Source organism: Ochlerotatus camptorhynchus, unplaced genomic scaffold (assembly GCF_037179485.1).
Source record: "Ochlerotatus camptorhynchus isolate MF236.1 unplaced genomic scaffold, CSIRO-AGI_Acam_v1.1 ptg000228l, whole genome shotgun sequence".
Taxonomy (NCBI): Eukaryota; Metazoa; Arthropoda; class Insecta; order Diptera; family Culicidae; genus Ochlerotatus; species Ochlerotatus camptorhynchus.
In genome coordinates, this window is record NW_027040718.1 from 663866 (window position 1) to 808044 (window position 144179).

At 39.4% G+C, this 144179-nt stretch overlaps 1 protein-coding gene across 1 annotated transcript; it reads right to left on the reverse strand.

Moving 5' to 3' along the window:
* Positions 1–16234: 16234 nt before the first annotated feature.
* Positions 16235–86617, reverse strand: LOC135703990 (scavenger receptor class B member 1). The gene is made up of 9 exons (XM_065225348.1): positions 86197–86617; positions 72336–72484; positions 33770–33861; positions 33192–33698; positions 32723–32997; positions 32373–32653; positions 32188–32306; positions 32002–32124; positions 16235–16936 (listed from the first exon to the last, which is right to left on the reverse strand). The coding sequence occupies exons 2-9, from the start codon at positions 72376–72378 to the stop codon at positions 16643–16645; spliced, it is 1734 nt and encodes a 577-aa protein (XP_065081420.1). The 5' UTR covers positions 72379–72484; positions 86197–86617; the 3' UTR covers positions 16235–16642.
* Between the last annotated feature and the right edge of the window lie 57562 nt (positions 86618–144179).

Sequence of the window (144179 nt, forward strand, 5' to 3'; positions counted from 1 at the left end):
TACTAATACTCGAGTATCGAACATTGTAGACGAAATACGCGTATCTGTCAAGGATAAGCAAATAAAGTAGTGGAATTAAATGGAAAATACTAATCCTTCTCTCTCTCTCTCATAATACAGGTATTCCACTTAGACGCCCACATTCATCAGGATGCAATATATAGTTGTAGAAGAAACCAAAATTGTAGGATGCCTAGAAAATCAGTTATACTAAAAAACATGATTTAAAGGGGCTCTTCACGAAAAATGATACATATCTTACAATTTATAAGAGCTAGAAATTTTTAATGTTCAGCAAAGTTGCTTAAAATAACATTTGTTACAACTTTAGGTAGATTAATCACCAAACCGTCTACATCAAAAGAAGCGGATTAACATATGCAAAAACATCTTCAAACAAACTATACCCCTAAAATCAATGTTTGAGAAGCTATTAAAAAAGCGCACGAAAACTGCAAAAAGCAACACTGTGCCTTGAGAGGTGGGATCTGCGGCAAATCAGCGGATACAGACACCAAATCAAGGCAGAACACTTGACTACAGTTTTCTCTACATGCGAACGGAATAGGAGCTCTTCATCGAACAACATCCCGAGATAGGTTACTTCGGCAGACCACTCAACCCTTGTGCCATCCACGATTACAGCACAAGATGGAGCCGGTTTCAGTTTGGGTGATTGCCGATGGAGGAACATGATCGCTTGAGTTTTGGAGGGATTGATTTTGATTTTCCACATGGTGGCATAATCAGCAGAGGCGTTAAGGCATCGTTGAAGTTTGTTCGTTATTTCGCGAGGCATCCTTCCTTTTACGGCTATTGCGGTATCATCTGCGAACAGGAAAAACACACAACCGTCTCCGAGGGGAGGAATGTCGCAGACTGCAGACTGCCTTGCGGGACTCCTGCTGGGATGTAAAACGTGTCTGAAAGACAACCATTCAACGATACCTTAAACGACCTTTGCTGCAGGTAGTTACGGGTGATTTTAACCAGATGTAAAGGAAAGTTGAAGTTACAAAGCTTGTACACAAGTCCGTCATGCCAATTATTGTCATACGCCTTGTCAACGTCTAACAAGGCCATGGCTGTGGACTTGGATACAGCCTTGTTACTTCGGATGTTATTCCGTATTAGCTGGTGTTTGGTGGAGTACCCCTTTCTGAATCCAAACTATTCCGGAAGGAGAATGTTATTTTCCTCGATAAACTTGAACAAACAATTGAGAATGAGTTTCTCGAACAATTTGCTCAGAGCTGAAAGAGGCTGATTGGTCTGTAGCTTGAAGACACTGTTGGATCCTTACCGGGTTTGCGGATTGGTATGATTTTAGCTACTTTTCACATGCTTGGAAAGAAGTGCAGTTCCAAGCATCTGTTGAAGATAGCGGTTGGAAGACACTGCACTTTCATGATGAGTCTGTTCACGATCAAGTTGAATAAATAAAGTTGAGGAAAAATTTCTGACGCTCAAAAACCCTCCAAATCTCGATTAGAGCCGTACTAACGGAGATAAATCGAATTGAAGATTTTCATACCAGCCAGCCTGAAAATAATGGGTTGGGACGTTTTTTTTTTTTTGGAAAAAATTACTGATGCTCAAAAACCCTCCATATCTCGATTCAAGCCGTATTAACGGAGATAAATCGGTTTAAAGATTTTCATACCCGCTAGTCTGAAAATAATGGGTTTGGACATTTTTTTTTTTTGGGAAAACATTTCTGACACTTACAAACCCTCCAAATCTCGATTAGAGCCATATTAACGGAGATAAATCGATTTAAAGATTTTCATACCCGCCAGTCTGAAAATAATGGGTTAGGACATTTGTTTTTGGAGGAAAAAATTTCTGACTCCTAAAAACCCTCCAAATAATAATAATAATAAATTTCGTTTATTTATCGATCCTATAATTTCATAATACAGTTACATACAGTTCTAGTTTTTCATTGAATCTAACACTTAATCAATTCATTCCGACTTAAATTTATGTTTACTTTTAAAATTCACAAATGAAAAAAAAAAACAACAAAAAACAACACTATCCTAATTTATAATAATCTTTCACCTATTTAATTATCACTCTTATCCACTGCACACATCCTCTTTTAAATTCAGGTACTGTTTTAGCTGTTTTAACATCTCCTGGAAGGGAGTTAAACATTTTAATTCCTTTATAATAAATTGACCTTTGCGTCGATGTTATCGAGAATGGAACTACTCTTAAGTCATTAATCCGTCTTGTTCGATGCTCGTGAATATCATTTCCACTAACCTCAAATATTCTGGTAAAAGATCTTGTGTCCTTTTATACATAACTGATAACACATTGAAAACTATTCGTTCTTTAACCGATAACCACTGCAGTGTATCTAACATCATTCTGATTGGTGTATACTTGTTGCATTGAAGAATAAATCTCATTTGTCTGTTTTGCTACCTTTGCAACCGTTTTATCTGCGTTTTACTTGCCAGAAACAGAATCGATGAGCAATAATCTATATGGGGAGCCATTAACGTTTTATACAAGAAAATTTTACTCCAAAACGGAAGCTTTCCTCTCAGTCTTGATAAAATTCATTGGTTTTTAGCAATTTTACTAATCACATAGTCGATATGCACCTTAAAATTTAGTTTATCATCAATTTTCACTCCTAAATATTTAAACTCCTGTACTCTTTCTGTCAATTCTCTTCTACATTGCATGAAATGTGTCAGAACTTTACATGATATATGATGTAAACGTATGTGATATGTGACGCTCCATTTATGTGCATTATATTGAACTGAAATTTACACTACTTTTTTGAACTGTGTACACACTTGTGTTCTATCATTTAAATAGGATTCAAACCATTTGAGGACATTTCCTCCCAATCCATACCTGTTTAGTGTTTTCAACATCATAGGACGTGAAATAGTTTCAAACGTACGTTTTAAATCCAAGAATACTACTACTATAGTTTTACGAGCCTCTAGCATACGTTTCCATTTATATAGAAGTAAGTTTAACGCTGATTCGCATGAATGATTTTGTCGAAAACCTGATTGTTCTGCAATTAATATTTCATTTGAATTCAAATACGCAGTGACTTGTTCTCGAACTATACTTTCCAATACTTTTTCGTAAACTGGTAACATATTTATGGGTCTGAATTCCTCAGCCTTAACTGTACCACTAATCTTCTGTATCGGAATAACAACTGATTGCTTCCAGCTTCGTGGAAACTCTCCAGATTCGAGAGATCCATTTACTACTCCTAATAGGTACTCACCTAACATATCCCAGGAATCTTTTAACACTTGTAGGTTTACATTATTGAGACCAGAGGAATTATTCAAATTATTAACAACCTTCTTGAAGTTTTCCATCGTCACTGGTTCGAAATTATTCCACCTCTCATTTGAGTCTTCATTTAGTGCCGTATCATCATGAACATTTTCAATACTGTCGGGAAATTCTCGTACACTATCTACAAAGTATCCATTGAATTTTTCTGATATTTCACTTTCATCTTCAATGTCAACTCCATCAAACTTGACACATTTACTATTACGATTTTTACTATTCCATAACGTTATGGAAGCACTTTCTTGAGGGAACGACTATCGTTTTTATTCTCTTCAATTTTACGTTGGATGTATAAGGCCTTCGCCCTCCTCGCAGAATGAGAATAATCATTTCGTAAGACCCTATATCGTTCCCAATCTTGCTCTTCCCAACTTCCACTAGCCGTCATATATGCTTCATCTCGTTCATTTTTTAGAAGCTTTAGGTCAACTGTATACCATCTCTTGTGAGAAGTACATTTTATTGATTTCACCACAACAAGCTGATTCACACAATGTTCTAGAACTGTTCCAAGTACTTCTGCTTTCTCATGTAGTTCTCTGGTAGATTAGATCTAAGCAAAGCCTGCAACGCTTCCTTTGAATATTTTCTCCAACATTCAATTGTTATACCTGTGTCTTAATTTCGCACATCTTGTTCTTCTTTGCTGATGATCTGAAGAGTTTCATGATCTGATATCTTGTAATCTTTTAGAACTGACACATCTGTCACATAACTATTGCTAAACACTAAATCAATCATTGTCTCAGAATACGCTGTACATCTGGTACTTTCAGTCACTATTTGCTTGAGACCAAATCCATGCATTACACTGCGTAACCGTTCACTATCTTTACAATTTAGCCAATTTATGATTTTGTCGAAAACCTGATTGTTCTGCAATTAAGATTTCATTTGAATTCAGATACGCAGTGACTTGTTCTCGAACTATACTTTCCAATACTTTTTCGTAAACTGGTAACATATTTATGGGTCTGAATTCCTCAGCCTTAACTGTACCACTAATCTTCTTTATCGGAATAACAACTGATTGCTTCCAGCTTCGCGGAAACTCTCCAGATCCGAGAGATTCATTTACTACTCCTAATAGGTACTCACCTAACATATCCCAGGAAATCACCAACAATAAAATTGTCCACATTCGATTCAACCACGCTTTCAAGCCAAGTGTTCTCCAGAAACTCAAGGATATTGGAATCACTGTCATTCGGGGAATGATACACTAAGCCATACATTCCTCTTTTAAATCCATTTTCAACTTTTAAAGCGAGAAACCAATTGCGCTCGAAACAAATGTTGCTTACACCCCGAAAATGTATTGAATCATGGCAATACATGATCCAACAAACAATTGGCTCTGATTAGAGGCTGATTAAGGCATATTTTAGCTGAAGAAGCATATTTTTGTCTGAATAAGTTCTTTTTCTGCTTACAATGTTTGTTGGGATAACTCCTCCTGTATGCTTCGAGTCAGAATAACACACACATGTTGTGAAGTTCATAAGCTGATATTCAGCCAGATCAATATCATCTGTTATATGTGTTTAATGTGCTTGCAATAATTTCTAATTCGCAAAAATGAGCAATCAGTCCACCAATTTTCAGCTAAATAAGATTCGCACTACTTAATTGCTATTTGCCATAGTCTATAAACTGCTTAGAAACCTTCAAATTCCTTTTGTACACGCAATCTGAACTCCAAGCAGCGTGATCAACATTTATATTTAATTTCCTCTCACTGTTCAAAGTAACACAATTAATACATTTCTCCTCTTCCGATAAACATTCATTCACATCATGATCACCAGCACATCTTACACAGATTTTTTTACCTGTACAATCATTTGATCGATGCCCATAAGCACAACATTTGTAGCAACGTAATACATTAACATTTTCCACAACGTTACATACTTCCCACTCTACATTCAGTTTATCCCGACGCATAATTTTTTGGAATGCTTCCGAGTCAATTTCACAGATCACCGATACTGATCATTTTCACAATTTAAAATTTCACACGATTTCATTTTGTTCCATCACGATTTCCTTTAAGTTTTCTTCTACATATTCCTCATCCATCCCAATAATTTTGATTTTTGGTTTCTTTGGTTGTTCAAAAAATATTTCATAATTTTCACCAAACTTGTCATTTGCCTGTGTGATCAATGCGTCGGCTTCATTCATCGATTTGCATTCCACTAGAATGGCACCATTCTTTGCGTTTTTCACACTTTTTATGCCAGCTGATGAATGATCAATTTTACTTCGCACTTCTTTCTTCGTGTCGATTCGTCTGCACAACTTTTGGTTTGATACGCACAGTATTGCAATATATATTTTTTTTTTTTTTACTTTTTCTATTTTCAACACTAGGCGCAGATGCGTTTTCTTCACTTGATAATTCTATCGATACTTCATCTGATTTGTCATCAGCTGGGATGATCGCAATTTCAGGTTTTTTCAATACTCTGCCCGAACGACTGTTGGGTCTTGTTTTTTTTTCCGCCCACAATTTCTGCAAAATTTGATCCTTGTAAACTCGATCCACAGATCCACTATTCACAGAGCCATTGCTCTCCTTGGTTACATTAATTTTCTCACTACTTTTCTCGAGGGTTTTTACATTTTTTTGAATGTCACCAGTCAGGGCATCAACAATTTTTTTTCTCAGTGTTTTTTAAATCTTTATTATTTTTACGTATAAACTCTTCCATCACATTTTTCCATTTTTGCTCAGTCTTTTCCGCCAATTTTGCAACTATCTTCTCTTCGCTCTCAACAAACATAAACTCCATATGCTTCATAGCATCATCAAGCTTTTGCAACATTTCTACACATTTATTCATCACACTATTTATGCATGTTTGCCTTTATCTGCAATCATGATAAACATACTTTATGGACAAAATTTCTCGCAGTGCCGTTACACCAGCTGTTGTCAAATCAGAACATTTTGCGTGCACGATTTGACCGCATCCCCCAAAACAAAACAACACGACCTCACTGAGTTGGGTTAATAACCGCACTTCACACTTGTATAGTCCTTAACGACGGAGCGCATTCGGCCATCGACCGGTGCGATGTTTTTTACTCAATTGTTATATTGATAGTGATCCACGATCAGATTAACTTTGTCCTTTCTAACGATACCAGATATACCGACAGGAAAAAAGTTTTTCACGATTTAATTTGAATTGAATCTTAAGCGATAAAAAAGCAACACCTCTCACTGTTTGTAACCTGACACATCTACAAATCTCAAGAGCCGTATTAACGGAGATAAATCGATTTAAAGATTTTCATACCCGCCAGCCTAAAAATAATGGGTTGGGATATTAATATGGGAAAAAAACTTCTGACGCCCAAAAACCCTCCAAATCGATTAGACCCGTATTAACGGAGATAAATTATTTTAAAGATTTTCATACCAGCCAGTCTGAAAATAATGGGATGGGATTTTTTTTTTTTTTTTTGGAAAATTTTTTGACACTCAAACACCCTCTAAATACATCAAATTAGAGCCGTATTAACGGAGATAAATCAATTTAAAAAATTTCATACCAGCCAGGCTGAAAATAATAAGTTTGTACATATTTTTGGAGAAAAAATTTCTGACGCTCAAAATCCCTCCAAATTTAGATTAGAGCCGTATTAACGGAGATAAATCGATTTAAAGTTTTTCATACCCACCAGTCTGAAAATAATGGGTTAGCACATTTTTATTTGGGGAAAAAAATTCTGACACCTAAAAACCCTCCAAATCTCGATTATAGCCGTATTAACGGAGATAAATCGATTTAACAGCCAGACCATAAATATAGCGACTATAGAGATCTCCAAGCGCAATCGCACGAACACTAAAAACTAACATCCATAAATAAAAATGAAGAAGTAGAAGAAGAAGAAGAAGAAGAAGAAGAAGAAGAAGAAACCAAAAAGGTATAGCGATATTACAACTACTTTAAAAGGTAGCGCGCGGTCTCACGCACACTTTTGTGCATCTGGAGAACTCTACAGTTAGCTTGTGCCTGAATCAACACACTGAATGGGAAATTCATTTGCAGTCGGGTTATTCGCGAAAGAGAAAATTGATTGATTATGTAACTTAAATTGATTGATTGATTGAACTTTAAAGTCATAAAGCTCGAGTTGTAAGATTTATATACATTTGGCACTACGTAAAACTCATATCAGCTCCCAAATATAAGCCACAATTATATCTTAAAATTATTGTCATGTTGAGCAATTCTCTACAGATTGACGAATTTTTTTAATTTTTTTTTAATTTGTCGGCTCCGACTTTGATGAAAATTTGCACAGTTGTTCTTTTTTAGTAAATATGCCAATTTGTGTTATCAGTTCTTCAAATTGAATCACGAATACTTTTCTAACAGGGCCTGTGTAAAAATAGTACTAATGAGTTAAAAAATATATATTGCTGAAACGGTTTGTTGGATTGATTTGGTGTCTTGAGCAAAGTTGTTGATATTATTTTGGCAATAATGTTAAAAATATACACTGTAAAAATATTGTTTGTTTCAATAAAAAAAATATATTTGTTATTAAAAAAGTTAATTTCTCAAAAAGTGCATTTTTGAAAATTTTCGTTTTATGCCTCATTGAAGCTTAAAACAAGTTATGATTTATTGAAAATTTCACGATTTTTACATTTTCATTAAAAACACATGTTTTTCAACCGTGTATATTTTTTCAAGAATCGCATTTTAATTTTGCACAACTTTCTCGAAGATACCATAGCAATCAAGCAAGCCGTTTTTGCAATATAGGTATGTTTATTTCATTAGTGTTTTTCTACACAGGCCCTATTGAAAAGTTACGATTCATTACATCTGATACCATGAAAAGGTATCGTTACTAACAAAACTAAAAAATGTTACTGAAGGAGCAATTCCATTCAAATTGACGATTTTTTTAATTTTCTTGTCTTCAATTTTGCATAGTTGTATCAGTGTTCTTAACGGTAATAAGTCAAATACTCAACACTGTAGTAGTGAACACCAAAAACATTTGTCTGTACCTAATGTAGAAATTGTACCTATCGATCTGATACTTAAATGAGTTTGAATGGTGAAAACAAGCACTGCCGTTATACGCATAAGAGTCCCACGGTGCATAAGGATTGCATAGAACATGGGACAGTTATGCTTATAACGGCAGAGCAGTTGATCACAAAGATTGCTTTTTATCGCATACATTTTAAAAAGTAGAAGGGTCTGTGCCTAGGGGCACGAACTGAAGCTTGACGTAGGACCGCTAGTGGACGGAATAAATGTGAAGAGCATTAAGTTCTTTTAATTGATCAAATCAGGCATAACATTTGATAACGGCACAAAAGCATTTGTAAACAAACATTCTAAGGCCCTTTACACGCGAACTAAAGTACGCCTACGTAAACCAATACCACTTACGGAAAGGTGATAGTTGTCCCTATGCGATGATGTAGTTGGTTTGCGTGGGCGTACTTTGGTTCGCGTGTAAAGACCCTTAGAAGGTTTGTTTACAAATGCTTTTGTGACATTATCAAATGTTATGTCTGAAATATATATTATCTCAACTCTTTCCGGTTTTGAATTGTAGGCGATCCAAATTTGTAGTAATCTTTTTCAAAAAGAAAGTTGATTACGAGAATCAATCAAAATCACTTGCACCCCTGCTTCCAAGTTTGTATGGTCATTGGGGGCTTGTGGTTCTGAATATGGACAAACAAGCATAGATAAATTCTATTCCAACTCTTTACTGATGTAAGCTTGATTACCTTGAAAAGGGCCGTTTTATTGAAGAGGACATCCATGGCCACTTACGCTTGGCGTGTTTAGTGTAGGTGACAGCATCACGGACCTCATTTTCCACGAACACCTTCAGCACACCTCGTAGATCAGACCGGAGATACGTCAGACACTGCCACGGCAAGCCAGACGACGGATGGTGGTTATCTCGAAGAATTTGCGATGACGATTGGCACCTCCTTTGCCACGATCTACTGCTACTATTGCTGACCACGCCGTCCGAAGCGAAAATGAGCTGATACCAGACAGCAGCGCTGCTTTATATCTTTTAAGGTTAAAGCAGAATGATGTGCAACCAAGTGGTATAAAAGCTACAAAGACTCCTCCCATTATGAGTAGTTTGCTATCAAGTAGCGACACTGGCTATTTTCTTTTTGCGTACACGGCGAATGAGAACGCCCCAAATTTGAGTTTAGTTCACTCATAATCGCCAAAAGTGTAGGAACTCAGCAATGAGTAAATTTGTCTCATGATTTCCTGTGGAAAACCTAAAAAATCTACCAGAAAATGAGGAAATTGACGAAAATTTTATTCAGTCTCGGAGTAGTACCAATAGACTGAGTGAATCCAATCTTTACTTTTCTCAAATTCGGGAATTTTTCCCTGGAAAATCCTGGAAAAACCTGGGAAAACATGAAGAATATTTACTCATCGCTGAGTCCTGCACTTATTTCTGAGATAACTAAACTCAAATTTGGGTCGTTCTCATTCGCCGTGATAGATATCGGCGCCGGTGGTTAGCATGATTACCTCTCACCCCAGCAGGCCTGGGTCCAATCTCAGTCGGTGCCATCGGCATGTTCTAAGGCATAACATCTCTGGGAGCTGCCTCCCTGGCGTCGGTAGCATTGGAGCTCAGTACGGAAAACAAATCTCGCGTCACTTTTCAATAGGTCCTATCTACATTGATCGATTCGCTTCATCGACACTCTCTTTCGTAAATAACTCGGCTTCACAAATCTGGATCAACAATAGAAAAGAGCCCATAAGCATTTGTAAACAAACCGTTCCAAAGCCCTTTATTCACAAAGCGAAGGCCACCCACACAAACCAACACCATCATCGGATAGGGGAAACTTCTACCTACAAGATGTTGGTGTTGGTTTGTTTGAGCGGCCTTCGATTTGTGCGGCTTTGGAACGGTTTGTTTACAAATGCTGATTGGCCCTATTCTATTTTTGATCCAGAAATGTTTCCTGCCGTCTTCGTCGAATTAGATGCTAGATTGTTGCTTCTTCCATCGAAAATATCCGGCCGTGGCGATTCAAAGTTGATCAAGGTTGATCGAAACAATTTGTATCCCTGCTTCCAGTTTGATTACATGAGCATTTTGTGTGGTCGGTGGTTCTGAATATGGACAAACAGCCAGATGAACTCTATTCCTACTCTTTACTGTAATAAGCTTGGTGGCCCTGAAAAGAGCCGTTTTGTTTCCAATGTTGGTGATGATTTAACCTCTGAAACCAAACAGAGTGCGACTTCTAAAACGTAGATGACATCCATGGCCGCTTACGCTTGGCGTGTTTAGTGTAGGTGACAGCATCACAGATCTCATTTTTCAGAAACACCTTCAGCACACCTCGTAAATCAAACCGGAGATACGTCAGACACCGCCACGGCGAGCCAGACGACGGATGGTGGTTATCTCGAAGAATTTGCGTTTGTTTCTGAACATGGCGATGAGTGTGTAAAATATTACGCAATTCCATCCTCCCTATTCGCACGCGCCCGAGGATCGGAGGCGAATGCCACTTCGACTTGTTTCGTCTACTTACTACTCTCTGACGACTGTGCTGGGGAAGCAGCATATGCATGTAGGTAATTGGTGGACTTGTTAGTTAATTCGACACTTTTGGACAATGCTGAACATTTACCAGTTTTTCAATAGTTTCTTGTTGAAAATTAACATTCGGAAGCATTATTATCAATGCGTAGCCATATTTCTGATCGATTGGTGATAAAATTATTGAAATTGGACCAGGGAAAGCTGAGTTATTTACGTTCAAAATCTTTCTTAATTTGTTACATGTTCCATTTTCGGTTTTCACAAAGTGTACCCCCATATAGAAATCAAAGACGTAGTCCTACGTCAAAAGTTATCATAAGAAACAAGTGTAACACCATTTGGTTAAAAGGTAAGCATAACCTTCAGTTGTATTTCAATGAAATCATTTTTAAAGATTATTATTTTTAATTTTTTTTTAATACAGGAAGCAACATGAGTGAACGAGCATGTTTTATCAGATGCATTCGGCCGTTCAAGGAAGTCAAGTGCTCGAAAGAGCTGAGGAATATTTCGAATATTACCATCCAGAAATTAAAATCGATTGGATATTCTGAAGCATCAGGATTGAATACTGGTTTTCGCATTTGCACGTCCTGCCGTCTTCGTGTTGATAAACAAGCTCTTTTCATCTCAAACGAGGAACAGCATGTTGCCGGAAGCTCAAAGATGCCAACTACAGTGATAGTACCTGTCGTACCGAGCTGTGAAAGCCTTACAACTGTACCACCAATGACATCAGTTACTTCAGTTCAATCGTACCAAGAATTCACTCAACCAGTCAACATCGAGATATTCCACCGAGGCATTGCAGGAATCCAGGTATCACCGATACACGTGGAAAAACTCAACTACATCCACTACCCCGAAAAGAAGCACCGTGAAATCAACGAAGGTATTAGAAGGAAGGTCATTCGTCAAAAACCGCAAAATATGGCACAGCCTTAAGTGATGAAACAAAATTGGCAGTCATAATTTTTTTTTGAAGATGATGATATAAGCCGGGCAATGCCTGGTCAAAAAGATTATGCAGACATGAAAAAGACAAGCCATTCAAAAAAGATTACTAATGATGACTTTGAGAGAAGCTTATAAACGATTCAATGAAATTCACTGCAATGTAAAAATTGGATTCTCTTCATTTGCAAAACTCCGCCCTAAGCAATGTAAACTTTTAACCAGCTCTGGAACCCACAATGTTTGCGTGAGCACAACACATGAAAACATCAATCTAATTTTACACAGTTTGAAAAAAACTTAACCATTTAAATGATGTAAAAACGTTCACTGACAGCCTACTTTGTGAAAACAAGACAGCATATTGCTATCTACGGTGTTGTGAAGATTGTCCAGACTCTTCCGCATTAGAAAACATTTTATTAAAGCAATTAGAGGAAAAATGCATTGATCAGTTTTCATTTGAACAGTGGGTTACCACGGATAGATGTGATTTAGAAACTATTGTAAAGCCTGCAGACGAGTTTGTTTCATTTTTCTGCTTGAAATTGACAAGTTTGATACCACATGATTTCATAAAAACACAGCAATCTATTTTTTTGAAAACTACACGAAATAATTTGCAAGAAGGTGATTTTTTACTTACTTGCTATTTTTCCGGAAACTACAGCTTTGTGTTACAGGATGAAGTTCAGTCTCATCACTGGAATGTCCAACAAGCTACCATTCATCCTTTTGTTATATATTTTAGAGAAAATATGCAAGTTAAACATTTAAGTTTTATTATAATTTCTGAAGAGTTAAGGCATGACTCAGTGGCTGTTAACTTATTTATTTCTAAAATGATAAGTTTTTTACGCATTGACTAAAGTAAAAATATCAACAAGATTTATTTTATGTCCGATGGAGCCGCGTCACAGTACAAGAACCGGAAAAAATTTGCTAGCCTTTGTAAATTTAAATCAAAATATGGAATTGAAGCCGAATGGCATTTCTTTGCAACATCACATGGGAAAGGTCCTTGTGACGCTATTGGAGGTACAATAAAACGCATGGCTACTAGAGCAAGTTTGGCCAAAGAACATGAACATCCAATAAAAAATGCTGGAGAGCTTTATAATTAGACAAATGATCGAAAAGAAGAAGAAATAACAAAATTATTATTTAGTTTGCCACAACAGAGGAATACGAAAGTATGGCTTCACACCTCAACGAGCAATATAATAATGCAAAAATAATTCAAGGAACTCAAAAGTTTCATTCTTTCATTCCTGATGTCAAAATATTCGATGTATTTAAGAAGTGATGTAAATAAAAATAGAAAGTAAGTGTATTACAATGAAAATAAATTATGTATCATCTGTCCATAAGGTCCATGTGTTTTTAATGAAAATGTAAAAATCGTGAAATTTTCAAAAAACCATAACTTTTTACCATCACGAAACTTTGCCAGTTAGTAGCAAATATTATGAGCTTCAATGAGGCTTAAAACAAAAAATTTCAAAAATGCAATTTTTGAGAAGTTAATTTTTTTAATAATAAATATAGTTTTTTTCATTGATAAAAACGGAATTTTTTACAGTGTATATTTTTTACACAATTGCCAAAATAATATCTACAACTTTGCTCAAGACACCAAATCAATCGAACAAAGCGTTTCGGCAATATATATTTTTTAAACTCATTAGTACTATTTTTACACAGGCCCTTTACAAAAAGTAGTCGTGATTCAATATGAAAAACTGAGAGCACAAAATGGTACCTTTATGGCGTAATTGGAAATGATCGGTCAGGATCGATTTGCGAACCTTCGTGGAATGCCTCTGTAAGGAAATAAACGTGAAGACATAAAACAATTGATTATTGAATTATGATTTGAACTCCAATTCAAACTAGCATTTGCTGTTCAATTGAGCAGTACAGAAACTTAGACCAATAAAAATAAAAATATCCATTAAGGCCTCGTCTATCGATAATATCAAAACGAGATTATACTGTGTAACAAAGGTTCTAATCACCTGCCCGGTTGGATCAATATGGGTTTTTTTTAATTAAAATATTTTATTTGAGGAACCGCATAAATCCAGTTGATCAATTGCTAGAAAACAGCAAAAAAACTGAATCGAATTCCTATGTTGCTCTACAAATTATAATTTTAGACGCTAATTTAAAAAGGTTTCTCTCATTCGATGTGCTGATATTTGAAGGAGAGGTGTATTAACTGACATAACCCCAAGGCTGCAAAATGCGTGTCAAAATTTAAATCTATCTTCTCTCATTTAGAACAGATAGAAACCCGAATTAATCTTTGGTTGGCCAGCCGGAATGGAAAAACCCGGAAATTCCCTAGCAAAATGCGTGTCGATTCATGTTGACATGACAATTCCTGAAAGTAGACCTAGAGATCCGTAATTTTCAAATAGTAGTCTTATGCAAAGTTGCTTAAGTAGACAAAATATTTACACCCACAATGTTTCACTGGGATCTGAGAGAGTGCTGCCAAGCGATTTGGCGTGAAATCCGTCTCTTATAAAATGTGAAAACCGTAAATGCTTACTAACAAGTTCCAAAACTGACTCACCAACCCTACTTACATGGTGATTTATGCAAATATCTATAAATAGAACCAGAAATAATTGTTTCCACTAATTTATGTTTTTCCAAACTCGAAAACAGTAGGCTGTGGAATTTTGACGTCTTTGAGAGAGTTTGAAAGTTTTGCGGAGTTACTACACTCTAAATTGTAAGTACCCATTAATGTGTACAATTTCACCTCATTTGAGGAAAAGTGTATATGTATACCCATTAAATGCGTAACCCGGTTAGTTCAAATAGCCCAGCAGTTCGGTAGAAATGCCGTTTTCCGAACACCAACCAGATTATTTACCAGCAATTGGAGAGGTCGCGTACCTGTTGTTCGTACCTTCCCCCTCCTTCACAGAAAATAAATCTGAATTTTACTACTGATGTAAACATTCATGCATGCAAACATTCAAGCATGTAAACTTCCTTTTCACGTAAACTAGCAGCTTGCAGGAAATGTTGCAAACAAAGGTAGACAATTGCACACAATATATGGAATATAGCATGACATGTCTCATAAATTTACACGATCTATAATGTAAACTTGTAGGATATATGACGCTCCATTTATGTGCATCATTGTAACGTAAATTTACACTACTTTTTTTTAACTGTGTTTGATGCCCGCACTCGAAACCAGGTTCCGGCTTTGTCAGAAGTGTTCAGCGTTCAGTGGATAGCCTGATTCCTGGCTATCTTGGATGGGCATCCCCGAACACTGGATTCAACGGACACGATTCGCTGATGCAGCCCACCTAGTCTATATGCAGCAGTTATCGCCGCCCGGCAAAACACTCACACACTCACCAAAATCCTGTTAGTTTCACGTAATCAATAGAGTTAAACGAAAATGTTGAGCATTCTTCTTTGAGCCCAACCCTGAGGGCGAGAAGCCTCAAGTAAGAGACCTTGTGAGCCCACCCTCATGGTACCCGTGGTTTGGACCAGAGATCGAGGGCTTAGCATGAGGGTCCGTTTGACTCCTTAGTAATACTTTCTAATATTTTTCTACAAAACAAAACAGTTTTATCTATATGCTCTGTATATATTTAGATATGAATATTTAAAAAGTATGCACCCGGCGATTTTTGAATTTTTGTTTGAATATCAGACCGAAATAGGTTGAGGAACGTTTAACTAATATTATCTGATAAAAATAAAAAAATAAAAATTGTTTGTAGCTAAAAACGTCTCTATCAATTAGAGCCCAATAAAATTTAACAGTTAAGCGGCATTCCATATCAGACCATATTAAACCAATTACTCATTTCCCTAACAATAACTCCCATTTGCATTTCCTCCATAACCCATCATTTCCGCTTCAGGTTCGTAAATAATCCCACGCTTAAGCGATTATTTTAAACAAATTAAATTAACCTCTCCTCTCTCCACGGCCCGATGCAATCGTGCACAAAGTGAACCAATTAAACAACACCCAAAACAATTTCCCATTGAGCCACTCAAACCCGTCGAGCCGGTCGTTAAAACATATGAAGCTGCAAGCCAAAGGAAATATAGCTAATTTTCACACCTAAACATAGATAGAATTCACACGTGCCGTAAGCCGCTCGATGGGAATTGTTGAAATTCCCTCCCAGCATCACTTTTTTCTCATTTTGTTCGATCATAATTTACTATTGATTAAGTACTGCTCTGCGGTGATGGGATTTGAGGCAACAGGTTGAACTGTAATTGGACATTGGTACGTGCGGAGGTTTAAAAGATGGACAGTGTTGAAGTAAGTAATGACACATATTGATTTAGTCAGGTATGATTTAATTATAAGCCGTCATGAGTTTACATACATTGGGTATGAACTTAATTTAACCTAGCTTTCTTCGCTTCCCCATTGTTACTAGACCATGCTCCTTAGAAACCTGTTGTTAGGTATTTTTTATAGAGATTTAATAATGTCAGCTTCTTACATAAATGTTACATCACAGCGTTCTGCCGATAAAAAATCAGTTCAAGGTGCCCATTTTTCCTTGTATAGTCACACTCATCATGCTACCTTAATTGCGATTAAATAGATTATTATCAAACCTTCTCCTAAGCTTAGATGCAAATATCACAATGTATAATTTATTCTTTAAGAATAATTTAAACCGATCCCACCCGTTCTGAACCGGGCAAAATCATCAAGGCAAACGCTTATAATAACTCAAGGTTCATTTTCGATTAGCAACGCTTCCCGTCGGATTTCGGCATCGCCGTACTTCTCCAGCTCCTTCCGCAGTGGAAACGGTATCATGCTGACCGTCGAGTATCGGATCGATTTGCGCGGGTCGTACTCGAGTGTTGCATGACGCGAATACAACAACATCAGCGCCGTAGTGGCGAGTAGCGAAACTCCCAGTAGCGAGAGCAAGTACACACACCCGCTCTGCAGGTACGGTGCAACGTCGAACAGCAGGCGTAGCAGCATCACAATGTCCGGAGTGAGCTTTTCCACCTCCTGGTGATTTGCGAGAGGGAGAGAAGATATAAGAGAAAGTGATTAGGTGAGACTGCAGAGACGGTTAGCCTACGAAAAATATGAAGTTGATCATTGAAAAGGTGAATTAATACGGCCTGTTTAATTGATTATGATTTGAAATTATATTTTCACAAACCTACTACGATTCTCTAAGAAAAAAATAAATAAACTCGTGACCCAACACCCAGACAATATCTTCTCTTCTTCTTCTCATCAATATCCCTCAACTTGCGTTGCTATTCGGGCTGCTAGTTTGACAACTTTAGCCATTGCTATTTTAGTTAGCAACTTGTTTACGCACCGGTCGTTGCTATCACGATTGTGAATTTACGTTTCGGCTTTCGCACCGATAGTTGCTAAACTTATCGTCGAACTTCGAACTGAAATTGATCACAGAGTTTCGTGATTGTTTTTTTTTTACATAACCACGCAAGCTGAAGATTGAAGGTTAAGATCCAACTACTCAAGAAACGGCCCTCCGGAAGATCCGAATAGCCCAGCGATTTTTTAATCACTTATTGTGATGCTACATGAATGAATTTGAATCTGGGACCAACATGCGCGCACTGGTGGTCAAGAAACTGTCCTCTGGGAGATCCGGAACATCCATAAAATGGGTCAATTCGTAAAATGATCGAGATATCGATCTTCGTATGCTCATCTTATAAAAGTTTGGCACCAAAAGGCATAAAGGCTTTTTCGGATGCTCATCTGGATTACTAGATTACATATTTTAGCTTGTGAATTTATCAAAAAAATTTGAAACCTTTAGGAAGTTCTGACTGATAGAAATGTGGGGAATTTACTTCAGCGGAGATCAGGAGCTTCAGAGCAGTTCCTTTATATTCAGGAAAATTTGAAAGTAAAAAGTCCTATGAGTAAGTTACGTGAACTTCGGGTGAGTTCTGAAAATGTTAGGGCAGTTCCATGAATATCAGGGAAACTGTGAGAACTTGAGGGACGTTCCTATAACTTTAGGTTCGTTTCGAGAACTTTATAGCAGTTCCATTTATTTCAGTAAAATAAAGGAAACCATCAAAAAGTTCCGAACATTTAAGGATAGTAAAAAAACTTCAGGGAATTAACTTAAAAACATTAAGAAAGCTACACAGAAGATCCATGTTTAAAGGGAAGTTTAAAAATCTTCTGGGCAGTTCCACTAATTTCTGAACAATTCCAGGAACATCATCAGGAGAACATAAGGAAAGTTCCGTAAACTTCAGGAAACAATAGAGATCTTCCGGAGCGTCTGAGGAATGAAAAAAGTACTGAGAATTTCAGAAAGTTTTATAGGAAAACTGTGGGAACAAAAGGTAAGTACCAAAAACTTCTGGAAATTTTGGTGAACTTCAGGCAAACTTCAGGATTTTCAAAGTGGCTCCAAAAACTTCAGGAAACTGCAGGAACTTTTAAGACGATTTGAGAAATTCAGGGATATCCAGAGAACTTTAAAGAAGTCAAAATAAGTTCAGAGATGTTGAGATAACTTGTGGAAAATTGACATTTTAAAGAACTTCCAAGTACCTCAAAGAATAATCCTTTAAATTTGTCGAACCTCTTAACGGAATTCCTTTATGAAGAGCTTGGAGTGGGTTGGTTTATTTCCTTTAAATTCCGTTATAATTGTTTAACTTTTGACAGATACACCACTTAGATATTTACCCTCCGTTACTCGCGCCAACTTTTGTAACACGAGTACTCGCGCGTTGTACTTTGTACAGTAGTTTTCCATTGCCATTTTGCAGCCAAGCTACCAACCGATATGAAACCAACGGGTATTCCCTAAAAAACTTGTTTTTAACTAAACAAGCTAAACTATTATCACAATTAACCCCCAAAAAATGCGAATAATAGAGAAAATGTGAATGGAATCCGCGTGAACGGTGTCCGTACTACGTGGGATTTGACGTAATTGGTTACAACATGGAAAATCTCGAGATCCTGACCAGATAGAAAGTTACTGTATTCGGCAAAGTTTTTCAGGAAGTCAAGATCTTTTTGTTGGTGGAGTAGTTCAGAAAATTCTCACTACGTGGCGCTAGTATATACGTGCAATTTTCGCATATACAATAGCTCGAGATCCTGACCAGATAGAAAGTTGCTGTCTTCGGCAATCTTGTTCAGAGGGTCAAGTATTTTTGGCTGGTGGACAGTAGTTCAGAATTTTCTCACTACGCGACGCTAGAACATACTGTTAAAGTTACTGTCTAAGGTAAAGCTGTTCAGGAGATCATATCCTTTTTACTGGTGAACAGTAGTTTAGAATCTTCTCAATAGGTAGTGCTCATATACATGTTAAGTTCTCGCATGTAGGGGCATGAAGTAGTTCGTCTCCTCGTGGTGTGCCCTGGAAACGTTAATTATCGAACCCAAGGGAGAGATATTGCGGCTAAACGAACTACTGCAGAGTAGGGACGCTGGAACCCCATCCAGCTCGTCCCAGAAGGTTGAGAAGCCCTGCACAAACCCTCGTTGTGCAAAGGCAGGAGTGACGCCGGGTTCTTAGAGTGCTTAGCACACGCAGCTGGTAAGCGGTCACATCTGTCCTAAGCTGCCCTGTTGGACAGTTGGCTGGCTATCACGTCTGCTCTAGAACTCGGGCGAACAACGAACAGCGAACAACAAGAGGAAGGCCCTGCACAGCTGCTCACTGTGCAGTAGCGAGTGTCACGTCGGACACAACACCAAGTGATGCGCCATAGCGCAACCGGCCCCCTCCCATGACGTAATGCTTTCGGGTGGTTCCGGGGAGGGCTAGGGCCTAGAGCACAGGGTAAGCTTTAGTGGGTCGGGAGAGCTATTTCTCCCATCCCCACACCCTGAGTTATCTTCTCAGGAGTCTGGGAGCAGATTCCCCCCTGTATAAAAAAAAAAAAGTTCTCGCATGTGATACATCAATAGATCCTGACCAGATAGAGAACAAATGTCTTTGGCAAAGTTGTTTAGGAAGTCAAAATCTTTTCATTGGTGGACAGTTGTTCATAATTTTCTCACTACTCGGTGCTAGTATACACATGCAATTCTCGTATATACAATACCTCGAGATCCTGAGCAGATAGAAAGTTACTGTTTTCGGCAAACTTGTTCAGGAGGTCAAGATTTTTTGTCTGGTGAACAGTAGCCCAGAATTTTCTCACCACGTGGCGCTAGTAAACATGTACAATTCTCGCGTATGCTATAGCTCGAGATTCTGAACAGATAGAAAATTAATGTCTTCGAAAAAGTTGTTCATGAGGTCAATGCCTATGCCACGTAGTGTGAAAATTCTGAACTATTGTGCACCAATAGTTTAGAATTTTCACACTACGTGGCGTTAGTATACACGCAAAATTCTCGCATGTAAAATATCTCGAGATTCTGATCAGATAGATTTCGCTAGTGGACAGTAGTTCAAAATTTTCTCACTACGTAGCGCTAGAGTACACGTGAAATTCTCGCATGTGGTTTGTTTCAAGATCCTGACCAGATAGAAAGTTTCTGTCTTCGACAAAGTTTTTCAGGAGGTCTAAGTCTATTGCTTGGTGTACAATAATTGAGAAGCGGCGCTAGTATACACACAGTTCGAAAAAGTAGTGTAAGTTTCTGTTCAGTATGATGCACATAAATGGAGTTTACATTATATATCATATAAAGTTCTAAGACATATCATGCAATGTAGCAAATATTGTATACAAAAGCCCATTGTTGAAAACAACATTGTTTACAAGCTGCTCGGATGCGTGAAATGAAATACAAGTTTACGTGAATGAATGTTTCCATCACTATTAAAATTCAGAATTTTTACCTGCGCACGTGAAATTTTTACGTATAAAATATCACGAGATCCTGACCAAATAGAATGTTACAGTCTTTGACAAAGTTGTTTAGGGAGCCAAGGCCTTTTTGCTGGTGGACAGACATTCTTTTTTTCACATCATTTCGCTTGTAATCACGTGCAATTCTCGCATTAGATATATTTCGAGACCTGCTAAACTGCCATCGGCAAAGTTGTCCAGGAGATCAATACTTTTTCGTTGGTCGACAGTACAGAATTTTCTCACTACGCGGCGCTAGGATATACGTGAAATCTTCGCATACATAATATCTCAAGATCCTGAACAGCTAGACATTTACTGTATTTGGCAAAGCTGTTAAGGAGATGAAGATCTTTTGGCTGATGAACAGTAGTTCAGAAATTTCTCAAAACTTGGCGAACAATTCTCGCATATCAAATATCATAATATAAAAATACAACAAACATCAGCCTAAGTGATATAAGACAACTATATTCTGGATTTCTTTTACAGATGAAGATTTTCATGCAGATTTGTGGATACATAAATTGAGGTGAGTCGTTCCACTTGTATACCTCTGATAAATTAGTGGTAACACGTATCTCAGATGGAAAACATTATCTTAAAAGATTAATATCCCTGAAACTTCCACCGAACGAATGTTTAGAGTCTCCCTTTCATTTGAGGCTAATTTCAAAATGTCTTATCGAGGGTCTAGAACGTATGCACAGACAACGAGACTAACTCAGAGAGTGAAGCACTTTTGCTCAGTTGCATGGAGACATTTATAAAACCGTGCACTCCCGATCATAAGTTTAAGGACACGTCTTAAAAACGTCAAATTGTCGTTCTTTTTAGAACATTTTAAAGATTTTGAATGGAAATACGAAGAGGCAAATTGCTCAATATAATTTTCAAATTTTGTTTACCAAAGGTGTGGCATAGATGATGATTGCACGTGTATACTAGCGCAGCGCAGTGAGAAAATTCTGAACTACTGTTCACCAGCCAAAAGACCTTGACCTCCTGAAAAACTTTGCCGAAGGCAGCAACTTTCTAGCTGATCAAGATTTCGAGCTTTTCAATATGCGAGAAAGGCACGTATATACTAGCGCCGCATAATGAAAAAATTCTGAACTATTGTCATCCAACAAAAAGATCTTGACTTCCTTAAAAACTTTGCTGAACACATTTACTTTCTATCGGGTCAGGATCTAGAGATATTTTATATGCGAGAATTTTACATGTATAGTAGCCCCGCAAGTGATAAAACTCTGAACTATTGTCCACCTGCGAAAAAAAACCTTGACCTTCTGAACAACTATGCCGAAGACAGTACCTTTCTAATTGGTTGGGAACTCGAGACATTTTATATGAGAACTTCACGTGTATACTAGCGTCGCGTAGTGAGCAAATTCTGAACTATTGAGCACCAAGCAATAGGCTTTGACCTCCTTAAAAACTTTGTGAAAGACAGTAACTTTCTATCTGGTCAGGATCTCGAGACATATCACATGCGCGAATTTTAGGCGTATACTAGCGCCACGTAGTGAGAAAATTCTGAACTACTGTTCGAATATTTGTATGGGTAAGGTCCGATAAATTCCGGTCAACTTCATAAACTTCAGAAAAACTTTGAGAATTGTTTAACAGTTCTATTTAGTTTAGGGTAATACCAAGAACTTCAATAGAATTGAGACCACGTCAGGAATGCGTCGAGGGCAGAAGGACTGATCAGATAAACTAAGAACAGTTCAACTAATGTCAAGGAAATTGAAGAATTTTTAAGTAGTTCCAAGAAACTCAGGGAATTTCCGAAACTTCATCAAAGTACCAAGTCCTTCATTTAAATTTCAGAAACATGAGAGATGATACATGAGCATCAGGAAAATGTGAGATCAGCAATGATCAGAACGAACTTTAGCAACGATCAGATTATGTTCAAGAAAATCCCGAGATCTTTTAAAATGTTCAGAAATCTTCAAGAACGTTGTAGGATATATTTCATGAATTTTGCGATGCTTCGGAAAAAATGCGAGGTCATTATGAATATGATTAAAATTTCCGGAACAATAGAAAAATTAATGAAATTCAAAACCAGTCAGGGTTTTCCACGTGGAGGTTAAAAATTGAAGAGGTTAACTTTGGAGTGGCGAAAATCAAGAGATCAGAATGCAAAAATTATGGGAATTTTCCATGCATGAATGAAATCGGAAGAGATTTACAAAGGAAACAGAGCTTGAGGCAAGCTTGCAAATGCTCATTACAGCTAAAATGCTATTTTTCGGATTGATGAAGCTATGAAATATTTTAATGACAGTTCTTATTTACAACATGGAAGAAGAGAAGGTAAAGTGTTTGTATGATACATAAAATCTGCCAATTTAGCTTTTAGAGGGTCACAATGGCGATTAGCTGTAGCGATGAGCAACGCGATGAGCAACGCGATGAGCAACGCGATGAGCAACGCGATGAGCAACGCGATGAGCAACGCGATGAGCAACGCGATGAGCAACGCGATGAGCAACGCGATGAGCAACGCGATGAGCGAGCAATCAGCGATCATAAAATCGCTAGTTGTGACCTTCTAAAAACAAAATTGACAAATTGTCTATGTCATACACAAGCTTTAAACCCCATTCTTGCTTCTTACAAATAAGAATTATCATTATAGTATCTCATAGTTTCATAATTCCGAAAAATAGTATTTTAGCTGTAATGAGCAATTGCAAGCCTGGCTTGAGATAGTAGTGTTTTGAGAGGAGCAGAGTTTTGAAAAAAAAGAAAAAATCGGTGCGTAGACATTGTGCAGAGACGCTAAGATAAATTTTGTGTTTGTTTCCATTTTAGATGACAGAATCACGTCCGGTACCACCTTTGAGGTGCAACCAGATTGAAACGAGCAAGTTGGCCAAAGAATGGAAATCCTGGAAAGAATCGCTGGAATGCTACTTCGCAGCGTATGGTATTACGGACCAGCAAAAGAGGGCTAAGATACTGCATCTAGGCGGATCAGCGTTACAAACCGTTTTCAAGAACTTGAAGGATCGTGACCCGATAGTCTCGCTCGTTCCGAAATGGTACGATGTAGCAGTCGATAAGCTCGACGAGTTTTTTAGCCTCGTCACCAAACGACGTCGTAGCGCCGCAAGCTACGACAGCTGAGACAAAAATCCAGCGAGAGATTTGCCGATTTCATCATTCGGTTGAAGCAGCAAATTTCTGAATGTAGTTTCGAACGATGCGGTGGTGTAGGGATGCAATTCGAACAAAGGAAGAAGAAGAATTTTTCTTAAGGATCTACTTTTCGCCGATATTGAAGCTCTCGGAATCTCGTTGGAAGGCGTGGATCAACAAATCGTAGAAATGAATATGAACGAACCCCTCAGAAGATTTGTCGAGTGGGTCAGACAAAAAAAAAACGATTTACGAGGTCTAAAGATTCGTCGGTGAAATTCAAGCCAATGCGGGATAATGCGTGCTCCAACCATAGAGGTAACTCTAAGATCAGAAGGTCCCGAAGAAACGAGCTCAACTTTTTGGCTCAGCTCTGCTACTATCTTCGGTCCCAAGCTAATCGATGCACCCCTCGAAACATATGAAAATCCACGAACCCCTCATTTTATCTGTCAAACTTTCATAGCGAATCCAAACAAACATAGTGTAGTACTGGAATTTATACTAGAATGGGGTACGTCAATCGATTTGCTTGGGACCAATAGGCTAGTCAAGTAGTGAGCCAATTTAAAATCATTAGTTTTGTATTGATTGTTGCTACAACTGTGGTCGTGTAGGTCATGTGGCTGCGTCGCAAGCGTGCCCAGCTCGTGGCAAACAGTGTTGAAATTGTCAGATCAAGGTGGCAAGCAGATTCGAGCGGTAGACAGTAGTAACACAAACGAAGTGACAGACGACTTACTGGCGAAGAAATCCATTTAAATAATGTGGTTCACTGTAATAGAATTTTCTAGGAAGCTTGTGCCATCATCCACCAGATGGGTTAGTTTTTTTGTTTTGATTTGAACAAAGCTGATTTTGTGTACAATGATTCTTTGACAGTGTGCAAAGAGTGCGTATCATTTTGTCATTTTTTTTATGCATTTCAGTTTTGAGTAGAGTGAAAGAGATACAACCAAAATATTCTCGTACATTTGGTGAAAATGCTAGTTCAATCCAATAGTAGTGTTGCCATGTGGTACAATCCAGTAGTAGTGGTGTTGCCATGTGGTACACTGAAAAATTGCAATAGCAGGTTAGTCACCAAAGTTTTCGAGCCGCTCCGTCTGTCACTTCGTTTGTGGTAGTAATGTCAAGGAGGAGATTAGACAGGACAAAGTATACCATCTCATTGCTCGATTCCGGGCAATGAGAAAGCGGAGTCGATTGCAAAGGAGGGTGCTATGGAAGGCGATATTTACGATTGACAAATCGCCTACAATGAATTTTTCTTCATTTACCGTCAACAGTCACTCGCCAGCTGGTAAAATAAATGGATCGAGACTTCATTGTTGTCACTTGTTCCGTGTTGGGCTAGGGGACAGCAAGCTCTGTGGATGTGGACAAGGTTATCAGGACACAGATCACATTATTTGGCCATGTGCTGAGCATCGTGGAGTCAGATCTGAGCTTTACGATTCCCTTCGGGCTCGAGGTAGACTACCTAATGTTCCAGTTCGGGATATTTTGGCTAGACACGATCTGGAGTTTATGCAATTCATATATGTTTTCTTGAAGAATATCAACCTTAGATTGTAAGTTTGATTAACCCTGTATTTAGTTTGTATTTAGTATGTGTTTGTGTGTGTGTTTTTATTTTTATTTTATATATATATTTGTTACTGTAATAATGGTATAATTACAGAAATAATTATAACGTTGATAGGATTAAGTACACACGCTAAGAATATTTTACCGAAATCTGTGAAATTTTACCGAAATCTCAACAGCTGAACGTTCGGTTAACAGTTCGGTGATTTTTTACAGATTTTCTGTGATTCTTCACAAATATTCGTTGAATAATAACAGGAAAACTGTGAAATATCACCGAAATGTTTACCGAACGTTCAGCTGTTGAGATTTCGGTAAAATTTCACAGATTTCGGTAAAATAATCTAAGTGTGTATGTTTTAAAAATAGCGAAATTTTGGATCATAAATCATATTCCAAATTTCTTTCACCCTCTCCCCATCCATACAATTGCCATCGACTAACCTCGAGAAGATCGCCAGTAATCAGTTCAAATCTATTAATTTTAGATTTAAAATATTAATAATGTATAACGCAAATGATAACTTGGCTCTGTAAAGTTTATTCGATTAAGCCTGTACAAATAAGGTAAAAAAAAAATCATACAAACATCCAAATATATTTATGCTGAAGGATAATGAACTGAATTTCGATTAGTAAAAAATTGATCTAAGCAGTAGTGCAAGAATTCTAGATCTTTAAATAATAACTGATCACATCTATAGGATCTTGAGACTTCAAGGAATTCTTAAAATTATGAGACTAGAAAAAAATAGCCTAAAATTTTTCGACTTTTTTCAATAAATTTAAACAACAATTAACAAGTATTTTTGTTCATTAATTCTGCAACTGAGAGAATTATTTAAGAAGTCAGACATTCTAAAATGTAAACATCTTAGATTCATAAAATTTAGATTTTGGTTAAAATGCTCATGGAACATGGACTTGGACAAATTTTATTGGCTCTGACAGTTTGCAGAATATTTAAGAATATTTTAATGAAATTTTTGAGGAGAATATAAAATATTTCTGACTATAATTTAAAATTTCTTGGCGGGATCGAATGTTACGAACTATGTTGGAGGATATGTGGCTTTCAGTCTTTTGATGCTCAAAAACGGGGTTTTAAGTTTTCATCGCATCGAAACACAAACCGATGACGTCACGAGCGACGACAACACGCAGTATCGATCAATGATACAAGTCGGACAGCTGACCGGCCAAATACGGAAAAGCAGTGCCAAGAATAAGAAGACGGTCGGCAACCAACTGCTGACGGCGAAGCACAAGTTGGACCAAAACAACAGATCGAACGTCATCTACAGGATCCCATGCGCGGGTTGCGCATCGTGCTACGTAGGAATGACGTCAAACACACTGAAAGCCCGGATCGCCGGCCATCGCTCCTGTTCCAACAGACTACAAACCATGTGGGAACAAGGGAAGACAGCTGAAGATTACGAGATAGCAACACTACGAGAACGAGCAGCACTATTGGATCACTCCAACCAACACGTCTTCACATTCGATCGCACACAGATACTGGATTCTAGTCTTAAAAAACAAAATCTACCAATATTCGAAACATGTCACATTATAAACACACCACACACTGTCAACAAGTGCACAGATACAGACAATTTGAGTAGCACGTATGCTGGCGTTCTTCACACAGTGAAAACAATAGGTGTAGTAGACGAACACAGCAAAGAGCACAATAGTCACAAAACGAATCGGTACCGCCATAGTTAAAGTGGCGCAAAAACGAGAAACTGTACCCAAGTCCTGCTAGCCGGTTCATGTTGAATTTCCCGCCACTACCGCAAAACTGGAGTGGTCAAGTGAGTAGAAGTGTCTCGAATGTACTCCTCGAGAGTATGACGTCCGGCTAACATGAGATCTTGTTTTTGTCAGGAGACTGGCAACGACATATCAATCCTATACGATTGACAGTAGGCAAGATCACGGGCCTTATCTAAATACGGCCCACCTGACGTATACATGGTGGAAAAAGACGGAAAATCGTGTTGTAAGCAGAAAGACAAGAGCAGATGATAGTAATAAAAACATGACCGCCAACCAGGCCCCAGGTTTTGTAGCATACGATACCGAACATCGAGATAGTTGTGCCTATGCTGTGGACTCTTTACACTAGAACGGAATTTAGTTAGTTAGTAAAATCGAAAACAAAATTCCAACATTGTACAATACATGTGACCGAAACGTCAGATGAAAAAAAAAGATGAGAACTTAAAAAGCCACATAACCTCCAATATAATTTAAATTCTGATGAAAATTCATAAAAATTGTTTAAGAAAATTTTAATTTAATTTTGGGGAGAATCTAAATCTGTATATGAGAGTTCAAAGATAATTAAGCATATGGTCGACCAGTTTTGGGACGACCTCTTACCAGCAATTTTACGAAAATAACGCAATAAACTTCTGATTTTTCAAGCTTAGCATGAATAAGACCTTTTTTTCTGGAGGTTATAGAAGAAAAAAATAATATAGTAGTAGAAAATTTCATTTTGAACTACTCGAATGTTGTGATTAGCAATGGGCGATACGGTAACGATATCGATAATATCGATACTTTTGAGCCGATATTTCGATATTTTGTATCGATACTACAAAGCCCGATATTTCTGTGTATCGATACTTTTATTTCGATATTATATCGATACATCTGAATATTCTTTTAATCGATTCTCAAGATGCAAATTTGAACTGAATTTACTTAATTTTAAATATCTTACTGTCATTGTCATAGTCATGCGAAATAGAGCGAAATAATGAAATTGAAAATCAAAGGCTGTGACAAATACAGTATGAAAGCAGATGTGTGGACAGACACCGGAAACAATAAGAGTTATTTGGGCATGATCTTGTATTTCCTCGACGACGACCAGAAAACTATGAAATCCATAGCTCTAGTCACACACACCCCTTAGAGGGTTCTCATACTAAAGATCACTTCGTAAATTAGTTCAAAGCTACATGCACAAAATGGAAAATTGACTTAGGTATTTATTTGTTTCGATTGATTGAAAATTATGACTTCGAATATTTTGAACAAATATCCCATACTGATATGATTTTTTGATAAATATTCAAAAATAAATAAACATTTTAAATCAAAAGAAATCGAGAAAATGAGGTATGAGGAAATGACCGGCGTGATCTACTGGGAAATGACCGACACTCTGTTTGTACTGATCATTCTCTCAGTAGAACGGCTACAGTGGCTATTGAAAAGTCTAAAAAGTTTACAGGATTATTGCCAAAAATTCATAGCATCGTGACCTACTTTAAATGATCAACAAATGCTGCAGATGAGCTGAGAGCGCTACAGAAAAGGCCGGAAAACAAAGGGTGAGCTTCAAAATTGAAAAAGAATGAACTGACCAGGTGGACCAATAATTACCATATGCTAGACAGTTTCATTCTGCTGACAGACAATGTCAGAGTTGTCCTTTTAAGGCATGACAACGTCTCCATGCTTTAGGGAGCAGGTTTAGCTTCGGATACAAATGTTCGCAATATCCTTCAACCAATCATGCATGTCATAACGAAGCTCGAAGCCGAAAAGGGCTCGTTGGCAGGAAAAGTAATTCCCTTAATGAGCATCATGAAAAATGTACGTTATGCTTTATAATTTGAACCAAAGCCGAATTTTAATATTTTCAATATAGCAGGTCTTGGATTCAATTGGAACCAAAAACTGGAAACGTTAATGAATTAAAAACGGCTTTGCTGGATCAATTCCAATATCGATTTCGGCTAACTGAATCAACAGACGGACTCTCCATTATGACGCTGTTGGACCATAGAGGTAACTCTAAGACTAGTATTTAGGTCCCAAAGAAACGTGCTCAACTTTTTGGCTCAGCTCTGGTACTATCTTCGGTCCCAAGCTAATCAATTCACCCCTCGGAACATAGGAAAATCCACTAACCCGTCATTTTATCTGTCAAACTTCCATAGCGAATCAAAACAAACATTGTGTAGTAGTAGAATTTTGACTATAATGGCGTACGTTAATCGTTTGCTTGGGACCAATAGGCTAGTCAAGTAGTGAGCCAATTTAAAATCGTTAGTTTCGTATTGATTGTTGGTTGGACCCTCGGTTCAAATCGTTCTACTTAGACCCACTAAAGCAAACGAGTGTGATGAAAGTTGTTTCCGATAAACTTAAAGCAGATGAGAGGGTAGAGCAGGAGCACACATTGACAAATGAAGAAATTACAAACGATGATCAACCATGCCAGATTCAAGGCAGCAAACAAAGCCTGTGGGACATTCACGACCGTTTGGTAGCAAACTTGTTCATTTATTTATGTTTTAATAGATTACAAACTTCTCATTCTCTTAATCTAGGTCGTGGAAAAAACGGCATCAAGGAAACCCAACCAATCTAGCGGAATATCTGGAGAGCTTCGCAACTATTTACAACAGAAAGTCATTCCTAGATCATCTGATCCTCTTGAAGCCTGGAGTATCATTAAAAGCAAATATCCACATCTCTACTTGATCGGAATAGACTACCTATCAAGGATGGTAACATCTGTACCGTCTGAAAGACTGTTTTTTATATATTCCATGTTTTTATATATTCCAATTTCTATTATAAAACACATTTCTTTACTTTTTATCCCCTGCCGTTTTATTTAGAAAAACGAAATTTCTCCAAATCCTGTATCGATACAACAGTGAAAAATATCGATACTTTTCGCTGATATTTTGAGCATATCGATACATTCCAATTCGATATATCGATACTCAAGTATCGATATTTTTCACAATATCGCCCATTGCTAGTTGTGATCCATTGCGAAAAATGTTCCAAGGAATCGAACTCTGCGTATTCTGCGTAGTTCTAAATGAACCCTCTTGAAAATTGCATGGGAATTCTAAGAAGTAAGGCAATTCCCAGAATGTATATCAGATTATGCTGAATTGAATTCCAATGCAATTTTTCAAGACAATTATAATATTATTTTGAAGGATATTTTTTTAAATAAGTAGATGGGTCTGTGCCTAGGGGCACGAATGGAAGCTTGACGTAGGACGGAACAAATATGTTGATCATTTAGTTCTAAACTCTTTCCGTTTTTGAATTGGTGGCCCTGAAAAATGGTGGCCACACCAGTGCAAGTCTATGCCGACCGGATGACGGCGGCCTAGTCATGCTTCCTATGGCAGGAAGCCTTTCCTCCGGTCGATGTGGGTTCCTTCTGTCGTCGTCCGTCGTCTTCGCATTGGTGCGATGCGTGCTGTTCCACTCATACTTCGTGTCTGACGCTTATCTGTCCGTTGCTCAAAAAAAAAAAAAAAATGACGAAGAAAACGATTTCGGAAACGTTTTTATTATCGCTGCTTTTCTCCTCCCTTCCTTTCATTGGTGGAATGGTGAGCGATAAACCGAGCATAGAGCTCGCTCATGTGAGCATGCGCAATAAGTCGTTTGTTCAATTTGCGCTCTATCGTTGCGTCCGTGTTTGGGATTTTTCGTTACATGTCTGAATTTTGATTTTGTTAATGTGAATCCCAGTATAGAAATTAAAGACGTAGTCCTACGTCAAAAGATTATGAAATTAATTTGAGCTAATTCTTGGAAAAATTATTAATGATAAGAAGTGAATGGTGGAGTTTTATAGGGCGAATCCGAAAAATATTTCAAACGGATTCTGACGTGCTCTGAATAGATTGTTGAATGATTTTAAGGAAATTCTTGAGAATATTCTAAAGAAAACCTTCTACTACTTCTTCTTCACATTTTATGTTTATTGCGTGTTCTCACGTTAGTTTTCTAGATGAACTTCCACAGTTATTACTTGAGAGCTTTTGATGCCTGTACCATTTTTGCATTAGTATAATTGTGTGGCAAAAACAATCACACTATATGCCCACGGAAGACAAGAAATTTTCCAACCCGAAAAATTCCTAGACCGGACCGGGAATCGGGATGAAAGCCTGAGAAATGAAATTATCAATGTATTTTGACACCGAAGATTTTTCAATTTTTAATTTTCTGTGCGCAAAAAGTAGTGAATGAACCATAAACTTATTTCTTAAGCTTGGAAATGTCTTTAGCTCTCTATTCATTAAAAATCGGAACGATTCTGGTAATCAAATTTCTGGATATAATAAAATTAAGCGTGTATTTAATAGAACTTTCAGGAGCGTTAAGTTTTTCTAATTGGAGCGCCCCTCTCACCCCTAACATGCTACGCCCATGCAATATCGTTTTGGATCATTTTAGATCATCGTTTAGCTAGGATCTCGATTTATTGTTTAGAGGAAAAAAGACATGCTTTGAATAAGGCGACCCACCTATTTAAGACGTTCGTTAACGCTTATTAATAGAAACCCGAAACATTTACATATTTATTTCCGAGACTGGATGCTGATGTTCAAAGATCAAGCCAGGAAATATTATATTCACCATGATGACCATTTTTTAAATAACTAGAACCGAATCCTGTGGTTATGAGAAAACATATGAATAGCATACATTACTTACCATTTGCGCCCAAATTAAAGGAATCACTGTATTATGCAGAGGCTTCAATTCAGAGATGAAGCTCACATTTGTCAGTAGATTGATTTGCACTCGAATACTGGCAGTCATAGGAATCCCAAGTTGCTGTTGAATAAATAATGGATCATTGATAGGAAATGTGTCCCGACGCCTACGTCATCCACTTACAGGTTGCATGATAATGACTGCATCGTGTATATCTTTCTTTGGATTCAACCCATCGATAGCTTCGGACAATGCTGGATCTCCCTTGTAGAAATGCGGAAGCGATACGGCTACCGGGATATCTGTGAACGATACAACATATTACATTCACCATGAATTCTACCAGTAGCAAAACTGCCAATACTCACTGTACCAACATGGACTCAAGTCTCCCAGCCCCTTCGGTAGACACTGCCCATACCGACAGTAGCATGCCGTGTAGGGATCATCCAGCGAGCTTTCGAATGCATTCTCCTGAATGGAAAACCAATAGGCTTTGATGCCATCGTGCGTACCTTCTCGCTCGAATGCAATCGGCAGCGTCCGGCAGAATGCCTTCCGGTAGACTTTGAAAACTTCCGTTTTGGAAATGTTCCTCGGAAACACCGTCCCATCGTACGATCCTTGCAGTGTATTACATGGAGTGTTTCTGTTGATGTTCGATCAAATTGAGAAATGCAAATTTTATCTATTATTCATTCAGGAGTTTAAAAGCTACCTCCGTTCTGCATCCCAGTTCTCCTTTCCTACATATCCCCAGTGAGCTAGGCCGGGCGAACCGTTCCACAGATCAATGGAGTAGTTCCGAATGGGGTCGTCCGACTCTTCGGCTTCCTCCTCGGCAGCCATCTGCAATGCATCCTGGTCAAAATAATCATTCTCGACGGAATCCAATTCCTCCTCGGAAACATCGGCCACAATTTGGGTTTTGCGCAATTTCTGTACCGCTTCCGGTAGATTGATTGTAACAGTATCAAAGCCATCGTCGAACATCTATTCCGAACGGGACAGGGGGGAAATACGGTTAAACTGACTGTGGTATGGGTTAGTACGAGTTGTGGTGCAATCACAGAGAGAAGAAGAGAAAGAGAACAGAGTTGCTGATGAGAATCTAACACTGTGAGTGAGAATACCAGATGGTCGATGACTACTGAATGATAACAGCATCACGGTAGATGAATACTTACGCGATCGAGAATACCGATTTTCTTGAAGTGAATGATATTCGGAAGCAGAGTTGAAGCTACTTGGACTAATGGGTCTTCGTACCCCCAAAGAAGGTCATGTACGGTTATGTTGAGAAATGGGCTCATTCCTAGGGGCTTCAAGGCAGCAGCCACGGCCAAAGAAGCCCATGCTGACATGCGGTAAGCTGCGCTGGCCACGCCCAAGTAGGCAATATTGGGAACTATTATAAGATCATTGTCAGGGTTTCCAACGGAACGCTCTGGAATGAACACTTGCCGACGAATAGGAGTAAAACTTAGCGTTCCATTTGCGTTGAACGTTGAGTTGTGGTTTTCCAAGAACTCCTGGTACACGTACGGCCCAAGCTCTTCCAGTCTCATTTTTTCCTCTCCTCGCATGAACGCATCCGCATTAGTCACATTAAATACGTAGATGCTAATGAACACTTCCAGTGGTGGTTTCTTCCATAGCCTATGCAGGTAGGAACCTTCATTCATACTCAGCATCTGAAACGAAACAGCATTCAGAAATCATCTAAGCTGGAAATTCCCAAGCGGAACAGGATATCACCACTTACGTTGTTCACTATCAGATCGGTCGGGTTGAGCACCACTATGACGCAGCCCATCATGATGAATAGCATTCCGAGGAATCCTAGTTTGACAATTCCTTTAATGAAAAAAAAACAACAAAAGTTAATTCCTGCTATGAAAGAGCTGCACATTGGCACAATAAGTCAAAGATCGTGATCTCGTAATTTCAAACGAACTGTTTATTAACACTTTGCCATGCCATCATAAACTATACGGAGAAGTGTATATCGCGTGTACTCAATGTCACATTAGCGATCATTAAACCCACAGCATCAACAAAGCTCAGTTTTGTTCATTCACCAAACCCGTTTCGTTTGGTATTTTGACCCGAGCACACGACCGGTACTCTAACCTTTTCACGCCCTGCAGCACAGCTGAACCCCCAGAAGAAAAGGTACTCGCACCTATAACCTCGAAAATGCAGCAACGCATCTCTCTTTTGGTTTGGATCGAATTGTGTCCTGTCACACACAGTCGGCGCCAACGGGGATTTCCTCCAAGACAATGCGTGATCGTAAATTAATCTTGTTAGTACTCATAGGTATACAAGTTAATTACTATGTTCAAGCGGGCGATGCTATCTTACGGAAGAGTTCCTGAGTCATAACGCTGCTGCCATCAACGACCTATGTGATCGGAGAGCGAACTAGCCGGCTCAGGAGATCACTTGATCGCGATCGCGTGTATTTCAAAACAGTGTTACGTCACTGATGTTCTCTCAGTATTGCTCTCTCAGCAGCGTGTGTTCTCCATCTCTACACTGTACTCAATGAATGTAAACAAAGTGACGACAGGTAAAAAAAAAACCTGCAGCTCACGTGCTGATCATACGGAAGGTAAGCACATATGTAATTTGCAAGAGAGAAGTGCGAGGAAAGCAAGCCGTCGCATGCTTCAACGGCTGTCTACAGGTCGTGGTCAAGGTCGCTATGCGTCAGATTTGACAACTATATTTGCTGCAATTACTATGTAGACTGAAACAGAATACGTACAGCTATCAGTTACAAGTGCAAGGGCGTTCAAGTTTCTCAGTTACTGGTTTAAATAATCAAAAATTGTGATTTCCTCTCTGCACTAATCACTTCATGCCATATGTGTCGACTTCAATTTGCGGTTTTTATAAAGAAGTCGCAATTTCCTGCTTCCTAAGACGTGATCTTCCGCTGCTTATGTAAAAAATAAACACCCGCAAAAAAACAGCTAAATCTTCAAATTTATCCTTCTATAACTGTTTCCACCGGGGATGTCCCGTGTTGTTTACCGTAACAGCATCCACTAATGGCGGAAGAATCACCGCAAAGCATCCACCAGTTCAGGTGCGAAAACCGCACCTGGCATTGAACTTGGTTAGGTCGTGTAGATTAAATCGATCCCACGCCGCCGCCATTGCTGCTAGCCGGGATGATGCAAATTATGAGTAGATATATGAGCTAAGCCATCAGCGTAGGTATCCATCTTAGTGGTTGACATATATCACTCTCAATCATGAAGGCAAAATTGACGGTGATGGTGGAGATCAGAACAAGCGATGATTCAATAATAAGTCTTCAAAAAACTATAATGAATGTTGTGACAGCATGACCGTTGGGCAAAACACACCGTAGAATGTCAAATACAATCTGTTCCAGTGCTGTGTCCCACGGTATTAAGTATATGTAAACAGTAACATACCTTACGTGTACCAGTAAAAGCGCGTTTGTTCACCTGACATTCCATCAGGCACTCTAACTTGTAATATAAATAAACTTTTATAAACAAAGATCGCATTCCGGGGATAAGGAGAAATTGTTCAGCTGTATAAGCGTTTACGCGATTTTATAAAGTTGTCTCCAGCTCAAAAAGCAATCTGACGACAACTAACTTTTTTTTTTTGCACCCCGTGCGTGAACCTACATACGTCAACGCGTTCATCTTATTATACTTAATTGGTGATTCACCCCTGAGACAATAACGATGGTTAGCGGGTTTTCCACCTGTGCTAAGCGCCTAGTTGTAAAACTTGCTGTTATCCTTCGTGCAACGCTTTCCTGGTGCATTAGAATTGGAAACGTGCTCCGATCGTGGCAGCAGCGCGTTGATCGATGCCGATCTACTACGGTAACATACCGCCAACGAGAATGCGGAGGAAAGCCTTAGCGCGAACAAGTAGTGATGTAATGACGTGGCTACACGATCAATAAGCAGTTACGCCGTTGCCGGCACGTAGCAACTGCCTTCCGTGAGTGAGCGGCATCGTCTAGGTGATCCAGATCAAATCTGGAGGGTCAACCTGAAGTGAACAACACGGTTCAATTCAGCCCTTTGTGTTAACTTCCAAAATAACTTCTTGGTTTTTTTTTTTACTTGAATGTCCTATTGCTCTCCTGACCCTGAAATTATGAGCATACCGAATGTAAAAACCAACTGCATTGAATAATACAAAGGATGCTGACTGCATTCTTTGTTTATTTCTTTCACACTTCACATTGTTTACGACGCAACAATTGTCCGTGCACTAAAAATATGTTTTCGTTAATTCTCTTACGCTCGTTTCGTAAAAATGGGTTTCGTAGTTAAATCATATTTTTCAAAAATTATACAAAACATTCATATTGCCTGTCATCTGGCAAAATTTTAATATTACGCATATTACAGACCAGCAAACTACTACTCTTCTTGTCTTCTAAGGTGCTTGTTCATATTTATGTTACTCCTTTTGCTGATGGCGTTGTATGTTGAAAAGTTTTCTGTTGCTACTGTTGTCGTCCTAGGTGTCATATGTTTTGTTGCTGTGAGTGATGATGATGTGAATGATATGACGTATGCTTGATGTGGGACATTATTCCATTAGAACAGTTTCATGTCAACGGGCAAGAACAATCGCCATTGGTAATTAAATGTAATGTAATATAAGGAGCTCGGTCTAGTCCAACCGTATTTGCTTACTGAGTAGAAGACAGTGGGTTTTATCCCAAGCCCCTTCACATTACTGATATGATAGGGTCACATCATTCGCTCATCAAAAGATCGCAAATATTCTTCGTGTTATCCAAGCAATTCATCGAACAACAATGCATTATATCAAAATTATGATCGTGATAAGGTGAATCCTGATCAAACGAACCCAACCTACTAACAACATCTCCTTTCCTGTGATCTTTAAGGGGAATCTGTGTGGAAAATGGTACCCAAAACAGCAAAGGCAACTCTAATATTCCTTCCCTACTCCTACCTGGCCATGTGGCCACTGATGAAGTCTGCAAGTAGTAGACAAAACACGTGTATCTGTCAAAAGATAAGCAATTATAAAGGAATTTAAAGGAAATAAACCAACACACTCAAAGCTCTTCATAAGATTATCTATTTAGTGCAAAACTGTTATTACTGTTAAACAATAACCAGTCACATATTATTTAATTATACATAGATGTTTGAAAGTGTTTTATCGCCTATCAATTGAAGCGTTATTATTCATATTGTGTGAAATTTTCTCATACGGCCACATTTTTTTCGTTATAACTTGCTGCTCCTAAAAAAAGCCTCAATATAAAATATTCTCCTAAATTGGAATTCTAAAGCATAACATAAACCTAATGGTTGTATCTTAGCATTTCCTAGTCCAACTTGAGAGCGTTAAGTTATATGTTAGCTCTATAGCTAGCTTGCTGGTTTTATTAGGTACAGCGAATCAAAACAAAACAAAAACCTTCGCAACCTGTCAAAAATTCAACATTCCAAGCGATCCTTCTATTTTCTCTTGTAATCAAGATGTAAGAAATTTCTCATTGGCTCAACTAAAAGCCTTTACAATACAAGGTTTAAATCCGTGATGCCAATACTGGCCATCTCCAACCGGATTTAGTGAAACTGACTGCGTAGTTTTAGGAAAGGTTCGTGGATCTTTCGGAAAAGTATCGGAAAGCCACTTGTTCAATATTTTTAAGAGCTCTGTACCTTTTGTTAAATGAGGAAACCCACAACTGTAGATGCTCCAGGAGTTTCATATTGGCGATCGTCTCATCTTCATCGTGTTCAAAAGCACTGAAGGCTCTCGATTTATTCAATCGCGAATATATATAGAATATTTAACTCCCATCACCGGACTAGACCCAGTCTGCTGATTCAGAATTGGATTTTGCGTTGTGAATTGGAGCGCTGTAGACCAGAATGCACTGCCTGTCGCATTATGGGAGACCTCAAACCACTCGATTCAGTCGCGCTAGCTGTTTCCCGCCATCAAAGTCGTTATATTTCCTGCGATCAGAGTCGTTCTGGCCTTGCGATCAAGTTCGGTAGTGGGGTCTCCCAAGCATCGTCTTCAGGCAAGTATGCATACATTAGTTACAGTAATTTGCCTGATCAGTTTCCGTGTTCCAGTGCAACGCTTCAAGCACCTGCCGGCTGTTTCCAGTTGAGAAGCACTTTTGATACTGCTCATTCACAACATCCGCTTTACTGTTCGAACAATCCTAATTCACAATAGACCGCTCTTTGGAAGCTCCTGGTTACTCCAGCCCAGTGTGGCTGGATATGAATCAGGAGTCTTCCACCTTGCCTCTACAAGCAAGTACAATCAATATATTGACTATTCACTGCCTGATGCCGATCAAATTTTCAGCAATTCTGAGTATGTTAGTCATTGTGATGATGCCTCTGTAACTCCCAATCCTGGAAACCCGGAACGCACCGTAGAAAGCCCCATGGAAGCCCCCAATCCCTCCGTCTCATTCCTGCCATCAGCAGCCTTCGTTCATCATAGTCGTTCCGGACCTGCTGTCGGATGTGGAGAGGGGGTCTTTCAACCCACTCACTATGGCGAGTGTCCAATGAGACTTGATGATGGTCAGTTATTGCCTGATGTATCTTTGATTTCCAGGGAGAGCAGTCGTTCGATTCCTTGCCGCAAGCAGGACGTCGTGATTTTCTACCAAAACGCCGGTGGAATGAATTCTGATGTTGAAGAGTACCGCCTAGCTGTATCGGATCGTTGCTACGATATAATTGCCCTGTGCGAAATGTGGCTCGATTATCGAACGCTTTCCAGTCAAGTCTTCGGTCCTGACTACGAGGTCTTTTGTTGCGGTCGGAATCTTAACAACAGCCGTAAATCTACTGGTGGAGGTGTCCTTGTAGCTGTCCATGGCGGGTTGGAGGCAAAGACCATCGAGAACGATTCATGGAACTGTGTAGAGCAGGTTTGGACAGCCATCAATCTGGGTGATCGCACACTATTTCTATGCGCTCTGTACATTCCACCTGATAGAGTCCGTGACAATCTGCCAGGCGGTTCTCATAGCGGATTCCTGTACCTAGATCCTGATAGCTCTACATTTCACGCAGGAGCTATTAGCCTTCTCGAAAACTACAGCGCAGCGACGCTTTCTCAAATTAACCATGTAGTTAACGAAAATGATCGTAGTTTGGACCTCTGCTTCGTGAGCACACAGGACAGGGTTCCATCAATTTCCTCGGCTCCTTGTGCACTAACTAAGCTAGTTCCACATCACCCTCCTCTAATTGTCACTGTTAAGGACAAACTCGTGCGTGATTTTGACGACTATCCTGCTACGGTTTCTTATGACTTCCGTAAAGCTGACCACCGTAGATGTATTGTCTAGCATGGTATGGGAGAACATCCTTGATCCAGATGACGTTGAGGCTGCAGCGCAAACCTTTTCACATGTCTTGGCTTATGTCATTGACAGGCACGTTCCGAAAAGAGTTCACCGTAAAATTTCTCATCCTCCCTGGCAGACGAGAGAGCTACGAAGGTTGAAGTCAATCAAGAGAGCAGCATTGAGAAGATTTACGAAGTATCGCACGCTTCCTCTGAAACTACATTATGTGAGGCTGAAACACATGGACCAGCGAGTCAGTCGTGAATGCTTTTCAAGCTTCCAACGAGGCAGCAACGCAGGGAATCCGGCCTCCCATCGTCTATGGAATTCAACGGAGAAGTTGCTGCCACCGTTCAGGATATATGCCACATTTTTTTCCGAAATGTTTGCCAGTGTATTCACTAATGAGATACAAACTGACGACCATATTAACCTGGCTGCCAGGAAAGTTCCAGTAAATGATCAAACGCTGGGTGCAATTGATGTTAATGCAGCGATGATTTCTAAGGCCGCGACTCTGCTCAAGTCATCCTTCAATCCTGAACCTGATGGAGTTCCATCAGGAAAAAAATCATGTAAATTTAGGTGCCCTGAGACTGACATATACGAGCGTCAATTTTGACATAAAATTGAGTCATAATAGACGCGCAATTCATCTCAATCAAACGTACTTTGCGTCGAGTACCGAACTTTTCAGTCTCGGAGCACTTAATTTTACATGACATGTTTGTTAACGTCTCATCCTTTATGTCAAAGATGGATTCCGTCATGCGTAAGATTAGGTATTTTTAAGTGTGCGGTCGCAACCAAATTCATTCAAATTTTGCAAAGATGTTGGGAATTTCAATACAGATCGAAAGAGTTGTTGAGAGCAGTGTTTTGCTATGCCATGCAAATTTGACCCATGCTGATGAACAAAATATAATTTTAATTTTTCAATAAATATAGACATGATGTTTACGCACTTTCCGAAACTTGGCTCAATGGACATACCTCAACGAATCAGTTGTTTGGCGAATCATATTCCGTTTATCGACAAGACCGGTCGCCTTCGAATAGCAACAAAACCACTGGAGGTGGTGTTTTGCTGGCTGTTCGCTCGAGTTTTAAATCCCGTACGCTCGACCCTCCTGATGGCTCGGCGGTTGAGCAAATATGGATCGCAATTGCCACTGTCGATGCAACACTCTACCTATGCGTTGTGTATATTCCCCCTGATCGAGTAAACGATGAATCTTTGATCGAAAAGCATATCGATTCGCTGAACTGTGTGGTTTCGCAGTTAGGACCAAGAGACAACGTTATCATCCTAGGCGATTTCAACTTGAGCTCGATCTCTTGGCAGCGTAGTCCACATGGTTCCCTGTACCCGATTACATCACGATCCTCGATTAGCCTGGCATAACGGAAGCTGCTTGATGCGTATAGCACCGCTGGACTCAGACAAATGAGTGGAATTGCAAATGAAAACAATCGTACGCTTGATCTATGCTTCGTCAGTGAGGAACTTTGCGAGCACAGCACAGTTATGCAAGCTCCATCACCGCTCGTTAAAATCTGCAGGCATCATCCTCCTGTACTGATGGAATTCAAGATAAGTCCACAGCAACGCTTCCAAGATACCTCTGAAAGCATCGCCTATGATTTCAGAAAGGCTGACTTCAACAGCATGAACGAGTTCCTCGCACATGTCGATTGGGACGAGGTGCTTCAAAATTGTGATGCCAACCTTGCTGCGTCGACCATATCTGGTATCCTGTGGTATGCCATCGATCAGTTCGTTCCCGTGAAGTCTAGACACGAACCGGCTAAGCCAGCCTGGTCAAATGCTGACCTCAAGCATCTTAGGACTGGGAAGCGGGCAGCTCTCAGACGACATAGCAAGTATCGCACGGACTCCACGAGAATGAGATATATGGCGGCGAGCACTGAATACAACCAACTTAATAATCGTTTGTACAACGCATATCAGGACCATTTGCAAAGGCGCTTCAAGACACACCCCAGAAGTTTTTGGCGTTACGTCCATGACCAACGGATGGAATCCGGACTGCCCTCTACGATGACCAACGGATTGTTCGAAGCTGATTCCACCACTGACATCGCCGACCTGTTCCGTTCTCAATTCAGCAATGTTTTCACTAATGAACACATCGACCCGCAGGATGTAGCCGTCGCCACCAGAAATGTTCCTCAACTTCAAGGACGTTTACTGCCTAAAAGCTTTAAACTGCTCAATTGTGCGCCCTATCTTGGAGTATTCGTCTATCGTCTGGTCTCCTTATTACCAGAATGAAACTCAACGCATCGAAGCTGTTCAGCGAAAATTCGTCCGGTTCGCTCTACGTCATCTTAGGTGGAGAGATCCATTCAACCTGCCCAGTTATGAAAGCCGTTGTCTACTTATAAATCTGGAATTACTAGAAGCAAGACGCAACGTGGCAAAAGCGTGCTTTGTTGGGGATCTTCTGCAAGGCAACATTGACAGTCCTACGCTTCTTAGTTTCTTGGACATCAACACACGTCGTCGCAATCTTCGGTCGCACTCGTTTATCACCATCCCTCCGGCAAGAACTAATTATGGCTTTGCGAAGCATGTCCCGTGTATTCAACCGGTGTTATTATGTGTACGATTTCAACGTGTCACGAGAAACAAACAAGCGTAGTTTTAAACAAGTTTTATGTTAATTTATGTTATTCGTTAGTTTTGTATTTAGTTGTAGAACAGGTGTCATTGGGGTAAACATTTTACCTGTTGACTGATAAACAATAAACGATATAAGGACAAAAAAAATATGGAAATTTAGCTAAATTGTATAATAAGTCGTGAAGAGATGTTTTCTTAACACACACTTAGAAATAACTACTTTTACACGAAACGTAATCCATATTGAACGTAAATCGTGGAACGTAAACCATCATTTCATGTAAAATTAAGTGTTCTCAAACCGAAACATAAGCAAATCGACGAAGAGAACTTTTCATTGAATTGATTTTCTTGTGTCTTTCAACTGATTCTTATGTCAAATGGGCCGCTTACATGTGTCGGTCTCAGGGAACCTAAATTTACATGACATTTTCGTAGTGTGCACTTCCATTAAATATCAACCTGTAGTTACAGTACCGTTTAAATCTAATGGCTTTCTGTTTTTTGTCAACCATCTTCAATTTAACAGATGTCAACTGAAACGATGCAAGTAGTTGAAAGCACTGTTTGTTTTGCTTGTAAAATCCTTAAATTTAATACAGTTTACTGTGTCTTCTGCCTTGAAAAAAAAAAGTTCAATATCGTCGACACCACTACACAAGAAATGGAAAAAGCGCAATAAAAACGCACCACCAGACACGGTACTACTGGTGTGATGATGACTCAAGACTGAGCAGGTAAAGTACCTACCAATCTACTTGTTAGCCGTTCGGCGGCACTTGCAAGGACAAAACTATCATAATAACGCTTCATGACCGTTGACTCGAGTCGACGTCTGTATTTTTTTTTGTTTTCCTTTGCTACTTCTTTCTCTCGACTCATCCGAACCAAAACGTGTTTATGGAATGCCTACACGGACAGATTTGGAGTACCATTCCACTCATCGTGACGACACGCTGATAATGTAGGAAGTGATTTCAACCGTCGAAATGAACGAAATCACGCAAGTGACGAACCCCCAGCTCCCAATGCATATGCGAAAGTTCATACATCACGTAGATAATTCATTGCACGTCCAGCGGCAGGGGCATTCCTTCGCATTTGAACTCCCGGCTGACTGTCGATAGAAACAAAGGTTGAGTGCACCCTCTAGCCAAGAGAATGGAATCACGTGGAATACGGCACACATTGCTCGAGAGGGAGATTCTACTAATCGGCTCTAATTATATGCTAATCGTGGGCTCGACCGCAACTATGGAGATGTATCAGATTATCATCATCAAACTCATCACGCTAAGTGCGGCGTCGTCTTTCTTCCATTTCCTGAATCTTTTGTCTAATGGCAATGCAATATAGCGTTATGGCATTTCATTATACATCCATATCTACCCTCCTAGCAACAATTCATCGCAAAAATGCGGCGGTAGTTGACTCAGCTTACGCATGTTGTCTCATCTCGCAGTTATTTCTGATTTACGTCGAGAAAAGGCATTGTCAAGGTCGAATTAGTGAAAGTGACAAAAAAAAGTAGCCGAAAAATCCCCACAAATATTGTCACTAACAGGTTCTACCAAGAGCATTCCTAATGTGTGGATTTGCGCAATGTACTTCCCATTGCTTATTATTGTTGACCATAAACATTTCGTGCTGGATGCTGGATACTTTGGATGTAAGCCCGTTTTGATTCGAGTCAACGAGTAAGCAAACTTATTGATCATAGGTCAACAAAGCCGGCATTCTTGATGATCGGGCGAGGAGAGTAACGAAAATATTGAATTATTTTCTTCGAGCGCACATCCAGATATACGGAGGAGATACGTTGTTGTGAAATCCATTAAGAGAACGTTTGTTTGCAATGAAGAAAAAACAACGTTAACGTAAATTTAACGTACTCATTACAGACTCGCTGGATTGATGTTACCGAAACTGGACAATTCAGGAAACATGGGTAAAGGGGAATTGAAGTTTTTTATCATGTCAAATAGCACTTCTTTAGACTAGAAGCAGTCCAAGGAATAATCAGCAGCAACGTTTGAAATAGACGTAACTGCTTTTGTAAACAATGACTTGAATCGAGAGATTGTCGTAAGCTCACCATTCCCCCTGATGATGTTGTTAGTTTTCGTGGGTACGCTAGCAGTTACGACACGACTGAAGTCATTGTTTGCAAAAGCTTTTTTTTTACTCATAATTATTTTTCTCTATTGACCTCAGGTGACGGTAACGAATCAATAGTCATGGCTAAATAAATAAAAACAGTGTATTGAAATTTGCTAATTTTTAATTTATTTTTTCGATACATCTCTTGAAAAACAAAAAAGAGCATAGATCTAAATTTCGAACAGGTTTTCACACATTGTTTCTGCTACAGATGATTTCTTAATTTACCATCTGTACTGTTTGATTTGATAAAGAGTCACAAACTGTTTATATTTGCTGTTCGCTTCTTGATTCCAAATTTGGCCTAAGGGTTTCAATTTCCTACAAACACATGGGGAACGTCTTTGGATTTACATTGTCATACGTATGAAGACCAAAATTCGCATGGAGTGCTTCTTTTGTTTTGGAGATTCAATTCCTGTGGTACAGCATCCAACGATTCTTCCAGCAGGTTGTGTTACTTCGTTCATGATTTTGTGATGATAGCCTACGAAGATCTGCATACACTCAGGAAAATAGACGTATGCTATTCATACGATCAGAATTATGAACCCCGTAGCAAGGGTCCATAACTCATTTCATAAGAAACTGTATGAAATCATTGGTTATTGCATACATACTATTGTCACAATCCGATACGTGACGTTATACTAGTACTTTAGGTTCCCGTACAAAGTAACTGGCTTTCCTTGGTCTAAAACTTCTGCTTCCTTTGGTGCGATGGCATGAAGGTTGTTTAATCCAATGGGCGTTCTGTATATGGTGCTTCATTTTGAATAAAAAGTGTTTGATTTTTTATAGGCCACCCTCCAGTTTGAATAAGAACCCTAAAATATGAGCCTGAGCAAAAAATTGTATAAATTTATGGACCAATAGCAGATTCAATTTTACATGTTCAAAATTGAAACTGTATTCTAAGTTGTTGAACCGTTATAATTTGTTCTATTACTAAATCTGGTTTTCACTGAATTTTTGTTTTTCTTTCAAATTCGAGGTTGTGGAGAAATCCACATGAAAATTTATTATTCACTTGTTAATTCTATGTTATTTAGTCTTTTTAGTCTGGTAGGGGAATGGATGTAATGTCGGCCTAAATGCTCCTAATTTGGGCCCGTACATAAATTAAGCAATCGACTAAATGTTTAATAGCGACCAAAAATATTCATTAGTACCGTCCCAATGACGCTTCTAGATAAATAGAATAAAATTGATAAATAGCAGATTTTTAGCGATGGGCCCAATCTTAGATCCATAGACCAACATTAAATCAAGATTTTTTTTTAATATTTCAAATGTTCCAGAACCGGTATAACACAATATAAGTCCATAATCATCACAATTTTCGAATGTATTATGAGAAAAAAATAAAAATTATATAAACCTCAGTACATTGTAGCCAGTGGTGTGTTTGTCTGTCCGAGATTGTCGCGAACTTAGTGTTTCGATTTAAATGTTATGAATAACAGAAAAAATACTAATATTAGTGCAAACACCGCCCACCACCCACTGAGCCACACACAACCACACCACGAAGTTCCGCTACTCACAGCTAGATGCCGCTGACAATATGATTGGGAGGCCATCGGGAGGTGGTGTAAAGGGGACCATGATGGGGCAAAATTGGCTGAAGGAAAATTGCTCAACGATCGAAAACGCAAGGAAATCACCCGCCATTGTTGCTAGCCAATTTTGCCTGGTGAGTATCAGCATGAGCATGATTGAGCGCCCACGATTGCTACTCTCTTATTGACAGACCAGCTGATATTACACAGAGAATCAATAGATGATGCTTGGGACTAGCAATCATCCTCAATGTGTAAACACTGGTGATCTCAAACTAGGCAATACCAGCGCCGGCCGCTTCCGGCATCATATAACGCGAAGGAGCTTGGGATTGAACCCACGATCTTCTGCTCAGTAATACCCCGTTCACATTACAGCCGTAATGTAATGAGCACTCATACATAGGATTTCCAGTGAAAACTAGATGTATGAGTGCTCATTGCAAGACAAGGTCGGGAGGTTAAGTGCTGGTGTAGTAGTTGGTAATACCGTGGACTACTCATTTTTGAGCTGTTAGTACCACAAGCTACAAAAAACTTAGTTCACCAAAATCTACCCGAACATACTAAAAAATGAGTAAGGTAAAAAACAGACGTAACCTAAACGATGCCGATCTGGAAGAAACTGCAAGTAATTGCGTTATATGCTTGCGTCCAGATCACGACGAAAGCCAGATGGTTTTCTGTGATTCCTGCCAACAATGGTTTCATTTTTCCTGCGTGGGTGTGACCTCAGCGGTAGAGTACGTTGAAGATTGGAGCTGTCCTAAATGCACTGAAACGGTATCGGATCCTGTGGAAGAAGAGATGGATGAAGCCATAAAAGCCGCTGCTGAAGAACGGAAACGTCTGAAACAGGATATGGAGAAGAAGCTGGAACTGGCGCAGATGGAAATCGAACTCGAGAACGACAAACGGGAGATACAGTGGGCGATGGAGAAGAAAGTTTTGGAGATGAATATTGCCTCCGAAAGAGCTTTTAACAAAAAAAGAGAAGCTGAACGTAAGAAGCTGCAGCAGGATTGGAATCAACTCGTACATGAACGAAAACAGGTATCGGAAAAGAAAACGAAGATGTCCAAAGGCAATAAGGCACGGAAAGAGGATACTGGAAATCCTGAAGAATTTGACAATGGAAATCCGAGTAATTCTACTCCAATCTCGCAACCTACGCAGTTGAAGACAAAACAAAAGAAGGATCCGCAGGGACTCTCTTTAGGTGAAACAGTTGATGGAACCGATCATGATGATTCCAGTAGTGACGAATCGTCGAAATCCGATTCCGATTCGTCTGAAGAGAGCAGTATACACAGTGACAAGGTAGAAAAAAATAAGGATGGTAAAATGAAAGTACCAACAAAATCACAATTGTCGGCCCGCCAATTTCTGTCTCGGAAACTTCCAACGTTCACCGGGCGATCAGAAGATTGGCCGATGTTTTTTTTAGCAGTTATGAAACGTCGACGAATTCGAGTGATGTCTCGCCTCATGTCCAATCACTATTCACTAAGCGCTCACTTGTTCCGTGTTGGGCTGGGGGACAGTAATCTCTGTGAATGTGGACAAGGTTACCAGGACGCAGATCACATTATTTGGTCTTGTGCTGAGCACCGTGGAGTCAGATCCGAGTTGTACGATTCCCTTCGGGCTCGAGGTAGACAACCTAATGTTCCAGTTCGGGATATTTTGGCTAGACGCGATCTGGAGTTTATGCAACTCATATATGTTTTCTTGAAGAATATTAACCATAGATTGTAAGTTTGATTAACCTTGTGTTTAGTTTGTGTTTTGTATGTGTGTGTGTGTATTTTTTTTTTTTTTTTGTAGATTTGTTTCTGTAATAATTGTATAATTACAGAGTTGATATAACGTCGATAGGATTAAGTATTTGTTTTAGAAATAGTGAAATTTTTGAATCATAAATCATATTCCAAATCTCCTTTTCCCTCTCCCGATCCAAACAATTGTCATCCACTAACCTCGAGAAGACCGCGAGTAATCGGTTCCAATCCTTTAATTTTAGATTTAAGACATTTATAATGTATAAAGAAAATGATAACTTGGCTCTGTAAAGTTTATTCGAATGAGCCTGTACAAATAAAGTAATTAACAAAAAAAAAAAGAAACGTCGACGAAGGCGTGTGGATTTTCCAATTTTGAAAATTTGGCTCGTCTACAGGACAGCTTAAGAGGTGAAGCGAGAGACGCAGTCAGCAGTCGGCTCTTGCTACCCGACTCCGTTCCGCAGGTAATGGAAACCCTGCTTATGCTTTACGGTCGACCGAAGGTGCTTTTTAATACGCTTCTGGCAAAGGTCCGCAAGGCTGATCCACCGAAGTCGGATAAACTTGGATCGTTTATTAGTTTTGGTGTTCTTGTGCAACAACTCTGTGATCACCTCGAAGCTACAAATCTGGTGGATCATCTGGTCAACCCTATGCTTATTCAAGAACTAGTGGAAAAACTTCCAGCAAGCACGAAAATTGACTGGGTTCGATACAAGCGACAATCTGGACAGGTAACCTTGCGAACGCTGGTGGAATTTCTATCATACATAGTCTCCGCGGCAAGTGAGGTAGCCAGCTTGGTGGATACTACTTCGCAGTCTGGTGCCAACCAAATGGGAAAAACGAAGGCAATGAAAGGGAAAGAGCTGGAGAGTCATATTCACGCGCAATCTGGATTAGTGGGTGTCACCGGAGGTAGACAGGAAAAGACGGAACGAACCGAACGTATTCCGTGTCCAATGTGTGGTCACATTAATCACCGATTACGGAACTGTGAGAATTTCCGTAAGCATAGCGTTCCACAGAGGTGGGGTGCGGTAGAGAAGTGGCAACTGTGTCAGATTTGCTTGAATGCACATGGGAAAGCTAAATGCAAGTTAAACATACGTTGTTCAGTGGAAGAATGCGTGGAGCGCCACAATACTTTGCTTCCCCAACCAGAGATGCAATTTAGCTGCAATACACATGGATATTCATCAAGAGAGTCCATCCTGTTTCGTATGGTACCAATCATTCTGTCCAACGGGAACAGGTCAGTGAAAGCAACTGCATTTCCGGACAAAGGATCATCGTACACTTTGGTGGACAGCTCGATAACTAAACTGCTTCGCTGCAAGGGTACAACTCAACCTCTTCGTGTCATGTGGACACCAGGAGTATCCAGACTGGAGAAAGACTCACAGAAAGTTCACCTGACAATTGCAGCTCGAGAAGCACAGGAGAAGTTCCTAATTCAAAACGTGCACACTGTAGACAACTTGAAACTTCCAGCGCAGACGTTACGGTTTGAGGAAGTTGGACAGAAGTACCAACATTTGAAAGGACTACCCATAATGAACTACAGCCAGGCTACACCGGTGATTCTCATCGGTCTCAAGCATATTGATTTATTCGCCCCGTTGGAGTCGCGTATTGGACAACCAGGTGAACCCATAGCAGTTCGATCGAAGTTAGGTTGGACCGTCTACGGCCCACAAGTAGCCGGGGAAACCGGCAGCTTCGTTGGACAACACTCATGTGTTGGATTTTCAAACGAAGAATTACACGACCTTCTTAAAGTGCAGTATTCACTGGATGAAAAGGGCATCTCCGTTGAAGTAGTACCGGAATTCAAGGAAGAAAGAAGAGCTCGAGAGATTATGGAGAGGACAACGGTTCGCATTGGAGAGCGATTCATGACAGGACTGCTCTGGAAAGAAGTAGAGCCCAGATTTCCAGATAGTTTTCCTCTGGCGATGAAACGGATGAAGAGTTGGAAAAGCGGTTATCGGCAAATCCGAAGTTATCGGAAAACGTTAAGCAGCAGATTGTGCAGTACAAAGAAAAGGGATACTGCCATCAGGCTACACGGGTGGAACTCGAAGGAGGCGATCCCAGCAGGGTATGGTATTTACCGCTAAACGTCGTGTTGAACCCCAAAAAACCAAACAAGGTCCGATTGGTGTGGGACGCTGCAGCGCTAGTGAAAGGAGTTTCACTGAACTCAAAACTGCTCAAAGGACCTGACAATTTAACACCCTTGCCAGCAGTGATCTCCAAGTTTCGGGAAAATCTTATCGGCTTCGGCGGTGACATCAAAGAGATGTTCCATCAGCTCCAGATGCAACCAGCGGACAAACAAGCTTTGAGATTTGTATTCGACAACGTGGTATACGTTATGGATTATGCGATTTTTGGAGCTACGTGCTCCCCTAGTTCGGCCATGTACGTGAAGGATAGAAACGCTTGAGACTTCAAAGACCAGATGCGTGTGATGCGATAGTCAACAAGCATTACGTTGATGATTATTATGACAGTGCGGACTCCGTAGAAGTTGCAGTTCAACGAGCTACCGATGTGAGATTTGTGCATTCGAGGGCTGGATTTGAAATTCGAAACTGGATTTCTAATGCACCAGAGTTTCTTCGCCATATGGGTCAACCAGAATCAGCACAAACGATAAGTCTTGACTCTTCAAACCCGGAACGTGTTATATGAAAAACGACGGAAGATTTCTTCACCTTTGTCACAAAAATGCGAGATGATTTGCTGCCGTATGTGTCTGGAGAGCGAGCTCCTACCAAACGTAGCATGTTGAGCTGCGTAATGAGTTTGTTTGATCCGTTAGGATTCTTAACTCCGTTTACGTTTTTTGGAAAGGTTCTTATACAAACCCTTTGGAGATCAGGGTGCGATTGGGATCAAACAATCAACGGAGAAGCAGCTGTGGATTGGAAGCGCTGGAAAAAAAACATCTAGCAGACGTAGCGAAGGTTGCAATTCCAAGGTACTACTTCGGCGATGGGTTCATGCTGGATTACGATTCGTTGCAGCTACATATTTTTGTAGACGCAAGCGAAAGTGCATATGGATGTGTAGGATACTTCCGAATCATGGCAAGAGGAGTCCCTCGATGCGCACTGGTTCAAGCAAAATCGAAGGTTACACGATTGAAGCTTCTATCGATACCTCGACTCGAATTGATGGCCGCTGTTCTTGGTGTCGATCAGAGCAAACCACAGCCTTGCAATCAAGGAAGTATTCTATTGGACGGATTCCCGGATCCGGCACCACAGTAAAACAGCTACTCGAAACAAATTCTTATCCCAGATTTTTCACGTTAATTTCAATATCATTAAAAAAAAACTTCTTAAGACGTGATAGATCTTAATTTACACTTATCCACACGCGAAAACTAATATTTGTTTGATTTGGTACAATTAAAAAATATGCGAAAAACAGATGAAATCAGCGCAGCGAAAACAAAACCAACCGTTCGCGGGCAGAGCCTACTGCGTTTTTTTTTTTTTTTTTTCTGGCGGGCCATATGCAAGTGTGGGCTAAAAAGCGGCATTTTCATTACTACGGGAACTATTAATCAAGAGATCGTCCAGGAGTACCTGGAAAAGTGGCTGCTACCATTCCTAAAGCAATATAATAGACCTGTGCTGTTCTGGCCGGACTTGGCGAGCTGCCGCTATGGTAAAAAGGCAATCGAGTGGTACGATGCAAACAACGTGGTTGTGGTACCCAAAGACTACAACCCTCTCATCGGCCCAGAACTCCACCCTATCGAACGGTATGGGGCCTTGGTCAAACGAAATCTCAAAAAAAAAACTAATCCATCCGAATAACTTCACTGAATACAGAAACCTGCTTTCTGGCCGTGCTGTCAAGTTAAAACATGGAATATGATGAAAATTGCACACTGAGCTTGACTATCCAATATCCAATTTCTAGCCGAGATGGCAAGCTAAATACATTGAAAAGGAATATGACTCAGATAATGAGTATCTTTTACTGATTCGTATGGAGATTTTTTTTTAAATCGTAGTTTAGTCATGCGTTGAATAAACTACGCTTTAAGAAAAAAATTCATACGAATGAGTAAAAGTGACTCACAACTGAGTAAAAGCTATTTATCCTCTGGGTTAGTTTCATTTTCAGTGTGCAACGCATCGAACACTCCTGATTATCACTCGGCATCCAAACGACGACTGCAGTAAAGCTTTCTACGTTACACTTACTTACTTACTTTGGATTCGCATTGTATGACCCTCCTTTTTTCTGTATTTAGCTGATGTAGGTGAATGAAGAGAAAGAAGTGCTACGATGTCCACGCTGCAGCGAACAAATTCGAGGTCGACTGAATGATTAAGCGGCTTCGGATTGTGTTGTTAGGTACCAACTTTATGATGGCTGTGTTAGGGGTGAGATTCAAAATCCATTTTTTTTATTGGCCAAGCTATAAAAATTTAAAGTCTGCATTTCTCGTTGCATTTCCCTGGATTGGCACCCTACCCGAAAGACGTTCCACGTCAAAAAAAAATTAAAGTAATTGTGAGAAGTGCATCAGGTGAATTTAAAGGAGGGCTCAGAGTTGATATTTTTTTTTTTTTTACAATTCTGCGGAAAATTCTATGCAGATTATCAAAGGATTCCTGGCCCATTTCAAATGAATATTACAAATTAGTTCTGAGAAAAATTTCAAGATAATTCTGAAGACAATTTCTAGGAAAATTTGACGATATTGAGTTATATGAGGATAGATCCTAATTAATTTTAGGGTAAATCCCAATGTGAATATAAAAGTAATTTCAAGTGAATTTTGAAAGGGATTCCACGGGAGTTCTAAAAGAGCATAAAACTGGGCAGGAGAGAATATCTGAGTCATACAAAATAATGATATTGATACTAACAAATTATATGGACTAGCATGATTGCACATCAGATAAAATAGAAATAATAATAATATGTGCTCCCGTACTATCGTTCCAATATCAAATAAAGAAATTAAAATATCGAATCAATAACAACATTCTCATGTTTTGGTATGTGAATATCATGACTTGATTTTTAAATTTTTTTTTGATTTTAGATGATGAAATTGTAGGCCCTTTTCTCGCCAACCAAGGATCGCCCACGCTAAACAAACAATATCATCGGGAAGGGAAATGCTTCCCCTACCTGCTAATGTTGATGGTTTGCGTTGGTGTCATATGGGTGGCGAGAGAAGGGCATAAGAAGGTTTGTTTACAAAAAGTTTGTATTCCCTTTTCACATGTTGTTCTTGAACTGTAAAATCGACGAATCATGCAGGGATTATGTGACAATCAAGATGTGATACCGACGAATCAATCAAGGTGTACGTGAGTAGCACACAAGGAAAAAGGGTATCATTTTGTTTTATCAAAAGTCTTGTCTGTGTTTGCGAAAACTCAACATTTTTTCATAATTCTCTTAAACGTCATCCCTTTATTCAACTAATAATGAAAAAGAGCATTAACTTTTAAATCTCATATGGACATTCAATGTTTCTAATTTCCTATCAAATGTTACATATGAAAAGTTATGCTTGATATGATCCTTTTAATTTCATTCGACCGTTTGTCTCTTCAACATTTTGTTCATTTAGACCTTTTGTCCATTCGACCATTTGTTCCTTCGACACACTATACGGTTCATTAGTGTTGAAAAGTATGAATTTCAATACCAACAAAATATTAAATTTCACTAGCTACCGGTCACTTGTCCCAACAACGGAACTTACTGAAATTCAAAGTTATTTTGCAAATATTTCTCACATGCACTGGCTAATGGGTTACAAATCTTTAGAATACCCATTAGTACTATTGACACAATGCATTCATCGGAAAGGTCCCAAAGTCTCCACAAAGCTCACACACTTAGAAATAATCGCCGACTTCGGTAATTTTTCTCGTAATCTCAACGGCTGAACTAATCGATAAAACTTAAGCAGTTTAAAAATATGCTACACTGGCAATATTTGATCATTTGTATAAAGTTGAACGATCTATGAAATTAGTTTTGAGAAAAAATAGGCTTAAAAACGAATGTCAAAGTTTGACCGTACGTTCATCTGCTGAGATTTCGGTAAAAAAAATTACCGAACACTGGAATACTCTGTTATATTGTTCCCAAATTCATGAAGTATTTTATTTTGCTCATTGAGTGAATTTGATTGCAATTCTAAAGATTACAAAAGCTTCTTTGTATTTCTCAAGATTTTAGCAACCGGAGATCGCAAATCGCATGCTCCTCCGTGCGGTATGGGCGTGTGAGAGAAGACAACCATTCATTCATCACGAATTCACCATCGATCGGCATACTAAATTAAACGTGATACACCCCCGGCAGAGCTTGAACCTCAAAGGTGTTCACCCCGGTCGGTGCTGTAAATAAACACACGTGACTATGTAATCTTCCCTTGCAAGCGGCCGCCGGTGTGGAATTTGTGGTGTATCCTTGAAGAATCAACCCCTCGCGAGGCCTCGGGTGCAAAACTAAAGCTTGCACGTGAAGTTTCATGTGCTGCTTTTCTCAATGAGGAAAGAATCTCACACCCCGATATCTGTTTGTCGCTATCGTCCAGCAGCACTTGATCTGAGCAAACAGAATAAAATGGCAGTGAATGCATGTTTATATCTTTTTCAAGATTCCGCACCCGCAGGGCAATAAAAGTATACTCACATGGGCAAACACTCACAATCTCGCCGATCCACCGAACAATCGTTAATAAGATTGACAAAAGGGTCAACTGTCATAAAATTAATTCGATTTCCTATAACCGCTTGCGGCTGGCCAGCGCGTGGAGTTTGCTAAATAGAAGGGAATGAAAATGCGAGGCGCAGTCCTACAAACGAACTGTAATTACTCATTACTACATATCTACTACTCCCTACTGATCGTTTGCAGCTTTGTGCTATTCAACTCTGGTGAGGAATTTTAATCCGGGGACAACTCGTGTGACCTCTTCCTAGGAACGACCCAGCCACTAAGCACACTCGGTGTCAGTTATGCACGTCTTCATTACTTAAATGCTTCACTTAGTTGATCCATGGTAGACACTCAAAGCAGTAGATTTTGCATCATCATGCCATTAAGTGAGGTTTTCTTGTTTCTATTTAGTTATTTTTTTGGATCAGTATGAAAACATGATGACATAATGTATGCATTGTATTAGTCAAATAGGCAGCAAAAAACTATTCATGTTCTTTAACACAAAAAGGGAGCTGTCCTATATCCTTCTGGGACTTTTCAATCAAGATTAACAGATCAATCATTTAAATGATTCGAATAAAACGTTAACCAACAGTACACGCAAGTAGTAGAATTTAGATCCGTTGAACCTACCACAATATGAAGATCGAAGCAGATTGTTGGGAGTTTTAGGACTGCAGTTGCTCGAGCAGAGACGGAATGTTACCCTAACTGTATTAGGTGCCAAAATTCTTACAGGAGAAGCTAACGCACGGGAGTTATTAGGTCAACACAACCTTAACGTTTCTGAACGATTGCTTCTCAAACGGAACTTTTAACTACTTGAGCTACGTTTTTCCTGATCTTGTCCGCTTCATGTTGGCTAGGTTCAACGAAGCCTAACTCCTATTCGACTTCAACACTACTGTGGCAACATTTAAGCGCAGACTGATAGAATTGCTTTGATGGAACGAGCAAGATTCGTTATTGTCATAGACGAGGATTACTTCGGATACTGGATAATCATCTCGAATTATAAGTTTTAATGCTCTGACTACAGTTGATATTTGTTACTTTGTTTACTTTATGTTATGATCACGAATTTACTGTTTTGTAATGTTTGTACTATGATGTGAAAAGATATGGGGATTATACGCCAGCTAAATTGGCTTTTCCCCATCACATTCATTAAGACAATAAAAAGTCAGATGAATAATGATAATAAATAAAAAAAATAAATAAATGAACGACACCGCAGCGAAGTCACATCCGATTTTTTTTATATTATTAAACATCCTAATTAAAAAAAACACACACACACATCAAGAATTTCAAATTACAACATGAAAAATTGTACCTCAGATCACACGCGTATATAACTTCCAAGACTCTGTACTTAAGGTGAAAGTGACCTAGTGAGTAAATAAAATTATCAAAAATGGTGTTCTCTGAGACATTACTTCAGATTGGAAAAATCTCTCGCCGTATTGTGCCAAACAGAGTTGCGACCTATCATAATCACAATCGCACATGACCATCCATCAATTTGACGAAAGAAGTGCAAAGGAACTGGTAAATGTCATCTTCGGTGGTTATCCACCACCGATCTGGTCATTCCCAACCTTCCCGACAATCACGACAATCATATGTGCTCGTTTTGAAGCAATTGCTGCTTTGCTTGCTTATGTGAGTGTGTTGCCGAGACGAACTTGGAATGTGTAGGCATTGTTTTCATTTTCTTCTATAGTTTCGCTTTTTTTCCATCATCGTACTGCAGCAGTCTTCACTGTTTTTGTTGTGCTTTAAATCATCAGCAGCGAGTGTTACGTTTTGCCTATGAGCAGCGACCATTACTGGCGGTTGTTGTTGGCCATGGCTCTATCTCTCACTGCGTGACAAACCGTTCTGTCAGCGATAGTCGGTTGATCCGTTGACGAGTGTCGAGTGAGTGTCATGATATTTTGCATCACTGGTGTCAAATAATAAAAGGAAAACTTCGACGAGCTTTTTGTAATCTGAGAGTCTCAGAGAAAATCATTTTTGAAATTTTCATTAAATCACTAGGTCACTTTCACCTTAATAATGCAGAGCACTGTTTATGTTATTGATTAGGCTAAAAGAAAATCTCAATCATATGGTATGAGCATGAGGGGTGACCATACAAATCGTAGATGCTATTCCAGATTTTACCAGACCCAGCGAAATTTGCACAAAGAACCAAGTAATAGTAATTAGTGTACAAATTGCACCCAACAAACAATCGTCTATTGAAGAAACGACTTCTTGGCCATTTTATTCAACTGCATGCTTAATACTTGTACTATTTTTAATAATAACTTCTGTTCAGGCTTTGTTCACACAAATCTGGAGAATTTATTCAACCACAACATCGAAATATTTGGTGTTGAAATAAGGTATGTCGAGAAGCTTTTATTCGACTTATATTGAGTTGTAACAGAGTTTATACGATAACATTAATGATTATTCAGCGTTTATTAGACATCACTGCTTCTCCTTAAAACAGTGATGCTCTGTATACGCTTGATTCTCATGTGAAGTAACGTTTAATTAGACATTATTATACATTTATTAAACGATTATTCAACTGTGGGAAAATTAACCCGAAAATAAGATGAACGGGACAGGGAAGGGGGTGTGGTGTGTTTTTCTTAAGTGTATTATATTTCATTATTTCTGACGTGGCTCGCACTACACAGATATTAGAAAATTTATTAAATACTTATACATGTCGTTGTATGGTATGGGATTCGAACCATGTACCTTCCGATCACCAGCCGCTTGCCTTGTCATCTGAGCTATCCTAGAATTCATCATATGGGCAACTCAATAATCTATAAAAGCTTGCATGAAAGTAAATACCTATCAGCACTCCCGGTCGCAACTCTAGCTCCTTGAAGGCCCTGTGGGAATGATTAATTCATTCATCGTTGTTTTGAATGAGAACAATGTTGCCTCTTCACATCTCCAAGTCGAAAGAAAGGATGCTCGGTTGTATTTTAAACTAGATCAATGCATTCATTATCGTGAGTCATGTGATCGATGATTACTATTTAAATTAATTATTGTAAAAAAAAGGTTTGAGCTTGGGTCATGACCTTCTAATTGGAAAGCGGAAACGGTAACCAATACTCTACTGATTTCGCCTTGTTGTAAGACTGAATCAGTGTTGTCGAATAATGAATCTAATACGTCGTTTATAAAGCATTTACAAATCATGTGATTATAACATGGACGCATAGTGGTATAAGAGCTATTATGCTGACTGTATTCACCTTTATTCAACAATATTGTAAAGTAATGCAATGCAATCTTATAAAGGAGCTGGAGAACATTTATTAGACGTCTAATAAAGCATAACATTGTTATTAAATCAATTGAAAACAGTCGAATTAAAGTGTCAATGTATGTTACAAATAACACTTATTCAGTTTGTTATTAGATCGAACTTCTGGCGTTGAATTGCGAAGAGATTTAACACTTTTACAGCTTTTAATAAGTAAATTAATCAGATCAGAGCAAACAGTGGAATAAATGTGCATCTATCGATCTCAATGAGCTTTTTCAGCACATAATTCGACAACTCTTTTTATTCAGCATTGTACACTGTTATACAACATTTATTCAATATATATGCTTATTTGTGACTTTGAATTGTTTGTTGGGTGGTATAAGAGCTATTTTGCTGAGTGTATTCACCTTTATACAGCAATATTGTAAAGCAATGCAATGAAATCTAATAATTTAGCTAGAAAACATTTATTAGACGTCTAATAAAGTATTTTAGTAAATCAATTGAAAACAGTCGAATTAAAGTCTCAATGTATGGGCAAATTACACTTATTCAGTTTGTTATTAGATCAAGCTTCTGGTTCTGAATAAGGAAGACAGTCAACGTTTATAAAGCTTTTAATAAGGAAATTAATCATATCAGAGCAAACGGCGGAATTAAGACGCATCTATCGATCTCAATGACCTTTTTTCAGCACATAATTCGACATCCTGTTTTATTCAGCATTGTACACTGTTATACAACATTTATTCAGTGTGTATGCTTATTTGTGACTTTGAATTGTTTGTTGGGCAGTGTCTCAGTACCTCCAAGATCAATAAAGGCACCGGCCACGTCTGTTTCATCATCGGAGAGGAAAATAATAGTTACTAGAGACTGAGTATATCTCAAAATGTGACAGCCGTGGAGATAAGGACGATTTTGTAAGATAAGTGAGAAGAAAACATGACATCTAGATTAACTTTGAAAATTGATGCAATATTTCAAAACCTGATTTGCATCCCATTGGGATTGAACCAACGTTCTTCTGTTAAGTAAGGAAAAACGGTCACCATTAGGAGCCCCATACATCCAGTACGACCGACAACCGTTTAAGCCCGGTATCATAAATCTATTCAAATGAAATAACCTCTCTGGAAGTAGCCAACTATGTTGTTTTACCCAGAATATCTCTTTTTTCCACATATCACTCAAGTTTTAAACGTTTATCACTCAAGTTCCAACTAGATAAGGTATAGTATAAGAAAGAAGCGGACTGGCTGGTTTTGAGTCAAACGAACTGTCAAAGCCAGAGTCAATCGAGCAGCGCCTATCTTGATTGCATTGGCAGTGTTGCTAGAAATCATCTTGACATAGGTTGAAAAGACAGTTAGTTCTGGATCCGCTTCTCTCTTATACTAGACCCTCTCTAGTCCCAACCAAACCTTTCATACGTCAAAATTCTGCCTCGCCACCGTCGGCGAAGTCGCATCGAAACACCCGAAAGATCGCACCATAAACCTTTGCACAAATGCTATTGGGTGGTACACCAGCCGAAGCACATCATATTTATTGACATTTCGTAATACCCGATACAGACAAGCGTGCGTATAACATGGCCCTCTCCATCAAAGAACATCTTCTCATTCCCCCACAACGTCTTTTGGTGGAAACTAGTGCAGGCTGAGTCACACGAAGAGTGCCTCGCGGCACTTCCAGTTGATACTATCCGTTGATCGCAACTCATGCTGCGTGGCACTTTGGTCACTGGCACAGGGAAGGGGGGGAGGTTTCAAACCAGCCCCGCACCACCCCCCACCCCGAGCCTGGTGGGGTAACTTTTACAGTTTCTCATATGTACAGTGTGTTCTGGAGTAATGTCACCCAGACACTACAACCCTGGTCCATTATCGCACATACTTTACCACGTACACAGTCCACACTATAACAGGATCTTCATCATCTATCAGTCTCACTCATTATCTTCTCGATCCCACTACGATGGTTTGAAGAAGAATATTTCGAAGCACGATCATCGATCGAGCAGAATTTAGAGTAGGATGAAAGTTTACTTTATCACACTTCAGTACCCACTAGCCAACGCTCGGGAACGGTTAGTTGGGCTACACGAATTTTAATCTGTTAAATGATTGTAAATAAATATAAGTATATATAATTTTTAATTTGTTGAGCATATGCAGTTTTCGGTAACTCACGAGTGTCTGTTACGTGTTTTTTAAATGGAAGAAACCTAGAAACCATATGGAAAGACCACGATGATGATAGTTTCCGTACGATCACTGAATAGAAATTATTTACCCGTGCCTATGAGCATATTTTCAGTAGTTGTCTCAAAATAAAGGGAAAAGAATTTTTTGAAAACCGTTTTTTGTTTTGTATTTATTAACTGTAGCAAACACGCCGTGGGATGATTGAAGCCGCAAGGAAAAAGGTTGAATAATTAAATAAATTTAACCATTAAATTTTAATATTTTCCCCTGAAGATGAAGAGTATTCTTCCTCTTCACCAACCCACTCATTATAGCGCATATTCAATCAAACTTGATGATGGTCAGTTATTGTCTGATGTATCTGTGATTTCCAGGGATAACGGTCGTTCGATTCTTTGCCGCAAGCAGGACGTCGTGATCTTCTACCAAAACGCCTGTGGAATGAAATCTGATGTTAAAGAGTACCACCTAGCTGTATCGGATCGTTGCTACGATGTAATTGTCATGTGCGAAACGTGGCTCGATTATCGAACGCTTTCCAGTCAAGTCTTCGGTCCGGACTACGAGGTATTTCGTTGCGATCGGAATCCTAACAACAGCCGTAAATCTACTGGTGGAGGTATCCTTGTAACTGTCCGTGGCGGGTTGGAGGCAAAGGCCATCGAGAACGATTCATGGAACTATGTGGAGCAGGTTTGGACAGCTAACAATCTGGGTGATCGCACACTATTTCTATGCGCTCTGTACATTCCACCTGGTCGAGTCCAGGACACTGTACTCATCGATACACTGTCGGTCAATTTTCACAATTATCGAAAGTGCCACTCCAGTTGATGAGATATTCATTTTGAGTGATTTCATTCTGCCAGGCGTTTCGTAGTGTCCATCTCATAGTGGATTCCTGTATCCAGATCCTGATAACTCTACATTTCACGCAGGAGCTATTAGCCTTCTCGACAACTACAGCGCAGCAACGCTTTCTCAAATTAACCATGTAGTTAACGAAAATAATCGTAGTTTGGACCTCTGCTTCGTGCTCCATTTAATTCCTCGGCTCCTTGTGCACTAACTAAGCTAGTCCCATATCACCCTCCTCTAATTTTCACTGTTGAGGACAAACTCGTACGTGATTTCGAAGATTATCCTGCTGCGGTTTCTTATGACTTCCGTAAAGCTGACCATCATGGGCATAGCATGGGAGAGCATGCTTGATCCAGATGACGTTGAGCAGTGCTGTAAATTCTCAAAATCATTTGAACATTTTTGATGAAAATGAGAAAATCAGCTATCCGCTATCAAAGGGGACCTCCTTCGAATGGATGATATCAGTTGCTTAGTCATTTGACGAAGGCATGGATCATTCCCTTAGCTCAGTTGGTAAAGGCACAGCTACAAAGCAAGACCATGCTGGAGGTGGCTGGGTTCGATTCCCTGTCCGGTCTAGGCATTTTTCGGGTTGGAAAATTTCTCGACTTCCCTTGGCATAGAGTATGATTGTACTTGCCACACAATTATACCAATGCAAAAATGGTACAGGCGTCAAAAGCTCTCAATTAATAACTGTGGAAGAACACTAAGTTGAGAGCACGAAATAAGCTAATATGCTATACGCAATGAGCTTGAAATCCGATCAAGAAGAAGAAGATGGATCATTCTCATTTGAGAAACGCTTGATATCATTCAATTGAGTGTAACCTACACATAAACCGAGCACGGGTCGACATTCCGGCGAAAAATCTAAACCAACCCAACGCCTACCTGACTTCTACTAAACTCCTACCCGATGTTGACCCGACATTGACCCGACATAAACCCAAAATTTACCCGACATGGGGCGACATACTCCACTGTCGTATATCAAATGACAGTGAGTGACTCAATTGCCAGTGACGATGAAGTTCGAATGACAAAGGGGCTCTTCAAATGATGGGCATGTGAGAATACGTTTTCACAAAATCGATTGAATGGTTGTACTGGTTCATCTTCAAAATGAACATGAAATGAAAATTAACAGCACTGACGTTGAGGCTGCAGCGTAAATCTTTTCACTTGTCTTGGCATATTTCATTGACAGACACGTCCCGAAAAGAACTCACCACAAAGTATCTCACTCTCCGTGGCAGACGAGAGAGCTACGTAGGTTGAAGTCAATACGCCTTTTAAATGCACCACCAATGTAGAGTGCGCCACGCGAGTTCGAGAAGAAACGTCAACCAAACCGTTTGTTTACATCAGAATAAGTATTTTCCCCAACGCAAATAACAGCATTTTTCATTCAAAATCTTGCCAATTTCCATCGGTAATAGTCTTATTGTACGATTTTCCACAAATCTGAACTGATTTGCACCTTAACTATTCACACACAAGAAATCCGGAAGATCATAACCACTAAGGCACTTTTCTAACTTTCCATTTTTTTCAACAAAAATATTCCTGAACACCAGCAGGATCTTTTCAAAAACGTTACAGAATTAAATGTTTCAACTGTAGATTAAGTTTTGCAGCATCTCAGATGAATCAATTTATCAGGAAAAGTAAAAAAGTGTTCCGCTTCCTATGTCTCAAGGCAAAAATGTATGCTCACAACACTCTTTTTGACGTTCTCCTATTCACCACCAGAGGTTGAATCGATCGTTTAGTTTCTATTAAAAAGGCTGCAGCATTGAGAGGATTTACGAAGTGTCACGCTTCCTCTTAAACTACATTATGTGAAGCTGAATCACATGTACCAGCGAGTCAGTCGTGAATGCTTTTCAAGTTTCCAACGAGGTATCCAGCGCAAACTTAAGCTACGCCCAAAATTCTTCTGGAACTACGTGAACGAGCAACGCAGGGAGTCCGGCCTCCCATCGTCTATGGAATTCAACGGAGAAGTTGCTGCCACCGCTCAGAAGTGCCGTTTCGAAGCTATTCGATCTAGTGATTATGGAACCGTTGTATATACGATATTATATACGATAACCGAGAGCATGTCGGATCGGGCTCAAACGGACGTTATTTATTCAGACCTATCCGCAGCATTCGACAAGTTGATTGCGATTGCTAAACTCGGCAGGCTTGGTGTATGCGGTAATCTTCTGAGTTGGTTTCGATCGTTTTTTACCGGTCACCAACTAAAGGTTGCCATAGGAGATTGCACCACCGGCTAGCTCCTTCGCCACATCAGGTATACCTCAGGGAAGTCACCTGGGACCCTTGATTTTTATACTGTACTTCAACGACGTGCATCTGTTCATCGAAGCACATTGTCAATAAGCCTATATAGTCTCAATAAGCCACTATAGGAAAACATTGCACTAACGAACCTTCATTATTGGTGCATTTACCCCATTTGCCCTTGAAAAACTACTATTCATATTTATATTCACTGAACACATCTGTTAACATCTTTGAATTCTAAAACGTCGGAAAGCCAGAGTGTCATTCATGACAGCAGGCAATCGCAAACATTTTTTATTTGAACACCGTACCTAACATACGATTTATAATATCACAATACAGTGCAAAACTCGTTTTCCAATTTGCAAATAATGAAGTGAAAATTATCTGCCAATTTACATGTTTATTATTCGTAATACAAAGCCTTCTATTCATATTGCTATAATGCTATAGCCTAATGTCATATAGCAAAAAAATTGGAAAGTAGAAACCTGCCATTACCATGTCAATTCTGCCACTAAATTTATTGTAGTCGTGCCATTCTCCACAGAATTATCATGTAAATTCTCTAGGAACTCTTTTGAACATTTTTCGCGTTGTAAATGTTCTCGACATCCCCGAGCATAGAGTATCATTGTGCTTGCCACTTTTTAAGCGAGTGAGGGCCCAGCATTAACTTATGTATCTTAAGTAAACGTCTGTTTCAAAATAGGATTTGTCCTTAATCTCCTAATCAGTGTTTGAAATATTACAAAAAGTTGATTATCGCATGAAATGTTTTCGCTTCGGAACTTTGATGTCATGGCTAAACTGTGACCATTGACACCACCTACCTCCATGAAAGTAAGCAGCTATAATGTGAAGCTGGCGATCCTCCACGGAAACAGAGACAGCTGCAGCTTCAATAACCTTGGTAGTTATGTTCAGGCTGTGTTCTATTTGGGGGATTTTCACTTAATTTTTTCTCGAAAAGGTGTTAGTCAAAATTTTGTCCGTGTCTGTCAGAAACAAGACTGAATAGCAGGTTTATTTGAACAATTTAATAAATTTCACCAATTGGAATACAGCCTGAGTTGGCTGAACTTGACACCTTCACTACTACACTGTACCAAACCACCGTCCTCAGTTCGAATGAAACCTAAGACCATTCAAATCGAAACATCGAAATCGCCTTTTCGAATGATAGCTGCAACCGGATGACGGTTATTTTGAAATCGGATGATTTTCCTTTCGAATGCAGGATGAACAATGTTATGCAAAGGGATAGGGCCTTCACTTGGAATGTGTAATGCTCTCTGCAGAATGATAGTCATCTTAAATTGAAATTAATTTGGTATTGGCTCAGCTCCTTAACGCAAATCATTCAAAACGATGTTGTAAATAATTCGATCGAACGTCATTTGTTGCTCTGAGCAGACAAACGAGGTGGAAGCATAGCCATCGCCAAAAGAGGTGGTACGAGCATTTGTAAACGTTTTTTTTTTCATCGCATTTCAAGCTTATTGCATATCGCATATCAGCTTATTCCGTGCTCTCAACTTAGTGTTCTACTAGATGCACTTCCACAGTTATTAATTGAGAGCTTTCGATGCTTTTACCATTTTTGCATTGGTATAATTGTGTGGCGAGTCCAATCATACTGCTATGTCCAGGGAAGTCGAGAAATTTTCCAACCCGAAAAATTCCTAGACCGGCCCGGGATTCGAACACAGTCACCTCCAGCATGGTCTTGCTTTGTAGCTGCGACTTTACCGACTGAGCTAAGGGAACGTGGAAACTGTATAGTGTCTATTTCGTGGGGGAGGAAATTTCCTCTACCAACAATAAAGGATTTTTTGTATCCATTAAGAAAGGCTGTTCATGGCTATTCAATAAGGAAATGTAAACAATCTATATATTCCAAAGTATTTGCAAATCATCTTATCCTTACATTGTTGTCCTCTGACCCCTGTATGTTTTACAGTCAATTTTCAAATAACTATCACCCTTTATTTGGAGGACAGTCATATGGATGCTCGTCAGTTGATGACGAATTCAACCATAAGGAAATCATCCGAAATTCAACAGCATATTGTTAAAGGACTCGAGCAATACAATAATCAGTCGAAGTATTGCAGATGTTTTCGTTCAGTGTAGAACTCCTCCTCCTCCTCTGTCAGACTCACCTCTTGAGGCGAATGCAGCAAAAATGGGATGCAGACATGAGTTGTTAGGGCGCAGCCAAGTTTCTGTGACGACTGCTACGTCTGTGTTGCGCTGTTGCAATAAGTCGAAAAACTCGGAGTATTTGTTGTGTATGGATCTGCCATTCCAGTTGACCAAATTTAGTGTGGCTAAATTAGACATTATAAACGTACTTGATCATTAGCTCCGATAGGGCCAGAAATTGATGCTGCTTCGTGCGACAGCCTTCCGGACGCTTGAACAAATCCGTTACCAAGCACGTGAACAAATCCAAATTTTGTATTTTACCTGTCTGCGTGCTCGTGCCGTGTATAACTTGGGAATAGGTAAAACATCTAGCGGCGTTGAGTTGTTGCCGCGAGGTTTGTGTACAGGTGTCAACGGTTGTGGGCGGTTTGATTTTTTGGAAGACTTTTGGCGAATTGATATAGTCCTTGCGGCTAGGGCCTTGAAAGTTGGCTGTATGGTTATCGCTACAGTTAGCACACCGGATTTGGCTTCGTATATTTTGAGCTTTCTTAAGGTTGGCTTTTGCTGAGAGATTACTGTAACAGCTGGATGTGATGTGTTTTTCCCCATATTTCACACACAGCGGGGTAACACAGCAGTTCCGCATCGAATGTCCAAATCCCTGACAACAGTAACATTGTACAGCATCTGTAACTCTCCTGTAGAAAAATCTCCATTTCAATCACATTAAAGAGATCTTTGATATGATGCAGCTCCTGTTGTAAAAGTAGTAAAATTATGTTTATTTCTGTTGATTATGATAGTACATTGGTTTAACATTTTAATTGATAAGCCTACCTGGCTCTTCATCTTTGTTTAATTTGATATCTGCAGCTCCGGTAGTTTAACGAAAGAACGCTTTCTTCTGGTTCTATCTGCCTTTGTGAAAATATTTTTAGGTCTGATGGTTGGACACCTTTTGCCTCTACACGGTTCGAAAAAGTAGTGTAAATTTCTGTTCAATATGATGCACATAAATGGAGCGTCACATATCATATACGTTTACATTATATATCACGTACAATTCCGACACATTTCATGCAATGTAGCAAATATTGTATACAAAAGCCCATCTTTGTAAACAACATTGGTTGCAAGTTGCTCGGTTGCGTGAAATGAAATACAAGTCTACGTGATTGAATATTTACATCACAATTAAAATTCAGAATTTTTATCTGTGTAGCTCATCCTTTAAGCTGGGTTTAGACAGTACAAGTCAATTGATCAAGTCAGTCGAATTCAACTGACATGAACGCGAATTGAACGTGTAAACCACGCTGACTTGATCAACTCACTTGAATTGAAAAAAGGTTGAACCAGGCTCAACTTTTCAAGCCAATTGAATTGATGAGTTGATCAAATGACTTGCCTACACTGAACCAAATCACTCTCCATCAATAGAATGAAACATCATTCAGTTGCATCTAATTTCAATTTTTCTGAAAACCGTATGACAAAATCAGCCGGATGATTTTCTATTAGGAAACGTGTGACACTCGTTTGCTTGATGAATGAATATTGACATGTTTTTTGTTTGCATTTCGTTAGCAATACATTTTTTAGATATAATGAAAAACATTCAGTATGGAAACGAATGAAATATCTTTGGAGATAGTCCCATAACTAAAATCATTTGATTTCAATTATAAAATATTTCGTCTTGGTGTCTTTGGTGCACTTATTCCTTCCGAAAACACCAAAGCTATTTGACGAAAACGTGCATTTTTATCACACTTTTTAGATTATTTAAGCAATCCAGTTTCAGTTGCAATCAGCAATATAACAGGAAAAAAATGGTAACACACGTTATGTGAAAGCTTGAGTGCACAGTTCTTATATGTTTTCAAAGGTCTTAAGGTAATTGAAATGCTAGATGTTAGTATACGTATAAATTTGCTAACCCACATGTATTTAATTTCCGCATTCGAAACGGTCAGCGCTACTGGAACATCCAGAACGTTGTGGTCGACCAATTTTACAAACGAGGCCAGAAGATAAGTTTCCTTCTAGATACACAAGCACGATGACACTATTTAAGTTTTCCCATTCTTTCGCAGGCCCCATGGCAACTACGGATACTTTTCCCAAGAGCCAGAGCGATCGCTCCAACTGTAGTGACATCGTTGTCAACTACTGGGATTTCTTTGAAGCCAACATCAATCTGCTGTATAACAACATTTTTGCCCCTCAGTGTTCACTCGGCTGTCGACAAAAGCAGGCCACTCTCGATGTGTGCTACGCGATCGTCTGTTTTCTCGGCAGCAACCATTGTGTGGTCCTCCTCATTGTTCTTCATCAGCAGTTCTTTCGGTCGATGCGTCGTCGACTTTGGAAAGCAACCGTTTCGTGATGAGTGTGTGAGTGCTGACCACGTTTTGCGTCCATTGCTACAATGGACGCGCTCTGACCCTCGTTGGCGTACAACAATTTGCCATACAATGAAACCACTGGAAGCGGCTCCAGTTCTGATGGAGGAGGCTTTTTGGATAGCGGAAGATAAAGTGTTTATTGTGTTGTACCTTTTGACTATAGTTTTAAGATGTATTGTATAGTGACCAAGAATCCTCGGCTCTGTAAAGTTAATTCGGTTGAGCCTTATCAAATAAAATAAATAAATAAATAAACATTTTTGCCCCTCGGTTGGCTCTATCTCGCCGTCATCATTTGTCTCTCAAGGACCCAGCTCAATTTAAATCCCAACTTGTTAATAATATAATCATAAATAAATTGTAAAACATGACTTGATGTTTGCACCTGACTTTCATCCGAAATTCCGTCATATAATTTCATTTTATAATTAGTTGAAAATTATACAATTATCCTATGATTTATGACTACTTTGATTTTCACAAATCGATCTAAAATCATTCATTATATGGTCGTTTTCCAACAGATGATAAATCGAATGACGATCATCTCAAAATCATCTGATAATAGTTATAGGGCTTGAGTGAGGCAATAATCATTCGATGCCAGGATGATGTTTTGGTTCAGTGAAGTCTAAGCCCAGCTTTAGCTCGGATAGCTCGAACAGTGGTAGGCCAGAGAGGATGATGCGTCGATGTCGATCTTATAATACCGTATGCATGATAATGTTTGCAAATTAGGTTCCCGTTTCAGCTGTGCATACAATGCCTTGGTTTTCTTTGCATGCACGCAACCTATAGCTCATACCGTAGTAGGCTGTGTATAAAAGAAAATCGATTACTTAGTTTGACAGTTGCACCATGACGAAGTTGCAGCGTATTCGTGATTTGTCCCACGCGCAAATGTCGCAAAAAGACATTTCAATCGCCGTGGGAGTGTCCCGGTGGACCGTCAAAAGGGTTTTAGATCGAGAAAAGAAAGGACAACTATGGCCACAGGTCGTTCGAGGTCAGCTCGGGTTCCGAGGGTTATCGCTGCTATCAAAAGGAAGATTCGGGTGAATCCAGTGCGGAAAATGGCAAAGGAACACGGAATCAGTGACTTTACGGCACGGAAAATCGTAAAGGAAGATTGCGGGGCGAAGTCGAGGGCACGGAAAAAAACTCACATGATTGCCAACCGCATCCGGGAGCTACGAGTCAAACGATGCAAGAAAATCTTGAACTTCCTTAAGCGAAGAAATCCGCTAATCCTGTTTACCGACGAGAGCATGTTTACCGTCGATCCCGTATCAAATTCCAGAACCGACCGGTATATTAGTTCTCTTCCGGTAAAAGACGTGGCCGACGAGCACAAGAACGTGTATCTGACCAAGCATCCTGCTAGCGTAATGGTGTTTGGATTGGTGGCTTCCGATGGCAAAAAAATGGATCCGGTGTTCATTCCAAAAGGCAACAAGGTCAACACGGAGGTCTACATCGGAATTTTAAGTAAGTATGTTCTTCCGTGGATCAAAGAACAGTACGGTCCGAAGCCAAATGTTGTATTTCAACAAGATGGGGCTCTGTGCCACACCTCGAACCGCACTCAGAAGTGGTTGCAGGAACATCTTCCGTTCTGGGCGAAGGATATGTGGCCGCCATCCAGCCCCGATCTTAATCCGCTGGATTACTCAATATGGCGTGTCATGAAGGCCAAGGCCTGTTCTAAACGCCACCCGAGTACAGCAAGTCACAGACAAACATTGACCCGTACTTGGAGAGAAATGGATCCAGACTACATTATTAGAACCTGCCGTGCATACCGAAAGCATGTGGAGGCCGTTATAACAGCATGTGGAAACTCGATCGATGATTAACATAGTTTAAGACTCTAAAAAACACCCCCCTTTGAATAAATAAAAAAAATCCAAAACGAAATTTTTGAGATTTTTTTTTATTTTTGACATTGCTCAATGGTGCAAACATTATCACGCATACGGTAAGGCCGTCCACGAAACAGTTGCGATCAACTGACTTTTTTGTTTACCAAGAAATTTTGACAGATCACAGTAGAACTGGCAGTTCGACAGTGAGCATGCATAAGGTTGTAAACGCGATGATCGATTCTCTTCGTCGATTTTCTCTTTTGTTTATAAATCGCTAGGCTTAACGTTTCTCAGTGCGTTTGCTGTTGCTTTTGATAGCCAATACAACCTGTTGCAACTCTGCATTGAACAAATGCTAGATAGAGCTGGAATTAGGGCGTAACAGCTTTTGTAAACAATGACTTCTTTCGATGATTTCTTGAAAGCCATGGCTCTCCCTGGCAAATCGACATTACCATCGAGTAAAGGAAGACTTCTCCTACCCGATGGATATGGTGGGTTGTGTAGGCGTGCCTTGCATTCCGAGAAATCAACGAGAGAAGTCATTGTTTACAAAGGTTGCACTTGTTGACTTGTTGACTGAGTCCATCGCTACGGAATCAGTGTTTGAATACTGATTGACCAGGGGGAGGATTCGTTTAGCACACATGACTTGTTTACTTTCGCAAACATCAGTGTTTGAGGTTACTGACGACTGGGACTTAACATAAACACGACGAATGATTCTGTTGGATCCCCACCCAGCACATGTGTATGTGCATTAGATAGCTTTATATTGGAACAATCCACTTTCAATAAATGGAACAAAATCTACGAAATTAACGAATAATTTGTCACACCTTCTCACCAATAATCAATACGAAACTAACGATTTTAAATTTGCTCACTACTTGACTATAGACCAATACACGGAAAAACGAGTTTATGCATTGATGAATATTTTTTAACCACTTTTGGGAGCTTGTTCGAGCTGTCATAGAGTGGTTGAAATTTATAGCAAAAAAGTGTATACAATTTAGACATTTCCAGAGAAAACCATTTTGCAACATAAGTGTCTAAATTATATTCACTAGTGGCTGAAAAAAAACTTGGCAACAATTATTTTCCGAAACCGCAGCGGCCATCATTCATCAACTGTTCGCAGGTAGATAGATTGTTTATAGTATTATTATAATATACATACCTACAATTTAAAAATAACTTATAATTTTGTTTTCATTTCCAGAGTGCGGTGAGAACTCCAAGAAAAAGTCATCATCGTCGAGTGAGAATCAGGAAGTGCGGCTTCCTTCGCAATCAAGTGCCGGAACGAAAATAAAGGGATCAGGCCAAAGAGATGGCCGATGATAATAGTAAGTATATCTAACACGGTACATTGTTTTGTTATTTTAAAACTTTTGATTCCCATTACAGAGGGCTTCAAACGGCAGCACAACGATCCGGATCGAGTTCGCCGGGCAACGGAACGGGAAGGTCGACGAAAGGATCGCGAAAAGAAAGAAACATCCGATTCCGGATTGTGCGAAGGTTTCCGTGATCGGACTACACTGCTTTGTAAACAACACCACCACACCAGAGTATCCTCCTGACAATTGGCGACATGAACAGCCTCGCGAATCACATGATGGATTATGTGTTGAAACCAAGGGGACCAGCCGGCAGCAGAAGTACGGAGTATTCCCCGGTCCCCGTGTACAAGGTCACTAAGGCGGTGGACCAAACAGCAACACGAACCAGAATCAAGAAATAAACGTTACTTTTTATCGGATTTTATTCGATTGTTATTTACAATAATATATGTTTCAAATAAACGAAATCAGCCATTTAAATTCCTTCCAGTGTATACAATTTAACCACTTTTGAGAAAAACGTCTTTATTCATTAATGATTAAAATTTAATCACTTTCGAGAAAAACGTGTTTATTCATCCGATGAGTAAACAGCGTTTATTCATTTTATGAATATGTGCGGGTTTTCTCGAAACTGGTTAAAGTTTAAACATTAATGCATACTTTTTTCTTAGCGTGTAGGCCCCAAGCAAATCGATTAACAAACCCATTCTATTCGAAATTCCAGTACTACACTATGTTTGTTTTGATTCGCTATGAAAGTTTGACAGATAAAATGAGGGATTCGTGGATTTTCCTATGTTTCGAGGGGTGCATCGATTAGCTTGGGACCGAAGATAGTACCAGAGCTGAGCCAAAAGGTTGAGCTCGTTTCTCCGGGACCTTCTGGTCTTAGAGTTACCACTATGTTCTCACTACGTGTGAACTCGCTGGTTTGACAGTTCTAACTGTGTTGAATATTATTTTACATTAATTACTACTTGGCTCTGCTGAGTTCTTTTTAAGACATTTGAGCCTGCAAAATAAACGAATTGAAAAAAAAACAAATTTGTTTGGTTTTTGAACTTACTAAACAAATCCAATATTATTATTTTTAATAGTATTAAGTTCTCTTAAAGATACAGGAATAGTTTGCTGATGGCTTATTTCCACTGTGCAAAGGATTTGTTCAGTTTCTAAAAACATATGTATGGGATTCTAAGATTAGTTTTAGAAATTGGCCATTTAACATTGAATCCAAATAATCGAAGAATCAATTAATTGTCTCCTGGAATACAGTATGGAAAAAATCACGGGTTTTAAGATATTGTATCAATTGTACATTTGTGAAGTTGATCCCGAGTTTTGAAAATAGTTTAAGATTCCGGGTATTGAAAAGTGGGCTTCCGAAAAACGACCTAGTCGTTAAATCCACAAACAATTTATAATATACAAAATATAATTATTCTGTAGCTTGATCTGATTACGATTTACTAATAAAAATGATTTCCATTGATATATTGATTGCATCTAGCCAACATTGAATCACTTACTCTATTGTGACATGTTGTGAAGAAATATTGCAATTTATCGTAATTACAAAAATTAAGCACAACAAGCACATCCTTGTTTTCCTTAGGAACATATTTTTAAAGAGTACTTACGTTTACGTCCAGCATCCAGTGGAATCATCGGAGTAGTCGTCATCTTGAACAGCCACTGCTCTATGTCAAACTCCAATATAAATGCACCTCTTGACTAATGTGCAGAGTACAACCTGTCGTTTACCTAAGCAATCATTGTCAAGGAGTTCCTGTGGGAAGGCAAAAATTAAAAATATAAATAGTTAATATACAGTAGCAACTACTTGACACGGCGATTATTAATCATAGTGACGTAAATAATCCACTGCAGGAAACGACGCCTCTTAAACGGTACTTCAGGAAACTGATGTGTATAAACAAAAGTACCGACCGAGACAATTTAGCTCCTCTAACACTGCGCTGGTTTGTTTAAGCAGATCAGAATCTTACTTTTAATGTTGTTTTTTTTTTTGTGCTAACGTAAGAACTACACGACGCTCACAAAACACGACGCGAGACAAGACACAACTATTATCGTTCTTACAACGTTAAAACAGATTAAAAATTACTTTTCAGTCGAGTGTCTCTTCAGTAACATCTCTTCTTTTTTGGAGGCCTGTTGTATTCAGTCGGACATTATCCTGTACAAGGGCAGCATCATGACCAAAACCGGTCGGCAGAAAGGTAATTTTCAATCTGTTTAAACGTTGTAAGAACGATACGGGTTGTGTCTTGTCTCGCGTCTTGCATTTTGTGAGTGTCTGAATCTTAATAAAAAATAATTCTAGTTACGTTAGATGATGCAATTACAACGTTATAAAATATCCTTCAAATCAAGTGTCATCCTCACGAATCAATCATACTCCATTCTTGCTACGCTTACGATAGCTTAAGATTTATTATGTAAATTATTACACTTCAGTTCATCACTGTTAGAAGAAAAAGTCGGATGCATAATGTTCACAATTGTATTTCTACTGGTAATAGTAATTCAATAAACAGTTTTCGCGACAGAAAACTCATTTCTCAAAACTCTTGAAGTTGAGTACAAAGGCAAAATTGAGATCAAAACTAAATGCAATGAATGACTGCAGGCAAACTAGATTTTTTTCACAAATAGACAAAAATTCGACGTTCTCTCAATGTTACACCCCGCGAAGAAGACATATGTACATTTGCTTTAAAACGACAAATGCTACGAATTTAAATACTTCAAATTAGGCCAATGAATCCGTATTACCGATGTTTGTTTAACAATATTTAAATCAAAGATTGAAAACAAATCGTCTTTCGAGTTGAAATCAGCAAGCTCTCGTGACTGACAGTAAACTAATAATAAGTCAATTGCCTTGAAATGCAAATGCAATCAACTGATACAAATCAAACATAAACACGAGATGCCCGTGTTGGTGCTCCAATTCCCGCTCGGCAGATGAATGGGGGGTGAATGTTACTTAACAAATTTGCGATGTTTGATTAAATAGCACAGATTATGTGGGGCTGAGAAATGTTTGTTCTGTTCGACAATATTTAGATGATGCGAACCAATCGTTTGTGCTGATTTAATTATAAGAGTTTGAAAATTATTGCAAATCAAAGCCACTTTCCCAAAGGTATACGTAAAAACCCTTGTCCGGATGGCACGTGCACGTAGACAAATTAAGGGGGTTGGTAAGTATCTACGGTTCATATGAATAACAAAATTTCTATATGGATTATCTACACAGAAGTACGAAGGGGCCTAAAACCACTAAAAAACTGTCTACGTAGTTTATAGTCATAAACTGCATTAAGCTACAGTGAGACTCCAAAATTACCACACAATTTATCTTCTTCCAGAGTAACTGTTCAAAGGTGCCCAAGAAGTTCAAGGTCAGCATCATGAACATCGTTTCTCGAACTTGTGGAATCGTTTGATACTTGGAAATTCAAACGAAATATGATATAATCGAAAATCTTAAAATGTTAAAGTTCTATGTTAATAAACTGCTAGTAGTTAGACATATGTACCGTACCGGATTAAAATGCGTGCAGCTGTAGGTGTTCGTTTTTTGGTCCTGCACGGTATTACATATTTCATTTGGTCGATATATATATATATATATATATATATATATATATATATATATATATATATATAATTTCGTTATTAGTTACATCGCGATTTTCAAGCGAATTTTAAACTATCGCAAGTAACAATTAAACAGCCTTTTGGCTGTCACTCTGTTTTATTGTGGTTTTATAACAGCAATAAGCAATCTTTTTAGTTTGAATATAGCATTTAAAAGTGCAAAACATTCTTGATTAGTAACTCAGCTTTATGCTGTATTAAAAACGTTTTAAAGCCTAACGAGAATATCAGGAAGTTTCTGGTTTAAAAAATGATTTTAATGCAGCACTGTATCCCTTTAGAAAACTGTTCAGTAAATCAATTGGGATTTGTTTTATTGATGCAACGGCAAAATACTTCATAAAGGTGTTTTATCATTATAAAAGCAATTATGAAACCGTTCGGTTCAAATGGGATCAAAAAGCATATATCAGGGCTGGTAGCGAGTCACTTTTTAGTGACTTGGTCACTTTTTTCAAGTCAGTCACTAAAAAGTCTCTTTTTTAAGGCCAAGCCACTAATGTCACTTTTTCTTGTAATAAGTTACTATTTTCAACTTTTTTAGCGTGAATTTAAGATTGATTATTATTTGCATTCTGATGTTTAATCGTCTTTCTCTATATACAGGATGTTTACACATTTTTCTGGATAAAATTACCTAAGTTTTCCAAGTAAGTAAGTCAAAGATTTAAAAATATTCAATGTCGTGAAGTTTCGTATTCCATGTACAAGTTCAAGATATTAAAAAAATTAAAAATAGTTTAATGATATTCAGCGAAGTTTCGAATACTTCGAGGACGATCAGATAGCTTCAGAATAATCCCATTAGCTTAAGCAAATTTGCAGCGACTTACAAGGAGTTCATTGGAATTAAAAGGTATTCCAAGAATTCTATGATTGATCCGAAAACGTCAAAAGCGTCAGGGAATTATGAATATATATATATCAGAAAGTTTGCTGGATTATTAAACAAATTTAGAGAACTTCAGGTAAGCATAGATAAGTTCAAGGAAAATTCGCGAGTATTAATAATGGTTATAATACTTAAGAAAAAGTTTCGAAACTTCAAGGCAAATTAATTAATGTCAGTAAAGTTGCGGGTTCTTAAAAACTACTGATAAATTCAGGGCAGTCTAGAGAACTTAAAATAAATTCAGTAATCGTTTAGGCACCAGAAGCCCCGTAACGTGGGTAGATCACCTTTTTGTGGTACGTTACGGGATGTAAGATCTACCACCGATTCCTAGTCCTGACTACTTCAAACTAAGGGAACAGGATTTTTCAGTAATCCAAAGAACACATCTTAGTCCTTGTTACTTTGTATGCCTTGTTGATAGTGACAAGACTCGGCTTTGTCTACCGAGGATGATCTTGAAAGAAGGAAAAAAATGAGTTAGTTGTCTTCATCTATGTGATTCCTAATCTTCTAATCGTTGTTCCCTAGTTTGAAGTGGTTAAGACTAGGGTACTGATGCATGGTCATTATCGGTGTCATACCTTAATTTTGCTGCTAAGGAATCCAATTTTGACTGACAAAGGGGCGCGCCTTTGGAGGGTGTTTCAACACTCCGAAGGGTATAAATAGCGGGACCTTTTAATTAGAGTTGGATCCTTGCGATAAATGCAAGAGTGGCAACTGTAAAAAAAATCGAATACTTCATCATTTCTCAATAGTGATGGAGTAATACTAAGGACACGGGATATACTACAATAGATCAATTTACTGGTCGCAGTAGTGTTAGGTCCCGAACAGAGGAAAAAATAGGCACCAGAAAAGAAGTTTTAAATTAGTGACGATAATTTAAGGGAAGTTTTATGAACTTCAGAAAAATCTTGAGAACCTCAGTGAAAATCAAAGAACCATATTGAATATTTCGGTTTTATTCCATAACAAATTGCGGGAGCACAAAAGTTTCAGAAATTCAGAAAAACTTCGAAAACTTCGCAGAAGAACAGTGGTCTTCAGAAACATTACTTCATAGAAATCTATGGAGCTTAAGATGAGATGCGCAAACTTCAGGAAATTTTATGAACACTAGCGAAATGCGGGAGCATTTGAAAAAAGTTTAGTAAGCTCCGAAAATTGGAGGAATTTCAGGGTGAGGTCAGTTCCACTAGTTTAGGAAATAAGTGGGGAATTTAAAGCAGTTCCCAGATTTCCAGATAACTTTCAGTTTATTTGATGTCTTCACATAAGTTCAGAAGTTCACTGATGCTTAAACATTTTTAGGATGATTTAATTAAATTCAGCGCAGTACAACAAAGAAAACTGCAAAAGCTTTAGAAAAGTTTTGAGAATTTCAGAAAATTACAAAGAACCTCAGAGCAGTTCCGTCAACATTGGAGAAGTCACATAGATTTTAAATAAGTTTAGAGAACTTCAGTGAATTGATAAACCTTTAAAGGAGATCCATGATCGTTAGAAAAATTGAGGAAACTTTAGGAAGTTCTATAAAGCTCAGAATTTGAGGAAACATATTGTGAACATCAGGCTAGTTTATCAAACTACAAAAGAACTTCAAGGCAGTTTCATTAATTTAGGAAAAAATTGAGGACTTTCAAGTGGTTCTGAAGACCTCAAAACAGTCCATTCCATATTCAACGGAGATTTCTTCAAAATCTCGATGTAGCTATCTTCAGACTTGAATTTTCTTTTAGTTTTCCTCGGAATTACCTGGAAATTCTCCACAACTAGAAATCCTTTGGAAAGATTCTCCGAGTATTCATTGAATTCATTTCAGATTTCCATTTCAATATCACTCCTTCCTTTGGAATTCTACTCACATTGAAAGTCTCCTAACAATTGGGTTCTTTAAGGGTATTGAGGTAAATGCATATTCGTAATCTGCATTAAAAATGGAACCCAAACCCAAAATGTCATCAAAGTACACTGGAACTATTTTAAATAAGAACGATTACATTTTCAAAAATCACCTTATTAGTGCCCCTCGGTGTCACTTTGTATGGGAGCGAGCCGTCAGTTTGTCAGTTTAGTGTCAAACAGTGAAGTTATTATTTTGCTTTAAATCTTGATTTAAAAATCGAGATGAAAGTTTGTGGGTTCGAAAAAAATATCGCTGTGCTCAGAAAACGGAGCTCTTTCAGATGATCTATAAAAATCGATATATTTTTCAAAATTAAAGAAACCAATTCATTGGCATTTCTCCTCAGAAATTCCTTAGTTTTCTTCTCGTAATTTGTTTGGAAAACTCTCCTGAATTCATTTTCCGAATTCTGTTGAAGATGTTCTGGAGTTATTATCACATTTAATTGTAATCATCCTTTTAGTATTTTCAAAAAAAAAAATCCAAGGACTTGTACTCCGTATTAATTTTTTCCCACAAACTTTATGAAATTATCCTCAGAATGCCCTTGGAATTTTTCGATGAAGTTCACAAGAAATGCGCTCCCATTTTTCATTAAAATTTACTTTTAACTCAATTAAGGGTTTCTTTTAATTCTACTCATGTAACCCGCCAGCCTGTCGAGCTTCCCCTTTTTGATAATTGGATGGCTTATGCGCCACTCCAAAAGGAGACAATCCAACAAGTTAATGCGTTGCCCGGATATGAGACCTTCCTTAGGGGAGGATCAATTTTCCCGAAAAGGGGAAGGAAGCTGACTGGCCGACTTAAATAAGTCCACTGTACTTCACGTGACCCGTGTGGATGCCACTAATCTTCAAAAAACGTACACGAGGTTATCAATAGAAACGACCGAGTACCAGAAGCTCTTTGGCGGGGTTTTTCATCACCGGCCCAGCCTCAAAATCCCAAAAAGTTCTGACCCGTTTCCGAATAGAGAGCAGTCAAATGGTCAGTAACGGGCTGACCTCCCAGTAACATCAAATTCCAAAAGAAACTAATATCGAACACGGAGCAACATGAAAACCTTAACAGAAATTAACCAAATAACATTCAAAATATACAACGGATTACATTCAGTGTATAGATACGAAAAACGGTTTATTGGGAAACATTTGTATAGTTCTACAAAATATAAAGCTCCACTCTCATTTCAACGCAATTATAGCACAAAGCGTTTTATTGTTGCTTTACTTCCCTACATTCGTATTGTATTTCTAGGCCTAGATTTTTGTTGTTCCTTTCCCTTTACTTTTTCCCATTCTATCTCCTAGCGCGTGTTTAATATCCTTCTTCCCATGTGCGTGTTCACTGTGTGCAGGTTCTTCTGTTGGTACTCACTTTGTCGGTGGATTTACATTCCGACATTCATTCCAATCTAGTCCCGTTTATTAATGGACATACGGGCTAGCACGGTGTCTACTCAATCCAAGGAATCAAATTCCCTGAGTTTTCCAGGTTTTTCCAGTTCAGATGAATCAAATTCCAGGTGCATACAAATTATACACCTTATTTATTTTTCTATTTATCCATCTGGAATCCCTTTTATGTACTTATTGATTTATGTTATTTTCGATTGTTCAAACTTGGGCTTTGGTAATTGTAAGTCGGCTCAGCAAAAAAGTTATTGAATATTACAGCAGAACAGATGCACATAGGTTGTTTAATATTAATTTGTACAATTTATGTTTAGTAAATGCACCAATAGTGGAGGTACGTTAGTGCAATGTACTTCTACAGCGGCTTAGGGAGACTCTATAAGCCACCATAGGAACACATTGCACTAAAGTACCTTCACTATTGGTGCATTTATCCTACACATAATTTGCGAAAAGAAATTATATCCATGGGTGTAATATTGTATTTGGTTTTTGCAATCACATTAGTTATTCATACAGTAGCATGCATTACGTCAATCAATATTATTTTCTTAATTCAAGAATATAAATACAAGTAAGAAACATGTCTATACTATTCGATAAAACGATATATCAAAATTTGATAACAAAATGCTTTCAAAAACAAAATATAATTTTAATAATATGTTTGAGTCCAACTCTGTTTGGAAGATCAAGACAGAATAAATCATGGTTTCACATGTCTACAATCTCTTAAGGTCCGTTTAGACTATCCTATTTCTTGGTCTGATTTTGACCGCCGCCATAATGAAAAATCAGCTCAAATTTACTTTCGACACACTTTGTCGAACAGGGGGTGTTTGCTGGTGTTCACACTGCTTGCACATGTCGAAAGAACTGTCAATTTAGATTTCAAAACAAAACTGTATCAGGAATCAAAAGTAAATACTTCCATCATGAATTAACGGAAAATTGCTCTAGTTTCGGCAGACGTATTTGCTTTTATTATTTTAAATAAATGAGAAGGAGAAGGTGAACTTTGTGGAGTAGGAAATGGTTGCTCAGGAGGAACACCGGCAGGGATCTGGCTCATCTTGTCCTTCAAGATGTAGTAATACTAACCTTAACAAATTAACCTTTTGAATAATTCCTTATCCCTTACTACGGACCATGCATCACATGGGAAGTATAATTCCATTACACATCATAAATTAAATACTTACTCAGCTCGACATAGAAACAATTACCCAAATTCTTAACCTACTGAGAAAACACTGAGTCAGCACCAAAACCTTTTCCTTTTCCTTATTTTGAGACCATTTAAGTGCTACCATATGTACACAATAAATTCCGTGCGTATGTACGCCAAATAGTTTACAAAACAGCCTAACGTGTCGTTTCCCTCCATGCTAGTTTTCATTTGAAGAACTCGGTAAAATAAACTCACATTCTACTTTCAACTGTCTAAGACTATAGTGGATAAATCCGAAAGTCCGATCTTGCCACAAAGAGCTGCGATATTAAGATGAAAATGGATTTCAAAACTTCGCCAGGATGTCGATACCAAGCTAGTGGGAAAAGTTCTCACTAGATCTACATGATTCCTTGAGTTCTGAAAATTTCTGTTAACAACGCAATTCTGCAAGGTCTTGAAACCCTTTGACGTCCCTGAAGTTTTGTTTCTGTTCTCCGGTAAAATTTCTTTAAAGATCAACAATCTTTCCTGATGATCTGCAAATTTCTCGGTAGTTCTACAGATTTCTTTGCAGTTATGTGTGTTCTTCAGAAGTTCTGCAAATTTTCCTAAGAATCTACAAAGTTTCTGAATCCCTGAAGATTTAAGATCCTTGAAGATCGACAATTATCTCTGATGTTCACAAAATTTCTTATAATCTACAAACTTCTCGGAAGTTCTGGAATTTTTCCGGCAGATTTTCACGATTCAATGAATATCTGCAAATATCTCTGAACATCTATACAATTTTCTAAAGAATTAAAAGATTATCTAGAAATTTTTGAGCTTTCCGGAAGTTTTAGGAAGTATTCTGAAGCTATGCAAATATCTCTAAAGATCAGCGAACATACCTGAAGTTCTGTGAATGTCTCTCAAAATCCAAGAACCGCAGTAAAATTCTGAAAATTTATTTAAACATCTGCTAATTTTTGAGTAGATTTACGATCTACCCTCTGAACTTTTCTGAAGTTCCTAAAATTTATTTCAAATTCTGTAATGTTTTCTAAAGTACTCTATTTCTGCTCTAAAGATCTACGAACTGCCCTGAAGTTCAATAAATTTCACAGTAGATCTCCGAACTTTTCTAAAGTTCTTTAAATTTCTTTGTGGATTCTTGATCTAAAGGTCGGCGAACTTTCCTGAACATCTGTTAGTTTTGCTAAAGTTTTGCAAATTTTTCTAAAAACGTACGAACTTTCTGACGTTCTACAGACTTCTTTTAAGGTCTACGGACTTCTCTGAAGTTCTTTAGATCTATCTATCTCCGACTTCCATGGAGTTCTGCAAAATATTGTACTTTTGTACTTCGCTGCGATTTGTTTTTGGAATTGAGGTGCTTTTCTGACATTTAACGATTTTTTTTCAGAAGTCCTGTAATTTTTTTTTTTTTTTTCAAAGTTCTGTAGCTTTGTTCTGAAGATCTACGAACTTTTCTGATGTTGAATAATGTTTCGAGGATCTCCAAACTTATGTGAAATACTTTATATTTCACTGTAGATTCTTGGACTTGTCTAAAGTTATGCGAATTTCCCTGAAGATTTGCAAAATTTCGCTTATAGTTTTACAAATTGATTTGAAATTATTTTTGCTTGCTTGAAGTTTAGAAAATTTCTTTGAACATTGATCTGAAGATCTACGACCTCTCTTGTGATTTAGTTTTTATAAATTTATATTAATTACTTTTAATTTGTTTGTAGTTCTGTTCTCAAGATCTACGAACTACCCTGAAACTCAACACATTTCTCAGTAGATCTCCAACCCTCTCTGAAGCTCAAAAAAAAAATCTATGTAGGCTCTCAGACCTGCTGTCTGGCATGCTTATTCTTATACAATACATGACGGTTGCCAGTCTCTCTTCTTCGACTGTTTCCTTTTTACGACGATTTTGATCCTCCTCATACAAATCAGCGAAGAGCGAGCGTGACAAGACTCTCTGAATGAACTTGTCTCGTTCGCACACGTTGTCTTAGCTGTCAGATGCTTGTCAAGTTCAGTGCCCTTAAGAAACGTTTCGACAAACTGAACGAAAAACTTCTTTTCAATTACGAATGAAGTGATAATTGGAAAATTCCCTGAGTGGAACCAAAATTCCCTGAATATTCCAGGTATTTCCAGAAAAAGTAAAATTCCCTGTAAATTCCCGGTTTTCCAGGATTTTTTAGGTAGTAGACACCCTGCCTAGATAAGTTTGTGTCTCTACGAGTCACATGGCCATGGACGACACAAACGGATAACATGCATGTTGTAGTACTCAGGACCTAGGATTTTCTGCTGCGTTGGTGAGGAGACCGGCGGTGGTACCGAAGCTGCGTTGCGCACTACTTCGGTCCGGAAACTATCATCGATGCGATGAACTAATGGGTGTCTCCTACACCGATTCGCGGGCTTACGCGTGGAGCGTGGTACATACGCTCGATTGTCCGGATGCTGTTGCTTGCGTGCCGAAACCGTAGCTTGCACGTGTTCGGTTGCTGTTAACCGATACAGCGATGGTGAGCCTGCCTGCCAAAGGCGCGAAATTGGTGAAAGCGTCCTTCTTCCGGCCACGTGTACCCCGGGATCCTTTGTAGCTGATAGGTGGGGTCAAACGCGGTCGTAACTGAAACGGTGGTGTGTCGGCAATTGGCTTGCGCAGCCACGAACCTGTTAAGTTTCAGGAAAACCAATGCACGCATGGGGAGAATCACAATCACGCCCTCAAGGTTATCTGAACCAGTAGATTTACCTGACTATATTCACTTCTGCACACACTACCGCCAAACTTCTTGCACTAATAACTAATTTGTGCCTAACTAAGGGAAAGGAGAATTAATTTAGCAAATGCCCTATTAGGATTTCATGTCACTTTATGTACACCTTTTTAAACCCACCACGGCACGGATCAAACACTGACCACTCTTGCCTCTTCCACGAAGCAGAACAAAGTGGAAGATTAAGGACTGAGGAAATCGCGGTATCTGAGGAGAGGAGATCTTCGTCCTCAGATGACGCGAATTTGGACGAAGTCCAAATCACGATTTCCGCAAGCCAATGCGGTAAAATTGTGGCACGAAAGTGATAGCAAACTATCAGGCTATCGGGACATTTCCTTTGCGCTTGTAGCATAGCGCAGGGAACTGATTCGAATTGTTTTAAGCTACTGGAACTCTTCTAACTTAGGCTGAAATTTTAAAGACGAGCTTTCATGCTATAAATAATTTAACGTGACTACACACAAAACTAATGATAACGAATTGGAAAACTAACTATATTTACAATTGATATATCTTCAATGATATCCTCATATCCTGCTACACTCAAAACTACCTGTTTCGACTCATGATGGCAGAATAAAATACGCGTGTCATAAGCTCGTCACTTGACCATAGCTCCCGAATATTAATTTTGGAATAATGATTTTTCCCGGCACCAATCAGGATTCCAATAAACGCATGCATTAAATCTATATTTACAGGCTTGAATAAAGTGTCATAGCCACCTTCCGCATTCGTGTATTTTACAATAGTTTCAATAATACTGCAGTCCATGAACACTTCAAACGCCCCAAGTAACCAACAAGCCCGTTAATCGCCCTTTTTGGCATATAAGGCTGCTATACGACTGATTTAAGGTTCGGAAACCGTATATTTACCTTATATCGCAAAAAGGGTGATTATCGGGTAGTTAGCGGGCTTGGTGGTTACTTGGGGCATCTTTAGGCGTGTTTATTTTCTCTATATCAACAGTGAATTTTCCATTACTGACGTGATTATGCCGCACAACTGATCTGATATGTCGCACGATGGGTTTTGGTTCTTGTTGAGAATTGGCCACTTCCCCGGGGGCACCGGAACATTTCCGGGATGCCCAATGTGATCGTGGACCGTCAGTATACCTACCATTGTTCCAATTACATCATTTGAGAGAAAAAAAATGATGTTCATCGTGTGTATACTTATTACAGAACAGTAAAGCCAAATGCCAACCAAAAGTGACCCCAACGGGAACCAGAATAACTCCGGAACCATGTATTGATCCAAATATTTTCAGATGGATTCAAAAACTTCAATAGATTCCCGACAAAATGCAATTTGTTGTGAAGAAAAAGATTCAGAAATTATGTTTTTAGAGCTAATTTAATTTTGAAATCTATGCAAATTTAGACGTTAGGCACACAAAGGTTAAATAAAGGAAAGAAGAAGCTTTATTGCTAATTTGTGAAAATGTACGCCAAAGAAGGGATTACGAGTTTGCTGCTCGCCCAGAAGGCGCCGAATGAGATTGCCTAGGTGGCAGCATGTCATTTGGTCACAGTTTATCGCATCAAAAAAAAACTTGAGGATGTTCCGGAGAAAGTGAAGCTAAGTTCCAAACCAAACATCCAGCTGGTGTCATGATGTTTGGCTTAGTGGCAACCAACGGTTTGAAAACGCCGCCTGTTTGCATTGATGCTGGTTTTAAAATCAATACCGAAGTGTATAGCGGTATTTTGAAGGATCAAGTGCTTCCCTGGGTGAAAGCCAACTTTTCTGAGGATCAATACGTTGTTCTACAACAGGATAAAGTTTTGGCCGAAATATTTGTGGTACCATAGCAGTCCGGACCTTAACCCGTTGGATTAATCGATTTTGGCGTATCTTGAAGCACAAGCCTGCAAAGCATCTCACCCTAGTGTGAAGACGCGCACGTGGCAGTCGATGTTAGAGGACTACGTTCGAAAGGCGTGTTCTAGCTTCCAACATCGTCTTGAGGATGTCATTGATAAAAATTGAGTAAATTTGTTTGAAAGGACCTAATAAAGATAACTGAACTCGAAAACGTTGATATTATTCCTTAAGTAGTTGAAAATGGTATTTGAAACAAATACCACAAATATTCGCAATTTTTCCTGTCGCACCCTGTACAGCATAATCGCTTAATGCATAATGCATAATGTTAACAAAATAAAAAAAAAGATCAAATTAACACATTTTTAACAATTAATAAGCAAAACTTGGTTATGATGTTAAAAGAATATAGATAAACGTATTTAAATTTTCCACTAAGCCTAATTAACTCCCTTCTTCTTATTATGCTTCTTCTTCTAAAACCTTATAGCAAAAAATATTCAATTAAATACTATTAAGTCGAAATGGTCTCTTGACGTGATAAAACCACATGGTATTTTTTAGGAACAAACAAATAATAGATAACCATAGCAACATAGAGCAGTTCAACGTGAAATCTTCTTAAAAAGCTCAAATCTGACGCAAACCTTTCCGATTTAAAAAAAACATCGTCTATGTTTTCGATAGAAGGGAATATTAATCATCCAAAGCTGTTTTGACCATTTTGGCTCAAGCGTCATATTTTAAAAGGGCGTATGTATTTTCATTGGCACTATGTTTCTAAAAACGTATCTAAACAACTATTGATTGTACCGAAATAGTATCTCACAACGAGTTGCAGAGAAGTGATTTTAAAACGCGAAAAAAATATTCACTGAAGAAAATAATTGTCCATTGTTTGTAAATTCATTTAAAAAACGTTAATAAAAATTATGGAAAAACACAATAATTTCCCAATTAGTTGTTTAATTTTTGTTGAAAAAATAGAAGTCAATTAGAGAATTTTAAAAATAATTCTGAGTTTGTGTAAAATTTACATTACTTCGAAGAAGATCAATTTATCATGGATTTTTGAAAGTCTATGATTTCAAATATTTATCCACTTATTAAGATTTCTGATTTCAATTTGAATCAGTCAAACTAATAATTTTTAATCCAAAATAACATTGGCACCTTTCAAATTTTCAATGCTCATTTTGATTTTATTTGGAAATTTGTCAATTATTTATGGAATATTCAAGATGTTGTCTATGTTTTCTATTACTACCTTTGAATTGTCAGTTGCAACTTTTCATTTCATTCATGCTTTTTTGCGGTTTTATTAGCGAAAACAATATTTTCTATTGAAACTTTTTAAATGCTACTCTCCACTAGTCTATTGCTCGTTTTCAATTGTTTATTGCTCCCGAGGAAGCAGATTTATTGGCCATTATGATTATTTAAAATAATATTTTATTCGTTTACATTTTTGCCTTTAAAAAACTTTATCAGTAATTGAACAAATGTTGTTCAATTTCCAAGCTTTAGAAACTTAAAATGAAAACTTATTTCATATTCTACCGATTGACGATTATGAAATATATTGCTGTAATTAAATATGACAACACTGTAAAAATACAATTTAATTGAAATTTACAACCTTTTTATTGAAGTTTCTTTTTCCCTGTGAAAACTATTCTGTTATAGAAGAAATGAAACAAAATCTAAATGGTCAAATTCACAAAAAAAGCTCGAATCAAAAAATTAATCAGAATGTTAGAACGTTTCTTAGAAACTAGATTGTGACTTACCCAACTCCTAATAAAATAACCTTAAATAACTGAAACGCTTTTTTAATCCACAGTTATCAACTTCTGTAGATCTGCAACAAGTCGGCACCAACAAAACACGCAAAGTTACAGCAGATAAGATAATCGATTTGATTCATTCATGCAAACTGATTGCCTAAATAATTCACTTCGCACATGCACAACAGAATGAAAAAAAAATCAAACTCTAATTCTTCACTATTTCGTCTTTCGCCGATACATTCACTGGACACTAGTTTTGTGATTGTTTACTGATCTCGAATCCAATCACAATCATTTGCCGTTTAACTTATTTTCCATAAGGCACAATCAGTACGTATCCACACAAAAAACAGAACTCATCCACTTTCACAGTTCGTAACAGTAAACACTCGAAATTAAACGCGAAACCACGAGGAACGAGATCCTCGTCGCTTGGAAGTAACCGAGAAAATAGGAGTACAGCATCACTAACCTCTGTACTTATATATGAAGGCTTCGTCGTCGTTACTACTAGGAAACAAGTACACACATTAATAAACAGTAGCAGCAAGAACAACAACAAAAAACTGAACGCCCTGTATTACACTCCTCCGTTAAGATCATCGTCATCATCTCTATGTGATCGAGCCGAGAACTACTTCCGCCGGCCCCGGCACGCGCTCAACACGTTTCTGAGAGGGAGAGAGTAGAAGTCTTAAAAAAAAGCAGTTGTATAGACAGCGAGCAGCACAAGCCTCTATGCTGCAAACGTTTCCCCACGAATTGCTCAGAATGTCATGCTCAACGAACTCCGCGCACCGGAAAGCTCCATGCACTGTATGCGCTCGATAATGATCTCTCGGAAAGCTTCGTTCTCTCGTGTTTATGGAGAAAGCAAAGTGGGAGAGGATTCCAACGTTCTCTATTCTCTGGTTTCATCTTCTGCCAGTGTCCGATAGAGCTTCGAGGGTTGTAACCACCCCTTATGTTTTCGATTTGCAGGATGTATTTTACGAACAAATTAATGAGTTAACACTGGAATTGCAGCCAGATCAATAAATATTACAAACGAATAACCTAAGTGTTGGCACCAAGTAAGCAATGAGATTTATCGGAGAATATCCAATGATCACCCATTGAAGAGGTGAAATAACAATCGCGGGGAAAGTGTGTGGAAGAAGCTAGTTTGTCGGAAACCTGCTCGTAAGTCTGATTAAGTTTTTGCAATCTGAACTTGTTATGCCTCCGTACACTCTTTAACAATATCTTTATCGGTTGTTTCATGTATTTCTCTCTTTCCAACTACTAGTAGGAGCCTTCTTTTGACAGTGGGGGATTCACATATGTGGAACTACGAATGATGATAGTGGATCTAAAAATGGGAAACATTACTTTGGATTATGGCATTCTTTTGTACTGTAATCATCTTCTTCTTGTGCATGTTAAGTTATTTTATAAGACTTAATCGTTGTAATTGGAGATAAGTGTAATCGCCTGAAGAAGTGTCGATCGAAGCGCGAGTCGTTCATAGTAAGATGACATTGTCAATGAATTTATATGAAGATTTAACAAAACGACGATTAAATTAATTGAAAAAGAACGATTTGTTAAATTGAAAGTTTAAAAATAAGACCAAGGGGATCTCACAAGTGCCTCTAAGTGAGGTTTGGTTAAATTATGAGGTAAACTAACATCTCAACGTCTGGGGGGACTACAAAGACTTGCTACTCTCTCAATAACTGGTGCAATGAACAGCACACCGAGTATGTCACTAGATGCTCTACTTTATCTGCTGCTGTTCAATTTATCCAATTAGAAGCTGAAAGGAGCGCTTTAAGGGTTCAACGAACAAAGTACTTCCTTGAAGGTGATCTTACAGGACACCTTAGTATTTAAAAAATGTTTGATATTGATTCTCTTGTATTAAAAAATGAAGGCTGGATGGAGAAAAAATATAATTTCGATCGTTTATACAATGCAGCAGAATTTGATCGTAATGTTTGGGAAAGTGGGAGACCAAACATCAGTCCAGGTTCAACTGTTTTTTTTTATACAGACGGTTCAAGATTGAACAATCGTGTGGGAGCAGGGGTAACTGGTCCAGGGATAGATATCTCAATATCTAAGGGTTACTGGCCAACCGTGTTCCTAGCAGAAATTCAAGCAATTCCTGAATGCCCTGTAATATGCTTGCGCAGAAATTATAAACATTCGAATAACTGCATTATGCCTGATATTCAAGCAGCGTTAAATTCTTTAAAATCAGCAACATGCCATTCAAAACTCATATGGGAATGTGCAATGTCACTTCAGAAATTGATCTGTCAAAACCAAGTAAACCTATATTAGGTTCCTTGCCACTGTGGAATTGAAAGGAATGAAAAAGCCGACACGTTAGCCAGTAGACTGATGCAAAATTTGAAATTTTCACTCCACAGTACTCAAACGGTTTCAAATCGGGTCCTGATTTGCTCAGAAAGTTTAAACTCATTTGATAAGAAACTGACTTGGCACAAACCATTTGAAGTTTATGTGCAAATTACTATTGGAAAACAAAGCTTTTTGTTCATTGTCTTTTAACCTTTTTACATATTGTTTTGTTAATAAAATCAATTGCTCTTCTTATGGGAACTTTTATCAGCTACAACTTTGGAGAAAATTGTTTTTCAGTCAAACGTCAAATTAAATAGTTATTAATTGTTTAAGAGATTGATAATCTTATAGCAAGATTAATTAACTGTATTGTGGGCAACACTGTATTCTGCAGTGTGACCTAGTAGCCATGATTTTTGTCCTGTATTCTACGCGCCATAAACACCAATGTAGCCTGGCTGAACAGTTGATTGAGCATAATCATAAGACATCAGTGACTTGAATCATTAATAATTTGTGTTCCTTACATTTGTTTGAATAGTCGTGTTCAACAAAGTTGTAGCTGGGAAAATTTTCAACAAGCTGAGCTATCATATTCTAAAGTAGAGTGAACTGGTGAATGTTGAGATAGATATGAGCTGAAATTATGGTTTTTTCATAGTATTCCCATATAAACTTCAAATGGTTTGTGCCAAGTTAGTTTCTCACTAAATGAGTTCAAATTTTGGGAGGCTAATCAGGGCACTGTGGAGCGATAATTTCAAATTTTGCATCAGTCTATTAGCCAGCCTAGGATCATCTCAGCAATTCATGGAACCAGAATTATTCTGTGGAGTTACTGCTTGAGCTCTTAAAATGGAAAAAAATGAAAGTGGAGACCAATTGGTACAACGCTTCCATTACTAGGCAGTCGAAACGGTTCATTTCAATGACAAGCAAAATTCTTAAATTATCAAACAAAGATCTCAGTGTCTATACTGGTTTGATAACAGGACATTGTACATGTTAATATCATTTGAAGTTAATAGGAAAACTTCAAGAGGATATGTGTCGATTCTGTGGCATAGAAAAGGAAGACTCTGAACACCTGCTATGCTCTTGTACAGCAATCTTCAATAAAAGGCGTATTTTTCTGGATAAGGGACTGGCAGAAACCTTTGATATTTGGAATGCAGGTCCCAGTCAAGTAGTACATTTCATTTGAAATGTAATACCTGGCTGGGAAAATGCTTTTGGTCAGTCTATGTCGGTCGCTTCACAAAATAGTGATACGAAATAACTGATAAAGCAATATAAAAACGGGGAATAACACAATAGATCAAAGTAATGGTCGCAGTGATGAATATACCCAACAAGAAAAAAAAAATCTCAGCGCTGTAGAAAGGCGGACTACTTTCAAAAAAATATGGCGGGCGGACAACAAGGTTTTTCTTTGGAAATTGGTAGCCTCTGCATATATGTGGTGGGTGGTACCGTCTACCCACCGCTATTTTCTGGCTGTGCTTCAACCAATTGAGCTGATTTTCTGTGGTTGACACTAATCATATACAAAAAATCAGCGTAATTTGTTGAAGGACAGCCGAAAAACAACGGTGGGTGGACTTTACCACCCACCGTATATAAGGAAGGGTTACTGTATTGGTTGCAAAGTTAGCTATGGTACAGAAGGCCTTACAATATTATTTAAAATAAATTTGAATGTTCATTTTCAGCCGTTCGATGGTCGTCATGTTGGTTCGCTGCTTGATCGTTGTTGGCTATGGCTTCGGAAGAATAAAGGATTATTGATCTTCTGACTTCTTCTTGTTTTGCTGTAATGTACAGCACACTGTTCTCGTCCTTAATACGGAAGTGGAGGTGTTTGACGGTTAACCCATTATAGCGATTCGAGCGAGTCAACATGTAAGCTACGGCTTACCTGCCAGCCTATAGCTGGCCTGATTTTACCCCGGCGGGGCGGCCTCGAGCAAGGGTACTTCCCCCAAAGACGTTCGGATTTGGGTGAAACAACTATACAACAAAAAGGAAATCAATGTTAGGCGTCTATTCGCTACTTATCTTCTCCTCCTCGCTGTTGCTGCTGCTGTTCGGTGCCCCCCCGGCGACGTTGATGACGAATAACCGGATTGCCTACTCGCCGTAGGCAACCCCGGCAGACACCGCAGTGTTTTCTGCCCAGGCGAACTCACCTCTGGAACTGCCTGCTTCGTCCTGCTTGACGGTTAACTGCGGTGGCGAGACTGGCTATATTGACTGAGCCACCGCAGTCAGAACGGCGGGGGTTTACCGGATCCTTTGTGGTTAGCCGGAGAAGCGATTAGCTCCTTAGTGTTTAGCTTCCCACAATGGCGATCCGACACTCTGTTGCACTCAACAACACTAATTTTTGCAGCCACGGGGCCGGCTTCCACTCGCGGTGCACTGGGAAGATGCGTACTGGCACTCGCGTCGCGGCTGGGCAAACTTTTCCCAGGTAAAGTCCGTTTTCTCGAGACTAAGGAAAAAACGTCTCCGAACGAAAAACCCGCGTAGACTCCACCGTGGCTCGAAATGTTCTCCTGGTTCTTTCACAACGTCCCCAAAACCAAAAACAAAACCGCCATCGCTTCTGCAACCGCGCTCGACTGTTATGTTGATTATGTTTTTCGCCTTCGTTTACAGCGGGAGGAGAATCAGGTCTTAACTTTATTGAATACGCGAGACAACATAAAACGATAATTTTATCCTTAGCTAACTAAATTAACAACATAAAAATGTGATGAGTATGTCGCCGGTTGTGCAATGAAAACGAAAACAAAGCATTACAAACACGGCACACGCTCGTGTGAAATACGGCAATATTACACTCGGTGGCAAAACTACACAAAACGGGATAAATTGTAACACGCAGGTTACAAACACCATATCAGGCATAACATTTGATAACGGCACAAAAGCATTTGTAAACAAACTTTCGAAAGCCCTTTACACGCGAACCAAAGTACGAACACGCAAACCAACAACATCATCGGATAAGGGCAACTATCACCTTTCCGAAAGTGGTATTGGTTTGCGTGAGCGTACTTTGGTTCGCGTGTAAAGGGCCTTATAAAGTTTGTTTACAAATGCTTTTGTGCCGTTATCAAATGTTATGCCTGATATGGTCCTGGTAAGACACAGTCTTTTCATAACGTCAATAGTCAAGTTCCTATCACGATGAAGCATTATCTTCCTGCCAGTCCCAGCCATCTTCTCGTAAACTGCATATATTTGTAATCCCCTTGCTGCACAGTGGTAAAAGGCATGAACAGGGTCGGAAGAGGAACAACGATACACCACTCTCGCTCATCAAACGGCTATCATTAAGAACTTACAACGTTAAGGAAGTATCCATAAATAGGGCAGCGGGATTAGCAACTACATATAACAGAATCATGATTTTTATGCTCAAAATCCGCAGTGTAAAAACATTCATGAAATAACCGCAAAGGGAGGGAGGCATGGAGACTCCTTTCGAGTCCGGAAGAACGAAGCAAACACAAAAGGTAGTGAAATCATCAAACAGTATGAAAAGTCACCCAGAAATACGCTTACTTTATACTATATTCAAAGGTTTTGGTGTATACAGAAATATGGATAGATTTTATAGCTTAATTCTAGATTTTTGTCGTCACGTACTACTACTTGCGGTTTGTTTTGGTGGTGTGGGCGATTATGGCTAGTGCGCAGCGATCGTGCTGGTACGGTTGCAACGGTAAGGTGACCGGTGCGGGGCAGCTGTGATGCCACCGGTGCGGGGGAGCACCGATGGTGGTGCTGGTGCTTGGTAGCGGTGGTGTAATCGGTGCGGGGTCAGCTATGGTGATGCTGGTGCGGGGCAGTGGTAGTGCGACCGGTGCGATCGTAATTCGGGCGTATCGGCACCGCACATCGGGAGTACGTGAGAACCACGTACCTATTTCAACGGATTCACTCACGGGGCATGCAGGTGATCAATCCGAACGTGCAGTAATCGATATGTATATGGCCGATGGAGGTGGATTTCATTCGACAGTAGGTGATGGTGGGGTCGACTGAGCGGTTGGGACCGAACGGTGGTGGTTTCCCGTCAACTCAAGCAATCAATGTCTCTGCTGGGATCCTCCGAACGGGCTTAACTTCTATACAACCTGAGGGGGATGAAAGCATGCCAGATCCAACGTGGTTTTTCTTCAAAATGGTTGTGCCTACGGCCGTCCTTCGACCGTCAGGGGAAACAATGGCCGTTGTATCCGAACAAAGCTGTCGAAACAAAAGAAAAAAGCCCTTTTGCGGACCTAATCGCCTTGGATTAGTTGTGCACTACACATGACAATTTTTCCCTACCCACAATCACCCAATAAACCACTAGTTTAGAAGAATCGTATATTTTCACAATGTAACAATACAATTTACAATAAATTACTTTTTTCTTACAGACGACAATGTTCCGTGACAATGAACATTCAACGTAGGTGACAATATGTCACACTACCCTAGTTGGATAAAAAAGGGAGCACCATTAATTTCACCGTATTTCCCTGACTAACAATACTAACCACTTTTAGCTTTGCGTATCAACTAGTTTTAACTTTAGTGTCGTCAGTACTCTTTACTAACACGTTTTACGCGCACTCGATCGACAAAATCTAGCACGGCGCGCACTGAGACTATTCCCGAGTGCGGTCAAGACTGCAATGAATTTTACTCCTGCTAACAAGCCAAGCAAGACCGACAAAACCATGTCCTACGAACGAACCCGAATTTCGCCGTGTATTTACTTTTTTAACTTATCTGCATTGCCTCTCCCCTCGCTTCGTCTACAGACAACTTCTTCGGCTGAGAGTCTATGACAGCAAATTCAATGAGAGTGAGTCGTGCACTGCAGTGGGAGATCTGGAAAGGTACGGGAAAGTGAGCAGTTGCAGCGGAGTAGGATTTTGGTCGCACTTCTCTAGTAAACTGTTATACAACTGTCTTGCGATCGAGTCGCAAGCCCTATTTTTAGAACCATCGGTTACATATTACATTGAACCACACTCGCTCAATTTCGTCATACGTGAGTGATCCAAACAGCCTTAACTCGGTTGGCACTAAATTATGCAAAATGGTGTCCTCTTTTGTCAACCGTTGAGGTGCAGCCTTGCAAGGATCTGTACTAATTAGCTTTTAGGTGTTTTTAAAAAAAAATGCGTGTGACGCTTTAGCTCTACGCTACGCCACCACCACCGACACTTTTTCACAAGCCGCCGCCGCCGATGACTTTGAGTCGGTGCATCGTCGTGTTCATTTTTGACAAGCCACTGTTAACATTGTTAATACGCTGCATTTATACGCTTCTAAATTTTAGAAAAAAATATTTTTCTCATACTGTTCCACAAACAGAACACAAATGGATGGGGATAATAAGTACCAGTAAGCTCGTGCGCTCTTGGATAGTGTATCCCAGCCCAGCTTCATCTCCGTATCAAAGGCTCAACTTGAAACGGACAAAGCTCAATTCTCTAGTCAGCGGTATCGGACAGTTTATGGTTAATGTACGCTACGGTGTAACCATGTCGATTGCCTCTCGCTTTGGCACCTTCACATCCAATCTTGACTGCTTGATTTTACCAAAGTTTACCCTTACACTACCCAGTTGCAGCATCGACGTAACACGCTGGCGGATTCCAGGGCATCCGCAATTCAAAATTAGCCAAGGGGTTGATGTCATTATCGCCGCTGAGCTTTTCTACTTGTTTCTGGAAAACCAGCAGATCTGTCTCGATATTGGCTATCCAATCCTCAAAAAACCGTTCTCGGTTTCGTCGTCTGTGGCAAAGTCACGGAACAAGCTACCACAGAGATAGTTGCGCGGTCTATTTATTCATTTCCTTTATTTAACGTCGGTCTCTGTTCCGCAATCTAGTGCCAATCACCGACGGACATCGATTGCCATCCATTGATGGCAATCGAATGTGCAGGAAGGCAGCTTCCACACCTGCGTAGGATATCGCACCCATTCAACACACATGGGCCGGGACCAACGGCTTTACTTCCCTTCCGAAGGAAGATGTGACCAGAGATTTTTTATGTCTCAGAAAAATCCCACCGACCTCGGCTGGGATTGAACCCAGACCCATTGGGGTTTTAGAAAGCAGTCACGCTTACCACTACACCACCGGCGCCGGCACGCGGTCTATTTATCTCTGCACCGACGAGTCGCTCGATTCCCAGTTGGAAAAGTTCAGGGAGATTGAGAATCTTGATAGCGAAAAGGCATTCACTCCAGACGAGCAGTTCTGTGAGGAACTTTTCCAGCAAACCATGTCGAGGGACGAGAATGGTCGATACGTCGTTCGCCTTCCGTTGAGGAAAGAATTGGTTTCGCTAAAAACTGAAGAATTCATGAAAAATACAGCAACGTTACCAACAACATGAAGGAAAATTCGCGTGCGTTATCCGGCTCATAGTTTTTCCTCCCCTACCACGCCATCCATCGTCCAGAGAGCACAACAGCGAAGATTCGATGGATCCAGCCATAGTGCCAACGGCCTGTCGATAAACGAAATCAAATGCATGGGTCAAATATAAAAATAATACGATTTATCTAACTTAAACAAACACATGTAAAGTTAGTGTCTTCATCAAACTTCTTGTAATTATATATTCTAGAACTTTGCTTAAGACATTATACAGGGTGCGTGACGAATTTTTGCAGTAAATGGCATATTTGAGAAAAAATACACCAGTTAGTTATTCTAGCAATGAATTTTGTGCGATTTATTGTCTTTCGCAACATATCGAAGTTGTAAGTAAATTTATTCAAAAAAAATGCCTTCCCTTTCGACGACTGTAGTTAGACGCTTCCGGAAACTGCAGTATGCACGTTTTAAAATGTTTCGATCCATAGATGTCATCACTGCCTTGATTTTAGCTTTTAGCGACCTAAGTGTGGTGTGAGGGGTTCTATTGGTATCCCGTTAGACGACGCCCTATACAAAATAATCCAACGGATTGATATCGGGACTGCTTGGGGGCCAAATTTCTTCCTCCCAAATTTACGAAATATTTTCCCTAAGCCATTACTGTGCTTTATTAGCAGTATGAGCAGGTGCTCCGTCTTATCACTTTCCCATGCCTTTTTTAATATTATACACTGTTCTTTCAGACATATTTAACGACCGAATTATTTCTTTCATGCATACTCCGGCGCGCAACAAAGCGACAACGGCTGAAAGATTGCTCTCTTGTTTCGACATCTTTACGTTTACTCAACATTGTTTGTTTAAATCTTACACCTAACAGTGCTGCCAAATATATCTAAATCATGATGCACAAACATGAGAAATTACTATTTGAAATTTACTGCAAAAATTCGTCACGCACCCTGTACATTATATTAAGATTTAGAAAGAAATAGATTGCATCTCACATCTGGGGGGATTAAACAAATAGCGTGAAAAGTTAGTCTATCAATTTCAAGAACCTTTTCGGAAGACCACATATGGACTGTTCACTTTATCAAACGGACACAGAAAAAGCCCGTAGCTTTTTAATTTTACGTTGTATCCGTGTTCACTATTCTAGTGAAGAGCGAAGAGTGGGTGAGATGAATGACAAATTCGCTTATTGCGACTCTCATGTAGCAAAATTGGCAGGTATTTTGTTTCAAACATAAACTTCACAATCTTTTCGTGTTGCTTACCCAAACAAAAGATTATCATAATATCATTTTATTCCTTAATTTCAGAAAACATTTTTTTCCTGGTGAACAAATAAAAGTCATTTGGCTTGACACAAATTTAAAATTCTTCCAGGTTTTCCAACTGAGTCGTTATAAGTTTGATAAATGTTGTTAATGGCAAACGTAACAAAACGTAAAAAACTACGTGCTACTTCAAATGTATTGTTAATAAATTTGGCTATGTTGCTTGGAAAAAGAGCTACATAGGAGAAATGTATGTAATGTCAGCCTAAGTGTCCCTAATTTGGGACCATACATAAACTCAGCAATCGACTAAATTTTCAATATCGACCAAAAATATCCATTAGTATCGTCCTAATGACAATTGCTAAACAGCAGATTTTTAGCGATGTGCTCAATCTTAGATTCATAGGCCAGCATTAGAGCCATTTCCCCTACTTGTCGAAGAAAACATCCAGTCTTTACTTAAAATCAAGTTTTCCCACTCATGTCTAAAACGATCACGTTGTTTTCGGTTTTAGGCCACTATTCTCCGGCTTGGTAATATCGTGTCTTTACCCGCTAGACCGTTTCAGTATCCTAATGAATTTAATTAATCAACAACAGGTGTACGTTTGTTTTTCTTATTATAGTTGCTTTATCACATTCTAGGTCATTCGAGACATATCCGGAGATTATATTTAAACCCGTGACCTTAAGCGTAAGAGGTTTGGATTTTAACCACTATGCGAGGCCACCACTGTATTTGTCCATAAAATTTGCATCGCACATTTCATCTCAGCTCCGGCAAATGTTCACCAATGATTCATTTTTCAGTATCACACATTAACTGGAAACTTATGAATATGTTATGTTCTGTTTCTATCAGGGAATTAACTGCAGGCATTGTTTTTGATTTAATCCAGGGATCTACCTCGTGCTGATTGATTACTACTACTTTTGTCAAACTCATGTCTGATTATAACCTAGGATGCGCGTGCGCTGAGTTAAAGTCATTTAATAAGTCCTGTGAGCATTTGCAATAGCAGCTGAAAAACACGTTTCCACCAGCGCTCAAGTTCTGAGAAAATAATCGCCTACTATGGGACTCTATTCGCATCTAAGTAGTATAATCGGATCAAAGCAAAGAAACGATATCAGAGACGTCACTGCAATTACCGTTTGTCGTCAGTGGCACGTTGAAAACGTTTGACGTTGTGAGGCACCTACTTAAATTTATGCTTTTTTTTTCTTCTGAGTTCTGCACCTAATGACAATTTTACCGACGCTCAGGCGAGCACGGGATTTCCAACTTTGACTAAGATCTCTCTGGCAACGAGTACTGGAAAATAAATTTGGTTATCAATTAACGTATGGCAAAGATTCCGATCACAACTGATCACTGATTCGTTTAATTCTTCAACACAAGATTCATCATTATTCGCATTTTACTGAAACCGAGGAAGCTGGGCGAAAGATGGGGTCCCGTATAGTAGCTTCTCGGAATCAGAAAAGGTTGAAGTGATGACATCATTGTTTTTACCAAAAAGCAATCGATACTATTGTAAAACGACTTCCAATAATAAATGGATGCATTCAAAGGGTTGAAATGACATCTGTCAACCTTAATCAAATTGCTGAAATGTACCATTTTACTCTTCTGGTTGAATCATCCGCAAGAAATACGCACGTAAAGACGATCTGAATTCCTTAAATATAAAACGGTACACAGCAAAAAAATAATTTTGAAATCACATCAAAGTGTACTTCAATCGTGTCAAAAATATAGTGTAATATAACTTGCCTAAAAAGGACAAAATTATCATTAATACAGTGCATGAATTGACATTACGCTGCTTTTACTGATTTTTTTATTTTTTTGTCCATAAAAATTACATGAGATTTTTGACACGATTGATGTAATATTAAAATTTATTTTTTGCCGTGTAATGTTCCTTTGATCAACCAAACGCTCAGCATGGTCAAAGCCACTACAGATACGATTTCTAGAGCAGCATATTAACTTAAGACTTCAACTAAGGCTGGACCCGATGGTGTTCCGTCGATTATTCCTAAAAAAAACATCACTTGTCTTTTAGATCCACTGCGCCGCATATTCCAGCTCTCTCTTTCCAGCGACATCTTTCCGTCTTGCTGGAAGACTGCGGATATGTTTCCTGTTCATAAAAAGGGAAGCAAACGCGACGTAAACAACTACCACGGAATCACGAGTCCTGTATCAAAACTTTTTGAATTGGTTGTCATAGAGTCCCTAAATGCGCATTGCAAGCAATATCTAAGTACAGATCAACACGGATTCATAACTGGGCGTTCCACAACTACGAACCTGCTGTGCCTAACGTCTTACATCACAGACAGTTTGATTGCTCGGACCCAAACGGACGTTATCTACACAGATCTTACGGCAGCCTTCGATAAGCTGAACCACGAAATTGCGATCGCTAAGTTTGATAGGCTAGGGATGGGTGGAAATCTTTTGAGATGGTTTCGTTCATACCTCACGGAGCGCCAACTGACAGTAACTTTGAGTACTTGTCGCTCAGCAAGCTTCTGCGCAAAGTCCGGTATACCTCAGGGTAGACTTCTGGAACCATTGGTATTTCTTCTTTACTTCGACGACGTTCACCATGTTATCACAAAGCCACGATTATCGTTTGCAGACGATCTGAAAGTTTTTCTGCGTATCCGCTCACTCGCCGACTGCCGTTCTCTCCAAAATCAGATTGGCATCTTTGCTGACTGGTGTAGTCTAAACCGACTGGTGGTCAACCCAGCTAAGTGTACATTTATTACTTTCTCACGCAAGAAACAACCGATTATTTTCAACTACAAACTACTAGGCACGACTATCGAACGGGTGCACTGCGTGGAAGACTTAGGCGTTCTTCTAGACTCAAAGCTGACATACTCACACCATATATCGTATGTCGTCGACAAAGCGTCCAGAACGCTTGGCTTTGTCTTCAAGATTACTAAGAACTTCACGGACATTTACAGCTTGAAATCGCTCTATTGCTCTCTCGTACGATCTACGTTGGAATACTGCTCTGCTGTCTGGAGCCCGAATGGGTCTTCCAAGCTACGATAATCGCTGTCAATTGATCAATGTCGAGCCCTTACTTATCCGAAGAGATGTTTTCAGAGCCTTAACCGTCGCCGATACTCTGCAAGGAAGAATCGACTGCGAAGCAATTCTGCAACAAGTGAACATTAATGTTCAACCTCGATCACTACGCAACAGTCTTATGCTGAGATTTCCACTTCTTCGAACTAATTATAGCATAGGGAGCGCTATTTACGGCTTGCAGCGAGTGTTCAACCGAGTAGCGTCGATGTTCGATTTCCACTTGACACGGAATATGCTTCGCCGAAGATTCTCTGCCTTTTTTGCTGACCGAAGGCGCTTGATGCCCAACAGCTAAGTGAAAAATTTAAGACTTATAAATTTTTAGTAACTTGACAATGCTTTCCTAGTTATTTTCGTTTGTAACTGTAGTATATGTATGTCGTCTGTATAATCTGTACTTTTTTTACAACACATCATTTGGACTACTTCTAGTCTGTTGATGCAACCATAACAAATAAACAAATAAATCAAAAGATGTTCCACGTCGAAGGACTAAACATAAATTTAAATGAATAAATCCAGCCTGAAAAAGCCGAAGGTAGAAAAAAATTAATCTAAAAGAGCTGAAAATAAACTTAAATAATCTAAATCAATAGATCCAATGACAGTTTTGTAACATCTGTGTTTAAATGTTGTGCTGTTAATTCTAAAGCTGAACGATAATTTGATATGATAAACCATTCTTCCATATAATTTGAACTTTCATTACCAATCCCAATCGCACACTCCGATCATCCAAACGCTAATCTCAAAAACTCTATGAATAAAAGATAACGCACAATCGAAGCAGTGACAACTGGGTTACAAAGTAAAATGCGAGAACACATCAAGCACCATTGCATCTGCAACACGATCGAGAACAAAAAAATATCAAAACTCATTCAATCAGACCAAATTATGAGGCACAAGTAATAAAAGCAGCCAAATCTGACCACCGACCAACAAAAACAAATACACAATCGAAAAACCCCAATCACTCGAGAACAAAACGTACATGCCGAAAACTAAAACTAATTAATTAATCGCCTGTCCGCACACAACAGCAAATAATCTTTTTAACTGCACGATAGTTAAGTATGATTAATATTTCTTCGAGTATTTCTTCCATATCATTTTTAATATTTCTTTTGCTGACACAATGATCATTAACACCATTCAATCCAGATCTAACCCAAAACACTACATGACCGAACGTGTCTGCGTGGGACCCTCAAAGCTACGTCAGCGTCAGCGTCAAATTCGAATCTGATCAAATTTGCCGGACTGAAGTAGAGTCAAGGTGAAGTCGCAAAGTAGAGATGTCGGTGGAAAAGCAACTTGGCATGCATTCTTCTTCTATTTCACATTTCAAGCTTATTGCTTACCCGCACACATTAGCTTATTGCGGGCTCTCAACTTAGTGTTCTAAATGCACTTCCCCAGTTATTAATTAAGAGCTTTCGATGCCAGTACCAATGCATGAATTTGTATATCGTGTGGCAATCACAATGATACTCATGCCCAGGGAAGTCGAGAAAATTTCCAGTCCGAAAGATTCCCTCGACTGGACCGAGAATCGAACCCTTCGCCCCCGGCTTGGTAATACCGTGTCTTTACTGACTCGGCTATGAGGCCCTTTTTCTTCCATATCATTTTTATAATTGTTCTGCTGACACAATGATCATTAACTCCATTCAACCCAGATCTAAGCCCAAACACTGCATGACCGAATGTGTCTGCGTGAGATCCTCAAAGCTGCGTCAATGGCTTAATCTGACCGAAATTGACGTACTCGGTGACGTAGAGATGTCGGTGAAACTGCGTTACACCTTTCATTTGGCGGACAAACCCCTTCGTCAACGCTGACGATGACGCAGTATAGGAGGCTGCACCGTCCTAGGGGGGACGTGCTGTCAAATCAGCCTACTGTTCATTCTTGTATTAATTTGGTTCCAAACGTAAACATACCCTGTAGGTTTCTTATGGCTGGATTACGTTTGGAACCAGTTATGCGAGGTAAAAACTTAGAAAATAATGCCAGACTCAGTTTAATTTTCCACCGAACCTCTGTTACCAACGAGGAACCGAATAAATGAATGTATCGACAGTTACGCATTCGCTACGTGAAAACCGAGAAACGCGGTAAGCAGAAATTAAAGTGAAATCCGAGCACTGCCCAACAGAACCGACAGCGTTTGGTAATTCTTGAGTAAACCGATGTTCGGTTATTTCTGCTTAAATTTATTTTTCGTCAACCGAGATTTTCGGTAACTTTAAAGGATTGTGGGTAGCAAAATAGCGTTCAGCAGATAAAAACTCGGTTGAAATCAAACCGAGTTCGGTAATATTTTCTAAGTGTGTAGGCGATGATTGTTCGTATTTGACAGTCACATAACCCTTGACACTGTCGGGTAAGCCTCACTTTTATGATATCTGGCAGTGGTTTAGAAAAACAAAGTTTTTGTTTAAATGTTTTAGAGCAGAAGATTGTTTACAAGAATCTAGTATTATTCTAGTATTTTAGTACTTTTTAATTAAAAAATCAAATCCACTTGAATCGACTAACAGACAAAGGTAAACAAACCACCTCTTGATGCCAAAGTGATGACCACGGGTTCATCGCGTTCATTCGTGATGTCAGCATGCAGCATACTATAAGGTTTTGCACCGCCGTGGTTATCTTCACTCGGATGACAGTTTAGTGGTACCACAAACGAAGTTACAGACGACTTTCTCCGAAGAAATTAATTAAAATAATGTGGTTCTCTGTAATAGAATTTTAGACCACTTTCCGCCGCTCACCGCCAGGTTCGCTAGTATTTTTGATTTGAATTAATTCAAGTTGGTTTTGTGTACAATGATCTGGCAACTCGCGTTCTCACGGCTGTTTTCTCACTCATCGAAGGAAATTTTGATTAGAGTGAGAATGTAAGGAACAGTCAGCGCGGGAACCGTGTGCGGTATTATACACTCATAAAATAAATCACATAACCAGTGGAAAATATCCATGTGAATTTCACATAACTTTCATGTGATCCCATGATTGGAAATTGCGCCACTAAATCACATGAATTTTATGTGTCCAATGAAATCTATGTGATTTCTCATATGGAATTTCTAATGCTAAGTGATATTCAGGTAAAAATCATTGTTTTTGTTTTTGGAAAAATACTATGTGCGTTCCTAATAGAAACTAAGTGAAAACTTTTTTCAGTGTAGATGCGGCAGAAATAATGTAGTCGACTCCTTCGTTCTCACGGTGTTCTTACGCATGATCCAACGTTACGTCACACTAGATTATGCATAAGAACGTCGTGATAATGAAAGAGCAAAGTTTGTATGTTTGGGAGCCTCTCGCATTCAACCCCCATTCCCCCACCATCCGATTGAAACGGGCTAGATGAAGTGGGCTTGTGTAATTGAATTAGTTATTTCAAGTTGAACATTGCATTATGTCCTAAGTAACATTGACAGAAAATTCTGTATATTTTATTTATAATACGAATAATACGAAATAATAATAATAATAATACGATAATATTTTCGTTATAAGGTATATTCAGATCTTAGCGATATTTCACGCGCGGAGAGGGATTTTGCGAAGGTACGAGAGGAAGAAAAGTACTAGTTGTCTCTCTCATTCCAACGCAAATTTTGCTTGTACGCTCAGATCTGAATACACCTATATTTTTCTTTGCATCACCACGGCTATGTAAAGACATTCTCAGGTATTTTCAGCACACAGATCGATAAAAGAAGCTTTTGTCTAGCATCTAAAGTGAACCCTACACGATTGCTTTTATTGACAATAATCGTATTGTCAATATATTCTATATTGACGTCAATACATCGAGATTGACAATATTTCTGAATTCACGTTATCAATATTATTGTCAATAATTCCCCTTCGCTTCAATATATTGATGCGTGTGGGGTTTGCTTAATACGACAAACACATCAATAAACGGTTATGTGATAAAGTTATTTACGAGAGAGAAAGTCGACGAAGATAATCGATCAATGTTACTTACGACCTAATGCAATGTTCAGCTTGATTTACCTGCAACATAACCATCAGCAGCAACATCAGAGTGGTAATGGCGAACATGGGTACCAGTGATCGGTCCGAATGTGGTTTCTACCCGTCGTCGTGGTCCTTCCTGCTCTCCTGGTAGAGAACGAGCTGTAAGATAGAAACTAATGGGCTTTAGGCTCTAGCGACCGATCGGTATCGACACGGAAACGGTAGCTTCGAGGCCGGGTCCAAAATCGAAATAAATTTGACAACGTCTTTCACCTGCGGAGTTATTGTTTGAGCGATACACAACTTCGACGAGACATCTAAGGAACGTGCTGCTTCCAACTGGCACTTTAATTTTATTGACTGTAAATTAGAACATCGTCGTCGTCTTCATCATCACCATCATCATCAGCAGCTGCAGCAACATCGTCCTGTTTCGATGTATCGCTCGTTTGGAATGTTTGCGGTTCATTCCTGGTTCCCGGATCGATCCTTGAGTTCGATAGTTCAAAAGCAGACGGGTTGAATTAATTTTAGTCGTCTAACAAACAACTATAGAACATATATCTAGAGGAGGACGAGGTCGTTTCTTTCCTCCATCTTCGATAACGATTTTTGGTATCAATTACTTCGTCAACACAGGTCATTATAGGGGCACCTCTTGCCATGTCGGTTGCGGTTGCCGCAGTGTAGGTAGAATGGAACATTAACCTTATTTGTAGGAGTGGCCCTATCGATGATGATACTCGGCTTGGGTGCGTAGGTGGCTTGGGTGGAACATTAGCATTGACTTATCGGCATGGACCGGGAGGTGTTCGTAGCTTGCTACTCGTAGATTACGACACTCCGATATGTTGATGATCGTCAAACCAAAATAAATACACCGCTAACTTTTAACTGCAACATAAAAACAACAAAACGGAGGAAGCTCCCTTTCACAATTAATAACTAATAATTATTATCATCAACCGCTCTGCAGGAACTCCTTCGGGGATAAAAGGACGAAAACCGCATAAAATGGGATAGAAATTTTGATCCTGCGCCAAGAACTATTTACTCGAGGAAAAGCCAGGAAGTTCGATGTTGGGAAACATAAATTGTAGCACCACTTGCGAACCTCTTCGTTTTTGGAAGTAAATTTCACGCACAGTCTGACGTTTGCTTATGGATTTTACCATAAGAGTAAAGAGCTACAGAGTCGCCGTCAAAGCCAATAGCATCAACTATATACTTTAAGCTAGTACATATGAGTAGATAGTGTTGCCGTGAGGTACACTCGAAAATTTCAAACGTAAGTGCGTCAAATCAAATTTCGAGCCCACTACTTGACTAGCCTATTGGTCCCAAGCAAATCGATTAACGAACCCTATTCTAGTCGAAATTCCAGTACTACACTATGTTTGTTTTGATTCGCTATGAAAGTTTGACAGATAAAATGAGGGGTTCGTGGATTTTCTTATGTTTCGATGGGTGCATCGATTAGCTTGGGACCGAAGAAAGTACCAGAGCTGAGCCAAAAAGTTGAGCATATTTCTTCGGCACCTTCTAGTCTAAGAGTTACCTCTATGATAATAGTCTGAGGGAGCCAAATCGGGCGAATACGGTGGATGCGGAAGCAATTGGAGCCGTCATTGATTTTAGCCGTGGTTGCGATTCTCTTGTGCGCCGGTTTTTTGGTCAGGAGTGAGCTTGAGCGGCACCCAGCGGCAGGATAACTTTTTCATATGTAGAATCGCGCCCAAAATATGGCGTGTGCGCTCAGTACTAATCTTTGCGGTGTCTGCTAGCTCGCGCACCTCCACTTTCCGGTCAGCCAACACCATTTCATGTATTTTTGTTGACATTGTCCTCTGTAACCGTATCGGAGGGCCTGACGCTGCGGACTTAATCGGTAGTGGAGTTTCGGCCACCACGAAACTCTCGAAACCAATATTGGGCGGTGTAATCTGAAGGAACATTAGCCCCATAATATTTATCCAACTTCTCTTTGGTTTCCGTCGCCGTTTTGCCTCTCAAAATATAATGTTTTATGAGAGAACGAAAATCGTTTTTATCCATACTCAACATGATGCCAAACACGTCAACAACAATCAGCTGTCAAAACAAAACTAAAGAAAGTATCGCACTGAAATTTGGTATGTCTGCCTAAATATGACGGTCAAGGTGGCTACTTCGATGAAAGTGGAAATTGAGTGAATTTACTCTGGAAAGCTTTAATCATGCTGGTGATATTGGGAAAATGGTTATATAGGACGGTATTGTTCAATAATAGTTCATAATAATCCTTTTTAAGGAAACATTTGGATACTAACAAATTTCAATAGAAAATACAACTGAACTTCATTTATCAACAGCCAGCTTACTCTTGAATGTATCTAGATGGATTTCACAGTGATACAATATTATCATCTTTATTTTGAGAAATTTATTTTATTTATTGCACACTACGTCATACAGACTGATTACTTAAAACTAAAACTTGTTTGAACTAAACCTCTAAACACATATTTGGACATAGTTAACTCAAATTCGTTACAAACATCATTTAAGGAACGCAAACAGAAGTTATTGAATCCAAAGTTAGTTCAGTGGAATGGAATTGACAGTAATAGGGAATCTGCGAGGAGGAATGTTGCAGGAGTTCGAAACAGTCCACATAGCCGGTAGTTAGGTCGAAGAGGAACAGTCGTTGCAAATTGATACGCCTCGCTGAGAGAGGTTCCAAATCAAACAGCATGCATCGGTCTGGATAGCTAGGAAGAATGATTGGATGATTCTATGGGAGCTGACGTGAAGCAAACTTCATGAAACTTTTCTGAAACCATTCAATCGTAAGAGTATGCGTAACACTACACTCAAAATAATTTTCACTTCAATGCTACGTGAAAACATACGTAGATTTTTTTTCCATCGTACTTTTCACGTAAGAACTATATGATTAACATGTAGGGGCACTCATTGCATGAAGCTTAAATATCACAGGATTATCACGTAGAAGTTACGTGATACTGTCGATAGATTTTATAGTGGTTTCTTATACTATTTTAACTGCTGTTTACTGATTTTTCTTAATTTTAATGCTTATTACAACAAATTTCATGAAACTTTTTTATTCGCCTTAGAGCGTTCAATTTATTATAAGCAAAATAAAAACAAAATTGCTATAAAACCCAATCAGGAATTCGATGTTTGGTCAACGTGCCTCCATGGGACGATTGCACTTCCCTGTTCCGTGGTTGCTTTGCCTCCGTTTGAGCTGCCTATGACTGGTTATACCAGCTTGAGGAAAGTAGAAGCGTTTGTTGAAGTGCAGGAGCCGTGCATGTTCGCTTCCGTGACTATCGATGGTATCCGACGAGGATCCATGGTGGACGTGGAAAGGAAAATAAAATTCAACTGCTTTTTGCTGCTTGCCATCTTCAAATAAACTAATCAAAGATATTTTCCAGCATAATTTAAATCTTATACTTACGTTTTTCACCAGTCCAAAAAATACAACAAATCTGCATATTTACACTCAAGCCGCCATGTTGAACAGCCAACTGAGTGCCCTACTTTTTTCATACGAGGAATGCACTTAAGACTTACGTGAAACGCACATAGATTCTAGGCATGTGGAAATTACTTAATTTTCTTTGGATAAATAAATGGGTGTAATTGGAATTTCTTTTACCATTCAGGTGGCATTGCGTAGATTTTACGAGAGTCACGTAAAGTAGACTGACGTGGGAAAATTTAAACGTTACGTGATTTTTCACGTAGTATTAAAGTGTGGATTATTTTGAGTGTAGTGTAAAATGGAGACCACACACTTAAAAAAAATCATGTAAATTTAGGTGCTCTGAGAGTGACATATACGAGCGTCAATTTTGACATAAAGTTAAGTCATAACAGACGCGAAATATAGCTCAATCAAACGCACTTTTCGTCGAGCAACGAACTTTTCAGTCTCGGAGCACTTAATATTACATGACATGTTTGTTTACGTCTCATTTTTTATGTCAAAGACGGATTCCGTCACGTGTAAAATTAGTTATTTCTAAGTGTGCACACTGAGGAAGCATACACTGAGGCAAATAGACTTAAGAATTTCATAAGACGAAGATTTTCGTCTAAAATAACGTAGCTCTTATAAGCCTTTAGCCATTCCATTTTCTTAAGCGTTGAAAGACGAGTGGTTAACACATGAACTCCGTAATCTCAATGTCCATGGTTCGGTTCCAGTCTGCTCCGATTTATTATTTTTTTGTCAACAATATTTTTCATAAGGCAAATTAATGAAATTTATACTAATTTCTTGTGGCTAAAATTCATAAGTGTTTCTTATGGAATTCTTAAGTTCTTTTGCCTGCGTGCATTATAAGATACTACGAACCAGCGAGCAGAATACTGTATTGAGGCAATACACATCGGTGAAACCAGGAGCATGACGACGAATGAAACCAAGCACAGTGTATGCTTTGGCAGTTATGATGCTTATAGACGAGTGCACGGATGGATTTGAATTCACTCATTCGACAAAAAGTGACACAACAGCGGGGCCCTGTTTACTAAAAATGTACACATGAATAATACTCACGTAACATTTGAAACCGGCCTATTAACTTTCGTACACAAAACTTGTTAAGCCTTTTTCGCGCGAACCGAATACGCCCACGCAAACTAACAACACCATAGGGTAGGGGAATTTATCCCCTTCCCGATAGTGCTCTTGGTGCGTGGACGTACTTTGGTTCTCGTGGAAAGGACTTAGCAAATTATTTACAAAAGTTGATAGGCCATTTTCAAATGTTACGCGAGCATTGTTCATGTGTTCATTTTTAGTAAACAGGGCCCCGCTGTTGTGTCAAATTTTTTTTTCAGTTGATGAGCAAAAATTCACCCGTGCACTCGTCTCATAGACGTTAACCTGGAAGCGAATCCGGTCCCATGCAGTATGGATGAAGAGTAACGCTATTGCAGCGGGTGAAGGATATCACTTAGCATTTTTTGCTCTTGACTCGCATGCCGTTGTTGCCGCACCAGACTAGTAAACCAATTAAGTATATCTTCTTGTACTGCAACACAGTCGGAGGAGAAACAATTACATGTTTACATCTGTGCCGATTTGCTAGCGCTAGTGTACTAGCCAAATAGCACGAATTTCAGTTGCTCCTGAAATGTCATGCTGGTAGACGCTGATGCCCTGTTTACATTATATTGGTGATTTTTTGCTAGCAGCTGACTCATTAGCGCTAGTGAAATAGCATTAGTGTAAACACCCCATAAGACATAGATGAGAACACTGCCTTGTTCTGATCACCAATAACACTAGTTTACAGCATTTTTGAACTCGGTAAAGTGAATTCAATGCCGTGGTCAGAAAAAATTAAAGTAGAGCCATTTTTGAGATATACAAAAATTTTGATTTTTTGAATTTTGGACAAAAGTACGATTACTAAAATGTCAATATCTTTGGAACTAGTGCACCAATTTTAAATCTTTTTTATGAAAATGAAGCTAAATAAATTTGCTATCGTTCATTAGAATATTATGTCTTAATAAAAAATTTAATTTTGAAGTCATTTAAAAATTTACAGCATTTTTTTTTAATTTTTCCTGCGAATTTTCCATAAAAATCTTGTTTTAATCAACATTTTTAGTGGGATAAAAAGATTCAAAAAATCATTCCATAATTTATTCTTAAAGTCCATTCAAAACCGGAAAAAAATGAGCCTTTAATGGATGAAATCGGTTGGAAATTGTCGAAGTTATGAGCATTTTTGTAAAACACTTAAAAATGTTGCTGAAATACAACAGCTTTAGAGTTCCTTTTCTAGGTGTCGTTGTAAGCATCCAAATCGCATGTAAAGTTTTCATGGGAGATTCTTTTCTCTACATATCAATTTGATTAAGGCATATCATGATTTAAAACCGAGTTGATACAAAAGAAATTTATTTAGGTTTTATTAAAAATGATTGAGAATCGAATGACTTTGTCTTCGATGTTTTGAACTTGTTTCTCGAATCAGAAACCAACAATAGTCACCCATCATTGCTTCATCCCAAAACCCTTGGTAACGACGTTCCATCATCTTCATTTGTTGGTGAAAACGTTCGCCGAGCTCATCACTCTCGTCACCAAGATTTTCCGGGAAAAAATCCATGTGAGAATGTAGGAAATGTATCTTCAAAGACATATTCACACCTGTGTTCAGTGAAATAAAAGGATTTGAAATTAATTATATGTAACAAACACAATATTTTTGATTTATACCTATTTTCTCATAATTTTTGAGCAATTCATCGACGGCTTCCTCATAATCTGGGCTTCTGAAATTTCCTAAAAAAGTTGTGACAACACGCTGGAACGATTTCCACGCTTCTTCCTCATCTGGTGTCAAAACTGTATTGAATGCGGAATCATTGAGCAGTTTTTTGATCTGTGGGCCAACAAATACACCTTCCTTTATCTTTGCGTCAGATTAATTTGGAAATACTGATTTCAAGTACTGGAATGCCGGCCCTTCTTTTTGCAACGCTTTGACGAAATTTTTGAATAGCCCAAGTTTTATATGTAGTGGTGGAAGTATTATGCGTTCTTTTACCACAAGAGGATCATTTTTAACGTTGTCTTTACCAATTGTGAAATTATCCCGTTTTGGCCAATCTTTTCGGACGTAGTGTTCCTTACGAGCTCGACTGTCCCATTTACACAAAAAACACATATATTTTGTGTATCCCTGTTGCAATCCAGTCAACATGGCAACCACTTTAAGATCGGAACAAATTTTCCAATTGTGTTGATTGTAATTTATCAAATTGAGCAATAGAGCCATTGATTCATACGTTTCCTTCATATTAACGGCATGAGCTAATGGAATAGAAGGTTTCTCATTCCCTTGATGCAGTAAAACGGCTTTCAAGCTCAACTTGCTGCTATCGATGAATAAACGCCATTCAGCTGGATCATATGGCTCACCAAACTCTTCAAACAAGCCGTTTACGTCATGGCAAAAACATGCCTTGTCCTTTGTAGAATAATATTTGTCAAATTTCTTGTGACGATTCCTGTGACAAGAAATTTTGACCTCCTTGCTCAGCATGTTGTGTTCTTTCAAGCGTTATGCCAGCAATTCGGATTTCTCCTTCGATAAGTCGAGATCTCGCACCAAATCATTCAATTCGGATTGTGTAAACAGTTTTGGGTTTCTTTCCAATTCCACCTCGAAGTCTTCCTCGCATTCCTCCTTGAATTCCTCCTCACTTTTTGTAACGGTCGATTCAACAGAGGGCGCTCGTTTCCGCTTTGGATAAACAGGATACGGGACCGAACTTGAATGTGGAACAGGTTTTGTCATAGAAGCTACTTGTGGATACTCAACTGTTTTGTGACGTCCTTGTTGCTTAACTTCTGTCAAGCAGAAATAACAATCCGTTGCATGACAAAACGGTCGACGCCATATGGTGGGCATGTCAAAGGACAAATAGCGACTGACAGATAACAAATAAGTGAGTTAGTAAGTAAGACATTAACACTTATCAAAAATAGATGAAGTAAGATAATGTCGATCAGGAAAGAACAAAGCACTACCATGCTGTACATAAATTGTTTATATGAAAGTTATTCAAAAAATCAATTTACCTTGCGCCTGACATCCACCTAGCCAAGCACGTTTTGCACGAACTACATAATACTTTTGGAATCCACGGTTTGTCAAAGTCTCCAGGATCAATTTTAAAATAAAGCCTGTATGCAGTTTGCAACGAAGCAGTGAAATTGACCGATTTTGTAAATATATAGTTGCCACACGCGTAACAAAACTTTTGAGGATCATTTTTACACTTGAATTCACGTTTTGTCGTACATCGTTAAGCAATGTTAAAGAAAGAAAGCTGTCAAATTGAGTTGGCGTAAATTATATTGTTGAAAATATCCCATTTAATTTTGCGTGACAGCTGGTAGTGTTAGTGAAATGCACCGTATGCGTACACGTCCGCAGAAAGGCTTACTGGAAGTGGTGCATGAACCTAGGAGCGGGACAACGGCCAATCTTGGAACATTCAATTTCCATGATTTTACAAAAAAATTCATAACTTCGACAATTTCCAACCGATTTCATCCATTAAAGGCTCATTTTCTCCAGTTTTTAATGGACTTTAAGAATAAATCATGGAATGATTTTTTGAATCTTTTTATCCCATTAAAAATGTTGATTAAAACAAGATTTTTATGGAAAATTCGCAGGAAAGTATAAAAAAATGCTGTAAATTAAATGACTTCAAAATTAATTTTTTTATTGAAACATAATACTAAAGTGAACGATAGCAAATTTATTTAGCTTCACTTTCATAAAAAAAGATTTAAAATTGGTGCACTAGTTCCAAAGATATTGACATTTTAGTAATCGTACTTTTGTCCAAAATTCAAAAAATCCAAAATTTTGTATATCTCAAAAATGGCTCTACTCTAATTTTTTCTGACCACGGCATTGAATTCAGCGTAGGATTTTGCATTAGAAACGTTGGTCAACCACTAAAGTTCACACTTTTTATGTTGTTTTGTAAGCTAGTGTAATGGATGGGAAACGGAAAGATTATTGGTGGCAATAGAAACCATGGTTGATAAAAAATCTAAGTTCCCTTTTTCTTAATATGTAGTATTCTGCATTGCATTGGTTGTGTTTCTTTTGATTGAAATTCTAAATGAAATATGCTTGCAAACTTTGTAGTGTAGCGTACCAGCGTACGTTGGTCAACCACTAAAGTTCACACTTTTTATGTTGTTTTGTAAGCTAGTGTAATGGATGGGAAACGGAAAGATTATTGGTGGCAATAGAAACCATGGTTGATAAAAAATCTAAGTTCCCTTTTTCTTAATATGTAGTATTCTGCATTGCATTGGTTGTGTTTCTTTTGATTGAAATTCTAAATGAAATATGCTTGCAAACTTTGTAGTGTAGCGTATTAATTAAATACAATATACGGTGAACTTGCCGCCCTTGCCCCCTTGAAGCCGCCAGTGCTTATGTCATAAAAATGATGGATGAATTAAGATCATGTACCAAAATCACGTTTCACCCATGCTTGCCTTCATACAAAACATCATTTTACGACAGATATTAAAAAGAAATTTGTTTACAAAACACCGATTTGGATAATTATCCCATGTGTCAACCGAGGTTTTTCCAGATCGGTAATCAGATGAGGAAAACAATGAAACTTTAAACTTCCACTCCTCCGCTACTCATTGATGAACCGCGTGGATCAATTACAGAGACATTGTTTACGGATTCGCGTTCCAAATTAATTGGCAGGTACACTTTCTGTGTGTCGACAGTTCGGAATAGAATCAATCTCCCGTTGATTCGCAGGTGACTTGTAACGTGATGCTTACACGCAAAGAAAACCGCACACGAATACCGGAATTCATGACTTAGTTCCCGTAAACATGATCGGGTAATACCAAATCCTTGAACTTAGTTCACGCATCTTCAGTGAGACGAACGATTTCGTAACGCTGCAGAAAACTGAAAATAAAATCATGATTTCGTGTTCCTGAAATTGAGAACTTGAATCACATGCAAAACTGCAGCTGTCGTTTTCAGTTGTTGTCGATTTTATCCTTACTGAGTGCTCGAATCCGTCGAAAATAGTGTGTTGATTATTAGTGAATGCAGCTGAGCCATATGAGCAGAATGGTGGTCCGACACAATGCCAGTGGCTGGGACGTGTCATTAAACTGGCAGTAAACCTCGAAGAAAAGTATCCCCGAACGCATCTGGTGTTTTTGCTCCCGCCGCTCCGACGGAAGTCGAAGTTGGTGTTGATTTGTTAAGCTGAATGCGTGTCAATTCCATCTACTGGATAGATGCCTGCTGCCAGTTTTGGGTGTGGGTTGAACTTTCATCAAGTCTTCCGTTGTTTTCCTTTGCCTTACTTAATTTAAAATATTGAAAATTATTTTGATGTTGACATTTCACAGTCCCATTTACGAGAACAGGTTCACGATAACAAGCACAACTCATGAACATAAATCACGTTTATCAGAGTTTACGATTCTATGACTTTTGCTACCTTTGCTGGTGCCTGGTAAACCATAACGTAGGCGTTACTTTTATTTTGTGGAACACTGTTCACGATTTCATGATTTTTATGCATGGTGTACGTTCATACACGAAAAACTAACGGATTTTTTTCCCGTGTACGTCTGTTAAGTACCGTAAGTTGGAATGCATTTGTCAAGGCAAGATCCATGAGTTCAATCTTTTGTTCTATTGCCACCCGTTTGACTAATAATGGATGGGAGTTATTTTTCCTGGATAGTATTATTGCCATACGATAAGCAATTACCGTGGTGAATTTCCACGCTTTTGTTGCTTTTTTCACATGCGCGTGGACACGTGTGGACCTTACTGGTTGAGTTGTCAGTTAATGCCAGACCTAAGTACAGAAACCATAGTTAAGAATTTAGGCACATTGCAACCGACATGCTGGGTTCATAAAGACGTACCTAAGTTACACCGGGGCAAGTGAGAATACGGGTAAGTGACAGTCAATATAACTCTTTTTAACGAATTTCTAGGGGCAAACCTACCTGAGGATGAAAGATACTGTGTTACCGTAGAGGTAACTCTAAGAATAAACGTGCTCAACTTTTTAGCTCACCTCTGGTACTATCTTCTCAGAGGGAGAGATAAGCGGAAGGAATGTTTGAGCCAAATGAACTGTCAAAATCTAAGCCAATCAAACATTCCCATTAGATTTTTTTCAGAGGATTCTTATTCTTACTAGATTAAATTTGAGAGTATTGCAATCGAACAGAAATTCAATCACCTTTATGTTTCGTGTGCTTCTCAAATTCAACTAGTTTTTTTTTTATAAAAAAAAAAAACAATATTCTAACTCTATTGATTATTAGATCTTAGTAGGTTAATTAATGGCACAAAGAAATGTGCAAAATATTGCGATGAAATCAATTATTATTTTGCACGTAAATCGAATCAAAAGTAACAGTCATGTGAAATGCTAGCTTCTAGCAAGGGATGCAAGATTATTTAGGCACAAATCCCTGCTGCCGAATTGTATTTTGTTTTCTCCGCCCATCTGTCCCTCTGAGTATTTCTAGGAAAATCCGCGAACCTCTCATTTTATCTCTCAAACTTTCATAGCGAATCAAAACAAACATGGTGTAGTACTAGAATTTCGACTAGAATGGGGTACGCTTATAGATGTATTTGGGACCAATTGGCGTTGACGGCGACTCTGTAGCTCTTTACTCCTATGAGAAAATCCATAAGCAAACGTCAGACTGTGCGTGAAACATGGCGGACTTTGTACTATCCATTCACTCCACCGAATATTCTCATAAGAAACTGTCTATATTTGCTGGAAGAGAAAATTTTTCGACGGTGCCGTCAACGCGAATAGGCTAGTTAAGAAGTGAACCAATTTAAAATCGTTAGTTTCCACCGGTTGGTGCTACCGCTAACATTGTTTTCATCCCCATCTTCAGGAAACACTTTTTACCAACCTGACACTGTGGACAAGCGAATAAATTTGCGCACACACTTATCTTTATGAAGCATTTTGTAAACATTTACTTGAGATAGGCCTGTTTTGCCGGCATCAGGTGATCATCATAAGTAAATTGAAGAAATTTACATGAAAAAATACAAGTTTTAGATAGTTTGCATCAATAGTACATGAATTTCGTTAATAGCATGCCCCGGTAAGACCTATATAAATAATCTAATGTTATCGTTTCTTTTCGAGCATGTTGTGTACACTTGTACAATTTTCTGGTCAAAAACGTTACATTTATATTCAAAGTGTTTTTATGTTACTTCATACGTGAAGTTTACGATTTTCAGAGTTGGTTGGAAATGATATCTAACACGAAGCTTTAGTGTGATAATTTATTAGCTAGAGAATGGTCTGAAGAGAGTAGGTTGATAGTTCCGCTAGAGTGCGGCAGTATGAAAATTGAATGGAAGTTGCCTTCAATTCGCAAACCTTCATTCGCAAACCTAAACCACAATCGGGTAGAGGTTTGCCTTTGCGGATTTCGGTTCGCGAGAAAATGGCCTTACAAGGTTTGTTTACAAAATGGAGTTAAGGCCATTTCAATTGTTGGTCTTGATATAGTCAATTAGGGGAGTATTTCTGTCACATAACTGGCACACTTAAAAATAAAATTAAAGTTTCCAATAGGCTAAATTTTAGCAAAAATGTGAATGATTGCGTTTTTGTTTATGTGTCAAATATATTAAATGAACCTATGTCAGGACTTTCAGTGGAAGGTAATCAGCTTCCTGTGTTTTTTTTTATTATAGTAAGGTTCAGGACCTTGCTAGGTTGTCGTACTCATCGCTAGCTGGTGTTGCTAGATCACTGCTCTTCTCTCCATTTCCGCTGCAGCTCCAACATAATCTGCGTTACTGCCTTGCTGACGGCATTCCAAGTGTCCTCCTCTCGAAACATTTCAACGACGACATTCTCCACGTTAAGAACGGGCATCGCCCTTCGTACTGCCTCGAACCTTGGACAGTCGAAGACCAAATGCTCCGGCGTTTCATCGACGTTGCCACACTCCGGACAGAGGGATGACGCTGCGTGTCCAAACCGATGCAGGTATTTCCTGAAGCAGCCGTGGCGTTAGGTGGAAGTTGACTTATCTGTTCACCCAGGTCAAAAGAATCGGTATTAGTCTATGTGTCCATCTACCGTTCTCCGTCGTGTTCCACTCCTGTTGCCACTTAGCCAATGACTCCACTCTCACAACTTTCCGTACTCTTCCGGCTTCTCTCCGCCTGTAGCATTCGCTGTCCCCTGCCAGGGCGATGCCGATAGGAATCATGGTGATAACGCAGACTGCTTCCGACGAGATGGTTCTTTACGCATTCACGACTCGCATGGCCATGATCCGGACCATACTGCTCAGTTTTCTTTGGTTCTGCTTCGTTTTCAGCACTGGAACCCAGGCTGGACCTACATACCTCAGTATCGAAGACGACACACTGGCCAGAAGACGCCTCTTGCTACTGCTGGGACCAGCGTTGTTCGGCATGATTCTAGCTATCGTGTGGATGGTCTTCGAAGCCTTCCCACAGGCATATTCGACGTGGCTGTTGAAGTTTAGCCGGTCATCGATCATCACTCCCAGGTATTTTACACACACGCAAACCAAAAATCTATTACAATGAATGTTAGTTCCGCTTCCTATCATCCTCTGTTCATGAACATCGCAGCGAATGTTAGAAGTTGACCTTACAGGCGATGTAATGGTTTTTTGTCTTTTTCATTTCGTGTTCTATCTACGCTTTCGACTATACCAGTAAGCTTGTAGAACGACGCACATTGTAGAACATTGTAGAACGACACACACACTTGCCTCGAATCTCTCAAGCAGAAAAAGCATACGAAGTCGAGTATGCGAGAAAATGAGCGCTTCATGTTTGCTTTTAGGCTATCCATATTCAGGAGCATGGAGAGAGCAGTGGAGAAAGCACAGGCCTGATAATCGAAGCGTTCTTGGTTCGAGTCCAGTCGGCAATCGGATTCCTATTTTTTTCGACATAACTAATTTACCTCACTAATACACTCTACATTTTTCGGTCTCCAATTTTCTTGCATTGGACCGCAGCTAGGTATATCGCATCCTCGGTTCATGTGGTCTCCACTAACATCCTCTGATGATGAATCCCACATAATTGTAAGCGAATCTTACATCCCTCGGTTGGGTGCACGCTTCGAGGCTATGGCGTGCTCCCCGATGGTGATTTATGCCCGCTGTATCGCTTTACAGTTACTGACCAATAACACTTCCGTTTTGTAGTGGGCTATCTGTAGTTCGCTCCTTGCATCCCGTTACCAATAATTTCGATTGCTTCGATTGACAACACTTACACCTCTTCCAGGGTCTCGCATATTACCGACGCGACGACGTCTTCCGCAAAGCCAACGATCTCAACACCTTTAGGCAGCTTCAGCGTTAGAACGCCGTTGTACATCCCGTTCCAGAGCGTTGGACCAAGGATGGAGCCTTGTGAAACTCCTTCTGTGATCCTAATCGATCTCTGTCTGATGTCTGTCTCGTAGACCAAAACCCGCTTCTCGAAATAACTCCTCAGGATCCTGCACAGGTAGTCAGGGACTCTTATTCTATGCTCATTCAATCACGGCGCAATATCGACCTCATCTCCGCTTCTGTTTGGACGCCTTCTCGGCTCTTTCGACCACTGTTCGAATTGCATCCACCGACAATCTGTTTAGGATGATCCTCTCTAAGAGTTTTCCGAGTATATCTAGCAGGCATATAGGCCTGTACGATGCTGGATCCCCCGGTGGTTTTCCTGGTTTCGGCAGCAATACTAGCTTCTGTATCTTCCACCTGTCAGGGAAGTGACCCTTGTCCAGGCATTTCTGTTGCACCATCCTGAACATGTCCGTGGACGCCTGGATCGCCACTTTCAACGCTACATTGGGGATTCCATCCGGACCGGGAGCTTTCTTCACCTTCAATCCTTTCGCCACAGCTACGAGTTCCTCGTTGGTGACTTCGATGTTATCTCCTTCTCCTTCTCCGTACGGTGTAGGTGGCGAGGTCGTTGGGTCGTGCTTCGGGAAAAGTCCTTCCACGATGACTTTTAGCTTCTCTCTACACATTTCAGCAGGTAACCTTGGACCTCTGATCTTCGCCATCACGACTCGGTATCAGATCGCCATCTGGTCTTCTGGCTCTGAGACAACTAGCGCGGATGGTGCTAAGTGCCTCGTTCCACCAGTAAACTGGATGCCGTCTGTTATCTGGCTCCAGTTTCCTCAGCATGGTCGTGTCACATGCTCTCACTAACGTTTCTGTCTGTCACGGGGCTCCTTTTCACACTGAACGCCTCACCGAAAAGATCCTTGTCGAATGCTTTCGTCTTCCACTTCCAGTCACAAGTTCTCGTCCTCCGTACTGCCACAAAATTCCATTGCCCGATGCCATATGTTTGCCACCAACGACGGACTGCAGAAAGTAACGTCGATAATGGATTCCAGGCCATCTCTACGAAAAGTGCTGCTGGTGCCTTCGTTGGCGAGCATAACTTCTAGTTTAGCTCGCGCTTCCAGCCCTCTTGCATTGGAACACCTGCTTCCCCACTCCACTGCCCAAGCTTTGCAGTCTCCTCCGATGACTCCGGCGTGCTGCGTAGGACGTTTTGTCCTTCGCCTCAACAACCAGAGCGTCGCCTTTGCTTTTCTCCCTATGAGGCCTAGACTTCTCCTTGTTCTTCCTGTCTTCCTTCTTCTTACCTTCCTTCTTCCTCGCTTCCTCTTCCTTCTTCCTCACTTCATATTCCTTCTGTTTTTTTTCTTCCTCTCCTTCTGGTTCTCTACTTTACGCCACGCACCATTTTCTCCCATATCCTCGATGCCTTCCTCGTCGTCCCTGCGTTTTTTGGGCTCCTCCTCATCTCATAGCGTGTCCCTATCTCTCTTTTCAGGATGTGGATTTGTGGTACCATTCGGCGTCTCATGTGTTTCATCCAGTCTTATGCTCTCCTTGGCCTCCAGTAGAGCCTTTTCGGCATGTTCGGCTCTTTTTCTCCACTCTTGGAATTCCCGATCTGCCACTGTTGTGCCGGATTTGATACCGGTCACAAGTTGCTTGGTCTCTTTGTGTGCGTTATTTTTATCCTTTACGAACACATAGAGTTCATCGATCTTCCTCCTGACCTCCATCATTTTGGTTCTGCCAAGCTGCAGTTCTTAAGATTTGCTGCTGCTGGATATCGGTGCGAATATCTGGCATAGCCGAACGCCTGGCTGCTCTCCTTGTAAACCTTGGGGTCCTGGCTGCTCACCTTGAGACTTACTGCTGCTGCTGGAACTCGCAGTGGCCACCAGGTTCGACACTGGTGAACACGTTCGCTCCTCCGTTATCACTGTCTGGCGTCTTGCCGTCGTCCTTCATATTCTTTTGTTTTTTCTTTCATTTTCTTCGTTTTTGTTTTTTTCTCTAAGTTTATTCCGTTCTGTTGGGTCCCCCTTCCGGGCCACTATCTCCACTCGTTGTATGTAGTCACCTATCGTGATCCCATGGTTATCTATGCAAGCAGGGAGGCTATGCTAGGGTTGACACGGTCCTTCATGGGGGCCGTGTTCAGAGTCAGATCAGCGTAAGTCAGGAATGTTACATCTGAGCCTACTACTCACCAATCACCAATTGGTGACGAGTTTTGAACGTATCCGGAGGCCTGCCAAGGTTTTACCGGGAGGGGCAGCTGCACTATTAGCCCACTCGCCATTTCAAGAAGGTGTCACTCTTCTTTACTCAGGGAGCAGAATAACACGACTGTCAGCTCTGTAGCGTGGTCTCTAATCCATTGTGCCGTATCGTGTCCATTCTTCCATGCCCCAGTATGCCGTAATTAGGATCTTACTGGCGTCGATCCCAACGTGCCAGTTGGCATTCCTGCGGGTTGACGAAACATTTCCTCTATCGCCGTGCTATGGTTACCGTGCCAGTGTTCTCGTTGAACAGCCCCACTTTGGTATTATCGGAAGAAGAACATTGCCCAGGTTACACCACGGGGAGGTGTGCGGTAGGAACTTGTGAGGACCAGAGCTAGGTTACCAACTCACCATTTGTAGCCCACACCATGAGTAGTAGAATAAGGGCGTCTATGCGGTGTTTTGCTGTACCTGTTGTGGATATCTAATGTATCCTGTTCCCTTAACTTGTTGTTAAGTTACCCCTTTTGAAGTACTAGCCTTCACAACATATAGGGCACCATAACTAATTCAAGTTTAAATTAAGTTTTTCCAAATTTGTCAACGTAGGCATACAGCAACAGCATTGAGACTATAATCCATCGTGTGCGTTTGACTAGTGCTGTCGCATTATTGGCCCTTCGCTCATTTGCAACTTCTATTCAATGTTCATACTGCCGTACTCTAGCGGAACTATCAACCTACCCTCTTCAGACCTTTCTCTAGCTAATAAATTATCACACTAATTTCCAACCAACTCTGAAAATCGTAAACTTCACGTATGAAGTAGCATCAAAACACTTTGAATATAAATGTAACGTTTTTGACCAGAAAATTGTACAAGTGTACAGAACATCCTTGAAAAGAAACGTTAACATTAGATTATTTATATAGGTCTTACCGGGGCATGCAATATACCGTGACTTCCGGAATTGATCTATGGATGCAAACTATCTAAATCTTGTATTTTTTCATGTAAATTTCTCCAATCACCTGATGCCGGCAAAACAGCCCTATCTCAAGTAAATGTTTACAAAACGCTTCATAAAGATAAGTGTGTGGACCATTATTCGCTAGTTAGTAAAAAGTGTTTTCTGCAGATGGCGATGAAAACAATGTAAGCGGTAGCACCAACCGGTGGAAACTAACGATTTTAAATTGGATCACTACATGACTAGCCTATTGGTCCCAAGTACATCTTTAAGCGTACCCCATTCTAGTCGACATTATAGTACTACACTATGTTTGTTTTGATTCGCTATGAAAGTTTGACAGATAAAATGAGGGGTTGGTGGATTTTCCTATGTTTCGAGGGATGCATCAATTAGCTTGGGACCGAAGATAGTACCAAAGGTGAGCCAAAAAGTTGAGCACGTTTCTTCGGAATCGTCTAGTCTTAGGGTTACCTCTATGGTAACACTGTATCTTTCATCTTCAGGTGGGTTTGCCCCTAGAAATTCGTTAAAAAGAGTTATATCGACTGTCACTTACCCTTTATGAACTCAGCATGTCGGATGCAATGTGCCTAAATTCTAAACTATGCTTTCTGTACTTTAGTCTGACATTAACTGACAAATCAACCAGTTAGGTCCACACGTGTCCACGCGCATGTGAAAAAGCAACAAAAGCATTAATAATACGTGGAAATTCACCACGGTAATCGCTTATCGTATGGCAATAATACTATCCAGGGAAAAGTAAGTCCCATCCATTATTATTCAAACGGGTGGCAATAGAACAAAAGATTGAACTCATGGATCTTGCCTTGACAAATGCATTCCAACTTACGGTACTTAACAGACGTACACGGGAAAAAAAATCCGTTCCGAAATTCGTAAACAAGTCAGTAGTAAGGGCGTCTATGTGATGTTTTGCTGTATCTGTTGTGGATATCTAGTGCATCCTGTTCCCTTAACGTGTTGAGGACACCCTGTATTGCCTCAAAAGTTACCCTTATTGAAGTACTAGTCTTCAGAACATATAGGGCACCATTACGGAGCATCAGATTTGATCAAATTATTCGCAGTTCTAGCTGAAGCACAGGAGACGCCGAAGGGACCTCGAAATCCACGCTCGGAGAAGAGGAAAAAGGAAACGCCAGGAGAGGAAGAGAAGTTGAAAAAAGTCAAGAACGACATGGAAGACAACGAGGAGGAAGGATGGCGTACCGTTGAGAAGCCGAAGGAGAAGTGGAAAAACCGGAAGGAAAAAGAAGTGAAGAAGAAAGCAGAACAGAAGAAGGAGGTACCCAGGACTCGTCGGGAGCGAAGTAAGGGCGATGCTCTGATCGTCGAGGCAAAAGACAAAACGACGTATGCAGCACTCCTCCGGAAGGTTCGAGAGCATCCGGAGTGTGGTGAAAACCAGGCGCACCCAGAAAAACGAGATGCTCTTTGAGCTGAAGAAGAATCCTTCTATCAAGAGCTCAGCCTTCAAGGAGCTCGTCGAAAAGTCTCTTGGCGAAGGGGCGAGCGTAAGAGTCCTATCCCAGGAGACAGTGATCGAGTGTAGGGATCTGGACGAGATCACTACAGAAGAGGAGCTGAGAGGTGCGTTAAAAGTGCACTGCAATCTGGGAGCTGTCCTGATGTCAATCCGGATGAGGAAGGCGTACGGCGGCATGCAAACGGCGGTGATATGGCTTTTGACCGTTGCAGCGAACAAGCTGTTGGAGACGGGCAAGGTTGGGTGGTCAGTGTGCTCTTTGAAAGTAACCAAGTAACTGGAGCGATGCTTCAAGTGCGTGGAATTCGGTCAGCAGGCGAGGAAATACAATGGCCCTGACAGATGATCTGTCACAGATCTGATCGGTGCAGGAAATTTGGGGAGAAAGGTTACATTGTAAGAGGCTGCACGAAGCAAGCGAAGTGCATGCTCTGCAAAAAAGAGGACGGAAACGATCATACGACGGGAGGCTTCAAATGCCTAGTATACAAACAGGCGATGGCAGGCCAACGCTAATAGAGGTAACCCAAATAAACCTAAATCATTGCGATACTGCACAGCAACTGTTGTGGCAGTCGACAACAGAAACAAAGTGCGACGTTGCAGTCATTGCGGAACCTATCGAGTCCCTCCCGATAATGGTAACTGGGTGGTGGATAAAGCTGGGATGGCGGCTATACAAGTTATGGGCAGATACCCTATTCAAGAAGTGGTTGCGAACTCATACGAAGGTTTTGTGATCGCCAAAATTAACGGAATCTTCATATGTAGTTGTTATGCACCCTCCAGATGGACGATGGAGCAATTCCATGAGATGCTGCATGGGCTTACCGAAAAGAGGAGGTCGATACTGCACCGTGATTACGATTGATGTGAAGAATGCATTCAATAGCGCCAGCTGGGAGGGGTGAAATGAGGGTTCCCCAGGGCTATTTATTTTCGAAACAAAGAAAAGAAAATGAACTCTCCGCAGAATCGCTTCATTTCGAGCAATATCATTTTCGTGTAAGTCATTGTGTTTCTTGTTATCCAGTCACGATGAACATTCCTCCTTTCAAACATGACTTGACTATAGCTTGTTTCGTTCGTCAAGTGCTTCAGTTCATGTCATTTAAAGTAAAGACTTGTTTCAATTGACGCAATGAATGACTCGAAAACTGCTTCCTTCGTTTTTCCACTTTCACTTCAATTCGAGCTCATTCGACTTGTCACGCATCGCGTCGTCAAGCATAAAAATATAGTATCCCCACAATATCGGTTGCCAATAGGGATGGCATCCGGATTATATGCAGTAATAATATATTATTTTATGTTAAACGAAAATTAAATTAACGAGGCCATTCTGGAGTCCAAGATGGCGGCCTCGGGGTCAGGAAAAGTCTCAAATACCCTACAATATGGTATTTTCAGAACGGGGATGACGTGAAGGTGCCGAAAATCGATATCCGACGCCATTTTGGAATCCAAAATGGCGGCCATCGGGTATAAGAAAAAAGCGTCAAATTCCCTACAATAGGATATTTTCCTCGATATTTTGGGAACGGGGATGGGACGTAGATGCTGAAAATAGATACCCAACGCCATTTTGGAATTCAAAATAGTGACAATTGGTTTTCGGAAGTGTCAAATACCCTAAGTATGGGTATTTTAGGAACGGGAACAAAGCGCAGATGTCAAAAATCGATATTCGACGCCATTTTGGAATCCAAGATGGTGGCCATCAAGTTTCATAAAACGTGCCAAATACTCTCAGATATGGGTATTTTCGGAACGGAGACAACGCGGATGCCGAAAATCGATATCCAACGCTATGTTGGACTCCAATATGGCGGCCATCTGGTTTCGGAAAAGGTGTCAAATACCCTACAATATGGTAATTCTCGGAACGGGGACAACGTGTAGATGTCAAAAATCGATATCCGATGCCATTTTGCAATCCAATATGGCGGCCATCAAGTTTCATAAAAAAGTGTCAAATACCCTCGCAAATAATCAGGGTATTTTTCGGAACGGTGACCTTTCCGATTCCCACGACGCATAGATGCTGAAAATCGATATTCGATGCCATTCACAGGCCATTTGACAGTTCTTCTGGAATCGGAAGCCACCATCTTGAATTTCAAGATGGCGTCGAACATCCATTTCTGGATAGATGTCAGCCGATTCCAAAAAACCAACATTGATCGGTATTTGACAGTATTTCACAGTTTCTCTGAACCAAAGCCACCATCTTGGATTTAAAGGTGGTGTGACATCAATTTTCGGCATCTACGTCTCATCCCCATTCTGAAAATAACCATATTTTAGAGTATTTGACATTTTTCCGCAAATCGGAATTCCTCGTCTTGGATTTCAAAATGGCGTCGGATATCGATTTCTGGCCTCTAGACGCCATCTCGATTCCAAAAATACCTATATTGATGAATATTTGACAATATTTCCCATTTGTTCTGAAATAAGAAGCCACCATCTTGGATTTCAAAATGGCGTCGCATATCAATTTTCGATCTGTAGACTTCATACTGATTACAGAAATGTCAATTTTGATGTGTATTTGTCTGCATTTCCTCTTTTTCTTAAGTCGGAAGCCGCCATATTCGATTTCAAAATGGTGTCGGTTATCGATTTTCATAATCTAGACATCATCCAGATTCCAAAAATATCTTTATTGATTTGACAGTATTGACAGTATTTCCCAATTTTTATTAAACTGTAAGCCGCCATCTTGGATTTAAAAATGGCGTCGAATATTTGTTGCCTTTTATGAAGGTAGCGACTCCAAATCACGACCCAATTAAATTTGTATGGTTATTTTGCTTAACGACTTTTTCAGGGTATCATCCAAACCATTTGTGGAATAGTTCAAATGTTTTTTTCCGTCGATCTTGTTTTCCGTGCTGAGCACCAATGCTACCGAGGTGCCAGGAAGGCAGCTCCCACACCTGAACCCTACCTATCGACCAATCAACTCATGAACCGGGGACCAACGGCTTTACTTCCCATCCGAAGGAAGGCGTGATCAGAGATGTTATGCCTCAGAACATCCCGGCGGCGCCGACTGGGATTTGTACCTGTCGCTTGTAAAGCGATATTTTCATTGCAGTTGGGACTATCGATCAGGAAATTTACGTAAACGAGTATCTGGAAAAACGTCTGCTGCCTTTCCTGAAGCAACACGTGTTCCGTGCTTTTTTGGCCGGATTTTGCATCCTTACATGATGGAATAGAAAGGCCATGGAGTGGTATGCCGCCAAGAACGTGCAGGTGGTACCCAAGGACAAGAATCCTCCCAGCACGCCAGAACGCTAGCCAATCGAAAAATATTGGGTCATTGTCATGCGGAAACTAAGGAGAACCAAATAACTGTTGGAAGCGAGAAGCAGTTCAAGGAAAATCGGCGTTCTGTGGCAAACAAAGTGGACGTTAGTAAAAAAAATATCAATTTATACGCATTCCTGTTTGACCAAATTTTGATCGTAACACCCTTTAAATTATATTTTTGTTTTTCTTAGTAGCTTTTCCAACGTTAGACAAACAATTCTTGATACAGAAATAAAATCTGAAGTTTAATCATTGCGTAAAATCTCCGCTAGTTTAATTTTGAGCAATAGTTGAATGGAACTTTGTAAATGCTTATATACAACATCAGTGCATAGAAACATGGATGGATCAATGACTGCTATATATATTTCACCGGATGTCAGTGGCTTTGAGAGAAACATGGACACTCTAAAACACATAACCTGTCACATTTTCTTCGGTAGGTGAACTCAAACTCATCAGTATAATAGCGAAGACAACAAATCAAGAAGACTGGCAACTTTGCCAGAATCCAAGCGACAGATACAGTAGCGCTGCGTTTGAGTGAAGGTGGAAGCAACGCATAGAAAAATGAGCAAATACACAAACCCTTCGTCTGAGGATGTAATCTTTGCTATCAAATTCGTTCGAAGCATTTACATTTGAGCGGCAGATGACGCGATTGGACCTGTCTCATAGCGTTCGTATGAGAAAATGGAAGAGTTGCCAGTCTTCTTGATTTGTTGTCTTCGATAATAGTCAATGGAAAAATGGCGACAGAATTAAAAATGATGTAAATTGCCGAGTGCACCGATGCATTCTAGTTCATTCACCGGGAAAAATATGACAAGTGATGAGGGTCTTTTTAGTTAAAAATTAACATTTAATGTTCATGAATATTCCTTTTAAGTCAAAAAGACATGAGTTATTACATTGAATAATTAAAGACATCACCCGTTGGATTACCTTCACTGCATGAACTCCAATTCGTCGTTGCTCTCGTTTAATTTGTACTTTGCTAATGCGAAACCACTCAACATATTCATTCTGGCAGTATTATGTCAATCCCCGCCATAATCTCTATTCGGCTACAGCATCCAGTAGTCAGTAGTGCAGTGTCCAGCTCAAGGCAAGAACTGTGCATAGATAATGATCACCTATTTGCTACCATTTGCGTACTCCGGAACGAGCACCTAGCCCCGACCAGCTAAGCTTTTATCGTGAACAATCAAGTGCACTTGACGGGGGTCAACCTTAGTGTGTACGTCAGAACTTGTTTCGTCACCGTTGCTACTTCGAGCTAGCTGATCTGGAAATGCTCGGAACCGGAATAATATTTTCCATTGCAGATGACTGTTTTCCGTGAACTGAATGAAAGTGAGAAAATCCCCGGTTCGTTTGAAAGTTGACCAATATAATGCGATTCTTTTTTAATCTGAGAGGCACTTGGATATAGAGATGAGTAATCCGTGATTAATTGTCATGATATGTCCAGCTACGCAGTTGCACGTGATTGTACCTAGTTAGACCCCACAGGAGGTTAAGTGACTTTCATTGGCGCTTTATGACAGCAATCGAGCTCTAATGTGTGTAGCGTCCGAGAATTCACTGCAAAAACAAGCAACTGTTCACTAGGTAGGTACTTGGTCGTTTGCATCACTCATACGTCATCGGTAATGAATTAATTGAAAGAAGGTGGATTACAGGTCTCGAACCTTATACGGACTGTGGCTGCAAGTGCTCAGATTGCTAAATTTTGCTGCAGGGGGTAATTATTTACATCGGAACTGTATGTTGTCAAGCAATCGATACCGGATACAAAGTTACTGTTTGTTTGTTCTATATGAGTTATTGTTCTAGCCTGTGCGCAAATAATTCAAGTGATCCTTGTACAAATGAAGCAAACATTTCAAGTAAAGTAAACATTTCAAGTATTTCCACAATAGTAATTTGAATGCTCGAGGGTATGGAAATAATAATGATTTAATGTTGAAGAAAAGCCAAGAAATATGGCCACTCATTGTATCCTATAAGCAATAGGGTTAACTACCCCATTTACGACCTATTAAGCACAACTCGCACTTGGTATTTCTTAATCTATCGCAGTTTATCACCAAACGGAATGTTATTATTACTGATGGCTTCCAAATTTATTTACCTTCCGTATGTACCGTAAGATTTGATAAAGAGAAACCAATCGTTGAGATATTATTAAAAGTCTAACACTGCTTCTTGATGCCAAACTCGGTCTACGGATTCTAAACTCGGCCTAACGCATTGAAACGCCATTGAAACGTCAATGAATTCACTTCGGCCTATCGTATAGAGATAAAAATTGATTCGGTCGGAGCGCTCTTTTGTTTTTGGAAATAATGGGTGCATACCTTCATATCATGCGTTCTAATTGACTTCGTTCCATAGCTTATTAACTAAACTATCGTGCCAAACGCATAATTGACGTGTTAACTCTGAAATCATGGATTTATTTGAAGTTTTCTGCTCGATAGGCCCAAAATGGGCGATTAGACCCTACGTAAAGATTGAGCAAATGTTTCCAGGATGTAATTAAAAATCTTTTCAAATCACCTAGCAGCATATGTGAAGTGTGGTGTAAATCAGATATTTACGATTAAATATGGGGTAAAAATAATACTTTGAACTTGTCGACATCGTTCAATGCATCCATCTTCTTATACGATATAGTAAAAGCTCCAATATTTTCGAAACAGTCCTTATTCGATATGAGTCCCATAACAGTAGCTGAGCTCAAAAGAGGAGTGCATGAACACAGCTGACATTGGAGGAGAAGATTGCTTCCCCCATTGACTCGAAGAACCGAACATCGACAAAGCAGCATCGAACATATGGCTGACTCGAGGTTTATTCTATCCAGTGATCGAAGCCTAAAATGATAGCCATTCAGGATAGGATTATGCCAACAAGGAACTGCCGGAGCTATGTTTGGCACCAAAACGCGGAGGACTTTTATCGTGAGCAGAGTTGCGACCTATCACAATCACGATCGTCAAACAGCTGATGGTAGTAACGCTTGGTACATTCCTATCAATGTGCTTGTCGAAGCAATCTCCATGACCATCCATCATGTTGACGAAGATCTGGTCATTCACGACGCTCATCTGTGCTCGTTTTGATTAAGTTGCTGCTTTGCTTGCTTATGTAAGTGTGCTTCCATCTATATTAACGCCCCTTTAAACAAACCACCTTGAAGAGGTGGATATAGTTCATTCAGGACTGCAAAATCGCAACCAGCACCAACCCGATTAGCACTCCAGGTAGCGATAATCACGGGCTAATCACAGTTGGCTATAACCTCTTTGCTCTGTCATCATCATCACTGACACTAGCGACTTATAAACAATAGTGCATTAGTGACGACGATGATCCCCCTTTCTTGTTCGCATTACTGACGGCAAATATCACCGCCAGCAATCCCACCGGGCACCGCGTGGAGGTAAGAATCGAAGTTCAGGTGCACAGAGGTCGCAAATCGACTGATCAGCTGGCAGAGCCCGACAACCATTGTGGTCGTTCTTATGCACCTGCTTTACCCGGCTTATGTAAGTGTATTGGTGAGTGAGTCCAACAGCTTTGTTTGGAACTCACACAGTCGCGTGTGCCTGCTGTCGTTTCGCTTTTTCTCTTCAGCAGCGTGTTGCGTTTTGCCTGTGAGCAGTGACCATTACTTGTGATTTTTGTTTGCCCTGGCTCTACATCTCACTGCGTGACAAAACGTTCTGTCAGCGATAATCGGTAGATGCGTTGACGAGTGTCGAGTGAGTGTCACGATATTTTGCATCACTGACCGGGAGTGTTATCAACTACCAGAAACCAGAGACGATGTTAAATAAGAGACGGGCGAAGACTGAAGCCAAAAGTTCCAATCGAACCGTCAAACGCAGTTCCAATCGAGTAGTTTAAATAAACACAAGCGCTTCACGAAGAAAAGCATGGGAAGTATTGAGATTGGGGTTGAATTTAATTTTTGAGGTTGGTTGTCTTTATTAAGGAGATTTTCAGTCAGATTTTCTGCCAGAAATATTTGTTCCAGCACAACGAAATACGTTCACATAGGCTCTGTAACAAATATCAAGGCGTTTCTGGTGTGATTTTTCAATATAGTAAAATTTTTGAAAGACTTCAAAAGAGAGATTTCACTCATACATGATAGGAAGCTACAATCCCAGATTGAATAATTTTGTGCAACGCTCTGTAGAACATACCCTCCAATGTGGTTTATTTGGTTTCACTCAGAGTTGTCCAAAATTAAGACTTCAAATACTTCAATTGAATAGCGATACCACCGATACGGTTAAAAAGTATACATTTTACCGTGATGCTGAAGCAGACGAACGTCGCTCAAATTAAGTCACTTGAAGTAAACACAAAATTGCGGGTTGCCAAACCTTGCAGAAAAAGAAATTAGTTGGCCGTGCAACCAGATTTACTTTTATTCTCTCCGCGCGTCTCTTATTTAACATCGTCTCTGCCAGAAACCATTAACCATATTTAAGCTGGCTGCCCAGTACTCGTCAATCTAGCATACACCAAGCGCCCCACCAAGATCGTGTGCCAATATTTGAAGCTTTTGGAGGTTTTTTGGAGGAATTTTTAAAGTATGGATATTTTTATATTTGTACAAGGATATTTACGCCCATTGTTCTCAAAGAAGCACTCCAACCAAATCCATTTTTGCCTTAATATAACGAAGTAAATCCAATGAAAGCCGTAGGGCAAATTTAAAATCAAGAAGTACCCAAGTAACAATTTCCAGTTGAAGAAACGCTTTCGTTTTGATTTTATTCAGCTGCATGTTGAATAATAATTGCACAATGTGTTCACTACAACTTTTATAAAACCCTTGTTTACACTGGTTTGGAGAACCTATACAACTGCAACACAAAGGTGTTGTCTAACGTATTCAGTAAAACGTTTATCCAAAATCAATTTCTTGTTGAAGAAACGCTTCCATTGTGATTTTATTCAACTGCATGCTGAATAATAACTGTACAATTTGTTTATTACAACTTCTGTAAAACTCTTGTTTACACTGGTTTGGAGAACCTGTTCAACTACAGCATTATATGTATACGCGGTATAGGAGTAGAAGCAACTTTTATACAACGTTTATAGATACATATTTAAACTCAAGCTTTATTGTTTTGGTGAAAGCTCTAATACAACGTTTGTAGACACCTCCTAACAGCTGCTTTGAAATTTAGTAGAGAGGAAACCTGAGAGGCGTTTGTTACACTCTTTTATGACTCCTAAATATTAATTGAACAGCAAGCGGTGAAAAGCGTTTATAACACTTTTCAATGACTCCTTAACAACCGGATAGAAGCAACTTTTATACAACGTTTATAGATACATATTTAAACTCAAGCTTTATTATTTTGGTGAAAGCTCGTATACAACGTTTGTAGACACTTGTTGACAGCTGCTTTGAAATTTAGTAGAGAGTAAACCTGAGAGGCGTTTGTTGCACTCTTTTATGACTCCTAAATAATCACTATACAGCAAGCGGTGAAAATCGTTTATAGCACTTTTTAATGACTCCTTAATAACCGTTGTGTAAGTACTCACAATATTCACAGATTAAAATTAGTTTAACAATTGTCGTGGTACGCCAAAATAATTGCTTGTACAGTTTTTATTAATTTAATTTATTTGTGCACATTGAAAAAATATGTAATTATGCCATAATTCACATTCTGTGTTCATGGAGGAAGTAGTAACAAGCATCTGTTTAATCTTTGATTGATATTCTTTCAATTAATCTCTCTAATCATTAATTGAGAGAATTTATCGAGAAATGTTATCGTTGATTATATCCCTAATAAACGGGTACCATACACTAACGATACCATAGATGGTACGACCGTACCACATAAAGTTAGAATTATATCCCGAATTGGTGGTTAGGCGCACCTTATGGTTATTGTTTATGCGGGATGATATATGTCTTAAATTAATGTTTGCATTTATTAATAACACCTATATATAATTTACCTCTACTCCACCGAGGGTTTCTCGAAGCAAGATTCGAACTCATGATCCCGGATTGCCAGCCGCTTCTGTTTCCATCTGCTCTGTTCTTGAATACATATTTTGATCATATGAGAGAAGTATATCAAGCTCATCTTGAGTGACTTCTCTTGCAGTCGAATAATCATTGCCTTATGGTTATATAAACATGCCTATCACTTGTGCTATTTTTAGCAACAAAATTGTGGTTGGTCGAACGTAAACAATCATTTAAGAGTGCTCCAAGCAGCTTTTGAAGCTTCTAACCAAAAAGGCAATACAACAACATTCTTGTTCAACCCTGGAAGCTATTATTCAACGTTTGATCAACTCAGGTGTTTTATAAGAGCTCCCAATGGTTTGTTTTGATGCGTTTAATCCACATCCTATATGGCTCCTGTCAAACAGTTTAACCGAACGTAAACAATCATTTAAGAGTGCTCCAAGCAGTTTTTGAAGCTTTTAACCAAATGGCAATACAACTACATTCTTGTACAACTCTGGAAGCTATTATTCAACGTTTGATCAACTAAGGTGTTTTATAAGAGCTCTCAATTGTTTGTTGGGTAGTGTTGTATTTTTAACTAAATATAAAAAATGTGTGACTCTTTATCAAATCCAATGGTACATACAGTGCACCTCAAACGACAGAAGTTTCGTCAGCATTTCCATCAATACTTTCATAACAACACAAAAGTTGAATAGGAACAGGCCCCATCTGCTGATGTACAGAAGAGGAAAATAAGGGACAATATTTGAACATAAAACTCAAACTTTTTAGATTTTGTGTCAATATTGTCGTCGTCAATATTTACATAAATATGATTGACAATACATTTGAGTATTGACAATAATTTTTCCCGTGTGGTGTCTGGTTATGGAAAGTTAAATACATTTAGAAGTAATCTGTAGTATTAACACTTTGTGCAATAAATTCGCTCGAAAAAGAGAGGTAAAATACACACATAGTAGGCCAACACACAGTGGTGCATTTAGTACATCAATCCTGACCAAATTTACTTTGATAGTTTTTGCATCGCATATCTACCATACACTAATAATAGACCCAGGCCTGATTGCAGTTTACTCGCCAGAGCACGGATCACGCTACTTAGTTGGTGGATCGTTGAATGGCCTTTCCTAAACCCAAATTGCTCCTTGAATAAGATGTTATTTTCGTTGGAGAACTCCAGCAACCAGCTGAGTATCAACTTTTCGAATAGCTTCGAGATGGAGTACAAGAGACTGATGAGGCGATAGCTGTTGGCACTGGTAGGATCTTTGCCAGCCTTGTGTATTGGAATCACTTTGGCTAACTTTGAGTCGTTATTTCTGAGTTCCACCATCTTGGCCTGGATAATTTTGGTTAGACTATTGACATTGGTCTTCAAGTGGGGCAGCCCAGAACGCTGGAACTGCCTACGAATGGTGTTACGGAGCCTGATAAGATCTTTTGTTGGGCTGTCAAGGTTCAGAGTATGACTCCTCTGGGTTGCTCCCTGGCACGGGATATCGCCTCTTCGTTGGTTTGCAGACACTGATCGACTTGTTCGAACGCAAACTGATACTGCTGTCAGTTGACACGATGGTAATTTCGCCGGGAAACTTGAAACCTTTTGGCCAAGGTACCTACTTCGGCCACCACCGGATAGTGGCCCGAGCTCAGTTCCTGATAGGCGACAGGTTGAGAGATGTTATCGCCAATGTTGCTGATGAAGATGTCGATGGTGGCATGAGCTCCGGATCGACTCAACCGGATGGGAGTATCCGGATACAGGATGTTGTAGTGGGCTTCCCGCAGATCGTTGAACAAGATAGTGCCGTTTTGGTTTCGCCGACTATTGCCCCAGGCTTTATGCTTGGCGTTCAGGTCGCCAGCGATTATGAAATTTTGCCGCCGTCGTGTTAGCTTGATGATGTCTCTTCGGAGGTCTGCGGCCGAGCCGTCCCTAATGTTGATTTGCTTGGGGCAGTAGACCGCGATGATGGTGATTGAACCAAGCGATGTACTCACCTCAAATCCGATGGCTTCGATAGGAAACTTGGTCGTAACCGACAGCTGATGTTCTGTCTCGCAGCGATGGCCACTTCCACTCCTCCGGAGCTGGTGCGGTCAAGCCTTACGAGCTGAAAGTCGGGAAAGAAGACGTTCAGCTCGGGCTTCAAGTGAGTCTCGGTGATGACGGCTATGTCGATGTGCCGTTCGTTGAGAAAGTCTACAAACTCGATGTTTTTGCTCTTCAAGGAGCAAGCGTTCCAACTTACGATCTTAATGGCTTCACGGTCCATACTTAGTGACAAGGGACAGGGCAGCATGTAGCTGTTCAAAACGAGTTTTGTAGAAGCGCATGATGATGATGACCTCGGTCACGAGATGAACGAAGAATCGTTGACAGGCTCACCTGAGACAGCACCAGCGTATGATAAACCAGGGCGGTGGAGGAACCTGGAATTGGCTGGGTCACAGCAGCAGCAGCTGTCCGTTGAGCACCATTTGTATACTCACAGGATTGGCTTATTGGTTATTGAGCGGAAGCGGGCTAGGTTCGGAACATGTCGACGGAGCTGGAGAGCTGGGCACTGGATTTCCGTGAGCGCAGGAGGCGAACGATGATTATGCAGACGACCGGGCTGATTGTTTATTGTAGCCTTCCAACGGATATTGTAAGTAGCGGCTAACTCAAACCGGGTACTCTTACCTGTTTCTCAAGGCCGGCTTCCTGCTTCGAACGACGGCAATCCACGCAAAACCACCTTCAGTGGCTTGCTTGATGGCAGATCATGCGCAAAGAAGTCCACGTTGTTGTCCTTCAGGAAACATCCTATTTGTTTATACTCCTCCAGACTGGAGCACAGGATTTTGGTACCAAAGCTGCAAAACTTGAAGCGAGGCAGCAGCTTGTGTTTTACCAGCTCGGTACCCAGCTGGGCAACACCCTCAACGGCGTGAAAAGTGGGGGAATCCGCTCTCTTCTAGCAATGGAGGCGGCGTCACCATCGCTATTTTCTTCCGGGAGTACCGCATACTGGTTGGCTTGCAGGGCCCGCTGCTGTCTCATTGACACGTTTACGCACCATTTGTTTCGTGTTTACAAGTTCAAGTAAACTTGCCAGACCGCGAGAAGGTGGCGATACTTCCACGGCAACGCGACAACACAAAACGAATCAAAAACGAAACGAGAACTCGAGTAAAAATACGGACTGAACAGCTCAACAGTCGAGCAAAGAGTCTGATCATCCTGCCGTCAACGAGCTTAGGTACCTCATATTTATACCTGCTAACCTATCAAAATTCGCGAACCAATACGGTCTATCACGTTTCACGCTCACTCGATTCTACTCATTCTTTATCCCACACTAACTCTATCTACTGCATTCTTCCCCTCTCCTACTTTCCTTAATTGAGGAAGGGAGCCATTATATCCACCCATTCGGGGGAATTTCATCCAACAGGTCATGGCAATTATAACTATTTCAAAATTTCCTCAGTCCATCCATCATTTATGGCAATTATTATTTACCATCCATCAGGTCATGGCAATTCTAACTATTTTTACATACTTTACCATCCATCAAGGTCATGGCTGTATTACTCCAATGCGGTGTTACTCCAATCACTGATGAGACCCCCGTCTCCAAGCCTCAGGGTCGGCACACGCTCGTGACAGTTCCGCGAACCAAGATAACACTTAAAGTTCGCTCAAGACAAACTCCCACTTTATTCGCTTTTGTTAATTTCACTTCCTTCTCACTTCACGGACGGTCTAGACTCTGACGTCTCCCACTTCCTTAGTTGACTACTCCTACCTTATGCTAGCGCTACTCTTCGTATTTTCTATGGGACCCCTTCACCTGCCATTGCCGTCGTCGTCGTTCCTCTGCTTCCTTTGGTACCGCGTCACCTTCTTGGGCCAGGGGTGGACGCCTCTACCTGTCCCGTACGCTCCTCGAGTATGGTGACGGACTCGAAGCTTCAACGAACTACAAGGGTAAGTTGGATCAGGTTAACGATCTACGATTCGGACACACTACCGGCGATTGGCGTATACGTTAAATACGTAAACGTTACGGTAAAACCGGGAGGTCCTGGCTGTCCAATTGTACTTGGCATCTTCCTCTACAACTCCTTTAAATTTTAAATTTAGCTCACTTCACTTTAGCTTTAGTTTTTATAATCAAACTATAGATTTTTAGCTCTGACTTTCGCTATGTGTCCGTAGTCTATTCTTATTCACCATCCATCAGGTCATGGTATTTCTAACTATTTTGTTTGCATACTTTACCATGCATCAGGCATAGCAATCATTTCACAAAATGTCTTCAGTCTATCCTCTGACTCAGGGTGCCTTCCATTCATTTTGACTAAAAAAATGTTTTAAGAAATTATGGAATAATAAGACATAATGAAAATATTTTGATTATGTAAACAACAAGAAAAGATTGTTAAGTTTGTGTTTGACACATAATACCTGCCAATTTTGCTACATGAGAGTCGCAATAAGCGATTTTGTAATTTATCTCACCCACTCTGCGCTCTTCACTCTTCGCGAAGAGGCGATCAGAAAAACGCTCATTGTGACTCTGTAAAAGCTAAATTTGCAGGTTTGATGTGTGAAACACAAACTTTACAATCTTTTCTTATTACTTACACATACAAAATATCATCATGATATCCTATTATTCTATAATTTCATAAAACATTTTTTTAGTCAAAATGAATTGAGTCTGTCTGATTTTGTAAGATTTGTCACAGGCACCAGGGTCTTCAATATCAGCAATCTCTTTAGTTGTTATCTCTGTAGTTTTGCGTACAAAACGGATCCGGATTTCCGCCGTATTATCTAGACGAAGAAGGAACAGGCTTTGACATACAAGTTTTTTACAATCGTTACAATTTGCAGACAATCTAACAGGAACCAGGCAAGTTTTGAAAATATTAGCATCGCTATCATCTTGATTCGCTAATCTCTGTATTGTTCTGTGATAGTTGTGATCCATCACATACCCAAATACAAGGGTTCTCTTGTCTTCGTCGGACAGTCCTTCAATTACATCACTCAGATAATGACACAACCGCGTCACTGTATGGTCCAGCAGGATTTGAAGCCGAATTTCAACATAAGGCTAACGAACTTATTTTCTTCTCTGGGATAACAACTAGTTTTTGCCTTTTAGTTAGTGAGGAGTACGTTTTCAGTTTGAGAGACGTTCCTTTGATAATAAAATTGTGGCTATTTGTGACTTTCTCAATCAAACTCGAGGCAACTGCGTTCCCAGAAGCCCATTAGCTCATCTGAGCAGCGAAGGTTAATTCGTCAACATGCTTTCTGCATTCGTTAAAATTTCCAAAACATGACCAGAGTCGTTCAACTTTTGAGAATTCAGATTTAGACCAAGATGGTTATCTGATACAAATGTTCAGCCAAAGTTTGTGCATGCTAAGGAAAGATTTCGTGTAATAGCCGGTAGCTTGCCGTTTTTTTTTCCTAAAATCATTTTCGAAGCGCTAAAGCTTTTGTTTCAATAACCCTTCCTTGTCTACCGGATAACAAAGAACGGTCTTGAGTTTTTCATCCAAATACTTGAATATATTTTCGATAGATCTTTCCGAACATTCATCCATCAAATGATAAAGCTGTATTCTTGCAACCAGGGCTACAACCACAAACGAAGTGACAGACGACTAACTGGCGAAGAAATCAATTAAAATAATGTGGTCACTAGCAGAATCCTCCAGGACCTTTTCTCGTGGTTCGAACTCCTTTTCTGACACTGGATTACGTTGTTGTAATCATCTTGTTCCAGGAAACATGTTCTTGAATCAAAATTACCTTCTCCGTTCGTGCTAAAATCACCGAAACAAACAAACTCTGCACACGCACAAACCTTTAAAAACTGTGCGTTGCGCTGATAGTGACAGTTTGACAGTTTCATGTGGTTTCATATTTTAGAAATGTCGAGTAGTTTGAAACAATTTTGAAACTCAGCATTGCGAACGGCCTTACAAAGAGGATAGCATCAACCGTTTTTCAGCTTTTTTTTCTCCAAAGGTCATTAATTGATTTCGAAGCCGAAAACTTTCTGATATGATTTATCGACTGATTTCAGGGCAGCATGGCATCTTACACTTGTGACATAGTAGCCTTTATTTTTGCCCTATTATTCGCGCCAAGCACACCAATGTTCCCTGATGAGTAGGTTAATTATCAAATGCGCTCTTGAGCAAGGTTACAGCTGAGCAAATTTCCCATTTGTACAGATAACAAACTTTTCCGCAGATCATTACAGCGAATTATTACGATGAGAACAAAGAGTTCCCTTTTCCCATAGGAATTCCCATATAAGCTTCTAAGGGCCAGTGCACTATGAGCTCGCATCCAAATGAGCTCAACTTTTGGGAGAATTACCAGGACCTGATTTGAAATCGATTGAACTTGGTGGAGCAACATCGTTATTTTGAACCACTCTAATGGGCACTGATTCGGATAAGGAAATTAGGCAAGTGGTAAGCATCGATACGGATATGCTGAAACGGTATGCTGCTTCGATGCTGGAAGCGGTCGTTGCCTTGAAAGTTGTCACTGATCGCTTCGAGCATCCGAAGGTGCTTATCAAAAGTCACCTCAATGATCTCTTTTTTTTTTCATTCTGAAGATGCACTCGTAGTCGGCACAAGCTCTCACGATATTACTCGATGAACATTTCAAATGGTCCTATCTGCTTTGATCGATTCTCTTCATCGACTTTCTCTTTTCATAACCACGACTATGCAAACAGATTTCGCGCTAATTCTACCACATAGTTTGATAAAGGAGGTTCTTATCTAGCATCCAAAACATCAAATACAACAGGGAAAGGTTTTGCAGCTGAGTTATTGACGAAAGAGAAAGTCGATGAAGAGAATCGATCAACGTGACCTTTTGAAATGTTTATCTAGATTAGTTGATGATTTACAGAAAAATGTGGGTGAATTGCGCAAATTAGGTGAACCTACTGATGGTTGGAGCTCTCTGCCAGTGCACATGCTCACGTCTCGTCTTGACCAAAACACTAAACGGGAATGGGAAAGGACAAAGGACCCGAAGAAGATTCCTGTACGAGGTGTTGATGGAGTTTTTGCAATTACAATCCGTTAGAGTCGATACTAATCAGCGGACATATAATCCTTTTATGCCAAAGGCTGCACATGGAACGACGTTTCATCTAACGCTCTTTGCTTAGCTTGCAACGGACAGCAACCCGTGTACTACTGCGACAAGTTTAAGCGGTTGTTAGTTCCTGAGCGTACGAATTTGATAACTAGCAATGGATTTTGAAACACATTCTCCAAAAACAATGTAAGCAACGTAGTTTTCGGTTTTGTAATAAATGGCACAGAGCTCAACTCAACAGTAATCGAATATATATATATAATAAAAACTCCCAATCCTCTCAAGAACCTCACTCTAGAACCTCTGGTAAAGGGTGATACGGTCAAAATTTGGTCAATATCAACTTGACGTATTTCTTTCAATTTTGCATTTAAAAAACCTGAACACCCCTCATTTTGAAGGTGTGTGTGTGTAGAATGTTGCTCCTATTTTGATTTTGGAATTCACTCTTCAGTTGTCAAAATGCCGTCCAAGCAAGAAGAGCATCGTATCAAAATTTTGCTCGCGCATCGCGAAAATCCGAGCTACTCGCACGCAAAGTTGGCAAAATCGCTAAAAGTTGCCAAATCAACCGTTACAAATGTAATTAAAGTGTTTGGGGAACGTTTGTCGACAGCCAGGAAGTCTGGATCGGGGGGAAATCAAAAACTGGAAGCCGCTGAGACGACAAAGAGAGTTGCCGGTAGTTTCAAGCGAAACCCTAACCTCTCTCTCCGAGATGCCGCAAATAAGCTGGGTGTATCGTCTACAACCGTGCATCGAGCCAAAAAACGAGCCGGACTATCGACTTACAAGAAGGTAGTGACTCCAAATCGCGATGATAAACAAAATACGACGGCCAAAGCGCGATCCCGGAGGCTGTACACGACGATGCTGACGAAGTTTGACTGCGTGGTAATGGACGACGAAACCTACGTCAAAGCCGACTACAAGCAGCTTCCGGGACAGGAGTTTTATACGGCAAAAGGAAGGGGAAAGGTAGCAGATGTTTTCAAGCACATGAAACTGTCAAAGTTCGCAAAGAAATATCTGGTTTGGCAAGCCATCTGTACCTGTGGCTTGAAAAGCAGCATTTTCATAGCTTCCGGGACTGTCAACCAAGAAATTTACGTGAAAGAGTGTTTGAATAAACGTCTGCTGCCTTTCCTGAAGAAACACGGTTGTTCCGTACTGTTTTGGCCGGATTTGGCATCTTGCCATTACGGTAAAAAGGCCATGGAGTGGTACGCCGCCAACAACGTGCAGGTGGTTCCCAAGGACAAGAACCCTCCCAACACGCCAGAGCTCCGCCCAATTGAGAAATACTGGGCTATTGTCAAGAAGACCAAAAAAACTGCTAAGGGCGAGCAGCAGTTCAAGGCAAACTGGCATTCTGCGGCGAAGAAGGTGGACAAGGTGGCTGTACAAAATCTGATGGCAGGGGTCAAGCGTAAGGCCCGGCAATTCGGATTTGGAAAAGCGGAAGCCTAACTGAATATTTTTCCTGAATTTTATACTAATTGAACTTGAAAAAGAAATTTAATTTGATTTTTTAAATAAACGATTTCACCGATTTACACGCGTTTTCCCTTGACCAAATTTTGACCGTATCACCCTTTATTGTATCCATCCCTGCGTGCTCCACAGCCTATCTTCAAAGATTGCAATCACTGGTGACGTCTCGATCTAACCGCTCTCCCCTCCCCAAGTTCAAGTCTTCTTGTCCACGACAATTGTAAAAGTCATCGGTCTGACTGTTGGATAACGCATCGCAACCAAATCTCATGACCGAGCGATTCCGCCCTTTGATGAATCTGCGAAAAACACCAACAAATGCGGAATTATTTGGCGTTGGCGTTGAAAGGAAATCGGTCACTTATTCCACGGTGGCTACAGTATACTCATGGTTCAACAGTTTCCGGGCAGCGTTGGAGTTTCTCGTTCTTCCCAGAGTGACAACCGATCTACCAACATCATCGGTGGACATCGCGAATTGGGGCGCTCCAGATCACATCAAGCTGGCTGATCTAATCCAGTTGACATGGTTATTGGGTGCGAGATATTTTTTGATCTTCTGCGGCGAGGTCAGATGCGGATTGATGAGAGCAAGCCACTTCTCCAGAATTCCGTCTTTGGGGGGCTAGTTTCGGGTGGGTACCAGGGCACAAGCATTACAAATCAAATGGTTAGCTACGTCATCACAACGGAGAGTCTCGAACATTAAGGTAAAAGTTAAAGCTTTTCCGTTGATACTGAATCCACACCCGTTTAAACCACACCCAAATTCGAAATGCACCAATACCAACAAGCATTATCGTAGCTAGAAAATGTATCTGGAGAGGGCCGAAGGGGGGCCTGCTGGATTTTTTTAATTGTGCAAAACTATGGTTTATTAAAAACTCACTCAAATTGCGTCCAAGGCAACTTATTTTTGGGTACATTGAGGCTAACTATTATGTTAATGGTGAAACAATAAATTTGATTATATTTATTCCATAACAACGATTGGGACCTCGATTGGGAGAGCCTTAAACGCTTACTGATTTTGAACAAGCACTGATCGTTTGTTCATGTTTTTTTGTTATAAATTCACAGTCCGGATCTTGTAAATGTAAGCATCTCAAACATTAGAAAATTATCAGGGTTAGATAATTTCATGAATGTTGCAAAAAAGTTTTTTTTTATTTATAACATATCACCATCAGTCAAATCTCAGACATAGGAACCAAAATTAAGCTCTACGAGTTTGAATTTTATTGTTTTATAAAATTCTGGCGGTTTGAAGGTAAAGTGCACACAGAATAAATTTAATACGTTTAGGACGTAGGAAAATGTTCAAGATGCACAATTTTTTGACGTAGGACTACGTCGGTGATTTCTATATGGGGGTACACTTAGTGAAAACTAAATAATGGAACATGTAACGAAATTATGAAAGATTTTGAACGTTAATAACTCAGCTGCTCCTGGACCAATTTCAATAATTTTATCACCAATCGATCAGAAATATTTCTACGCATCGATAGCAATGCTGCTGATTTTCAACAAGAAATTATTTAAAAATGAGAAATGTCAAGCATTGTTAAAAAGCGTCGAAATAACTAACAAATCCACTAATTACGTACATGCATATTAGACAGATGCAAAATTTGAAATTTTCGCTCCACAGTGCTTAAACGGTTCCAAATTGGGTCCTGCTTAGCCTCCCAAAATTTAAAACTACTTTAGTAAGAAACTGACTTCGCACAAACCATTTCAAATTTATATGGGAATTACTATGGGAAAACTTATGTTTTTGTTCATATGTCTCTAACAATTCACCACATCACTATGCTTTTAAAAATGATAGCAGTGATTGTAGAAAATTTTCCCAGCTACAACTTCCACTGTTGAAACCCACTTTTCAATCAAATGTAAGGAACAAAAGTTATTAATGATTCAAGTCACTGATGTCTTATGATTATGCTCATTCAACTATTCAGCAGGCTACATTAGTGTTTCTGATGAGAAGAATAGAGCACAAATATCATGGCTACTATGTCACACTGCAGAATACAGTGTTGCTAACAGAACAGCTGCTTGATCATGCCATAAGATTATCAATCTCTTAAACAATTAATAACTATTCAATTTGACATTTGGCTGAAAAACGACATTCGGCAAAGTTGTAGCTTAGAAAAAATCTCATAAGAATAGTTATAGAACTTTTCGAAAAAGCAATATGGAAAGCGGGTAGTATACAATGATTAAAAAGTTGGGTTTTCCCATAGTAATTTCCATATAAACTTCGAATAGTTTGTGCCAAGTCAATTTCTTACCAAATGAGTTTAAATTTTGGGAGGCTAATCAGGACCTGATTTGAAACCGTTTGAGCACTGTGGAGCGAAAATTTCAAATTTTGCATCAGTCTAATGCATATGCTGCAGATGCACAATTCTTAACATTGTTAATGTAAAAATAGAAATAGTTTTGTGATCCCAAACCCATATGTTTTCAAGATTTTTAACTAATAAAAAAGGATATCTCTGATACATATTGTAAGCTTAAATTCTTCGAATACAAATGTTAATAAAAGTTAACGAATTTAGATAAATTATAAGACTAAGATAAAATTGCAATATCCTTCCTGGACAGTCAATTCATCAAAATTCTAGTACATTAATATAAAAACGAATAAGAATTTTAATACTAATAGTAAATTTGACCCAATCAAGAGTATAAAAAAAGCTCCACAAAATAAATAAGCCTTCTAAAAAAATATGAACGAAATTTTGTTCAAAATAAATTTAATGGACTTAAAAAAAATTCGATATCATAGGCTTAGACAAGTTTTGAATCTCCTGGTTTTCAAATTGCATAATTCAAGATCTTAGGAAACTTTCCTAGATTCTGAGACTCACAGCATTTCTCGAGAGAAAAATTGTTTGAGATAAGAAAGTAAGAAAAAATTAGGAATCAAAAATTTCGAAAAATCTTGGCATGTGGCAGAAATTGTAAATAATCAGGTTATAATTTAATTTCATCAGGTTTTTAAGATACTGGATTTTGAATGTCATGATTCTGATATTTGAAGTGAAAAAAAAAAGTAATAAAGCATTTATCCAGAACAATTTTTTTAATTTTAGAACTAACTAACAAAATCAAGATTTAACTATATTTCTAATCGAAACTTGCATGATTGTATTTCTGCCTATAACTAGATAGTAATTTATCTGTTTTTTTTACAAAAGTTGGGATGTTTTTAATATTTTAAATTTAGTTAGTTGTGGTTAAGCTCATTTGGTATCAATTTATTATTTACATGTACATTATACAGGAAAGAGCTTTTTCAAGTAATTTATTTCATCAAAAAATACACACCAAAAGCACGCAATTTGTTATGTACTGATTCATGCAAACTATCCTGCAGCTGAATTCCAGGCATACAATTCATCGAAATGAAAGAAATTTATACATATTAGGCATATGCAGAAATTGAAATTTCTGCCCGGAATTTTGCTGCTGGAGTGCAAATTTCTGACAATATAGCTAAAACACCAAGGCACGGGTCTTCCCTATAGAGAATGTACAAATATGGCCATAAAATCAAGATTCATCATTCAAGATTCCATCTGATTCCATTAGCTGGAAAACTTTTGAATACTTTCTGATCAACCTACAACCTACCAAATATCCAGTGAACTTTACTAATATCTTGGACTATATGGAAATCTTTCGAATATTTTCTGATGTCTAGGAAGGATGTTTGAAAGAATATCCTGCATTATAACACACCATCGACTGGAAATGCTCTCGCGACGTGGGGCTTTAGGTAGTGATGAAAACGTCGCTAGAACTATTCCACAGCCGCAGTCAGTTTATGAGCAAAAAGAGGGACGCACATTTTTGCCTGTGGACTTGGAGACATACTTCAAGTCCCCGCGTACATCGTACGGGTTAGGCAAAAATGTGCGTCGATCTTAAAAAACTGTCGCATTAATGGCCCTTCGCTCATTTTCAACTTCTATTCAATTTTCATACTGCCGTACTCTAACGGAACTATCCACCTACCCTCTTCTAAAGATCATTCTCTAGCTAATAAATCATCACACTAAAGCTTCATGTTAGCATTTCCAACCAACTCTATTTTTAGATCTTTTAAAAAAATCCCTGAACTTTTTC

Coding starts and splice junctions, on each gene's coding strand:
- LOC135703990 (XM_065225348.1), bottom strand. CDS start 72,378: ATGACGACTACTCCGATGATTCCACTGGATGCTGGACGTAAAC. Junction 33,699..33,769: donor CCGATCTGATAGTGAACAAC/GTAAGTGGTGAT, acceptor GTTTCGTTTCAG/ATGCTGAGTATGAATGAAGG. Junction 32,998..33,191: donor AAATCGGTATTCTCGATCGC/GTAAGTATTCAT, acceptor CGTTCGGAATAG/ATGTTCGACGATGGCTTTGA.